Genomic DNA, 143,191 nt, shown 5'->3' with positions numbered 1-143,191 from the left:
GCCATCCACCTTGCCTCTCAGGCACGTGGTCAGAATTAATGGCCCTAAAAATACCGCCCTTCTTGTTTTTCTCCCCTCGGCATGGCGGCAGGGGCTTATTTTTGGAAGGCAGTTGAAGGCTGCTGACATGAAACCAAAGCCGGCTTTGGGCACTTGGGTCTGGAGCAGAGGGACCCAGGCTGAGCCGCGGCCGGTAGGGACCATGGCTTGGGGACGCTGCCTGGCTGGCCCGCTCGCTCCGACCCGAGTTGATTATATCGGATTGGACCTGTCTTTATAGTTCAGCCACCCGGCCCTCCCTGCCACCCATCATCACCCTGACGTCAAGTGGGCCACCTCACTTATCCAGGGCTGTAACATTAACCTGCTCCAGGGCCTGGCTGCCTCCCCAGACCCCCGGCACCCCCCCCAACACACCCCACAGATTCTGGGAGCCGCTGTCATTCCAACTATGAGGCAGGAATGAAGTGAGCAGGGTGCATCTCTGAGGGAGGGGGAGTTGGCTGGGGGCCCAGGGGAAGAGGGAGGCGAGAGGCCACCCAGGACCCAAATTGGGCAGAAGTCCTGGGCCTGGCAGTGCTGGCTTCCTTATTTAGAGGGCAAAGGGTAAAGCCAGGGATGGGGGAGGCGTGGTGGCAGGTGATGACCGGGGCCTTTGAGTCACCCTGTTCATGGAAAGAGCTCACTGTTAAGGGCCACTGAGGCCAGGAGGATGCTGGAAGGTGGCACCCCTTCAGCAAGAGAGGACAGGGATTGGACGGGAGGTCTCCAAGGGTCTTGAGGATTGTGGAGGGAGGTGGGGCTAGGGTTGGGCTTCTGTTCTCCACACAGGTCCTGGCGTGCAGCCAGCCAGAGGGTAGGAGCTAGGTCCAGCCCTGGACAGAGTCACCAGCCCTTTTCCTACCGGGGTTCGCCCTTGGCACCTGACTGCTGTCATTCCCATTTCACAGATGAGGAAGGTGAGGCAGGGCCAAGCTTAAGTGACTTGCCCAAATGATGACACCTAGTAAGCTGCAAAGCCAGAACATACAAAGTCGGCCGAAGTCCAAAGCCAGTGCTTGCAACCTCTGCATGACGCCTGTCATAGAAGTGAAATGTCCATGAATCGAGTGAGCTTGCTCTAGGCCAAGGGTACCTCATAGAATCATTTCAATAGCACTCACTCACAGTGGAGGCTGCGGGCAGCGTGGGGAAGGTTTCTAGGCTGAGGCCTGCTGCCCAGGGCCTTCGCTGAGACCCCACGCCTTCCCCTCCAACTATAAGCTCCAGCCTTGGCCTGGGTCCCCACCTGCAGTCCATGGTGTCCACCTGCCTTCTGCCCTGCTGCTCAGTTCACCTGGATGACGCTTTGGTTAGGATTTTCGCCAAGCCTTGCATGTCCACTTTGTCCTCTCAGAATCCTTGAAGCCCAGCGGTCTTCTGTGATTACTTTCATCTGGTAAAATGCGGGAAACAGGGGAGGGAATACGTGAACTTCCACTCTGCCATCGGCCTCACCCTTGGGCGCCCAGCCTCCTGGGCCCCTACCCCTGTCACCTGGACCACCATCTTATCCACAAGGAAAGATTGGAACCCAGTGGGTACAGAGCGGGTTGACTATGTAAGCCTTGTTAGAAAATTAGTTTAAATATATATATATACACACACACACGCTGCTGCTGCTGCTAAGTCGCGTCAGTCGTGTCCGGCTCTGTGCGACCCCATAGACAGCAGCCCACCAGGCTCCCCCGTCCCTGGGATTCTCCAGGCAAGAACACTGGAGTGGGTTTCCATTTCCTTATGTAATTTTTAAAAAGTATCTCTCTGTAAAATAGGAAGGTCTTGAATAATCAAAAACAGAACTGTCAAGAAATGGACTTTCAAGTTGGACTTCCAGGTAGATGGCACACATTGACCCTTTCAATATCCAGCAGCGGTGGAGGCATCCTCTAACCCGTGGCCACTTTGGAATCTTGTGTTCATGCTGCTGCTGCTTGGACTTCAGGAAGAGGCAGCCCTTCGGATGGTGAGAAGCTAGTTTGAGATGAATGAATGCTTGCCTCGGTTGATTGGAGAGGCGCACATGAGCAGGGGGCCAGAATCTCTGTGGATTTCTTCCTGGAACCCATCCGCTTTGGGACCCCTTCGGAGGAGAGATTCAACCATCACAAGGTGTTTGCCAGGTATCAACAAAAGTAGTGAATCTCTTTAGGTTCGCCTCATTGCAGATTCTTTGTGCAGAGATGGTGGTTGGCATCTTACAAAGCAAAGGGGTTTGGAATGCGGGATGCCTGGATTTAAATCCTGACTCCACCACTTGTTAGCTGTGTGACCTTGGAAAATTTCTGAACATCTCTGAGCCTCGTCTGCAAAATGAGACCATTACCACGCAGGGTTATTATATATTAGTGACGATATATGCAAAGGGCTGGGTGCAGAACACAGTACAGTCTTTTCTCAGAAACACATTGAAAATTGCTCAACCAATTCAAGGAGGACAGACCCAAAGTGAGAAGGACCATCTCTCAGCTCAAGGATGGGAGAGACACGTGGACTTCTACTTCCTAACTGCCGGCCACCCGAGTATATATTGTGATGGCTGCTAACATATGCAGAAGCAGGCAGCTCGGATTCCTAAAATATTCCGAAAACCAGTAATAGCTTTGGTATCGTCCCCTGTTAAATATAAAACTTAAGTAATTCATTCTATTAAAAAGCCTGGGTCTTATTTTTATCGCGTGATGTGATGAGGCCCTGTTCTAAATGCGCCTCCTGGGCCTGTCTCCATAGCAACCCTGCTGTGCTCATATAGCCATAGATTTTTCCTGAAGGCTAATTAAGTTGACAACTGCTAGGGCTTCTTGGTTTACCAGATTTGCACCTGACCCTTCTCCTGGGGCTTAGGGACCCCTATGGATGTGAAGTGATAGAGAAAAAGAGTAACAGGTGGAGGAGGCCTCTCCATGGACCCCTCTTTCAAATAGTTGCCCAGCAGCCTCTGGGGCTGTCAATCACTCTCTCTGGATGAGCCAAGAGTTGGTAGAGGTGAGCAGAGGAAAAAATGCTAATGTCCATCTCCTTCCATGACAGTCCTTGTCCCTGGGTGGGGTTGGGGGCAGGTACCACGCAGTAGACATTGATCAAGTTTGACCTGCCTGGTGGAACCCCTTCTATCACAACCAGGTGGGTTGCCTTCTGTGTGCTGTGTGCTCAGTCACTGAGTCATGTCCAGCTCTTTGCAACCCCATGGACTGTAGCCTGCCAGGCTTCTCTCTGCATGGGATTTCCCAGGCAAGAATACTGGAGTGGGTTGCCATTTCCCTCTCCAGGTGGTCTTCCCAACACAGGGATCAAGCTAGTGTCTCCAGTGTCTCCTTCATTGCAGGCAGATTTTTTATCTGCTGAGCCATCAGGGAAGCCCTGTTGCCTTCTATGCCTCCTAGTTATCACTTCATGAATTTCAAACACCCTAGGAGTGACCATAAGGGAAAGCCCAGAAAGCTCACCTAGACTGTCAAAAGTGCTGTTTACCTGAACTTTTGACATTTGATTTTGAAAAAAGTTAACACTTGCCTTTTTTTTATAATTTGGAAAGCGCAGAAAGTTATCAGGTATAAAATGACACAGCTATGTTGAGCATTTCTGGTGGTCTTTCTGAGTTACCTGGGCCGTGGGACTGCCGCCTCCTTTGCCTTCTCCCTCCCTCTTGCTCAGACACCTGTGCGCTCACACCTGCTCTGCAGAGGTAGTGTTAGCTCAGGGGGCTTGGCGGGTCAGAGGTGGGCTTGGGCTGAGGGGAGGGACTAGCAGGAACCCTGCCCAAAGCCAACATTTAGGGCCTGTGACACTTGCTACAAATAGGAAGATTCAAGAGAGAGAAAACATTTCCAGGGACATCCCTGATGGTTCAGTGGTTAAGACTTTGCCTTCCAATGCAGAGGGTGCGAGTTTGATCCCTGGTTGGGGAGCTAAGATTCCACATGCAGAAAGCTCAAGTGGAGCTTCAGCACACTGTAAGTGGCCCCTAGTTATTTCTGGAAGTCCAGAGTGTGCCTTATATGTGTGGGTGAGCACGTGGCTGCTCCTGCCTGGGACCACTGCAGGGCACCTGTCGGGAGTCCCATCCATCAGCCTTCCACCTCCTGCTTACAGCCAATGGGTATTTCTTTTTCCTCCAACGCTGAAGACCCAAAGCCCTCAAGGAGCCAATGTTCTGTTTCAACACCAGGAGGAGTATCTGGGTCCCCTACTATAGTGATGCTTGTTAGAGAAGTGCCCGACTAGAACTATTGATCCCTGCACCCTGGGGATTCCTCTTTGGGGTTTTATTTCCAGACTCTTCATTTGATATGGGTCAAGCCCAGACACTGAGTTCTCTTCACCTCCAGGATGGATTCTGTCTCGGGAGGCCCCTCAACGCTCAGGCAGGTGGACTTCTGCTGGGCCAGCCCATCAGTAATCTCCAGGCAGGCGTTCAGACTGGAAACCCTGCTCTTCTCCCTGCCATCCCTCACTGGGGACATCCCACCCTGCTCAGCTTTGTGTCCTGGTGGCCCAAGGATTTGCAGAATCCTCTGGATGGGGGCATGTCCTCCTCTCCACCCCAGAAATCACCACCTTGGGTCACAGGGCTTCCTGGTCTGTGCCTCCAGCCCGAGCCTCATCCCGCTGCATCTCCCAGCCTACCCCCACTTCCTTCTCTCCTTCTCACTCCCCTCTCCTCCTGACTATTATTCTCCAGCCACACACACAAGCCTAGAGGGTTCACCAGCTGCCAAGGAGGCGACACCTCAGGGCTGGCTGACCACTGTGGCCACACATCTCAGCTGAATTTGCAAAGGGGCAAAGGAGTCAGATAACTTTCTGGAGCCTTAGAACGTAAGGGGTTTGGCTCTGCTCAGAGTTTTGAGGTTCTCAGGTTTGCCTTTCACGATCATCGTCTAATAATACCTATTGCGTGCTGAGGCGGGCATGCATCCTGCCAGCCACCGTGCAGTTATGTAAAAGACTCAGCCCGCGGTGGCAGGCTCCCCAGTGTGGCAGGACAGGCCTTCCACGTCCTGACCTCTGCTGGCCTCTGCGGCTCCATCCCCTGCCTCTCCTTTGGGAATTTTTACTGAAATGGCCCACGTCTCTCGAGGCCCACTTTGTGCTCCTTCTGCCTGCGTGCTTTCGCTCAAACTGTCCTCTCTTTGCCTGGCGGATGGCTTCCCATCCTTAAAGACTCCGCTGAAATGTCACCACCGGAAGCTATGGTTGACAGCCTTCCACCTGTCCCCAAGCTGGACTTGGTGCCCCTGCCTCGCGTCCTCCTACCCTCTCTTCAATAATGTTGTGTATATTTCTCTATCGCTGCCTTTACCAGCTTGTAGCGTCATAATCTGATTCGGCACTCATTCTGATAGGGAAATCCTGATGGTAGCAATGGAGCCGCACTCATCTCTCTGTGCTCAGAACCTAGCCCAGTGCCAGCTGCATAATAAAGGCCATGAAATGTCTGAATCAATGGTGTTCAATTAAAGGCTTGGAATCTGGATTTCACTAGATGAGTGATTCTCAAACACATGCCAAGCCCTCTGTGTGTGTGGCGGGGGGGGGGGGGGGGGCGGTTGTGATCAGTTTTGATGGGGCATTTTAATTTGTAAAACCACTTTAAAAGTATTTTTATTTATCTATTTGGCTGTGCAAGTACAGTGAGAGATGATTATCTTCAAACCAAATGCTGCTCAATACCTAACAAATATTAAAAAACAAAACAAACAAACAAAAAAAAAAAACCAAAAGGATTCATGTGTTTCCAAGTATAAAATTCTCTCCAGGAGAAAAGCTCAAGAGTACCCATAAAAATACAAGACCATTCAAACCCCAACAGGGCAATTTTCAAATGTCTGGCATACAATAAAAACGTACCAATGGCTTCCCTGGTGGCTCAGTGGGTGAAGAATCTACCTGCCAATGCAAGAGACATGGCTTCAATCCCTGATCTGGGAAGATCCCACACGCCATGTGTGGAGCACTAAGCCCCGTGTACCACAACTACTGGGCCTGTGCTCTAGAGCCTGGGAAGCGCAACTACTGAGCCCCCGTGCCCACAACTACTGAAGCCCGAATACCTAGAGCCTGTGCGCCGCCACCAGAGAAGCCACCACGGTGAGAAGCCCGCGCACTGTAACTAGCGAGCAGCCCCACTTGCCACAACTAGAGCAAAGCCCATGCAGCAACAAAGGCTCAGCACTGCCAAAGATGAATAAGTAAAAATAATTGTAAAAAATAATGGCTATATTAAAAAAAATAAATTACCAGTAATACAAGGAAGCAGGACAGTGTGAGGCATAAGAAGAAAAAAATTTTTTTAAGTAGAAACTAACCCCAAACTGACACACGTGTTAGTATTATCAGGCAACCACATTCAAATAGTTTCTATTTTATATGTTCAAAATGCTAGAGGCAAAAATAAAGAATGTTACATAGAGACATAGATGATATAAGAAAGACCCAAAATGAACTTACAGATATGAAAACACAATGCTTAAGATGAAAGATGCACTGCATGGGATCAATGACAGATGAGACAATGCAGAAGAAAAGATCAGTAAAATGAAAGCAACAGAGACTATTCAAAATAACCACAGAGAGAAAAGACAGCTTTTAAAATGTACAGAACATCATTAAAGCAACTTGAAATATGTAGAATTTGAGTCTCGATATATGTAGAATTTGATGAAGGGGAAGGGACAAAAAGTATTTGCTAAAATAATGTTTAAATTTTTCCAAATTCAAAGGAAACTCTAAAGTCATAGATCCAAGAAGCTCAATAAACCCCAAGCATAAGAAATATAAAAGAAAACTATAATGCTATCACGGAGAAGGCATTGGCACCCCACTCCAGTCCTCTTGCCTGGAAAATCCCATGGACGGAGGAGCCTGGTAGGCTGCAGTCCATGGGGTCGCTAAGAGTCGGACATGACTGAGTGACCTCACTTTCACTTTTCACTTTCATGCACTGGAGGAGGAAATGGCAACCCACTCCAGTGTTCTTGCCTGGAGAATCCCAGGGACGGCGGGGCCTGGTGGGCTGCCATCTATGGGGTTGCACAGAGTCGGACACGACTGAAGCGACTTAGCAGCAGCAGCAGCATAATGCTATCATGGAGAAGGAAATGGCAACCTACTCCAGTATTCTTGCCTGGGAAGTCCCATGGTCAGAGGAACCTAGGGCTACATACAGCCCATGGGGTCGCAAAAAATCGGACACACCTTAGCAACTGAACAACAAATAATGCCACCATAATCAGGTTACTGGGTGGCTCAGACAGTAAAGAATCCATGGGCTATATAGTCCATGGGGTCCCAAAGAGTCAGACTCGACTGAGCGACTAACTTATTTATGGTCATATAGGATAAAAAAATCATGACAATGGATGCTGCCTGGGAAAAACCCACTGTAAATATAATATTAAAATACATCAAAAATAAATCTCAAACTGGAATGTCTATATTAATGTCAGTCATAGTAGATTCCATTTTAAAAATAGCATAAAAATAAAGATGGTTGTTTCAAAATGGAAAAAAGATGTTAATCAACAGGACATAAAAACCATAAATCATTATGCACTTGACATTAGAATTTCAGGAAAATGAAGTAAAAGCTGATACAACTACAGAGAGAAATAGGCAAGTCCACAATTACAGCCAAAGATTATAATCTTTGCAATTGTTCATGGAACAAGGAGATAGAAAAGTAAGTAAGGATGGAGAAGACCTGCACAGCCATTTCAACCAACGTGACCTAGCGGACATTTGTAAAGCTCTCCATCCCACAATAGCTGAATGTTGTTATTGTCAGGTACGTCTTCATAATACACAAAAAGATTATATTATGGGCCAGAAAACAAGTATTGGTAGGATCTGAGTCATATAAAGTATGTTCTCTGACAACAGTAAAATTAGAAATCAATAACAAAAAAATCTGGAAGAACCTCAGATGTTCGAAAACTAAATAACACAGTTCTAAGCAATCCATTGGTAAAAGGATAAATCTGAAGGGAAATTTAAAAGTGTTTTGAATTGAATGAAAAGGATAATATGACTTGCCAAAAGTGTGTGGAATTCTATTAAAATAGTGTTTAGAGGAAAATGCATAGCACTAAACACCTATATTTGAAAAGAAGAAAGATTTCAAATCAATGATTTCAGCTTTGTTTTCCAAAAACTAGAAAAAAGAAGAGTAAATTAAACCCAAACTAAGAAAAAGAAAGGAAATAATAAAGATTAGAGAGATCAGTAACATAGAAAACAGGGGGGAAAAGAGAATATCAATGAAATTAAAATTTGATTTTTTAGAAGATAAATAAAATTAATAACCTTGAGTAAAGTCATGAGGAAAATAAGAGACAAAATGCAAATGAACAGTGTCATGAACAAAAGAGGTAACATCCCTAGAGATTTTGCAGATATTAAAAGGATAATAAGGACTATTATGAACAACTGCATAACAATAAATTTGGCAATTTCATTGAAATGGACATATTCTTTGAAAGACTCAGACTACCAAAGCGCACTCAAGTAGAAATAGATAACTTGAATAGCCCTATATCTAGTAAAAATTTTATAACTGAAAACTTTCCCAATAAGAAGACTTTGGACTCAGATGGCTTCACTAGCAAATTCTACTAAATATTTAAGGAAGATATAATGTCAAACTCTTGCAGAAAATCGATAGAGAGAAAAACTTACCAACTTATTCCATGTCACCAGCATTACCACTTACAAAACTTGATAAAGACATTACAATGGGAAAAAAATGCTGTAGACCAATATCGCTCATGAATGGATGCAAAAGTCCTTAAGGAAGTTTTAGCAAGTCAATTACAATAATATATAGAAACAATAACCATCATGATAAGTGTGGGATTTACCTCAATAATGCAATCTTGGTTTAACATTCAAAAATCAATCATTATAATTCATTGAACAATGCGATTCATTTAACAAACTGAAACATTATGGTTATCTCAATAAAAGCAGAAAAAAATGTGTCAAAATCAACAACTATTTCTGATTAAATCTCTTGAACAAGTAAGGATAAACTGGAACTTCCTCAGCTTGATAAACGGCATCTATGAAAAAGCTGTGCTCACCTTATACTTAATGGTGAAAACTGAACGTTTTTACCCTAATATCAGGAGCAAGGCAAACATGCTTTCTCTTTCACTTCTACCGAGTGAGAGGTTCTAACCAGTGCAGCTAGGCAAGAAAAAGTAAAAGGTAACCATTGAAAGCGAAGCGAAAGTCACTCAGTCGTGTCTGACTCTTTGTGACCCCATGGACTGTATAGTCCATGGAATTCTCTAGGCCAGAATACTGGAGTGGGTAGCCTTTCCCTTCGCCAGGGGATCTTCCCAACCCAGGGATCGAACCCAGGTCTCCCACATTGGGTGCAGATTCTCTACCAGCTGAGTCACCAGGGAAGCCCTTGAAATCACTGAAAAGAAGTTAGCAAAACTGTTTTTATTTGCAGATGACATTATACTGTAGGTAAAAAATCTCAAGAAGTAAAACACACACACACACACACACACACATACACATGTATAATTTTTTTTAATTAAAATTGAATAAAAAATAATAATAATAAAAAAAAGAAAAAAAAAAAGACAATAACAAGAGTCTGGGAAAAAAATGGAACCCTTAACGTTGCTGGTGGGAACGTAAAATGACGCAATCTTGAAAACTAGATGACAGATCCCCCAAGAGTTAAATATAAAGAGAAATTAAAATATATGTCCATAGAAAGATTCGTGTGTGAATACTCACAGCAGTATCATTCACAGTTGTCCCAAAGTGGAAACCATCCAACGTCCATCAACTGGTGAGTGTGAAAACAACACATGGTCTGTTCTTACAATGGAATACTATTTGGCAATGAACTGTTACAAAGCACTGACACATGCTACAAAATTGAAGAGCTTTGAAAACCCTATGCTAATGAAAGAAGACAAAAAGTATCACTTGCTATGTGACTCTGTTTACCTGAGACGTCCCTAAAAGGCAAATTTACAGAGACAGAGCAGATTACTGATTGCCTGGGGATGGCGGTTGGAAAGGGGAATTACAGCAAACGTACACGAGGAATCCTTTAGGGATGACGGTAATGTTCTAAAATTGAATTGTGATGATGGCTCTATAAATTACTGAAGTTCTTTGGATTTTACCCTTCCAATGCATAAATTCTATGGTATGGAAATTATACCTCGGTAAACCTGTTTTCTCCTTAAAAAGAGGGCTTCTTGTTGAAGGTGATGATTTGCTTCTAAAATTTATAGGAAATGTAGAGGACGTCCCTGGTGGTCCAGTGGCTAGGACTCTGCACTTCAGTGCAGGGGGCCTGGGTTCAATCCCCAGACAGGGACCCCAGATTTGTTTCCTGATTAGGGAACTAGATTCCGCGTGACACAGCTAAGAGCCTGTATGCCGCAACTGAAGACCCCACGTGCTGCAACTAAGACTCAGTGTAGCCAAACAAATTAAAAAATTAGGAACTATATGTCTAAAATTCATAGGACATGTAAAGGTTCTTATAATAGCCAAAAAAATTTTTTTTGAAAGAACAAAATTGGAAAACTTAACACCAGCTGATTTCAATACTTTAAAGCTACAGAAGTCAAGAGGGGGTGGTATTGGCTTGAGACAGATACACAGAATGGTGGAACTGAATGTGGTCCAGAAGTAGATTCATACACGTAAAAACAGCTGATTTCCTCAGAGATGTGAAGGTAATCCCAGTTTATTGGGGGTTTTACTGTTACTGACATTTAGGGGGATGTGCCTCACCTGAAACTCACTTTCAGGGCAGGAGAGACATTAAGCTCCATGGTGGTCAGAGTGCCGTCCCTAAGAAAAGACTCCATTCGCGCTTACAGGACTTCTGCTACCAGCCAGTGCTCAGGGATCGTACCTCAACTACCTCAGCCTCAACTCTACCTTTCTAGCTATTCTGCCCTTTGACCTAGAGGCTCTGTTATGTAATTACAGTGCCCAAGCTAATTTACGGAGAAGGCAATGGCACCCCACTCCAGTACTCTTGCCTGGAAAATCCCATGGACGGAGGAGCCTGGTAGGCTGCAGTCAGTCTGTGGGGTTGCAAAGAGTCGGACACGACTGAGTGACTTCACTTCACTTCATTTCAAGCTAATTTAGTAATGGGAGAGGAAATTGTGGTATACAGCAAGGTCCCCCGGATTCAATAGAAGGGATGAAAACATCAGATGGAAACTGGACTTGGTGACTCTGAGATCCTGTGGCTCTAGAAAGTTACAAGTGCACTGTTCATATTAGTCAATTCAGTGTGTCACATGTGGCCATATACCTATCAGTTTATTGTGACAAGCAATGTTAGCCAGCTACCCAACAGACTTCCTTTCTTTCTGCTTTCACATGCAGGGGTGTATGCATGTAGTGTGAGCAGCGGCAACCCTTTTGTGACCATGAAGCTTCCATGAAGCCAAGAAGACTGCAGGAGGCTGAACAAGAGCCTGCCACTGTTGAGCTGCTGAATTAAGTGGCCCTGAAATCTCCTGCATCTAGACAGTGAAATAAATCTCATTGTTGAAGCAACTTTAAGTTGGGTGGTATATTTTGCTCTCTTTCCCTCGATGTAGGCAAACACACATTTGTAGATCCTCCTAACGTGCAGATCCCAGACTGAGACCAGAGACACATCTTTTAGCTGCCCTTGTATTTAGGTGGTAGGTAGCCAGCCTCTAAGATGGGCCCCTTGGCTGGCCTTTTCCCACATTGAATCAAGACAGGTCCCTGTGACCAGAGGAGTATGGCAGATGTGAAGGTGTATGAGGTCTGATGCTGGGTTATGAAAAGACGGTGGCTCCCATTTGGGTCTCTTGGTTTGCTCTGCCCCAGCCATGCGGTGAGGACACTCAAGCAGCACTGTGGAGAGGCCACGTGGAAAAGAGCTGAGGACTCCAGCCAACAGCCGCGCCAGCAGGTCAGGCACTTGGGTGCAACAGCTCCTCCAGTTTCGGTCAAGCCTTGGAAGATAGTGGCTCTGGCTGACCTCTGACTCCACCTTGTAAGAAAACATGAGCCAGAGCACTTGGCCAGGCCACACTTGACTTTCCTGACCCCCCAGAAACATGGAAGATGATCCATATTTATTTATTTATTAAGGGTTGATTATTTATTTCACGGTGGCAAAATATACATAAAATGAAATTTACCGTTTTAACTATTCTAAAGTGCACAGTTCAGTGGCATTGAGTACATTTACCTTGTTATGCAACCTCTGCCACCATCCATCTCCACCGAGTTTTTCATCTTCCCGAACTGAAACTCTGTACTCATTAAACAATAACTTCCCACTCCCTCCCAGGTCTTGGCAACCAACCACCACGTCTACCTTCTCTATGAATCTGGGTACTCTGGATATCTTGTAGCAGTAGAATCACACAGTATTTGGATCAAGATTTAAGTCACTAAATTTGGAGCGAATTTGTGGCAATGAATACAGGGACTTGTTATGACAGGACTCTATTCCTCAGCACTTGGTCACAAATGTTTTCCTTGCAACTACTCAAAGCCCCTCTTGATTTCCTAAATTTCACCCAGAAACGATTCAAACAGAAATTTTTCTTCCTTCTGCACCCAGCCCGTCAGTCCAGATGCTCCTCCTGGCCCCTGTTCTAAAAACAACTATTGCCCACTCTCCAGCTCTTCCTGGTCTTCCTTTCCTTCTCCTGCCTTTCTATCTTTTAGTCTTGACTCTAAAAGTATCAAGATTTTTCAAAACCGGGTCCTCATAGAATTAAATCGCTCGGGGCAGGAGTCAGGGCAAACTCTGTCCTGAGGACCGAACCACAGCATCTGCCTGTTTTCGTGCTGACGTTTGTTTGGATCACAGGCATTTGTCTACCTGCTGTCTGTGTCTCCTTTTGCACTACAGAGCTGATTAGTTGTGACAGAGATCAGGTGTCTCACAAAGCCTAAAATACGTGCTACTTGACCTTCAATAGAAACAGCTTGCAACCCCAGACTTAGGGTTTCTAATATATGTGTAGCAAAACTCCAGCGGAGAACGAATCATGACTGCCTTTGTGCGGCAGCGTTCACCTTCCAATTCAGGGAGTCTGTTCCTCTCTGGTCCTCGCCTCCCATTCTACAGATATCAGCTCATCCCAGCCCCCCACCTATTTCAGCTTTTCTGTTCTGTTGATACTGGAGTTATCAATCCGCATGCAGGGTTGCAAGGTGGGGGCATGGCTGTTTCTATTTTCTCCTCCCACGTCCCATACTCCTTCCTCCCTCCTCTCCCTGCCCCTTCTCTTCCCCTTCCTGACTTCCCTCTCCTCTCCTTCCCTTTCTCCATCTTCTCTCTCTCTCTCTCCCTCCCCTCCCTGCCCCCTTTCTCTCCCTTCCTTCCCTTCTTTCCTTCCTTCCACTAAAGATGGGGGAAGAGGCAACAATATTTTAATTCACTCCTTATGAATTAAGAAACCATGCAAGGAGGTGGGAAATTTTTATTCCAGAAGTGCATGCACATGCATACCCACACATGCATGTGCACACCCACACACATGCACACACACACATGTGCGTACACACACACCCTCACACAGCAAACCAGTCCAAGCCTGTCTGGTGTGGAGATGCCATACCCTGAGCCATAATCACAGGGCACTTCTCAGCTCTGGCCCTTCGAGAGGAAGAGGAACAAGGGTAATTCCAGCTATTACAGGCTCCTGGGCACCAAATGACATGCTCTGCTGTAAATTGTATATAATCAGGGAGGAAGACTTTTATTTGTCCGTGGTTATGAATGGAACTTTTCCTTCCTCTCCTCTAGGAGGAAAGGAACAGGTTTAGATCAGTCCGGGGGAGTTTCCTTGAGTTGAGGTGACCAGAACTCTCTCTCTGGGTACGAACGGGGCCCCTGTCCTATATTCAGGACGTGTGTAAACAGAGAATCTCATGTCTCTTTTCTTAACCAAGATTTCCCTTCTCCTCACCACACAATTTCTGTCCTTAGGACAAAGCATGCTTACTGCAAGGTAGTGGAGATTTTCAGATGCTTGAAAGTGATGGAGACAGAATATAAGCGCCTGTTCATCCTATAACATTTTTGCAACTTTACCTACATAGTCTCTGCCCTGTGGGAGCTCACAGTTTTGAAGGGGAGACCAATTATTTATAGGAAATGCTGAATTACAGAGGGAAGATGCCCTGGAGAAGGGAACAGCTACCCACTCCAGGGTTCTTGCCTGGAGAATCCCATGAACAGAGGAGCCTGGTGGGCTGAGGTTGATGGGATCACAAAGAGTTGGCCATGACTGAGTGACTTACACACACACACACAGACCCTTGAGAAGCACAAGCTGGGGGAAGGGGTGCTTCATGCATTTTCTGTGCTGGGGCAGGCTGAACAATCTCCCCTAGACCAAGCTTTTAGAGATGACCCTTCCAGAGGTGACTGGTGATGTCTGGCAGGGAGGAGACAGTGGCAGTTGGAAGTGGGGTTGTCCCCAGGATTCTCACTTCCATTCCAGAACTTTAACAGATTGTCTCCCAACCCCATATGAGGCAGCATACCAAGAAAGTGTGGAGTGAGGGGTGGACCTATGCTCGTTAGGGAAATAGGCTTCTGGAGCAAAGACAGGAATTGCATCCACAAAGCAATTAGAAAACCAGACAGAAGAGCATCCATTTCTGAACTGCGTAGTACACAGAACGGGGAGTTCCCAAGTGGAGGAGCATGGTGTAGAATCCAGAGAAGACCGGGCTGAGCTCCGAGGAGTGGAGTGGGTGGAGAGGAGGGGCAGGGCGAGGCAGGGGGCCCGGGCCCCTCCACCCGCAGACTGAAGCCACCAGTTACCTGCTCCTCACCAACACCCTTCCTTTGGTTTTCCCTGTGTGCTTTTTTCCTTTTAGCACCTGAGGCTATTTTCTTGTTTCATTCTGACTTTATCCCTTGTATTAGTTGATCTCTGTCACATATCATTGTACCAGTTACTTTTTGCCACTGCTTTTCTACTTCTATAACATTTTCATTATGTGATCTATTTCTCAATCCCATTTTATGTCCTTTCTAACTCTATTTATCATCTATCTACTATCAGCCATCTATCATCTACCTATCATCTATTTTTCTATCATCTACTAAACCATCTATTTCTCCCTCCTAATTCATCTTCATTCTGTTTTTATTATCTTGTCCTTTCTCCTTCATGTCTAAACAGTTATCTATCTCTTAATTCAGTCTTTCATCATTATTATTCCCCCTATTTCTCCTCTTTATCCCCTCCACTCTTTTCCCCACCCTTATTTCCACACAATCACACATCAGTTATCTTCTGTCAATGTCTACATTCTTCCCTCCCTCCAACTATTTGTTTTCATCTCATTAGTTAGTGATAACAAGCAAGAACACTGGAGTGAGTTGCTATTCCCTTCTCTAGGGGAATCGTCCTGACCCCAGGATCAAACCCAGGTCTCCTGCATTGCAGGCAGATTCTTAACAACCTGAGGCACCAGTGAAACCTGTAACAAGCAAACTTTTGCGTAGCCTTTTTTATGTGCCAGGCAAGGTTGTAACTGTTTTACTTACATTCATTCACTTCACCCCCAGGACGACACTGTGAGGTAGCTGACTCTCATTATCCCCATTTGGAGGAGGTCCAGAGAGGTTTATAAGATGCTAAGCTCTCCAGCTAACAAATAGCAGAGCCAAGGCTCAGTCCTCCAGCTCTGCTGTAACCACTACGCTTGCCAGCTCTCGAGAAGGTCCACAGTCCCTCGGGTTGTCGGAGCCCCATCCAGCCCACTGGGTTGATGCAGACTCCATCATCACGGGGGCTCCTCACTCTGCAGGACAGGACAGAATCCTGGGACTTTTGTGCACAACAGAATGCTTAGGAGAGAGGTCCTTCTGGCCTTTGGTCCACCTGGCTGAGCTGATATGTTCACTTGCAAAAAGGAGTCATTTTGGAGGTTCGGAGCCCTGGAGCTCTAGCACCTGGGGTCATGCTTCTGGGAGGCAGCACCATCACCTTTTCTGAGCTCCCTACTAGTCTCAGAACCAGAGATCACTGATTCTTCAAAGTCTGGGCAAATCTCCTGCCCTGCTCTGTTCTCTCTGATCACTCAGTTTCAGCTCCCACCGTCCCCAGAGGGTCTCCCCTTCCCAACAGAATCCCAACCTTGAGTTCAGAATTTCTAGACGGAAGTCAGGAAGGAGGGTTGTCTACAGGTAACTTGCTTTTGGCCTCACTTCTCATGCTGCATCGATGTGGGGACACAATGTCTGCACCATCTAGGAATGCAAGAGGGTGATACAGAGGGAAGAAGACATAGTTGATCATCTCAGTAAACTACCCTGGCGCCTGTCCTGCTGTCCTGGATGGAGCGAGAGGATCGTAGGCAGGAGGTGGCAGCAGGTCCTGTTCCATCCAGGCCTCCATGCCTCGGGCCTCTTAGCTTGTTTCCGTGTCCTGTTTCTCCTCACGTTATCCCTGCTTTTGTAGCTGGGGTGATCTTCTTGAAACAGTTTCACCCCACGCACTTCCTCTTTAGAAATGCACAGAAGGATACTCTCAGTTCTGGAATTAGGTCATGGCGATGGTTGCGTACCTTTGTGAAGATGGTAAAAACTTACACTTTAAAAAGGTGAGTTTTATGGCATGTGAAATACAGCTCAATTTTTAAAAAGAAGGCTTTTATCATCGTTGGCCTTGGAGTTAAGTGCACAGTCTTCAAGGTCTCCCCTGATCTCTCCAGCCTTACTTCTTTCCACTCACCTTTCTTTTCACCACTCTCAGCTCTCCCTGCCTCTGGTCCTGTCACTTCCTTGACCTAAAATCCTCTCCCTCTTCAGTCCATAAATCTCTGTCTCGTAGTTTCTTCAAGACTAGTTCAAGTTCGGCCTCCTTGATGGAACTTTGATGTCAGTCTTCACTGACATCTTCTACTCTAAGCTCCCTTACACGATCGATCTGTTCCTACTTCGGCATAAACTTTAGAAGACGGACCATTCCTTGAGTGAAGGGCTTCTTCTTCTTTTTCATCTTTGTGACTCTGCATCCCACAGTACCTGGCATAGAGGCCACCTTAAAAAGTGATAAATGCATTCTTCTAATCTCTAATTGATTCACATGTGCCTTTTTTGTTGTTGTTTTGTTTTGTTTTCAACTAGATTATAAGATCCTACAGGAAGGGTCCGGGTCTTCACCTGAGATTTAGCCCTGGATAAGAAGGGAATACCTGGTTGACCATTCAGCTCCTTACTTACCTGATGGCTCAGCCGAGAAAGTCACCCGTTCCTATTTCACTGGTGATGGGCGGGAAAGGGAGGATACTGACAGGCAGGGAGAGTCCCCAGGATGCTGGTTGAATGGTGGTTGCTCCACCCTTAACCACAAATGGTTCATTGACCACCGCTTTGGCATCTACAAGGGCCTTTGGAAAGAGATGTAGCAATTTCCCCCCTCGCGGCTTATTTTTAAAATCAGTGGCTGAGAATGCCTTCCAGAAGTGGGGTCAGACAGCCCTGAGCTGCCAGGTGGACGGAATGGGTGCTGTCTGAGAGGAGATGCAGTGGTTGGTCCTTAATTTCGGACCTCTACTTCCCTGGAAGCGGAAGCTGGGTCAAAGGGAAGGAGTGGCTTACCCCAAACAGATCACAGCTTCCATGGTGATACAAGCATCTAGCCAGGCAATTTTCCCAGTCCTGAAATTTGAAGGCTGGGGCTGGGCCAGCCAGAGAGCTACTGGCCTTCTAGTCACTCGAGAGAAAAAAAAAAAATTAAAGTTTTATTGAGTTCTTACATATGCCAAGCACTCTTCCAGGCACTAGGGATTGAGGTGTGGACTTGATATAGTTTCTACCCTCCAGAGGCTCATAAATTAGCAGGAGAAGACAGAGAAGTACACATGTAAATGCATTAGTAGGTAAACACATCAGCACAGTAAGTGCAACAATGGAGGTAGAGGAGAAAGAGAGTCCCTGGAGTCTTTAAATAAGTGGCATCCAGGTTGAGACCTGGTGATGAATAAAGGTCAAAGGACAAAGGAAAGAGGCATTCCAGACAGCAGACTGTGAAGTGCTCGTGAGATGAAAAAAATGCCTTGTCCACAGGTAGTTCAATTGTTTAAAGCAGGGGTCACCGCATAGTGGCTCAAGAGACAAATTCAGCCAGCTGCTTGTTTTTGTAATTAAAGTTTTATTTTCACATAGTCCCACCCATGTATCTATATATTGCCCATGGCTCATTTGTGTTGCAACTTGAGTTGAGTCCTTGTGACAGAGAACATGTGACCCTGAAAGTCTACAATACTATACTGGTCAAAAGAAAGAGGTCTGGGAGAGACTGGAGAGTGGCAACAGGCTGGGAAAGTGAGGGGAGGCAGACTATGAAAGGGCTTGTAACCAAGCTAAAGGGTTCACTCTTTAAACGCTAGGAGGGAGCAAAAGGAGAATGGGCAACCACCTGTACTCAACGTTTACCATTTCACTTTGTCTTCTTCCATCCTGATCTCCTAAGTTTCTTCCTGTATCTCTAATGTCTGAAGAACTTCTTTTAGCGATATATTTAAAGCAGGTCTTCTGACAACAAATTTTCTTAGTCTTTCTTCATCAGAGAAGGCCTTTATTTCACTCAATTCCTGAAGATATTTTCACTAGGTATAGAATTCTGGACAGTCTTTTTCCACTTCTTCCTGCTTCCATGGTTTCTAATGAGAAACCTGATGCCACTTCTGTTGGGGTTGCCCTGTGGGTAATGCATTGTTTTTTCCTGGCTGCTTTCAAGAATTTTGTTTGTTTGGTTTTAGCTTTCAGCAGTTTGATGTGTCTGGATGTAGATTTCATTGAATTTATCTTATTTGGGATTTATGGAAATTCTTGAATCTTTAAATTTATATCATTCACTAAACCGGGGAGTTTTCAGCCAATATTTCTTCAAATATTGTTTCAGCACCACAGTCTTTTTCCTCCTGGGACTCTAACAGCATGAATGTCAGACACTTTACTATTTACCCACCATCCCCTGAGGTTTAGCTTATTTTCCTAATTTTTTTTTTCTGTTGTTTAGCATCAAGAATTTCTTTTGATCTGTCTTCAAGCTCACAGACTCCTCTCTTCATCATCTCCATTCTGCTTCTGACCCTATCCAGTGATTTCTTCCTTTATTTTGGAGATTGAATTTTTCAGTTCTAAAGTTTCCCTGTGGTTCTTCTTTATATCTATTTATTGGCTAAGAATTTTTAAATTCATCTTAAGAGAGTTTGTATTTATTTCATAAAGCATTTTTTTCCTAATAGCTTGGTGGTGTAATCCCAACATCTGAGTGATTTTAGGTTGTCTGGGAGTTGAGATTTTTCTTGTTCTTTGTATGGCAAGTGTTTTTAGATTGTGTTCAGGACATTTACAATATTATATTATCAGATTCTAGGTTTTATTTAAATCCTATGGAGAATGTTGTTATTTTTCTCCTAGCAGACAACCAACCCATTTTATAATTTCAGGCCACAAGTTCAGACAAACCTTTTCGTGGGTTATGGCTTGAATGTTAGTTCTATTTTCAAAGCCTTTGAGGTGCTATTTGAAATTTTCTTGCAATGGTGCTGCTCAGCAGACAGCCTGGAATCTGGGTGGTGATCTATCTCATCATTCAGTTCGCAAAGTTTTTAGTAAGATGTTTAAGATCAGATCCATGCTGACACATCTCTGGAGTAAGTCCAGGAGCTCACAAACTATTTCGTGGTACAGGTTCCAGCTTTTCCCTCTCTATGACTTCCCTAGTTCTTTCCATGTCTCCCATTTTTGGCCCTTTAACCAGAAATCTGCGAATTTATTTTCCCTACTCAGTGTACTTACCTCAACTACTCTTTTTAAAAATTTTGCTTGTTTCATTTTATTTCCTCAGCCTGGGAAAGCATCTTCCTGTCTGGCTAACTAATATTAATTTTTCAGGTTGTAGCTTATACATCATCTTATCCTAAAAGCCTTCCCTTATTGTCATGTCAATTATGTTTACCCCTTTTCCATAGGACCCAGCATGGTTTATAGTTACATATGTATTTGTTTATTGATCTAATATATCTCTCCTACTAGCCAGGGGATGAGATCATGTGTTTTGTTCATCGTTATGTAACATTTCTATATTTTAAACAGTGTATGACACAAAAGACACACTCAATATTTAATTTCCTTCCATCTACCCACCCACCCATCCATGTCCTGCCTCACCTCCCAAAAGATATTAAGATCCTTGTATTCAAATATGGCTTGGCTTTTAACAATAAAATTAAATCTTATCTTTTTATAACTTTATAATTTATAAAGCATTCTTGCATTTCCTTTTTCTTCTTGCCTGATTTTATGAAGTTGAGAGGGAGAAAGCTAAATGAACAACTTAACCTCACATCTCAAGCAACTAGAAAAAGAAGAGCAATGTAAGCCCAAAGCTAGTAGAAGTAACAAAATAACAAAGATCAGGGCAGAAATAAATGAAATAGACACTAAAAAGACCATGAAAAAAATAAAGCTAAGAGCTGTTTTTTTAAAAAGATAATCAAAATAGCTAAACCTTCAGTCAAACTTACCAAGAATAAAAAAGAGAAGATTCAGATAAAATTAGGAATGAAAGAAGAGACATTGTAACTAATGCCACACAAATACAAAGAATCATAAGCGACTACTATGAACAACTATATGCAAAAAAAAAAAATCAGACAACTTATAAGAAATGGTAAAATCCTGGAAACATTAGTCTACCAAGACTAAATCATAAAGAAATAGAAAACCCGAACAGATCAATTACTAGTAAGGAGACTGAAGCCATAATCAAAAATCTCCCAACAGGGAGTTTGGGGTGGACATGTACACGCTGCTATACTTAAAATGGATAATCAACAAGGACTTGCTACACGGTTTTTTAAATTTCAAACTATATTACAATGCAGGCAATGGCAACCCACTCCAGTACTCTTGCCTGGAAAATCCCATAGATGGAGGAGCCTGGTAGGCTGCAGTCCATGGGGTCGCTAGGAGTCGGATACAACTGAGCGACTTCACTTTCACTTTTCACTTTCATGCACTGGAGAAGGAAATGGCAACCCACTCCGGTGTTCTTGCCTGGACAATCCCAGGGACGGGGAGCCTGGTGGGCTGCCGTCTATGGGGTCGCACACAGTCGGATACGACTGAAGCAACTTAGCAGCAGCAGCAGCAGCATAGTACTCAGAAGAGTATACTACCGGCATAAAAAAATGAAACAGAATAGAGAGCCCAGAAATAGATCCACACATCTATGGTCAATTAATTTATGACAAAGGAACCAAGAATATACAATGGGGAAAGGACAGGCTCTTCAATAAATGGTGTTGGGAAAACCGCACAGTTGCAAGCAAAAGAATAAAATTGCACCTTCATCTTAAACCACTCACAAAATTCAACTTGAAATGGATTAAAAACTCGAATGTTAAGATCTGAAACCATAAAACTCCTAGAAGAAAACAGGGCATAAGCTCCATGACATTGGTCCTGGCAATGATATTTTTGGGTTTGACACCAAAAGAAAGGCAACGAAAGCAGAGATAAACAAGCGGGACTACTCCAAAGCAAAAAGCTGCTCAGAAAAGGAAACCATCAACCTTGGGCTTCCCTGGTGGCTCAGACAGTAAAGAATCCGCCTGCAGTGTTGGAGACCTGGGTTTGATCCCTGGGTTTGGAAGATCCCCTGGAGGAGGGCATGGCAACCCATTCCAGTATTCTTGCCCGGAGAATCCCATGGACAGAGGAGACTGGCAGGCTATAGTCAATGGGGTTGCAAAGAGTCGGACAGGACTTAGCAACTAAGCCCGTAGCACAATTAAAAGGCAACTTATGGAATGGGAGAAAATATTTGCAAATCAGTTCAGTTCAGTTCAGTTCAGTCACTCAGTCATGTCCGACTCTTTGCGACCCCATGAATCATAGCATGCCAGGACTCCCTGTCCATCACCAACTCCCCGAGTTCACTCAAACTCATGTCCATCGAATCAGTGATGCCATCCAGCCATCTCATCCTCTCTCGTCTGCTTCTTCTCCTGCCTCCAATCCCTCCCAGCCTCAGAGTCTTTTCCAATGAGTCAACTCTTTGCATGAGGTGGCCAAAGTACTGGAGTTTCAGCTTTAGCATCAGTCCTTCCAAAGAAATCCCAGGGCTGATCTCCTTCACAATGGACTGGTTGGATCTCCTTGCAGTCCAAGGGACTCTCAAGAGTCTTCCCAACACCACAGTTCAAAAGCATCAATTCTTCAGTGCTCAACTTTCTTCACAGTCCAACTCTTACATCCATACATGACCACAGGAAAAACCATAGCCTTGACTAGACGGACCTTTGTGGTCCAAGTAATGTCTCTGCTTTTTAATATGCTATCTAGGTTGGTCATAACTTTCCTTCCAAGGAGTAAGCATCTTTTAATTTCATGGCTGCAATCACCATCTGCAGTGATTTTGGAGCCCCCCAAAATAAAGTCTGACACTGTTTCCACTGTCTCCCCATCTATTTCCCATGAAGTGATGGGACCAGATGTCATGATCTTTGTTTTCTCAATGTTGAGCTTTAAGCCAATGTTTTCACTCTCCTCTTTCACTTTCATCAGGAGGCTTTTTAGTTCCTCTTTACTTTCTGCCATAAGGGTGGTGTCATCTGCATATCTGAGGTTATTGATATTTCTCCCGGCAATCTTGATTCCAGCTTGTGCTTCTTCCAGCCCAGCTGTTTCTCATGATGTACTCTGCATATAAGTTAAATAAGCAGGGTGACAAAATACAGCCTTGACGTCCTCCTTTTCCTATTTGGAACCAGTCTGTTGTTCCATGTCCAGTTCTAACTGTTGCTTCCTGACCTGCATATAGGTTTCTCAAGAGGCAGGTCAGGTGGTCTGGTATTCCCATCTCTTTCAGAACTTTCCACAGTTTATTGTGATCCACACAGTCAAAGGCTTTGGCATAGTCAATACTGGACTATAAGCCTATATAATTCAGAGTATTCAAAAATAATATACAGCAGCTGAAATGAAGGAAGTAGCTCTATTTGTATCAATAGGGCTGAATCTCAAAAGCATCGTACTGAGTTTTTTTTTTTTTTTTTTTTTCTTTTTAAATTTTATTTTATTTTTAAACTTTACATAATTGTATTAGTTTTGCCAAACATCATAATGAATCCACCACAGGTATACATGTGTTCCCCATCCTGAACCCTCCTCCCTCCTCCCTCCCCATACCATCCCTCTGGGTCGTCCCAGTGCACTAGCCCCAAGCATCCAGTATCGTGCATCGAACCTGGACTGGCAACTCGTTTCTTACATGATATTTTACATGTTACAATGTCATTCTCCCAAATCTTCCCACCCTCTCCCTCTCCCACAGAGTCCATAAGACTGTTCTATACATCAGTGTCTCTTTTGCTGTCTCGTACACAGGGTTATTGTTACCATCTTTCTAAATTCCATATATATGTGTTAGAATACTGTATTTATGTTTTTCCTTCTGGCTTACTTCACTCTGTATAATAGGCTCCAGTTTCATCCACCTCATTAGAACTGATTCAAATGTATTCTTTTTAATGGCTGAGTAATACTCCATTGTGTATATGTACCACAGCTTTCTTATCCATTCATCTGCTGATGGACATCTAGGTTGCTTCCATGTCTTGGCTATTATAAACAGTGCTGCGATGAACATTGGGGTACACGTGTCTCTTTCCCTTCTGGTTTCCTCAGTGTGTATGCCCAGCAGTGGGGTTGCTGGATCATAAGGCAGTTCTATTTCCAGTGCAATTTATAGATTCAACGCAATCCCTATCAAGCTACCAACGTACTGAGTTTTAAAAAAGTGAGTTGTTAGGATTTCCCGGTGGTCCAGTGGTTAAAGACTCCACACTCCCAATGCAGGGGATTCCCTGGTGGCTCAGAGGGTAAAGAGTCTGCCTGCAAGGCAGGAGACCTGAGTTCAATCCCTGGGTCAGGAAGATGCCCTGGAGGAGGAACCTGGAGGGCTACAGTCCATGGGGTCGCAAAGAGTTGGATATGACTGAGCGACTTCGCTTTCACCTTCCCAATGCAGGGAGCCTGGGTTCCATCTCTTCTATGGAAACCAGATCCCACATGCCAGAGCTAAGAGTTCACATGCCATAACTAAAGATCTCGCATGTTGCAACTAAGACCCAGAACAGCCAAATAAAAAATAATTTTGTAAAAGCAAGCTGTTGAATGATACTCAGAAGATAATGTTTTCCTTGTGAAAGCTTTTGCACATCTTGATATGACACATTTTATGGATACACTATATAGAGATGGATACACACTCTATAGACATGCCTTAAAACTATAAATAAGCCCATGAGAATGAAGAACATCAAAACCAAGAGGGCAATCACTACTTGGGAGAGACGGATATACTGGCAGCACAAATAGACTCCGTGTTTCTCCCCATCCTGCGTCCGTGCTTTTTGCTATGTAACTTCAGGAACACTTCTCATCAAGAAGTGAACCTATTCCCTCACTCCTAGAAGATACAATGGGTTTGTGAATTGCTTTAACCGATAGCATGTAGTACAAGTGACATGTGCCATTTCTGAATCGAGGCCTCAGAAGCATTGCACGATTCCACTGTCTATTCTAACCAACCTGCTTCCGCAGGTAAGCAAGTCTGGGCCACGTCCTGGAGGAGACCCAGTGAAGGACCATCCAGGTGTCCCAGCTGAGGTCAGCCTATTCCAGCATGCAGCCAGCCGACCTCCAAACACCCAAGAGAGATGATGATCTTCACAGCTGCCCACCTGACCTCTGAGGCCTGTCTGAAAACTCATGAAAGAGCCTAGGTAAGACCAGAGCAACTGAGGTGACCAAGGAGCTGTAAGGAGTCAGAAGGCTTATTGTCTCGGCCACTAAGTGTCCGGGTGGTTTGTTACTGAGAAGTAGCCGATATAAAGGGGGAGTATGGAATGGGGGAGGGGCAGAAAGGACAAGCGTTCAATTGTATTGCTCATGTTTCATGTCTTCTTAAAAAAAGAGACTTGGGACTTCCCTGATGGTCCAGTGGTGAAGAATCCACCTTGCAATGCAGAGGATGCTGGTTCCATTCCTGATCAAGGAACTAAGATCCCACGTGCCACAGGACAGCTAAGCCCACACACCATAATGAGAGAGTCTGTGTGCCCCCAGCGAGGAGCCCAGTCCTGCAACTAAGACCCGATGCAGCCAAATGAACTTTTTTAAAAAACAGAGAGACCTGAAGCAAACATAGCAAAATGTTAAGATTTCCCATACACAGGGAGTAGAAAAATGAGGACTGGCTATCTAATTCTCCTAACGCTCCTAACTATGCTTGAAGTATTTCACATTAAAAGAAAACTTACACAGAAGAGTAAATATCCAGTGTGCTACGCCAGACAAGATGGCCAAGATGATTTTTTAGAAAGCATTTTTTTATTATTTTGACTGTACCACCCAGCACATGGGATCCTAGTTTCCTGATCAGGGATCAAACCTGCGACCCCTGCATTGGAAGCCCAGAGTCTTAACCACTGGACCACCAGGGAGGCCCTGGCCAAGATGATTTTAAAGAGAGGAACAAAAAGCAGCAGCTTCCCTCTCGCCTCCTCCCTACTTCACTGGCACCACACACACAGAGCAGAGCAAGTGGACCAGGGATGGTAGAGTTCCTATCCTCTTGTCTCATCCCCGGGACGTCTTCCCTAACCTCCTGGCACTGGATCCCTTGCCAGCTTTTAATCCTCCAGCCTTAGTCTCCATGAGACAGCACACATCTGATCAACTTTCAGACAGATCCTCAGAGATGAGCCGGGGGAGCATCACAGGGGTGAATTCTATACGGCTGCTTTGGGGGCAGCGAACCTGAAACCTCATAACTACTTTATACTATTGTTATGTTCAAAATCCAGGTTCACCAGATAAAAATGTGAGTCCTTCCTGCTGCACTCAAATACGGGGTTAGTCACCTCCCCTGTGACTTCCTCCTGACACTCTAACCTGCCCCGTCCTTTGTGTCTGAAGTTGCTGCCACTCCTGGCAAAGGTGGCAGGGTGTGTCTGCCAGGAGACTCGTGCTGGCCCATCAAGAGAGACGAGGGCTCCCAGGGGATATGCACTTCATGCCAGAGAGAGCCAGGGCCAAGCTGGCTGCTCGAGGGGCTCAGCATCCCTCTCGGCCCGATGCATCGCTCCTGTCTCTTCTGATGTCCAAGCCCACTGGGGGCACCGTGGCCACAGGCCACTGTGTGCACAGCATTCTGTGCTGACTGTGTGAACACCTTCCTGCGTGCATGCTGGTCCTGCAGGTTACCCTGAATGTTTGTCCCGACTCCACTGGGCTGCACGCTGTCCAGGGACACAGTGTGCTAAGTGACTTCGTGTCCTTACCATCCAGTGAAAGGAAAGAAGGAAAAGAGGAGAAAGGTCAGACAGGAAGGAAGAAAGGGAGAAAGGGGAGGCAGCAGGAAGGAAGGATAATAGCAGTGTGTATTTATAGAATGACGATATACCAGGTCGTGTGCACTTTCTTATTCAGTCCTCCAACTACTCGGTGAGGTAGACACTATTATTAATTTTTCCTAGCTTACAGATGAGGAAACATCCTTCCGAGGGTTGGGTAACATGCCCGGTGGTACAAGCCATGGAGACTGAATCGCAGAGGCAGTCTGTGAACAAGGTTTGTTTAACTGTGTTCCCATCTCTGACGCCAGACTGTCCAGCTGTGTTCCCATCTCTGCTGCTAGACTGTCGTGTTGGGTAGTTTTGAGCACAGAGGAGCAGATAACGGGGAACCAGGACGTGACTCTAAAGAAAGAAAAAGGGAGAGAAGAGAAGGCAGAAGAGAACATAGATGAAAGGGGAGATCTACACACAGATCTCACACTGGACCTGCGAGAGCATGGTTTCTGCTTCATTCCTCGACATCTCCAGAAAGGAAGCATGTGCTTCCCGGTGATGTGTTCCGGGTTTCATTCTCCACGTGCCAAAGGCATCCACAGAGAGCCCGTTCTGCCCGCCTGCCTGTGAGAGAAGACGGGTAGACAGCTGACTGTGGGGCTGTACCCCGAGTCAGCAAGTCCTGGACCACTGCTCGGGGCGGGGAGTTAGGAGAATACAAGGCTCTCATGACATTCTCATCAGCCAATCGATACATAACCTTTCTTATGTTCGTTTCTGTTTAAAGACGCCTGATTTTAATAAATTGTTGACTCATTATGTACAGTGAACTCAGGACCAGCAGCACCATAACTGATGCCTGGGTGAAGCTTGTGCTCCCAGACCTGTATTTCCCCATAAGGCACATCACAGCCTTCTAGCAGTGAGGAATCTTAGATCCTTGCCTGTAAAACCATCAACAAAACTGTCAAAAATGTGGCAGGAAATAGACTGTGTAAAGCACACTTGGTTATGTTGGTGGAGCTGAAATCAGAAGGCAGAGGGTAACCCTGCTCTTCTCGGCTGGGAGTGTGCTTGTCTGCTGACTCAGTTTTCCACCGTTCTGCTTGTGTGTGTGCACATACGATGCCCAAAGTGGTTGCAAAGGCCTCCCATTTCATCCTGAGGGTCAGTTACAACATCCAAGCAACTTGGAATTGATGAGACTATTGCTTTTGCTCAGTGGCTAAGTCGTGTCTGACTCTTTGCAACGTCACGAACTGCAGCATGCCAGGCTTCCCTGTCCTTCACTATCTCTTGGAGTTTGCTCAAACTCATGTCCATTGAGTTGGTGATGCCATACAACCATCTCATCCTCTGTCAGCCCCTTCTTCTCTGGCCCTCAATATTTCCCGGCATCAGGGTCTTTTCCAGGGAGTCGTTTTGTGAATCACATGGCCGAAGTATTGGAGTTTCAGCTTCAGCATCAGTCTTTCCAAATGAATATTCAGGATTGATTCCCTTTAGGATTGACTAGTTTGATCTCCTTGCTGTTCAAGAGACTCTCAAGGGTCTTTCCAGTACCACAATTTGAAAGTGTCAATTCTACGTTGCTCAGCCTTCTTCATGGTAGATGCCTGATTACTTCTGGGGTTACAAATAAATGTTAGCAAGCTGGAGAATCTGCAAATATAGAAGCCACGATGAATGAAGATTCACTGCAGGCAGTATTAAGATCGACCAGTTCTCAGACTTGGACATTCCAGGAACTTGGCCGTCCTCTGGGAAAACAGGAAAGGAACAGAGCCCTGGGGGGCATGGCAGTAACTGCAGGTGTATGTGTAAGAGGGCATCACATACTTGTCCGGCAGGGACCCTCAAAGGCCAGCCATCCATGCTGGGATTTAGCCAGGATTCTGTTCTGGTCATTAGAGGTGGTCAGCAGCGCAGATCCTAGAAGAGCCTACCAAGTCTTCTCACTTGAATCAAATAGCTCCTTGAATCCATTGTCTTTGTATAGGCTTCTGGAGGCTGGATCTTGCTCAGCCCTGTGCCTGTGTGGAAGAAACTCTGCAAACACAGGCTGTGAATTGAATGAGGCTAGGCCGGATCTGACCCCACACTGTCTTATCCCTCCCCTTCCTTTGTAATGTACCCTCAAGGAAATATTTCTAAGTTTGAGGTTCCTCGAATTGGTAGTCCTTAAAGGTTTCTTAATGATGTCACCGAGCTACTGAAAAAAAATCTTTCCCAAGATACATTTCACCGGGACAAGACTTCACAGGTGAAGAGAAAATGTCAAGGATGTTTCTGATTTTGTGAACTTGCCAGGAATGACAGTGAGCATGGCATGCCATGATGCTGCGTACCGCTTGCTGATTCCCATTCAATTTCACCTGAATGGGAAAACTCAATCCTGAAGGAAATCAACCCTGAATATTCATTGGAAGGACCGATGCTGAAGCTGAAGCTCCAATACTTTGGCCACCTGAGGTGAAGAGCTGACTCACAGGAAAAGACTCTGAAGCTGGGAAAGATTGAGAGTGGGAGAGGGGGACGACAGAGGATGAGATGGTTGGATGGCATCACTGACTCAATGCCTGTGAGTTTGAACAAACTCTGGGAGATAATGAAGGACAGAGAAGCCTGGCTGAGTCCATGGGGTCGCAAAGAGTTGGACATGACTGAGCAAATGAAGAACAGCAGCAACAGAAGAGATATTCTTTACCTAAAAACAACAGGCCCGAGGAGCCACCCTCTCCGCTCTGCTCGTTCCTTCAGCACAGCTCGGCTGATTCTTCCGAGGGCCTCTGAAACAGGCCTCTTTCCATGAATTCATCTTTCCTTTGTGGAACGTTTTCTTCCTCCTCGTGAGACTCAGCCAGGATCCAACTGCAGTGACACAGACGGCACATGCTTTGCCAGGATATCAGCTCAGCCAGCGCCCAGGCAACCTAAGCTGTGTTTCCCTTCAAATTCCTCTTCATGCCTTTCCCCCACTCCAGTCACACTGCCATGCTGCGCAACAGCTGGGGCCACCCTTCCCCACTGCAGCGAGCTTACAGCCTTGCTGGGTTTTGAGTATGTAAGTGGGGGCAGGGGGGGAGAGGGCAGTAGGGACCAGAGACCTCAGGCTCAGCGCCTGCCTCATCTCCAGGGTGTGCTTTTAAAGCCTTAAGGACATCATCATCTCTCCTCAGGATCCTTAACTGTACAAATTGAGAACCTGAAGCTCACTGAGATGGTCTTTACCACTGCCCCATGGTCTGCGCTGAGGCCCCAGGGTCTGCACAGTATCCCCTGAAGGCCCTTGCAGTCAGTTTGCTTTTCCCAGCTTCCTGGCGGTGTTGCACCACCTCCCTTCACTCCACCCCTGCTCCCGTCTGGACCTCATACAGTGGGCGCTCCTCCTCTTCTCAGCCTGCCAAGCCGCTGCCTCCTCATCATTCATGGAGTGTCTGAAACCACTTCCACCCAAGAAGCTTCCAAGAACACGCCGGGTACAGTCTTAATCTTATCCGTCTCAGTCCAAATGCAACCCCACAGACTCCCTCATCTACTGCTGCACTAAAATCCCTACCATTTGGTACTTTTAACTACACACGTGACCAGCTTAGTGTTTGGCGTGTCTTTGTAAGAATGGAACTCTGCTCAATGTTATGTGGCAGGCTGGATGGGAGGGGAGTTTGGGGGAGAACGGATACATGTGTATGTATGGCTGAGTCACTCTGCAATCCACCTGAAACTACCACAACATTGCTAATCCGCTACACCCCAATACAAACTATAAAGTGAAAAAAACGGTAGGTAGCATCATTGCTTGACCTTTCCAATTTCGGTTGCTGTCCAGTGGCTAAGTCCTGTCCGACTCTGCGACCTTGTGGACTGTGGACTGCAGCCCACCATAGAAGCTTGTATCTGCTAATCCCAAACAATTTATTGAATAGGCATAAATTTTAACTTTTTTTTTGAGGCAGACCGTTTTTCCAGTCTTTATTGAATCTGCTAATATTACTTCTGTTTTTACGTTTTTGTTTTGCTGGCCATGAGGCACGGGGAAGCTTTGCTTCTGACCAGGGAGCGAACCCGTACGCCTTGGACTGGAAGGTGAAGTCTTAACCACTGGACCCCCAGAGAAGTCCTGGCATGAATGCCAACGCCTTTTACTGATCACACTACACCCACCTCCAATGCGACCTGTCACAGTACAAACCCCAGCAGTTCCTGAGCCCGTACCAGCACACCCCATTTTCTACCTACCTTGCTGTGTGAGAATCAGTCGCAATGGCAGCATTCGTGCTTGGAAGACAATCTCTTGCTTCAAGGGCAGAACACCTACCTTCTTCTCGGGGGGACCGCCAGGCTCTTTGGAAAAGGGTTTGTAAAGTGTTAGTGAGTCGTGGACCCAGCCTGGAGTGGTGTTCTCCTCAGGGCTGTTATTGGACAGTTGCTGCCTTGAGTAGAAGATCAAGACACATTCTGTGTTATGAGAAAGCACTGTCTCTGCCAAATGCGTTTCTGTAAGTGATTATGTGTAGGCGTACCAGTAAGAGTGCTTTTTGTTTCCTGCGGCTTCCCAGATGGCCCGGGTGGTAAAGAACCTGCCTGTCGATGCAGGAGACGTAAGAGACGCACGTTCAGTCCCTGGGTGGGGAAGATTCCCTGGAGGAGGGCATGGTAACCAACTCCAGTATCCTTGCCTGGAGCGTTCTAGCCCGTCAGGCTCTGCTGTCCATGGGATCACATGGAGTAAGACACTCATTGACTCAGCCTTATACCCGGATACGATTCAAACTTTTGGAAAGTCAAGTATTTCCATGAAATTGTAGTGAATAATCTCCTACATCAAATGCCCATGTGTGAAACAGACAAAGTTTTAACTCACTAATATTCACAGATAGGACAGTAGGGAAACAGTAGGGAAAAAAAAACCAAGACTCTTTTTTTTCCCCCATAAACAGAGCTTAAGAATGAATATATAAGTAAGGGGCTGATCACCAGTCTGTACAACATATGGGTTTTTGGAATGTTTAGCAGACATTTATCATGATCGGATTTGTGCCTTGGGTGGCAAGTTCTCTTTCTGGGCATCTTTTGCTTGACAGGATCCCAGCATCTTCTTCAGTGTGTTGGTCTGTGGGGGCTCAGTGCTTGGAGGTCAAGGTCAGTGTCGATGACACCCGGAAGATCTGGGGAAGCATGTTACTAAGTTGGTAAAACATCTCTTCAGAAATACTCTGTAAGACGTAACGAAAAAAAAAAAGAGAAGAGTTTGCATTTGTTAAACTATCAGTGATTTTTAAAAAATGTTCTAAGTGTTTTAAAATATGGAAGTAATGCAAGTAGTTCCGGACATGAGGTGGAACGTGAGAATCTCATCTTCGGGAACTGATTCAACTGCATGGCTCTGGGCAGGGGCGTGTCTCTGAGAACCCACGCTTTGTCTGTCAAGCAGTAAGCCTGATTACCAGAAAAAGCCCTCGATAACACTAGTGTAATCAGAGATAAAAGTACCACTCGTTGTGCTGAATTCTACACAGAAGACAGAATCGTTTCCTGCTCACGTCCTCCTTTATGAACTCTTTAGACTCTATATAACATAAATGTGGGGGAAAAAACGGAAAGAGGAGTCAAGTTCGGCTTTGGGTTAAATCAAAGAACCCTCGAGTGGTAGACGCTAACATCTTCAACAGTAAACGGAGTGCCTTGATAACTCCAAACACTTCTCCCCCTAAAACACAGAAACCTGTGAGCATTTTGTCATGTAGTAATGAGTTGAGGGCAGGGCTTCCCTTCCCACTGTTTCCCTACTGTCCTATCTGTGAATATTAGTGAGTTAAAACTTTCTCAGTGGGTAGCCACTCCAATATTCTTGCCTGGAGAATCCCATGGACAGAGGACCCTGGCGGGCTGCAGTCCATGGGGTCGTGAATAGTCGGACACGACCGAGAGACTAAGCGACAACGACGATACCGTGGGCAGGGCAGAGTGCCTGGCCCTGTCTGTAAGGAATACTATAGCAGAGCTGGACTGGGTGAGATCTACCCAGGTCACACACCTGTGGCACCAGAAACTGCACTGTCCTAGAAATCCCTCCGTCCCACGAGGCCATTTCCATCATGAAACCTGCAACAGAGCAACAGATGTGGCTGAATGATGAGCTCTGGTTCAAGCCCACCTGTCCTTTACTGAAAGTAAACTGGACGTTTACAGTCAGGCTACCCGTCTCCACGTTTTAGGTGCCCACTTTCCTGTGGGAGAGGCAAGCCTGAGGGCCAGACACACTTCTGTAATCCTTAATTCTCCACACCAGCACGGTTCCCCACAGTGCTGTCAAAACACCTGGAATGATCATTTCTCGAGTTCTATTTTGTCTCCACACAATGAAGCCAAAACAAGTCATTAAAAATTCCATAAATATGTGGTTCTATTTTCTTTTCGGGAAAATGAAAGGTAGCTGAGAGTAAGTTCTATCAATGTTCAAATACTGTTGCATTTCAAGAGGGTTGGAGACGTCCCTGGTGGCCTAATGGTTAGGACTGGGTGCTTTTCACTGATGCGGCCCAGGTTCAAGCCTTGGTCGGGGAATTGATCTTACAGACTGCATAGTGTGACCCGAAACAAACAAAAAAGAGGGCTGGAGGTTTTGTTTTCTGATTGGAAAAGGTTAAAAAATCCATTATGAAGGATTTGCTCATTAAACCCTACAACTGGGGCACCAGGTGACCACAGGAATGCCCACGTTCTTTCACCTGGCTTGCTCAGCTGTCAAGATTTTCGAGGAAGAAATACAGGTCCTTGTTGTTAAACATAAGGTTGTATCTTACCTTTGACACACTTAAACACAAGTTCCGCTCTCCTTAAGCACCATGGTATAGTCATTTCCTAAAAACAGAAACAAAATAAATCGTATGTTTTTGATAGGACTTTGCAGGAAAAAGACACCTAACTAACCTGTGCTTTTCAAAGTGAAAACAGCGGCTACCCTCGTGGAGGGAACAGTGGAGAGGATGTGGGTTAAGCGGCTGGACGAGAGCCTGGGGCGGCTCCTGGGGTGCTGGCTGGTGACGTTCTGCTTCATCACCTGGGCGCTGCTGATGTCGGTGGTCAGTCGGGGAACGTGCGAGCCGTTCCTATGTGCTTTTCCCGAGGTGTATTATACGCTGCTGCTGCTGCTGCTAAGTTGCTTCAGTTGTGTCCGACTCTTTGCGACCCCATAGACAGGAGCCCACCAGTCTCCCCTGTCCCTGGGATTCTCCAGGCAAGAACACTGGAGTGGGTTGCCATTTCCTTCTCCAATACATGAAAGTGAAAAGTGAGAGTGAAGTTGCTCAGTTGTGTCCGACTCTTAGCGACCCCATGGACTGCAGCCTACCAGGCTCCTCTGTCCATGGGATTTTCCAGGCAAGAGTACTGGAGTGGGGTGCCGTTGCCTTCTCCGGTATTACATGCTAAGAAAGGTTAAAAGGGCTTCCGGGATGGCTCAGTGGTGAAGAATCCGCCTGCCAATGCAGGAGACGTGGGTTTTCGATCCCTGGGTTAGGAAGATCCCCTGGAGAAAGAAATGGCAACCCATTCCAGTATTCTTGCCTGGAAAACCCCACGGACAGAGAAGCCTGGTGGGCTACAGTACAGGGGGTGGCAAAAGAGTCGGACATGGCTGAGTAACTAAACAACAACGGAAAGTTAAAAACAAAGAACAACATCCGCGTCTACCACAACCACGACAACTAAAACCTAGCGAGTCCCAAACGAGTCAACAAGTTCACAGCACAGACAAGAGGAAAAGCCGGGAACTCGGGCTTCGTGGCCTGCTGGTTCACTCCCCGTACGGCAGGTTAGACTGATTCCAGGATGACACTGTCTTCAGGTCGCAAAGGTCTACGGGGGTAGAACTGCTAAGAGTAGGATGTCTTCCTTCCGGCTGATGGATTATTTTTTCCTTTTTTTTTTTTAAATTGCAATTCATTTTATCAACCCCAGGCCAGGACCATTTCCGACAGCAGTGTCACCTCACATGTGCTGCAGCGTGGGCATGAGTGGGGCAAGTCTGTCTGTCACAGGAAGAAAACAAGAGACGAAATGCTGTGGGACCCTTTTGTGAAAGCTAAGACAAACACTGTCTCTATATCCTGGGCAGTGTCGTCTGAGTTTGCAGGATAGACTCTGTGACCTGAATGGATGTTTAAATATGACTGATGGGAGGAGTGTGGCTTGATATACTCTTGTGAATTAAAACGGGACTCTGGACGCAGGCTTAATGTTCTGCAGCTGGCCGTCCCGATTTAAAACATGCAACTTCTGTGACACTGTGGGAGAGGGCACACTGCTAGTGTCAGATGTCTGGGAGTGAGGCCGAACCTGGTGACTTTTGGAAATGCTCCCTTCGAGGTCGTTTCCCACCTACATAGAACCATTTTTATAAACTGGTTAACCAGGAGTCCAGCTGCAGGCATGTCTGGATACTTTCGTGGGGCCGGACCTCGTCACAAACTTTCTTTGTTTCTCCCCAAAGACTCTGCTATAGATGGGCTGGTCTGTGATGAGAAGGATGGCTACAAGTTCCTGGTGGGACTGAGACTTTATAAAGCGACAGTGGAAGGAAAGGAAACAACAAAACACGTTGGTCAGTCACTCCTGCTGCCGAATTGGGTATGACTGAGGCTGAGAGGCTGAGAACACGGACGCACTGCTCATTAAATGAGTCAGAGCTCTCTTAATTAAAACGGTGTGTGTCTGGTAAAAACACACATGGATGGTCAGTGGGAAATCATCTAAACCACCCTGTCTTACATGGACTTGAGCTGTGTGTGTGTTTATACAGAGAACTGCCTTTAAAGTGAGGCCTCCTGAATACGATGAGTCTAAGCGGGGACTCAGTCACTCTGAAAAGTACAACATAAAATCTTCTGCACCACTTCTTTACGGTAAGAGGGTTTACACACATCTGCTACTCTGGTAAATAACTTTTAATAATCAAGGAGTGAATGCCCTTCCTTTCACAATCTGTCCTTGCCGGCTAGCCATTTTGCTTTTTAAAGAATGCCACTCAAAACCAGCAGCACCGTGCTGCTGATACAGGTCCTTCACCCCGTTGGCCACGGGCTCTCCCGGAAGGACCAGCTGGCACCTGCTTGGAGGCTGTTTCACTCCTCCAGACTCTCTAACTAAAGTTGGATCTAACCTCTGTATTATGTCCACAACTTAGCCCCTCTAACTAGCTTTCTTGGAGGGGAGGGAAGAAAGCATGAGAGAAAGCAGTCATGGGAAGAGAGTTTTTTTTTAAATTTAAAAGCATAAAATACAGTCCATCGCAAAAGAAGCGAACGATTGTGCCACATTTTAGTTGTAGAAGCCGCCAGTATGTGCTTTATAGCAACAGTGTCCTTGAGAACCTGGTGAAAGGAGGCTGGCTTCTTCCTGACAACGAGCAAGCATCTCTTTCTATTGCCTGTCAATGCCTACTCAGAGAGTGCTAAGTAATTTTAACGGTGGTCTAGGCCAATACAAATGTGGAGGTAAACCTGCTGCTGCTGCTGCTAAGTCGCTTTAGTCGTGTCCGACTCTGTGCGACCCCATAGACTGCAGCCCACCAGGCTCCCCCGTCCCTGGGATTCTCCAGGCAAGAACACTGGAGTGGGCTGCCATTTCCTTCTCCAATGCAGGAAAGTGAAAAGTGAAAGGGAAGTTGCTCAGTCGTGTCCGACTCTTAAGTGACCCCATGGACCACAGCCCACCAGGCTCCTCCATCCACGGGATTTTCCAGGCAGGAGTCCTGGAGTGGGGTGCCATTGCCTTCTCCACAAATGTAAAGCTGATGATGCTTATTCTACAGTGTTGCCACATTCTCAGAAAATGCCAGCACTTTTCCCACCTGCTTACCTCTGACATATCGTGCACCAGCAGGAGGGGAATACTGACGGTCGTGATGTCGTGGGTACAGCAAACCTTGAGGATGTTTCGGAGCCCCATGATGGCGGGGTCCCGAGCAGTGATGTTTCCCGATTTCACGTTGTCATCCACACAAAGGTGGAAAGCGACATGTATTTCTGAGAGGTTAGAGTGCCGTGTGATGTAAAATTCTCCTGTGAACACCAGATAACAATCGTGACTTTCAGAAACACAAAGCGTGTTCACTAGTGGGCTTCAGAGACGACTGTGACAGGCAGCCAGTGTGCTGAACCAGCAGAGGAGTTTATCAGGGACCTGTGTGGAACTCAGGAAGCAAATAGGATTAGTGCTACTTAATTCTTGGAAAGAAGGTGATGGAAAAGAGAGGTGATGGCCGAATTCATCTTAGGTTCATAAATTGGTATGAAGAGACCACCAAGCAGTATGTAAATCAAATCAGTGCCCATCATCGCAGTTTTGATATAAATGCTCAAAGCGCTCTAATCATTCAAAATTAATATGTCAAGACAGGCTACTTGAAGATCTGTCTTCCCCACACCCTGCACCTGCTCTTCTCCATCTCAGTTTAGGGGCCCAGTTTCCTTCCATTAGCTGCAAAGACAGAAACACACGAGTTGGCCTTCATTACTCTCTTTTTCTTATGACATCCTCCCCAATCCAATTCACCACCAACTATTTTCAGTGTTGTTGTTCAGTCGCTAAGTTGTATCCAACTCTTTGAGACCCCACGGACTGTAGCACAACAGGCTTCCCTGCCTTCCACTATCCCCTGGAATTTGCTCAAATTTCACGTCCATTGAATCCGTGATGCTATTTCATCGTCTGCCACCCCCTTATCCTTTTGCCTCCAATCTTTCCCAGCATCAGGGGCTTTTTCCAGTGAGTTGGCTCTTCACATCAGGTGTCCAAAGTACTGGAGCTTCAGCATCAGTCCTTTCAGTGAAAATTCAAGGTTCATTTCCATTAAGATTGACTGGTTTGATTTCCTTGCTTTCCAAGGGACTCTCAAGAGTCCAGCACCACAATTTGAAAGCATCAATTCTTTGGTGCTCAGCCTTCTTCATGGTCCAACTCTCACATGTGTACACGACTACTGGAAAAATCATAGCTTTATCTCTATGGGCCTTTGTCGGCAGGGTGATGTCTCTGCTTTTTAATTCGCTGTCTAGGTTTGTCATAGCTTTCCTTCCAAGGAGTAAGTGTCTTATTTCATGGCTGTAGTCACTGCCCACAGTGATTTGGGAGGCCAAGAAAATAAAACCTGTCACTGCTCCCATTTTTTCTCCTTCTATTTGCCATGAAGTGATCTATAACAAACCTCTCAACTATCTCAAGTCTGAGCACTCCATTTTTATTGCTATCACCCTAGTTCACAGTACCATCTTATCACCTAGGTTTCAGCAACAGCCTCTAAATTAACCTCTTTGTTCCCATCTTGCCAACGATCATGATTTTAAGTACAGACCAGATTACATCACTCTCCCACTTAACATGGTCCAAAAGGCTCACATGACACTCAGGAAAAAAACCCAAACTCCATCCTCTTGTCTTACCCTTTCTCACCCCAGCCACATGACCTTCCTTAAGGTCTTCACACACACAGGGCTTGTTCCTGATCCAGGGCTGCTTCCTGAGGGCCCTTCCCCCACGGCTCCTGTCCAGATGACTGCTTTTCACCAATCATGTCTCAGAGCGAAAGTCACCTCCTCTCGGAAGTCTTCCTTGATTGACCCATATGATTGATGTAGGACTCCCTCACCCCTCACTTATTCTCTTTCACATTGTTCTATTTTCTCCTCAGCATTGAAATTCTTTTGTTATCTATTTATGAGGTTATTTTAAAGAGAGTACCACTGTTTACATGCCGTGACTGTAAGGACTTTTGCCTCTCTCGTTTACCGTGCTGTCTGTAGCTCATGAAACTACAGGACCTGGTACACAGAAGGTACTTGGTAAACTTTGGTTTGCTGAATGGTAATCAAATGTTTTCAACCAAAAGCTTATTTTATCCAGGCTTTCTACAATCACTCCATTTCCTAGGTAGCCATGCCAGCCATTGGCTTTTATATTCTGCAGTTTCTGTCAATGTAAATAAACAGAAAATATATAAAAATATGTTTTTATAAACACACCTGCCTCACTGGAAATTCTGAGATGTTCTTCGAGGAAAATCTTGCTATTGTAAAACCTAGTCTTCCATCACTAACCCACATCCCCACAAATTCTGCTCATCCTGGTCTCAAGGTCCTTATCTTAGGATTTTACTTTGTATTTACTTATAAACACAGAGTATGTTTAAAGTACTTAACACACGTTGGCACGGTGTTTAACAATTTCCAGTTACAAGTATACATAAGCTGTGTCACTGATAGGCCCTAGTCAAAAGTCTGGTTTTTTTTTTCTTTGACTTACGATATAAGAACTAGATAAGCAGTAAAAGAAATTAGAGAAAGGCCAGTGACAGGCCAAACTAGACAAAAGAAACGTTAAAAAAAAAAACTTGTTTGGCAAGAAGTGGTACGGCTGCCATTTCCCTGGCAGGCAACACGAGACGTGGACTGCTTATCAGAAACCAGGCAGGTCCCAGGAGGCCCCCCCTTTCGAACTCTGGCTGATGGCTTAGGCGGTGGGGGTCACCATGTTGAAACTGGGCCACGGCCAGCACAGGGGCTGACGACTCACTTACTGCACAAGTCAGGTGTTCCTAATCCCCAAGCTGGCACTGCTTCATCCGACCTCAGACGACTTGTCCTGGGCCTCGTTTTACCCGTGAGGAACGTGGGGGTCTCAGCGCTGGCAGCGGTGATTGAAATAACAGAAGACGGTAGGAAAAGGGACCAGACTGGGTGTTAAGAAGATCTGGCATCTAGCACTGACTGGTTGAGTGATCTTGGGCAAATCAATTCAATTTACAGATCCTCTGTACTTTATGAATTAGATGGGAAAAATAACTCCTGACTGCTTTCCTTACAAAGATGTTTTAAGAATTAGAGAAGCTGATGTTTAATTCTTAAGATGATACAAGCTACAAGTAATTAGATAATGACGAAGCAAACTCACTGGTTAAAAGAGACATAAATCAAACTCTTTCTCTGTAACTTGAAATCTAGAAGCATTTTGTGATCTGGACCCTTCTAATCTCCTGTCTCCTTCCTGGGTAGGCTGGCAAGCTTTTTCCAAATGGAAACTCAGAAGCTATCAGCATAGCTCACTGAACCCTTAACTCTGCCTTCTCTGATGCTGACTTATAGCACAGTCTCCTGATTTACTACTAATAGCCAGATACTCACCTACAGGCTTTTCCCAAGAAGGACCAAGAGGGAAAATGCACACAGCAGTAAAGAGTTAAGTTTAAAAAAGTCAGACATTGGTACCTCCAGAACAGATAAGGGTGACACATTTTAAGAAAGCCACAAACTATAGATGATTTAAATTATGCACCTACGAAGAGAGATAAGATAAATCCTGTCTCAATGAAGGTATTTTTAGATGGAGAGGAGGACAGTTTCCTGCTCCACAAAGTGGAGAACCACCTCGTGGTGACACAATCCCCGCCACTTAGCATTATCCACTGGAGTGGGCTCTCTGAGGTGGGTGTGCACTCGGAAGCCGACGACCACAAGCTAGCTGGCCGGGAGAGGAGTGAGCACCAGGATTACGTGGAATGTGGCCTTGGCGTCGAAAATCTGGGGAAGGAAATGGAGCCAGACAACCTTGGCTGTTTCAGCACCTGCGACGTGGTTGAAGAGACTTGACACAGCGTCTCCACACGGGCCTTCCTGTTGTGCCCTGTCACACAGACACTGCTGCAGGCCATCAGAGGGCATGGAACCTGGAAGAACATCAGGGGCCCAACTTCCAGATGATAAGCAATATTCCCAAGAGTCATACAGGAGATTTAAAGAAAGGGAGGACAGGCACATTTATGGGGAGATAGCAATAAAAAAGATTCTAAATCAGATGACCTGTGCTCTTCCCACGTGCTCAATTATTTACATCTCTATCTACTGTTGTTTATATGTCAGAAAAAAAGTGATTTATTGGCTCATTTAAGAAACTAAGGAACAATGTGTGATGCAGCAAATAATAATAAAAACTTACGCAACGGCTTGAGGAATTTTTCTTGTACGCATCTGGGAAAACTCAGGGCTGGTGTAAGAATAAGGATTTAGTTGCTGGACACTATAACAGGGTATCTACAGAGATACAAAGTTCTAGGGTGATACATTCGACAAACTGTATAATGTACACCAAAAGAACCTGTGTTTCAAATCTGTGATTTCAATGCACGTGAGTATAAGAAAACCGCAAGTGAAATAATACTCACCAGGTAAAATATTTAAATAGTTTCTATCTGCAGTTTTAGTCTTATCGTCACTTCCTCCATTTCGGCTTCCAGAATCTATTTATAAGATAACGCAACATGAGAGAATATAGTTAACGTATGAGAACACACTTGTGATGTCCCCCAAACAACCACAACCACAGCAAAAATCTACTAAGGATCTCTAGGTATCAGGTGGTCTGTGACATGCTTTATACGGATGGTCTCTTAATTCTTACAAAACTCCTCTAACCAGAACACTCTACCCTTTTCATCTTATATGTGAGAACAGAGGCTTAGATGGGTTAACTCACTTAAGGAAGGAGGCACAGGTAAGTGGCAGAACCAGGTCTGGAACCCACACACTCAGGTTCCAAATTCTGTGATCTTGACCACAAGAGACTTGCCAAGGCTCTGTTTTTCATTTGGGCCGTTCAGGGCACTAAGTTAACTACACATAAAATAACTTCATTAGGCAGTTGTGGGGTGGCCATCTTTATTTTTAGAATCTGAGTCACTGTTGAGGATATAACTTGTTCAGGATGACAGGCTAATGGTTAGTAGCACTGGGAATCATTTGATATTCAGCCCATCCTTGAAATCTGTCACTTCTTATCTGACACTATATACAATTTCTTCCAAATAGATACTTGAGATTCCATTTCAAATGGAGTCTTCTCCCCCCGCCCCCACCAGATATTTAATAGTTTTTCTTTCTTTTTAGAAGGCATGATATTACTTTGAAGGATAAATGTTGCTAAAATAAAATATAGCACATTTGATTATTCATTATTATGGCTGAACACATTATTTTACTTGTATACATATATTTTTAATAGAAGACACATCGGAATTTTATAAGAATCCTAAGAGAACTGAAAAATGCAGCGTGAATATTATTAGATACCTGTCTTTAAGAAACTATGTATCTATACAAATTAAATCTAAGACTATATCACAATGGCTTTCAATATGAGAAAATCACTTGAAAACAGTCAGAACTTGAAATGAGTAAACTGAAACTACCAGGGAGTATTATAGTTTAAAAGTTCTGAATAAAAGTAACCTAGTGTTTTACCCACTGACTACTCTGAGTCATTGGTTATAACACCGTACCTTGTAAATGCATATATTTTATAAACACACTGAGGGAGGGAGAGACATAGACAGAAGGCTCTGTGTTGCCAGAATCCACATTTAATGCAATAATGTGATTCTCATACAGACACCTGAAATTGACGGGCTCTGAATAAATGGCTGCTCACAGCACAGAAAACAAAAACACAGTAAATGAGGAGCCTCTAATTTTGTTCACGTGCAATCTGAAACTGACAAAATCCTTCCTAAGAAACAAAAAAAAGAACAGTCTATAGCCCGCCCGCCTTCCGTGTTTCAAAGGTAATACCCTGTAACACTAAGAAGATGGTTATTTTCAAAAATGGGTATAAAATATGTACAAAAATGAAACTGCTTTTGGCTTATCATGAACCACAGAAACAAAAACACAGTGAGAAAAATAACGGAGTGTCTTAGGATAGACAGACTTCCGTATCAGGATGTAAACGTGCATAACAAACGTGGGCACGCCTCAGAAAAGGAAGAGACGGGGAAAGCATTTTGGCAAAACTCTTCTATAACAACACGCGGGCTTCTCTAAGAAAGGAGTCTTTTATAAACCTACTTGTTTCACTGACTCACTTAAACCACAAAATAGCTGCCCGAACAAGAACAAAATACTACCATGATGTACACACGGTGCCCTAACCGTATGTGGTTTAAAAACTTTCCGTCCCCACACACTTTCTAACCTCTCATAAATATACTCAGCACCCTCTGCCTTCTCCTAACTGTTGTGATCTCTGTCTTCATGCTTTTAGTCACTACAGAGAACAATAGCTGGATGTCTCCGATCACATCCGTGCCACTTTGAATGAGATGGGGGCAGGGGTTGGCAGAAGAATAAGAGGACGGACTGGAATTTGCCCGAAGGTCCTTGTTGGGGTGCGCTTCCAGGCTGATTTTCGAGACTCAGCCGGGGTCTGTTGTGAGTGACACGCATTGCCAGAGCAAAGCCACCGTTACCTATAGTGGAAATACAAACTGGCGGGGCTGCGGCGCAGAGTAACTGCTAACGTTATCAGAAGTACAACTGCCTGTGCCCTTTAGCTCAGGAATGTCTTTTTAGGACTCTATTTCAGAGATACGCTCACTCATGCCAGATGATATATGTGTAAGATTATTCATGCATTATTACTTAGAAGAAAAAACTCTGGAACAGATGAAATGCCCATTAACAGGGATGTGATCATTAAGGGGATATCCTGCAGTGGACCCTATCCAGCAGTAACAGGCTCTAAGGATGCTCTGTCTATACAGATGTGGAAGGATGCCCAAGACAAACTATTCAGTGGGAAAAAAAGCAGAAGACAAAAGAGTGTGCAGAGAAAGCTGCCATTTGCATGAAGCAGGAAAATCTGTAAATACACACAGACATGTGCTCACACACACATTCATAAACGCATGTCTGGAAGGTACACGAGACACGGCACTGGCTGCCCCAGGAGCAGGAAACTGGATGGCTGATGGACAGAGCCACAGAGTCTCTCACCGTATGCTCTTTTGTACAGTCTGAATTGTGAATCTTGAGGTGATACTAGTGGTAAAGAACCCCTCCCAATGCAGGAGACATAGAAGACACGGTTTCAATCTCTGGATTGGGAAGATCCCCTGAAAGACGGCATGGCAACCCACTCCAGTATGCCTGCCTGGAGAACCCCACAGAGGAGCCTGACAGGCTATAGTCCAGGGGGTCACAAAGAGTCAGACACGACTGAAGCGATTTAGCACATACAAGGCTATCTTTACCTATTTCAGCAACGATTACAATTTAAAAAAATGTTTTTTTAAGTCTACTGAATAAACATAGACACTATTATGAATGCTAATCAAGTCGATTCTAGAGAACTGCCTTCTATCATCAGGAGAACAGGAGGAATTCTTCAACATACATGGGAGAGAGAATAAAGTCACCAAGCAAAGGTATAGCAGTGTCTCTGTTTACTATAAAAAACAAAACCTGTGAACCCAAAGCACCAGAAAACTCTAAGGGTTTCTCTGAAACACTGCAGCTGCAAAACAAACAAGGCAGACAACCAAAGCACCGGAAGCAGATTTAAAGGTCTGACCAACTATTAAAAACGTGCCATATTTTATTTCTTGGGCAAGACATCAAGTTTCTGTAAGAAATAATAAAACACTGGGTATGTACTCGAGTCGTATAAGAGCATGTATTGTAATTTTAAGCTTGTGATATACTATGAAATATCAGAAAAATAAGAAAAACAGACCTCATGTATATTCTTGAATGAATATTACCCTTATATATTTAGCTCCTAACTAAACAAACTTATGGCACCAATTTACTTTTTGGAGAGATTCCTTTCTAAACTTTCATTTTTCAATTACAGATAGCAGAATCACTCTGTAACTTGAGCTAGAGTATCTTCTTCTATGTCTCCCCTGTCTTCCCAAAGGTCTTCTTACACATAATTAAAAATTACTGAAGAGAGACACCATGAACTTTTCCCATAGCTTTTAAACCATCTTCCAGTAAATTTCCTATAAGGATGTTTAGATTGTGGATAAATATAGAAAAAGCAGGATATAGTTCTAAACATAGTAATTTTTAAAAAGAACAACCAAAACCAGTTCTTGTAACTGACTTCATGCTACCTAAGTGGATCAAAGATGGAACATATAAGAAGTGTATATTTCGGGCTGTTTACCCTATGATTTCAATGTCCTTTACAGTTCTAATTATATCCATTGTAGAGATACAGAACTTGAAGCAAAGGATCCCAACTTTCCACTGAGTGCCTACTTCAAGTACAACTACAGAATCAAAGTTTTAAAACAGTTTTTCTAAGGATCTTGAACAAAATCAGGCAGAAAAGAAAATTAAGAACAGAATTCAAGCTTCTAAAGACTCTGAAATTTGTTCTTAATTTCTTCCTTCCCACAACTTTCTCTACTTCAGGTGGCCAGGATGCTAAGAGAGTGCTTAGAGACAGAACATCCTCAAAGTGAAATTTTTTAAAATCTGAGTTTCACTGACCATGAGATTCTTTCAACTTGCTCCTGCGCTGGGTTCTTGCATAAAGTACAACCTGCTGGACAACCTCCAGCTGCTCTTCAATCCGGGGGAAATGAAAGTCAGTGCATTCTTGGCAAACCGTGGCGAAATCTAGGGGACCCAACATAGTTAACAAACTTGCAAAGGTGAAGTATCAGATCTTTAGTGTTTACTTACAGAGAGATCCATCAGAAATGGAACACAGTATTCCCAAGGATGGCAGCTCATACTTGTCCTGTCTATGATTATGTCTTAGTAAGTTAAGGGACAACAATTTGGTTCTGATCAGAAACTCACTCTCTCGATGGCTCAAAAGAATACATAATTAATAGGCAAGGAAATTTTAATAAAAGTCCAAACGTTCTTTAAATAGTAGACACTTTGATCATAATCTAGTTCCCAAAAGTGCTAAAAAAAAAAAAAAATAGGTTCTTACACTTACTATAGAAAATAAAATATTCGAGCATCTTAAAAGTAGTTCTACATTTCAGTGCACTTTCTATGTCAAACTCTTAAAAAATCATCAGAAAAAATGAATTGTACTAGGAGGGAAGGCAGAATTCAACCTAGCATTTTTAAGAAATAGACTATTTAAAAATATAGAGAAAAAACATGACAAATGGATGAACTAAAATTCAGTCAGGATCTGCTTCTAAACTGAAAAATGTATTTATGTCTTGATTATTCTTTTTGTGATACCATGAAAAAGGATCCTTTAAAGTATTATCTATGATAGGATTTTAAGAAAAATGAAATATCCTAAAGCGCCCCATGGGTGCTAAAGTATGAAACAAATCCTACACAACTATGTCTGGGTCTGTATGCTGTTTGGACCACCTGAATACTGGGGTGGCTCAAGCTTTTTTCAGTTCTTTTCCTCTCACTGCTTTCTCTTTCAAATGGCATTAAATGGAGAACTGTGAGGGCGTAACTACGCACAATGTTAACTTACCTCTTTTAATACCACTGTAGGAATTAATTCGATTATCGACCAGCAACACCAGGCCACAAAGGGACGTGGAGTAAAGCGACAACGCCGTCTGTAGTCGGTGGAGCTTCACACCGCTTCGGTGGTTCCTCTTGTGCTTGCAGAAGTCCAGCATGTCTGCTCTCAGCAACCTCAGGTTATGCATGGTCTTCAGCTGGGCCCCTGGGGGAAGGCAGCAGGCCCAGAAAGATACTTAGACAGCTGCAGAAAGCCAGCAGAGCAGGAGGCAAATCTCTGTGGCAGGAATCCTAGTAAATCTGTGCTACGAATACTTTAAGATGGGCTTTTCAATTTTCTATTTTGCTGCTGTTCACTCGCTTAGTCGTGCCCAATGCTTTGCAACCCTATGGACTGTAGCCCACCGGGCTCCTCTGCATCCATGGTGATTCTCCAGGCAATAATACTGGAGCGGGTTGCCATTTCCTCCTCCAGGGGATCTTCCTGACCTAGGGATTGAACTTGTATCTCCTGCATTGGCAGGTGGGTCCTTTACCACTGAGCCACCGAGAAAGCCTGTGTTCTATTTTAATAACTATTAATATTTCACCTTTGCATTTGAAAAAAAAAAGATGAACTAAAATAGAAAACTTATAGCCAATAAACATAGGCCTTCTTGGAGCAGAACCTAATTTTTCATTTTAAATGTGAAGTGGAAGTCACTCAGTTGTGTCTTGACTCTTCGACCCCATGGACTATAGCCTACCAGGCTTCTCTGTCCATGGATTTCCCAGGCAAGAACACTGGAATGGGTTGCCATTTCCTTCTCCAGGGGATCCTCCCAACCCAGAGATCAAACTCAGATCTTCTGCATTGAAAGTGGATTCTTTACTGTCTGAGCCATCAAGGAAGACTTTCATTTTAAAAAGAACCGGGACATATTTTACTTATACGCTAAGGACTTTTCTCTTAAAAACATTAAAAAAGTTTCACCAGTTACAAAGTGGTGACTGTAAAAAATTAACACACTTACCTAAGTGGATGGTAAAACTTTCTTCTAACTTTCTCTGTTCCTCATAAACCCTTCCATTTGCTTCAGCGGATTCTCTGAACTGATTCGGCTGAACTTTAATTTCTTCGCTGCAATTGAGAAAATTATTGATATGCTTTTTTTTGGTATGCCTGTCAAGAAATTTTCCTATAAGAAAGAAAGCTTTATAGTGAAATGAAAGTGAAGGTCACTCAGTCCTGTCTGACTCTTTGCGACCCCATGGACTGTAGCCCACGAGGCTTCTCTGTTCATGGGATTCTCCAGGCAAGAATACTAAAGTGGGTTGTCATTTCCTACTCCAGGAGATCTTCCCAACCCAGGGATCAAACCCGGGTGCTCGCATTGCAGGCAGCGTCTTTACCATCTGAGCCACCAGGTAATGAAACTAATTGCTGAAAGTACCACTTAATTTATTCCTAAATTTATCCTTTATCCATGGGGCAAGGAACACAAGCACTTACAACTTATACAATTCCCACTTATTCTTCCATTTCTTTGGTTATTTCTTTCAGTCAGTGAGGCATAGTTTTTTAGTCATTACAATATCAACTCCTATGCCACTGTGTAATATTTCTTAGTAGCCTAGGGCATGATTAAATAGTGACTAACATTACCTTAAAATGTTTAAAATGACATTAAAAACATTAATATATCCTTATATCAGGTGGCATCAGTGAAACTAGAGAAAAAGTGAAGTGAGAGAAATGAAAATTAAAAACAAAAAAGTCAAATAAAAGAGAATTAAAAAAGGAGAAAGTTCATTTTGACATATTCATATCCTTTTTTTTAAAACCATTTCCTATTTTTTCACTGCCAAGAGTCTCACATTAAAAGACTTCTCTTAGCTCTGGCCCTTGCACTTCCTGAAAATGTTTCCGTGGAGGCATCAGAACTGTACAACTGCTCAATTCACTTATTACGGTGAGCTGAAGATGATTCAAATCTGTAATAGTCATCTATTCCCCTGACTAGATTTTTTCGATAAATCCAAACAGTCTTATTTGTGTCACTGATGGACTTCATTAGTAAATATAGCCAGTTTCAACCCCCAAATTCATACAGATTTACACAAATTAAATATCATTTTAGGATTCAGGAAGCCACCAAAGAAAGTTGTTCCTGTTCTAATAACAAGAAAAGCCGGGGTAATCTATACGGCCATAACTGTTCTGAAGCTCATCAGAGATCTGAGGTAAAAAGGTGACCAAGAAATTAAATTCTGAAGTGTGGCATGCCTGTCCCAGGGGAGACAGGACACATGGTTTTCAGTTTTGGCAGAGCACCGTAGACATGAAATGCTGTAATGTATATAAGAAGGTAAGAAGAAATCAGTTAAAATGCTAACACGTTCTTCAAGGTAAAGTATGGGGTGGGATGTGCATTTAGGACAGCAATGGATGTTACGTGCTCTTGCAAACTCTTTCCCACTGGCCTCCACCGAGTGCTTCCAGGAAAGGCCTGGAGGTGGGGCAGGAGGAGAGACAGGCCACCGGGCGGCACAGGTAGATGTGCTAAGGCTGCCCCGCGCCCTCGGCCCAGACCTGCAGGGTGTGCCCAAGACCACGGGACCACGGAACCTGTCTCTCACCCTCAACGAGGAGCCTGACACTGAACAACAAACAAGGCCAGTCTATTGCTGGGGGCAGAACAGCAGCACACACAGGGACCTCCTGCTGAGGAGCAGGCCCTCAAAGGCTACTGACAGCTCAGGGTGGGGCAGGGTGGCAGAGGACCGGCTAGAGACCAAAGCCCCACTCTCAACACCAAGTGGCAGCAGCGTGCCGCTGTAGACAGTGAAGCCTGCGGTGGACCGGACTGGAGAACAGAAACCAAACAGCCCGACCACCAACTGCATTTCCATGGCCTTCACCTTAACAGCCTGCCCATTTCTGGGCATAGGCACTATTTATGTAGGCGGTGCTTAGTGGTAGAGAATCCACCTACCAATGCAGGAGATGAGAGACCCAGGTTCAATCCTTAGGTCAGGCCCCTGGAGGAGGAAATGGCAACCCACTTCAGTGTTCTTGCCTGGAGAATTGGACGCATCTGAGCCACACACTACTTCTTTTCTAATACACACAACAGTCTGCATTTTATAGTGGATACGTGTTAGTGTTAGTCACTCAGTCGTGTCCGACTCTTTGCGACCCCACAGACTGTAGCCCACCAGGCTTCTCTATCCATGCAATTCTCCAGGCAAGAATACTGGAGTGGATTGCCATTCCCTTCTCCAGAGGAACTTCCCAACCCAGGGATTGAACCCTGGTCTCCTGCCTCACAGGCAGATTCTTTACCATTTGAGCTACAGGGAAGTCTTATACATAATGGATATATTTACTTACATTCTAATATATAGTGGATATATTTACTTATATTCATTATAATATATATGAAGTACTAGATCCTGAGTTATATGTTTAAGTTTGAACTATAAAATTTCTAGAAGAAAATGTAGCAGAAAATCTTTGTGATCTTGAATTTTTAGATAAGACACTGCTCTTTGAAAGAAACTGATAAGAAAATGAAAAGACAAGCCACAAGGTGCTAGAACATATTTGTAAAACATATATCTGATTATACATTTGTACCAGAATACACAGAGAACTTTCACAACTCAATAATAAGAAAAAAAATAATAAAGGAGAGCTATGGCTAGAAGATCAGCCATAGCTGATCTGAAAACTGAAAAAATGTTCAGCGTTAGTAGCCACCAGGGGAATGCAAAGACACACAAAATGAGACCCCGCTACAAAACCCACCAGAATGGCTGAATACCACCACCAAGTGCTGACAAGGGTGTGGAGCGTCTGGAACCTCATACGTGGGCGGTGGGGATGCAAAACTGTCACAACCACTTCGGAGAACAGTTGGGCAGTTTCTTATAAGATTAAACACACCATGTATTCTATTTACTGTGTTACCCAGCAATCCCACTCCTAGGTATTTACATAAGAGAATTTTAAACATATGTCTACACGTATTATATTATAAACATACGTCCATCTATATGTTCCAGCTTCTCTGTTGGCTCAGATGGTAAAGACTCTGCCTGCAATGTGGGATACCTGGGTTCAATCCCCAGATCGGGAAGATCCCCTGGAGGAAGGCAACTCACTCCAGTATTCGTTCTTGCCTGGAGAATCCCATGGACAGAGGAGCCTGGTGGACTACAGTCCACGGGCTTGCAAAGGGCTGGACACAACTGAGCAACTGACTTTCATTTTCACTTTCATGACTATACAAAGACCTGTATGTAAATGCTTCAGTCACTTCATTTATAATTGCCCAAATCTGGAAATACTTCAAATGTCCACCATTGGATAAACAAAAAAATAACAGAGCAACAAAAAGGGAAGAACCACTTATAATGGCAACAACACGAATGAGGCTCAAAAGGGTTATGTTAAGTGAAGAAAGTAAGACATAAACTGCTGCATACAGTTTGATTCCATTTATATGAGAAAATAAAAATTACAGGGACAGAAATCAGATCAGGTTACCACAAGCTCGGCAAGCAGAAGGGGGGTTAATATAAATGGATAAAAAGGAAATGCTATGTCTTGACTGCAGGGATGACTTCATGACTAAGTCTGTCAAAACTCATCAAAATGCAAACCTAAAACAAGTGACTTTTATACAATTTACCCTTTAATAGACTTGATTTTAAACAAAAAGGCAAAAATAAATGAATTTTAAAAACTGGTCAATTTCATACAATTCCATATGTAGTTATGCTGAAAACAGGTTTCTGCTCCCCCAGGAAATCTACCAAAAAGGAAAGCAAGCTAACAAAGTCACAGTAAAAATACTCTTTCCTAGGAATACTTGATTTTTTAAAGCAGCAGCAGTGAAAGGTCAATATTTATACAATGGAACTGATCACACAGAATGAATTTCTGAAACTATAGTAGCAAGTGAAAGTGAAAGTCGTTCAGTTGTGTTCGACTCTTTGCGACCCCATGGACTAGTGCGTAGCCTTTCCCTTCTCCAGGGGATCTTCCCAACCCAAGGATTGAACCCAGGTCTCCCACACTGCAGGTGGATTCTTTACCAGCTGAGCCACAAGGGAAGCCCAAGAATACTGGAGTGGGTAGCCTATCCCGTTTCCAGCAAACCGGGGTCTCCTGCATCAAGAGATATTTTTTGTAGCAAGGGGTTTTCTGAGCTTCCATTAGGTCAGTGATTTTCTGCCTTTTTGACCACAGTACAGAGTACATACTTAATATTTTACATTTTGTTCAATACACACATGTGTAATGCACTGATGTCTTTTCCCCTAGTCTACTCTACTCAGATCTGTTCCATTCCATTCCATTCTACTATTAATTTTATCTTTTTTTTTTTTCCCAGCAAGTAACATGCTTTTATTTTACCATCATGCGTATAAAGAAAGACAAATATATTAATGGTACACTTTCAATTTGACAGAGCAGCTTCACAAGTATTTATGCTATTTAGGAAAAGACACATGAATTACTAAGCTGTTAACCAGGCAAATTATCAAGACAGACAATTAAGCCACATATTTTTAGTAGGCTACTTTTTCATGAAGACAACAATTTCCAAAGTATTAAGAATATGAAAAGAACAAGTTACACAGATTATATTTCTAAGCATACAGTTTAATTATTAACAGAAACAAGCTGAAATTCACTACGATATTCATTTAGGTGTTTATATCATACAGAGATACAGCACATTTTTCCAAATGTTCTCAACTGAAAGCAAAATAAAGCCTGTATAGCTCAATTTTCCCAGTAACCAGAAACAAGGAAAATAACACGATTTTACTAAATACTAGTGAAATAAAGCATGCAGTACTAACCCTCCTTATAAATTAAGTCAAACGAAAACAAGTGAAAGCACTCAGTTGCCTTTTTTACAAAACTCTTTTCTAGGTAATGTACTTAACATTCTAACCCCCTTCAATTCTCACGTGTTAATCCTGGGAAAAGAACCTCTTCTCCCATCACCACTGACAGACAAAGAACCTCCTTGAAGACTCTCCATCTTAATTTAAGGCCCAATTTTAACCTGGCTCATTTTTGCCTATCTGTGGTCTGTTCAGTTTCTCCTGTTTTGGGCACCCATCACAATATCTTCTTCCATCAATTATGGCCTAGATAGTACTTTTCATTTCATCTAAATCTGTCTCCCTTTAAATCCTCTAGATGTTGCTAAAGTGGGTGGAGCATGCAGAAGAGAGCAGAAAAATATAAGAGCTCTGGCAATCTATTAGACAAGACAGCCTGTTCCTTGAAATAATGGAGAGCCAAATTAAAAGACCTGATTTGCACACGCTTATGAGCTAACATTTAAGACAGGAGAGAGACAACGGAGAAGGTGTACTGCCACTCTGGCGCTTAATTACGCTCAGGATGAAAAAAGGAGGCACAAAGAGGTACCCAGCTTTTGGGTGATTCACTAGAGACTGAAAAAGCCTGGTACTTTGAATGGACACCATCTTTAGGCCAACGTGCCATGAGAAGTCTAACTTGTCACCTCAACCACTTGCCTGACAGTTATTAGGGTTCTGCATGATGGGAGCGGAGGAAAGGGAGGTGGGGGCGGGGGATGAGGAATAGAGGATAAGTCTTTTGGGAAAAATGGAAGGGTCTTTTGAGTGCTGGCAGGAAACCTGGAGATTGTTTACCAGAAACCAGAGTGGGGCTGACAAAGTTCTAGAAGATGTCCATCCAGTAGATAGCAGTCAAGGGAACAGCCGGTAGCAGGCAGCGGTAGCAGGCAGCGATAGTAGGTGACCAGAGGCGCAAGAAGAGCAATGGAGTCACATAAATCACACAGGCCCAGTGGCCCACTGCAGTTCTCCCTTGATATCATTAATGCCCGGTTATCTACAGGGCATATGCCTGTGCTGTGGAGACGGATGGGTAGAATGGCCTCCTAGACAAGTACCTCCAGGTATAAGAGGCAAACCGGAGGCTCTGGGAACAAACAGGGTCCAAGTAGTGCAGATAAAGACTATGCAGTTTACAGCATCACAAGCTTACTCAGGAGTGGTATGAGTCACGGGCCATGCAGCATGTGATATCAATGCAGAAAAGCACGAAGGCCATGTGCAAGTGAAGGAGCATGGCCATGATTGTCTCAATCTTGAGGCTGAGAGAAATGAATGTCCAGAGAAAAAAGGCTCCAGAAATGTCAGAGAAAAAAGTGGGGTTGAGAGGGGTGGTTAGAAGACATATCCGTATCTGTTGCCCAAACACAGGTCCATTAAGAGGCGAAAAGGGACCTTGTACAGAAACCTTCCCAATGGCAAAGTTTAACCAGACTGGAACCCAAAGGGCCTGGGGATTTCCACGGGCTCCCTTACTGGGCGACGTCTGGCTCTACGGACTCCTTCACGCAGCAGGTAGTATTGCAGTGGATCTGGCCACAGGTCCTCTTTGATAATTTCAGCAATCCTGTCAGACTCTGGAAGGCTGTGGTCTGAAAACCAGGTGAAGAAATTGCACACGACCTCTTGGTTCCTGCGAATGAAGGACTGGGGTTCATGGCCCCGACGCCATATGATTGGAGTGGAAAGAGACACTACTCGGCCAGAGGCTCTGACCTCATATTCTTTGACAATCAGCTGGTTTCGAAAATACGGGTTTCTCCGAAAGAAGAACTTGAACTTGCAGCCTGTTCGCGGGTGTCTGAGCTCCTTCACCTCCAAATTAGTTATGTATCTTAACATCTCTGCATCTTGGCCTCTAATCATGGGAGACAACTGGGGGTGGTTCCGAAAGGCAGTGACCCAGAAGCCCGGGATATTCTGAATGATGTAGTTCCTCCGCTCCAGGTAGTGTCGATGCATCCACCCGAATTTATGCTCTAGTTGTTGAAAGGCCCGGTCAGCCTGAGCGTTCACAGTGTCCAGTTCCAGCTGGATTGCCTCCAGCGGGTTCATGTGGAGATCCATACGCAGAGGCCGGTGCCCCGCCTCCTCCACCACTCTGTTCTCCACAATTTCTATTTCTTCACCGACTGGCCTCTCCTCCACCTCCATTCCCTGCTCCATTGCTTCCTCCTCCTTCGCTCCTTCCTTCCCCACCACCTCCTCATCCACTGCGACGGAGAAGACGGGGCCATCTTGAGTCTTCACTTCCTCAGCTTTCGCCTCCGCCATCAAGTCAGACCCCAAGTTCTCTGCGCCACAAGTTTCTAGCGGCTTCTCCTGACTCAAGCCCAGCGGCTCTCCGGGCTGACGGCCATTTCCCAGGCTGTTGTCCGTTGCCAGGGACCCAGACGCCATTTCCAGACCCTCCGTAGGTGGAGCCGGCTCTAGCCTCGCTTCGGGCGCTACGTAACCGCCATCCCCGCCTGCTCGGATCTGGAATGTACTGGCACAGCCTGGATCTGGGGGAGCAGCTGGGGGTGCGTCTTCCTCCTCTGGAAGCTGGGGTGGTGGGAGCGTGACGGCCTCGAAATACCCCTCACCCGTCTCTGCCATCACCTGTGACGCCTCTGTTTTCAGGCACCGGGAAGGGTCCGGTGCTCCGGCGGCACAGTCGGATGTGGCGAGGCTGTGGGTTTCAAGGAGAGGGGTCCTCTCGCCCCCGTCTGGGCTGCTCATGTCAGCAGCACTCAGATAAACCGAAGGCCAACGTCTGTTTTCCTCTCAGAAGCCGCGCTCGACGAAAACTGGTCGCTCGTACCACTCACTCTCTGTCTATTATTTCTCTATTATTATTTTTAAAGTTCAGTTGGAAAGCAAAGGATCTACCTTGGTTCCTGGCAGACTACAAGCAGCTGTCTGAGAAACACCACTGGACCTTATGGCATATTGTCTATATGGGACAGGATGTTCCCAGCCTGTCCCCGATATCTCTTTTTGTACTGAGTTTAGCACTTTTTTCATTTGAAATGAAGAGTATATACATGTTGGTGTCCAGGGGGTTATCCCATTTCTAATTATAAAAAATTGTTTAAATGTTTCTAAGGTATTGTCTTGGGGAAAACAACACCACAAATGAAAGATGATAATAGGAGGTGATAATAGATAGCATGAGGTAAACAGTTTAATGATAAGACTCATAAGCCTGTCTATACACCCATCCCATAAGTATTTCTTTACGTGCCTGTATCAACAGGGACTATGCCAAAGCCTTTGACTGTGTGGATCACAATAAACTGTGGAAAATTCTTCAAGAGATGGGAATACCAGACCACCTGATCTTCCTCTTGAGAAATTTGTATGCAGGTCAGGAAGCAACAGTTAGAACTGGACATGGAACAACAGACTGGTTCCAAATAGGAAAAGGAGTTCGTCAAGGCTGTATATTGTCACCCTGCTTATTTAATTTATATGCAGAGTACATCACGAGAAACGCTAGACTGGAAGAAACACAAGCTGGAATCAAGATTGCTGGGAGAAATATCAATAACCTCAGATATGCAGGTGACACCACCCTTATGGCAGAAAGTGAAGAGGAACTCAAAAGCCTCTTGATGAGTGGACAGTGAAAAAGTTGGCTTAAAGCTCAACATTCAGAAAACGAAGATCATGGCATCCGGTCCCATCACTTCATGGGAAATAGATGGGGAAACAGTGGAATCAGTGTCAGACTTTATTTTTCTGGGCTCCAAAATCACTACAGATGGTGACTGCAGCCATGAAATTAAAAGACGCTTACTCCTTGGAAGGAAAGTTATGACCAACCTAGATAGCATATTCAAAAGCAGAGACATTACTTTGCCAACAAAGGTTCATCTAGTCAAGGCTATGGTTTTTCCTGTGGTCATGTATGGATGTGAGAGTTGGACTGTGAAGAAGGCTGAGTGCCAAAGAATTGATGCTTTTGAACTGTGGTGTTGGAGAAGACTCTTGAGAGTCCCTTGGACTGCAAGGAGATCCAACCAGTCCATTGTGAAGGAGATCAGCCCGGGGATTTCTTTGCAAGGAATGATGCTAAAGCTGAAACTCCAGTCCTTTGGCCACCTCATGTGAAGAGTTGACTCATTGGAAAAGACTCTGATGCTGGGAGGGATTGGGGGCAAGAGGAGAAGGGGACGACAGAGGATGAGATGGCTAGATGGCATCACTGACTCAATGGACGTGAGTCTGAGTGAACTCTGGGAGTTGGTGATAGACAGGGAGGCCTGGCGTGCTGCGATTCATGGGGTCGCAAAGAGTCGGACACGACTGAGCGACTGATCTGATCTGATCAACAGGGAGCAAGACCATCCCCAAGAAAAAGAAATGCAAGAAGGCAAAATGGCTGTCTGAGGAGGCCTTACAAATAGTTGTGAAAAAGAAGAGAAGCGAAAAGCAAAGGAGAAAAGGAAAGATATACCCATTTGAATGCAAAGTTCCAAAGAACAGCAAGGAGAGATAAGAAAGCCTTCCTCAGTGATCAGTGCAAAGAAATAGAGGAAAATAATAGAATGGGAAAGACTAGAGATCTCTTCAAGAAAAACCAAGGGAACATTTCATGCAAAGATGGGCTCAATAAACGACAGAAATGGTATGGAACAGAAGCAGAAGATATTAAGAAGACGTGTCAAGAATACACAGAAGAACTGTGCAAAAAAGATCTTCACCACCCAGATAATCACAATGGTGTGATCACTCACCTAGAGCCAGACATCCTGGAATGTGAAGTCAAGTGAGCCTTAGGAAGCATCACTACAAACAAAGCTAGTGGAGGTGATGGAATTCCAGTTGAGCTATTTCAAATCCTATAAGATGGTGTTGTGAAAGTGTTGCACTCAATATGCCAACAAATTTGGAAAACTCAACAGTGGCCAAGGGACTGGAAAAGTTCAGTTTTCATTCCAATCCCAAAGAAAGGCAATGCCAAAGAATGCTCAAACTACCGCACAATTGAACTCATCTCACACACTAGTAAAGTAATGCTCAAAATTCTCCAAGCTAGGCTTCAGCAATACGTGAACCAGATGTTCAAGCTGGTTTTAGAAAAGGCAGAGGAACCAGAGATCAAATTGCCAACATCCGCTGGGTCATTGAAAAAGCAAGAGAGTTCCAGAAAAACATCTGCTTTATTGACTATGCCAAAGTCTTTGACTGTGTGGATCACAATAAACTGTGGAAAATTCTTCAAGAGATGGGAATACCAGACCACCTGACCTGCCTCTTGAGAAACCTGTATGCAGGTTAGGAAGCAACAGTTAGAACTGGACATGGAACAACAGACTGGTTCCAAATAGGAAAAGGAGTACGTACGTCAAGGCTGTATGTTGTCACCCTGCTTATTTAATTTATATGCAGAGTACATCATGAGAAACGCTGGGCTGGATGAAGCACAAGCTGGAATCAAGATTGTCAGGAGAAATATCAATAACCTCAGATATGCAGATGACACCACCTTATGGCAGAAAGTGAGGAAGAACTAAAGAGTATCTTGATGAAAGTGAAAGAGGAGAGTGAAAAAGTTGGCTTAAAGCTCAACATTCAGAAAACGAAGATCATGGCATCCGGTCCCATCACTTCATGGCAAATAGATGGGGAAATAGTGGAAAGAGTGAGAGACTTTATTTTTTGGGGCTCCAAAATCACTGCAGATGGTGACTGCAGCCATGAAATTAAAAGATGTTTACGCCTTGGAAGGAAAGTTATGACCAACCTAGACAGCCTATTAAAAAGCAGAGAGATTACTTTGCCAACAAAGGTCCATCTAGTCAAGGCTATGGTTTTTCCAGTAGTCATGTATGGATGTGAGAGTTGGACTGTAAAGAAAGCTGAGTGCCAAGAATTGATGCTTTTGAACTGTTATGTTGGAGAAGACTCTTGAGAGTCCCTTGGACAGCAAGGAGATCAAATCAGTCCATCCTAAGGAGATCATTCCTGGGTGTACATTGGAAGGACTGCTGTTGAAACTGAAATTCCAATACTTTGGCCACCTGAAGCAAAGTGCTGACTCATCTGAAAAGACCCTGATGCTGGGAAAGATTAAGGGGCTGGGGGAGAAGGGGACGACAGAGGATGAGATGGTTGGATGGCATCACTGACTCAATGGACATAAGTTTGGATACTCTGGGAGTTGGTGATGGACAGGGAGGCCTGGCATGCTGCAGTCCATGGGGTTGCAAAGAGTCGGATACGACTGAGCAACAGAACGGAACTGAACGGAACTGCTCAAGAGCTAGACACTTGACAGAGATCTGGGGATTACAAGAGCAGAAAAAATAGACATGGTTTTTTACCTTCAAGGCAAGATAAGTAAGGGAGAAGGACATTATATAAATAAAATGCTATATCTAAATCTTTACAGCACACACTAGAAAATCCTGAAAACAGGATTATTATACTGTACTAAGTATATCTCCAATAGAATATACTTTAAGCTTTGAAAAAAGAAAGAAATTCTCAAAGGTGAGTACACAGCCAGGAAATAACAGGCAATATAAGAAACACAGTGCATTTAGCCCATAAGGGACCACACAAATTATGAATTATAGAAAGTCGTCTTCTTCGTTTTGTACCCTGTACGTGCTTCTATTACTGCACATATCATTGTGTACAGTACCATTTACAGGCCAGTCTCTATAGAATATAAGCTCCCCACAGGCAGTTCTTGTTTTTCTGCTTAAAGAGTGCTTGGCATTTAAGATGCATTCAACCACTGTGTACTGCATTGAAAGGAAACCAATTTAAAAAACACAGGAGACAGTAGTCAAGGTATTTAGGTATACATACCCACAAGATTTATAAAGCTAAGTTCTAGGTGGAGAATCACCTTTGTAAAACATCCTGCCCCACATAATCCACATAAAGTCTACAAAATGAAAGGTGTTAAAAAAAGCATATAGTTATCTTGAATCTTCATTGGTGACTTAAAAATATCTACAACTAAAAAGGTCCAATTTCACAATAAATACAAACTGTTACTGATAACAACTTTTTATCTCATAAAAGCGATACCTGATTAATACCTGAGGGAGCTGTTGTTGGGATTTTTTAGGTCTTGATGAAGTTTAATTACCCATTCCTGATACTCTTGTTTTTGAATGGCAGTCGATTGTTTTAATTCATTGGACCACTTATTTTCTAAGTCCTAAAAAGAGACAGTATACCAACTAGTTAAATTTTTTTTTTCTTCACAAAAATAAACAAAGGCACTCTGAAAGTCATTATATATACCTCACTTACCTGCTGGGATTCGAAATGCTGAGCAGCTAGGGTGTTCACATCTTGGTCCGTCAGTGACTTTCCCAACTCCTGCATCACTTTTTCCATTTCAATACCTTGTCTGAAACATAAATAAGTAGACTGAATACAGTCATCACATTTTAAAGGTGCAGAACCACTTCAGATTCATGGAATAACTGCTACGAAGTGCAAAGAACATTTTCTTCTTATAGGAAGGTGCCCAGGAATTGCAACAGTACTGTCTGGAAAGCAGTCTGAAGCCTTGGCAATGGACAGGTGGAAACAATGATGCTAACATCGTATAGTATACATAACATCACGTGTGTAGTTAAATGGGAATCTAAATTTAGTACATAAAGGAGAACATTCAGAATCCAGGAGACAGTTCAATGTCCATAACTAATATTGAAAAGTCCACAGCCTTTTTCACTTGCAGATTTTCACAAAGAAGATACTCCTCAATTCAGCTCAAAGTACATTTTTTATTCCTCTGAATGTGAGTTAAAGTGACTTCAACCTTCGAATCACACGTTATAATCAGAAGCTGCCAGTTAGGTTCTAAGAATCAAACTGGTATTAAGTCACAGCGTTCCGTTTCTAGAGGAATGTGAAATACATTCTGAAGATACATTTTAGTCTTAATTTATCCAAATAAACAATGTGCGGAAATTAAAAATGGTATTTCCCCATGAGAAAAACTAACGGTGCTGCAAGTTCAGACAGTGGTTATTTACGGAGGAAAGAGGTGGGAACTGCTGGATGGGTAGGAGGGAGCCTTCTGCAGGCTGGAGATCACCTCCTTCTTCATCTGGGAGAGGAGCACACTGGTGTGCTTACTTAGTGGAAGCTTACTGAACTGTATACCTACAGTTTATTGCCTTTTTATATGTAGGTTATATTTTAATAAATAAGTTGATTAAAACATCTCTAATAAAAATGTATTAATCAAGTTTGTTCTAAAACACATTTCAAACAAACTTGGAAGCAGTGAAACAGACATGAACTAAAGGACTTCACTATCATTTTAGTCAGTTTACGTAAATTGCTCTTAAAAGAGAAACTGTACTTACTTCTAAGACCTGATTAACATACTTAAATGTATATCATAAATGAAACTCATTCGTATGTTATATTTTTATACATCTCAATGTAAACCTTCTGGTATCAAATATTCAGTACTACTTAATTTCCACTTAATGATAATGCAGGTGACCTCACTAATTTTTTAATAATTACTAGAGGTCAGGTGAAGAAAATGCTTGCAAGTAAGATTTTTATTAAAACAGAAATAACTGCTAAGCATTTATAATTACAAACTTTGATACAATATATTAATATTTTACATTACACATGTTCCCTCTAGTGGATAAAAAGTATCACTGCCACTTTAAAGTTTCAAAGAACTATCTTGAATCTGGTTTGCTAAAAAGAGGGAAATTTTCAATCAGGAAAAAGAAAACTAATAAATAACAATTCAACAAATAAAACTTCAGGAACATTTATTTCACCCTAAATGTGTTAGAAGTGCAAGTACAGTTAATGATATAACATTTATGTCTACGGTTAAGATGAAAGAAAAATTTATTATATGAAATACTATGTAGTGGCTCAGGATGTCTGTCATGATGATTCTGACAACCTGTACGTTATCTTGAAGACATTTAAGAAAAAAGATCATTGTAACTGTGTTGATGTTGTATTGAGACAAATTCTTTTAAAGATGTAAAATGGGATTAAAATGAAAGGAGAGATGAGAAAATGCGTCACTTCTACTCACAATTAGATAAATGAATTAAACACCAAAATTTTGGGTGAACTTACACTAATGAATTCCAACTTACTATTAGTTATACGATTCAACTTTGCAAAAAATATTACCTGCCTTGAAGAGAACATGGTTTATTTTTATTTATTAAGCTGACAGTTTGGACACGTGAAAAACTATGAAACTGTTCTTAAAATAAATGTTTGCAAACATTTTTAAAGTCTTTATTGAACTTGTTACAATAGTTATGTGTTTTATGTTTTGTTTTTTTGGCCATGAGGCATGTGAGATCTTAGTTCCCCAACCAGGGATCCAACCTGCACCCCCTGCATTTGAAGGTGAAGTTTCAACCACTGGACAATCAGGGAAGCCCCAAATGCATTCCATTATTATCTGTATGTTTGGGGGTAGGCAAACAAAGCCCCGTCAAGAAGTCTGGCCAAAGGACATTTCAAAAAATAACATAAACCAAAACAAATCCCTATTGAAAAACTATCCTGTAACAGAAAAATATATATATAAAGTACCAGTAAATGCAGATAATTAGTAACTTAATGCAGTTTCCAAAAAAACTGAAGGGTTAAGTGGAATAAGAACCTTCTTCCAACTTAGAAAAAAGAACAATTATAGAACAGTGATGGCCAGAGATGAAATTTTCTGGGAGGTGGAGTGAGCAGGCAGCAAAGAGAACCACAGCTCAGAGCAACTCAGCTGCTGACTGAAAGCAGGAGCAAGCGACAGCCACTGACGTGAACCACAGATGCCGAGCTGTGCATTTTTTAATATCCCTAAACAGGTTGGAGAAGACTCTTGAGAGTCCCTTGGACTGCATGGAGATCCAACCAGTCTATTCTAAAGGAGATCAGTCCTGGGTGTTCATTGGAAGGACTGATGCTAAAGCTGAAACTCCAATACTTTGGCCACCTCATGCGAAGAGTTGGCTCATTGGAAAAGAGTCTGATGCTGGAAGGGATTGTGGGCAGGAGAAGGGGATGACAGAGGATGAGATGGCTGGATGGCATCACCAACTTGATGGACATGAGTTTGAGTAAACTCCGGGAGTTGGTGATGGACAGGGAGGCCTGGCGTGCTACGATTCACGGGGTCGCAAAGAGTCGGACACGACTGAGCGACTGAACTGAACTGAAGTGAAACACGTAGAACGAGTGTAGGCCCAGAAAACCTAAGACCTGAGAACAGATTCAGAATGAGAGGAAGACTGTATTATCTGAAGCCCCAGTGGGTAAAAAAATCAAACAAATGAAGTTCAACAGAAGGTAATTAGTGTTGGGTGACGAGCACCATATTTTAAAAACTCTAATCTGTATTTCACGCTTATTTTCAAGTATGTTCACAGTATTCTATGTGTGCATGCTTAGTTGCTTCAGTTGTGTCTGACTCTTTGTGACCCAATGGACTGTAGGCCACCAGGGTCCTCTGTCCATGGGGTTCTCCAGGCAAGAATGAATACTGGAGTGGGTTGCCATGTCCTCCACTAGGGGATCTTCCCGACCCAGGGATCAATCCGACATCTCCTGAGTCTCCTGCATTGCAGGCAGATTCAAAGAATCTCTACTCACAGAGCCACCTGGGAAGTCTGTGGACAATATTATTGGATATGAAATAAAGAACTAGAGGAAATCCATTTCTGCCTCAGTAAACTGGGGCAGTAACAGTAGGGTTGTGGATCAAATGAGACAGGGCATCTGTTAAGGACTGCATGTTCGTGGCCCCCCAGAGTACAAATGTTGAAACCCTAACCTTCACTGTGATGTTATGTGGAGGTGGGGCCTTTGGCAGGCAGTTAGGTTGAGGTAAGCTCCAGAGGTTGGCATCCTCATGATGGAATTAGTCTGGAAGAAGGGGTGCTACTGTTCTTTGTCTATAAGCAACATGCCAGGAGCGTGCATGGAGGAAAGGCTAAGGAAGCAATGTCAGGAAGGCACTGGCTACAAGCCAGGCGGTGGGTCCTCACCAGACACTGAGTCTGCTGGCACCGAGACCTTGGACAACTCAGCCTCCAGACTGTAGGAGATCAATTTCTGCTGTTTGAGCCATCCAGTCTGTGTTTTTTTTTTTTTTTTTTTTTTAATATAGTGGCCTGAATGAAGACAGCATCCAAAGCACTTTGCACAGGGCCTGGAACAAAGCTGACCTTCAGAAGAGATAAGTTCTTCCTCCATCAGAACTAAGAGTAGATAGAGCCATCATAATTCGTTTAGGTAAATCCCTTGAGGAGTTCTATAAACTAGGAGAACCTTACCTGCCCAGGTGAAATGAGAGATCAAAACACACAAGAAAATCACTTTCTAATGTTGAAGATGATTTTCTATTCTATTTTTCAGTTTTATTTAAAAAAAAAAAAGAGAACACGCTGTTCTATAGCCTGTCATTATTTGATGATGTAACATTTAACTACGGTAATGCAAGAACTAGGAAGTACCTCTCCCGTAACTTTTTCAGCTCCACGTCTCTTTCGCCAATGAGTTCAGAGATACTGACGAAGTAGTTGTGTTCCAAGTTTAGGAGAGTTTCAGAGGCTGGAGAATGGATGAGGTCATGGTACACATCCGCGAAGTCTTCATCCCAGCTGGGCTCCTCGGGCCTCGCATGCTCTAGTGTGGTCTGCGAGATGGGACCAGACATTCTTAAATCCTGATGCAGTGCTCTTGGTTAACACACTGCTAGAGAAGTGAGTATACTATGATTCCATTTCGGTACATCAAAGGACAGAAAGGCCCTCTATTTATGTGTTTATAGGTTACATAGGATTATCTGAGCATACACAAAAAATATGGAAAGAAGTGAACTCAGTTGTCAATGTGGGTTACCTGGAGGCAGGGATAAGGGGAAGGTGTTAATGTGAAGCAAGGGATAGGAAGTGTCCATAATTTCAAAATAAAAAAAGAAAGGGTGATAAGTAAGCTCTCATTTCCATAAAACATACACACACATTTGAAGGGGCTGTTTGTAGCAGAGTGGGATTTTTAAGTACCTTACTTTGTATTCTAATGTGCCACGTGAGAGAATAACTTGCATATAGTAATTGTATCATCAGAAAAAAAGCTTTTCATTATTAAAAATATATTGATAAAAAAGGTTTTGTAGGCTATATATTTAGAGAATGAGCTTACCTATGTAATAACACTGCCCTTGATAACCCAATTCATTCATAGGATTTTACATCAAGATATACAGGCAAAACTTTCTTACTTTGAACTCAGATATTGTTTTCTTCATAAAATGTAAGTCCCCTCAATTAAATGTATGAAAACAGTAGTTATCAAAATGATAAAGGGACTGCATAAACACTGAGAAGCAAACAAACAAAAAACCCAGAAACACGCAGAAGCAGCAAAGAGACACCCTGAGTGCACACACAAGCACGTCTGGGGAGACAGATGCCTGGCCCCAGACGCATGCCATGACAACACATCTGATGCACACAGCGCCCTACAGCAGCGGAAAACTGACATGCTCCGAAGTCCCCTGCCAAAGGTCATACGATACAACGGCAAAGAGGAAATTACACAAAGATTTCAACATTTTTTCTATTTTTGATCTTTGCAACTAGACACCTGTAAAAGAGAACAATCTAAATTCTTCCCTTTTCTTACCAACGAAAATACCCCAAACGGGAATCTATGATAGGACTCAAAATAATAATGCCCCTTACATACAACAAACGGATAAATCATGGAAACAGGTATTCTGAACCGGGACAATCAGGTAAACTCTTCCCCTTGTTCCCTTTCACTTATACTTGGATCAACTCTAGGTCAGGAGGGGAGACTTATTAAGAGAATCAGCCGAATGTAGACAGTGGATTTCATCTGCCCCGCAACTCTGCAAACCCGGACCACGCTCTGATAACTTCTATGTATCCCTAGACCCAGCATCCCTCTAGGAATTATAACCAGTCTATGTGACTTAGGCTCTGTTCCAAATTCACTCCGGGCTTGGGCTGAAGTTGTGTAAGAAGGAGCCAAGGTCAAATCCGAGGGACCTGCTTGGCCATACATAACACCAGACATTCAGTAGCCCCACAAGGTCAGATCAGCTCATTATGTAACTGGCAAGCCTCAGTTTACAACTCAGGCTGGAGTGAGACTTGTGAATAGGGAGAAGCATCTTACTACACGAGATACACCCAAAAAATTCTTACTCACCCTCAGTCAACCAGAACTCTGGCACCGAGTTTACACTTCCTACCTGTCCCACATCCTGAGACCAGCCTGGGCCACTTGGATGTCCTGGTGGATGATTCACTAAGGCCCTGCCTTCCAGTGTCCCTCAACGCTGTATTTTTAATAAGTTCTCCCCTTTGCCTGACACTCATTCCATATCCTCCCTGGGAACAGCTCAGCCACTAAAATTCAAACACTCAGTCACTGATTACAAACTCCAACTGAAACTTCTCGTTCAGCAGCTCCGAGGCAACTGGTTCTGCAGCCTCACCAGGACCTCCGCTTCACAATCTCCACTATCTGAGCTGTTGGCTCTCTCTCACTGCCCTTTCTTCCTGATAAAGCTTACAGTCAATCACTGTCTTGCCCACATCCTCCTTGCCCACCTAACAAAACCACATTGTATTCCTCTAGCTCCACCTGCAGTCAGGCTCTGGGGAGCCGCAGCAGAAAAATCACAGAAGTCCAGACCAAACCCTGTTATTTGCAAGCTTGTGGCTGGATGTATTGTTGTTTACTTGCTAAGTTGTGGCCAACTCTTTTGCGACCCCATGGACTGTGGCCCGCCAGTCTCCTCTGTCCATGGGATTCTCCAGGCAAGAATACTGGAGTGGATTGCCATTTCCTTCTCCAGGGGATCTTCCTGGCCCAGGGATTGAACCCATGTCCCCTGCATTGGCAGGTGGATGCTTTACCACTGAGCCACTGAGGAAGCTCTCTGTGCTGGTTACTAGTTAATAAAAGAGAAGAAGGCAGACGTTTCCAGGTGGATATTCAGATAAGCCAGGTAGGTCAACAGACAATTACAATAAAGGATCTAGTCAAGATTCTGTCTAGGTGTCTTCTCTTCTCAGTCTACCCTGGGCTACTCCATTGAGCAATGAATAATTTTTTAACATAAGCATGCTCCATGTATATGTGGGATATACTCATATGAAAAAATTCATTGTTTATCTGAAATTCTAGTTTATTTATTTATTTAGGGCCACACCACACAGCATGTGGGATCTCACTTCCCCAACCAGGGATCAAACCCACAAGCCCCTGCACTGGAAGCACAGATTCTTAACCACTGGACCACCAGGGAAGTCCCTGAAATTCTAAGCTAAATGGGTGGCTGTATTTTTAATGACTAACTCTGGCCACCCTATGCTGGGTAGAAACACAAAAGCAGCGTCTCATTTCACAGGAACATTACAGGAAGCACTGCGTCCTGTGTGCGCACCTCGGTACCAAGAAGGACGCACACAAGCACCGACATAGGGTGCGTATTACGGAGTAACTCTCTGTACACAGAGCACAGAGGTTCTACAGCTGCTCCAGTGTTACCCTGGCCATTTACACACCCTCGTCATTCTGCTTCAGAAACAAACACACACACAGAAAAAGCCATCAGATCTATGTTACTTCAGGCTGGGCATGGAGGAAGCGGAAATGGGATGAAGGCAGTCAAAAGACACAAGCTTCCAGTTATAGTAAGTACTAGGCATGTTGTGTGCGATGTGATACATATAATGAACACTGCTGTATGGCACACATGAAAGGTAAGAGAACAAATCCTCAGCACAGGAGGAAACATTTTACTTTCTATTTCTTTAACTCTGTGTCTGTATGAGATGACGGATGTTCAGTAAATTTGTTGTGATAACCATTCCGTGATGTACGTATATCAAATCATCATGCTGTATACCTTAAACTCATGCAGTGTCATATGCCAACTACATTCCCAACATCTCAATAAAACTGTAAGAAAAAAACCCAAACAAACACATCAGAGTCCAGAACATCCCTGAAATTTAGGGTCTTATCTATTTTCGTACCTCTGCATAGGCTTTGGCCCATGTGCTTGCCAGCTGATGGAGGTCAACTTCACCTGACTTCACAGCTTCCAGGGCAGCTTCGGCCTCTCTGTCATAATCTCTGAGGGATTCTTCTTCAATAAACTGGCTCAGAGCTTCTTTTAAGTCTGTAATATCGATAACAAATACCACCATTGGCAGACATAATTTGGGAACATTTTACCTGGCTAAGCATTCCAGTGTGACACTCCTGTCAAGCTTATGCCCTTAAGAGCATGTCTAACTAAGATAAATTCAGCTTAGAGGATCATTCAACTAATCTCACACTTATTTTTCTTTATAACCACAGGTTACTGAATGGTCAAAATTCTTAACTCTTATGTAATATAACCCTGATACTAATTAAAAACATTAATTTCTGAAGTCCTCATCTGAAACCGACTAGAGAAAAGCACATAAAGACCTTCTACAGAGGGAGGGTATGAAGCTTTCTGTATTTAAATGAGTTTCCTATATAACTTTCAAGGATATTATTGTTGTGTGTGTGTGTGCTCAGTTGCTTCAGTTGTGTTGAACTCTTGGTGACCCCATGGAATTTAGCCCGCCAGGCTCCTCTGTCCATGGGATTCTCTAGGCAAGAATGCTGGGGTGGGTTGCCATGCCCTTCTCCAGGGAATCTTCCTGACCCAGGGATTGAACCTGAGTCTCTTGTGTTTCCTGCCTTGCAGGCAGATTCTTGACCCCACTAAGCTATGTGGGAAGGCCATATATTGTTACATTCTTCGAACCTGAAATACAACTTGAGTGATCGGAATATTAAAACTGATTTATTTCAGATGATCTACAATTCAAACTTCAGAGACGCTAAAGACTGCTTTGAGGATGAGAAGATCATGGCTTTCATCTTGGGCACTTCCTTGCTCCCTCCCTCTCTCAGGTTGCTGGCCCTGGGGGAGACCAGCTGCAGGTATGGAGGTGAGCCTATGAAGAGGCCCCATAAGGCCTGAGAACAGCCTCACAAGTGACCTTGGAGATGATCTTGTGCTAGTAGAGCCTTCAGATGAGACTTTGGAGTCCTGACTGACAGTTTGGCTGGAATCCCATGAGAAATCCTGAGTGAGAGGCACCCATCTAAGTTACACTTGGATCCCTGAACCACAGTAATGGTAGCAAGATAATACATACTTGCTGCTTTAAAAAAAAAAAAAAAAAGACAGATTAAAGAGCAGTGAGACAGAAACCAGGATACCTGTGCTCTGGTCTTGGTTCTGACACAACGTCTGTAACTCTGGACCAGAGAGTCTCAGTTGTTAGGATGCATCAGAGCTCCCTGGGGGGCTCACTGGAATAGATACTGCATCCCAGTCCTAGAGTTTCTGATTCAAAGTGAATGCAGTGGAGCCCAAGAATACACACTTCAAACAGGTTCCCAAGTGATGCTGCTTGGGGAACAATTTTTGAGAACTACTGCCTTGGGCAAATTATTTAACCTTTCTAGGCACCAGTTTCCTTATTTGTATGATGAGATTATGCTAGAAAGTTTCCACGTATCCACAAATTCCCTTGTATCTCTGACTTTCTATGATCCAACATATTCTTAAGTAAAACATTTTCCCTTCTCTGTAGACAGAATGTAGACCTTTTAAAATGGCATAATACAGATGACTCTATGGAACTAATTTAGGTGAGCAAAGATTATTGAAAGATAGGTACCCCCTTCTCTTCCATGACATCTCAGAAACTGAGGACCAGATTGTTAAAAGAGCAAAACATTGAGCACATAACCAATGACAGCCGACATGCCTTATGAATCTATCTAGCTACACAAAGAGGTTACAAAATTCAACAGAAGAAAGATCTGGGGAACCTTTTTATTCTTGAAAGCTTCACATTTTGTGGTTGTTTCCAGTGCTTCTCAGGTTTATGCTAACATGAAACTTCTAATGACGGAGACCAAAAGAAAATAACAAAGTGATATTTTCCAAAAATCAGTCCTCACCTTTTTCTATAAAGCACGGTAAGTTGTGCAGCAGCATTAGACGTCCATGTAAATGACTGGCATTCTCTTGAACAGGAAATTTGAGGGGTACCCTCAGTTCAAAGCACTGACTTCCAACTTTGAATTTATACACAAATTCCCTCTCTCGGTTGCAGAATCTTTCTCTGTTTTTTTTCATCTTTAGCAGGATTCTAGAAAACTAACAACAAAAAATTCAGCCCATTATAAGTCCAAAAAAACTTACAATGTTTCCTTATTGCTAAGCCACTTCTGGACTTCCCTATAGCTCAGATGGTAGAGAATCTGCCTGCAATGCAGGAGACCCAGGTTCAATTCTGGGTCAGGAAGATCCCCTGGAGAAAGAAATGGCAACCCACTCCAATATTCTTGCCTGGAGAATCCCACTGACAGAGGAGCCTGGTGGGTTACAGTCCATGGAGTCACAAAAAGCCACTTTTAAGATGGCTCCCTACTCAGAGATTTTATTTGTCTGACACTCAGCTGATTATTCTTTTTTCCTACTTTTATCCCTTCATAAAAGTAGGGATGTTTTCATGATGAAAACAAAGTGCTTCTTTTTAAATGAAAAGTCTCTCTTCAACTTCATACATGAAAAAAACTGCCCATTTAGCATTCCTAGGCAGGGTGGCTCAGTCTCTTGGTCATGTCTGATTCTTTGCAACCCCATGGACTATAGTCCACCACGCTCCTCTCTCTGTCCATGGGGTTTTCCCGGCAAGAATATTGGAGTGGGTTGCCAATCCCTCCTGCAAGGGATCTTCCTGACCCAGGGATCGAACTGGCATCTCCTGCACTGCAAGTGGGTTCTTTACCACTGAAGCACCTGGGAAGCCAAGATCCCTAGGCGGAGTTCTCACGAATCGGTAAGGATCATGTAGAGAAGAACAGAGAGGATTCTTTGGAAGAGATGCACGGTAGCCAGATACAGTTCATGAAATAGTTGGTGAATATAAAGTCAAAGAAACAGATCAGGGATCGAGGCATCTTGAAGACCCTAGAGACTGTGGGCTTAAGATCTGATTGAGGGGTGGAGGGAAGGGAGGTGGTGCTGGAAAGATTTCTATGTGGGGAGAAAATATACATAAAATGTACAGGATAGACCATAAAGCAAAGCAGACAACTACTGGGAAAGAAGAAATCTGGTCAGAAAGAACACATCAATTGAAGATTTCCTTATTAGCCCCCAAACAGGAGTCCTGTTCCTAGGCATTCCCCCATCAAATCAGCTTTCACACTATTCTCTGCACTGAAGTCAGAGTAATCTTTTTCAAGTGCATATCTGGTCATACTAATTATCTGCTTAAAATCCTTCTATGATGTTCCATTGCTTTTAGGATACAATACAAATTCTTTAACAGTTTCTCACCCCTGCTTATACCTCCAGACTCTTCTTTGGGGAGCTGAACCCCCCTCCTCTCCAACACACAAACTGACAAACTTTATTTTCAGTCATAGTGAACCTCTTTCAATACCACACCTCTCTTTCCACTTCCAATCTTTCTGAATGTTTTTCCTTTGCCTAGAGCACGCTTACTGCTCTTCTTTCCTTGGCTTGTCTCAGATTAGATATGCCCCAGGAAGCCTTTTCACTTGTCGGACTGTCTTCATGTTTAATCAAATAATAAATACGAAGCATCTGGTAAACATAACATGACCAGTAAATGGAAGCTGGTAAAAATAATAAAGAAAGAAAGAAGCTTTTATATAAGAACATATCAGTTTTTTAAAAAAACCAAAGGCTGCTAAGTACACATGAGGCAGACAGAGGCAGTAAAGGAACATTTTGCAGGGAACTGAAAATTAATTAAATGTGGGCGCATGGTCTCATTTTGTTTAGAGTCAATATTCTAGGCAAACAAAAAGCACTAGCTCTGGTTTCAGTTGATTCACTCTTTAGAATTGTGTCTCAAAAAATTGATACTTTGGTTATCTCTCTCTGGTTTGTTATTACTGCCTGCGTGCATGGGTGTGCTCAGTCGTGCTTCACTCTTTGCAACCCCAGGGACGGTAACCGGCCGGCTCCTCTGTCCATGGGATTCTCCAGGCAAGAATACTGGCGTGGGTTGCCGTTTCCTCCTCCAGGAGATCCTCCCCCCACAGGGATCAATCCGGGGTCTCCTGCGTTGGCAGGCGGATTCTTTTACCACTGAGGCACCTGGACACTCCCCAGTGCTGAAATCAAGGAAGATTTCCATACAACAATGGGATTGAAGGAGGGGAGCTGGACCGAACTCATTCAGCCAACAGAATGGAGGAGGTTCGGAGGCTTGAGTGAGTCAGGGAAGGGAGGGCAGACTGTCGGGCCGAGAAGTCTCAGCCGAGTGAGGGAACAGCCCCCCGACTCGAGGGTTCCAGCCCGAGGAAGATTCCTCGCTCCGGTCGCGAGCTCACCTCCTCTTGTTCCGAGTTCCCAGCTGTCGGCAGTACCGGTCCTGACCATCGGCCTTGGCGCTGGGCCCATCAGCTGACTGCTGCCTTGTTTTTACAGCCGGAAGATCCGCTACGGCTGATTCTTCCAATTATTTTCCTCTTTCCTGGCACCTCGTGAAAAATTCCTCGGTCTAAATGTTCCCTTGTTCCATCCTACCTATTTTTAATCATTTAAAAACTGTCGGAAGATGTATTTATACTATTATTGTGCATTTTGGAGACAGCGCAGAGTAAACTCTCATGACGAAAGTGAAGCGGCGAAACACAATCTCAGTTCGGGCGGACCGGATGCGGAAGGGCGGTGCTTGGGGAAGGCGTGAACTAACTGCGCATCGCAGAACGCATGCGCGGCAGTTGGAATGGCCGGCCAGGATTGGCGATCCGCGGGATAGGCGGAACGCTCTGGATTTGGTTTTGGGCGGGAATTGAAATTGCCGCGGCGGCTGCCTGCTAGAGCCTGAGAGCTGCAGGTTTCCAGCCTCGGAGGGGACCATGGTGCGGCCTGCGAGGTGAGTAGCTCATGGCATCCCGCGAGGGAAGGGAGGAAGGTCAGGAAGACGCTGTAGGCTGCGTTACCTGCACGGGATGAAAAGAAGGGCCCGAGGATCAGGTGGCGACAGTGGGATGGACAGGGAAACACTCCAGCCTCCAGCGAGAGCTCCCGCTCCTCGGAAGGGTCCTGTCAACCTAGCCGTTTCCTTCTCTTGGCGTCCTTGACATTTCCTGGCGTTTATTTTACCCACCCCGTTCAACTAAGACCCGATTACCCTTTGCATTGCTATGGTTTTTCCAGTAGTCATGTATGGATTTGAGAGTTGGGCTGTGAAGAAAGCTGAGCGCCGAAGAATTGATGCTTTTGAACTGTGGTGTTGGAGAAGACTCTTGAGAGTCCCTTGGACTGCAAGGAGATCCAACCAGTCCATTGTGAAGGAGATCAGCCGTGGGATTTCTTTGGAAGGAATGATGCTAAAGCTGAAACTCCAGTACTTTGGCCACCTCATGCGAAGAGTTGACTCATTGGAAAAGACTCTGATGTTGGGAGGGATTGGGGGCAGGAGGAGAAGGGGACGACAGAGGATGAGATGGCTGGATGGCGTCACTGAGTCCATGGAAGTGAGTCTGAGTGAACTCTGGGAGTTGGTGATGGACAGGGAGGCCTGGCGTGCTGTGGTTTATGGGGTCACCAAGAGTCGGACACGACTGAGCGACTGAACTGAACTGAACTGCTACTTAGGTGTTAATTCACTTGTTCGTCACTATATTTGAGATAGAAAGTTTAGGTCTCCATTTTATCAGTTTAAACCTCTGGGCCTGAAAGTCAGTTTGCCTGAGTCATATGGCTAGTAAGTTACTAGGTAACAAGCAAATCTAAGCCAGCTGGCGCCATATCCTCTGTGTTTTCCACCAAGTGCTGTTGGAAATTCTTCCTCTACTTTACCTCAGTCGAGCACCATGGAGACCTAGGGTCAGCCATTCATTTAATAGAGTTTCGAATATACTTACTTCTGCCCTGGAAGTGTGTATTTACTAGGTATATATACATATATTTAGATGCTGGAGGTTGCATTCTAAGGGGCTGAAAATAAACATGGGAGTGTGAGAGAGTGAGAGGAAGGAAAGCCTTCCTTTAATTTTAATTGAAAACTTTTTATTGAAGTGTAGTTCTCTATTATCTTGTGTCTCTGGTGTACAGCAAAGTGATTCAGTTTTATATGTATATATACACATACACCTGTATTCTTTTCCATTATGGTTTATTACAAGATATTGAATATAGTTCCCTGTGTTATATAAACTTTTTATCTATTTTGTATATAATAGTTTGTATGTGCTAATCCCAAACTCCTAATTTATCCCTCCGACCCCTTTTCCCTTTTGGTAACCCTGTTTGTTTTCCATGTCTCTGAGGCTGTTTCTCAGACTCACCATGTTTTAAATGCCTATTGCATAGTGAGCCATGGAGAAGGAAATGGCAACCCACTCCAATATTCTTGCCTGGAGAATCTTGTGGAGGGCGGAGCCTGGTGGGCTGCTGTCCATAGGGTCGCACAGAGTTGGACATGACTGAAGCGACTTAGCATGCATGCATGCATTGGAGAAGGAAATGGCAACCCACTCCAGCATTCTTGCCTGGAGAATCCCAGGGACAGAGGAGCCTGGTGGGCTGCCGTCTATGGGGTCGCCCAGAATTGGACACGACTGAAGCGCCTTAGCAGCAGCAGCACAGTGAGCGTGAATTAATATTGGAAGAGATAAAAGAAAATGGCTTTCAGTATCAAGAAGTTTATAATTTAATACATCAGAATTCACATATAAAACAAATACATACAATAGGAAATTCTAAATGCCCAATGGTAATTAAACAGTGTATGAACTTTGTGTTAATTATATTGATTATTCCTACTTTGTTCTCTGAATTAACTTTTTTCCTTATCAAGTATAACAATCTTCTATCTTTGCTGTAAAATGCAAATCATGTTTTTAATTTACATGTGCTTAAGGGAATCCAAACATTTTTATTTACTCAAGAGTATTAATGGCCTTAGAGATTGGAGGTGAGAAGTTGACATTTCTATAAATAAAATTTCTGTCTTGGTCACAGGCATAAGAAGCCAGTCAATTACTCCCAGTTTGAGGACTCTGATAGTGATGGTAAGTAGAGCATCTATTTCTTCATTAAAGGTTTGATAATTTATATCCTTAGTTTATAGGATATATTATGTATGGGGGCATGTGTGTGTGTGTGTGTATGGCTAAAATATGGTTGTACCAATTGCATATGAGGAAGGTCTGGAGAAATAATTTTTTTAGCATTTAGAATAATTATGCTGATCACTACACTGACAAGAATTAATATTGGCATAAATCATAACCACACAGGGCCAGGAGAAATGATTTTTCAGGTCTAAACTACTCTAGATCCAGGTTCCCCCTGTCTTTCAGAGATGCAGATGTGTTACAGAATATATTGTAAAATCCCCATTAATGATAGAGTAAAGCAAGCCCCTGAAGGAATCTCAGCCTTAAGCTTTATCCTACTGTGTTACATATGTACTTGTCTTTGTTATTAAGAGAACTTTGGTCAAAAACTTTGAGAAACATGGTGTTAGGTTACATTGTACTTCAAAGTAAGTTTTTTGTTTCTTTCTTAGACCTCTGGAGTTTTCTGGGAGTCAAATGTTTAGTAATCCCTTGATTTGAAGGAATCTGTTTTTGCTTGGAGCCCAGTCTTAATGTGCGTCTAAGACTTGGGACCGAAGAGTATAGAACATGACTTGATAGCTTTTTACTCTTGTCATCAGTCTGTCGCAAAATAGGTATAAACTGCTGGCTGTATTCTGGAAACTGTGGTGTGGAGGTGGGGGACAAGTCACAGATTATTGTATTTCTATGTGGAGAAGCATAAAACACTTGTTAATAATGGGAAAGTCCATGATTCAGACTGTGTGTACCTCGAAGGTATACATACGTGTCATGTGTGCGTTTGAAAGTTAGAGCAGCAGTTTTATGTTGAGTGTCAACAGAAGAATCACCTCAGTTCTGAGGATGGTAAGACGAAAAACAATGAAGACAGAATGGCCTGGAAAACAGCATCCCTTTGCCAAAAATCAAGTTACTGTGGTGGGATCGTAGGAGGGCTCTTAAGGTGATGATACCACTGTAAAGACGGCTACTGTAAAGTCCTAAGTAGGAGCTACTTTCTCTTCCTCCAGGTTCCGATGCTTCTTACTTTACTTAGCTTGGTTGTTGTTTTAGGAAAGGTAATGGGGATGAGATGGCTGGATGGCATCGCCAACTCGATGGACATGAGTTTGAGCAAGCTCTGAAAGTTGGTGATGCACAGGGAAGCCTGGTGTGCTGCAGTCCATGGGGTTGCAGAGTCAGACACGACTGAGCGACTGAACTGTATTGAATGGGCCTTTGAAAGAAAGTATTTGGCTGTGTTATGAAATTTCCATAAAAATAATTTTCTTCCACTTGTCAATATGATAAAATTATACATGGAATTTTATTGATTTTTCTAATGGTTTTGGAGGTTTTTAATTAATCGTTTTTTTCTTTGCCACTTATATACGCTAGCTTAGTGGCCCTTATAGTTTTTCAGGGAGTTAGTTTGTGACAGATGGATTTTTTTTTTTTTTTAAGTCACTAAAACAAAGTTGAAAAGCTCGAGTGAGAATAAAGACAGTATACCAACTGTCTTTTTTAGATTATGGAAAGCAAATAGTGCTTATCTTTAAAACTTGAACACACATAGTAATGATTCTCAACTACCAAGAAAGTAAGTTTACCTTATTTCTTCCTTGCTGCTGCTGCTGCTAAGTTGCTTCAGTCATGTCCAACTCTGTACGACCCCATGGACTGCAGCCTACCAGGCTCCTCCATGCAATTTCATATATTCTGTTATTTTTAATTCACGCATAAATAGATGATTTTGTTCCTGCAACCGCACCGTTAAATAAGAAATCCAGAACAACACAAAAGGAGTTGAAACTAGAAAAACCAGAACCTAAGCTGAAGAATCTCCAGGAAAAAGACATCTCACTACAAGAGAAAACCCCTAAAAAAAGGTGAGAGGTAAGACATGCGGTGAATATATGACGTTAAATGTGTTAATCTAAAAGAGATAAATTCAAACTCTTGGTCTAAATTAGAACTTGAGCAGAATCATAGGTCTTATTTAATTCATGTAGGAGAACAGGAATGTACCATTAATCCCCTCTGGCTTTCTGAACTGCTTTAAGTTCATGAATGCATAAGGAAATAAGCATTTAAGTCATAATCTCCAAGTTTACAAGGTTTATCTTGCCCTTACAAGGAGACCTGGCACCTGGCTCTGAAGTCCTCAGGTCTTACAAGACTACCTTGTTTAAAGTTATGTCTGTAAGGATTATAAAATTCAAAGGCAGATTTCTCAATGAGATGATGGATGTTCCCTAAACTTGTCATCATTTCATGATGTATATGAGCCACATCATTGTGTCACACACCTGAAACTTACACAGTGCTGGATGTCCATTGTAGATAGCTCAGGAAAACCAGAAGGAAAAAAAAAGTGAAACCGTGTATTTCTCTACAGATAAAAAATATTTTCACTTTATCTTACTGAGTTTTGTCCAGCAGTGAGAAGGACCCGTAGTTTCAAACTAACCCTGGAGTTCCACTAGTTAGTACTTGGAGGCAGTTGGGGAGATGGAGGGGAGGAGTCTGAGAGGCCCCAGACTTGCAGTGTGGGGAGGAGGTGGCCGAGGAGGGATTCTGACAAGTGGAACATGGCATGTGTGATGCTTCACTGCTCCAGTAGTGTGAGGAAACTTCCTTAACAGAGAAACTTACCCCCACATCATTCTCTTCACTTTTGACTCTTTGTTTTTGAGCTTCTTGTACTATCTTTAAAATATAGTTTAAAAAACGACCAATGGATGGGAAAAAAGATTTGCAAATCATGTGATCCATTAGGGACTTGCATCTAGAATATTTAGAGAACTCTTACAACCCAACACTAAAAAGGATCATGACCCAATTTAGAAATGGGCCACGGACTTGAATAGACATTTCTTTAAGGAATATATACAAATGGCCAATAAGCACATGAAAAGATGCTCACCATCCATAGCCATCAGGGAAATACAAATGAAAACCCCAGTGAGATCATATGCATACCCACAGGAATGGCTGGAAGCAGAAAGACAGATGGTAGCAGGTGTTAAGGAAGATGTGCAGAAATGGAAACCCTCGTGCATTGCTGCAGGGAATATAAAATGGTGCACCCTCATTGGAAGACAGAGTAGCAGTGCCCCAAAATGTAGGGTTTATTATATGACCCAGCTAGGTATATGCCCGAGAGAAATAAAACTCTGCCCACACACAAACCTGTACACGGGTATTAACAGGAGCATTAATCATAATAGCCAGAAATAAAATGTAAGTAATCCAAATGCCTGTCGATTAGTGATTGGATAAATAAAATGCAGTATACCCACACAGTGGAACCTTATTCAGCAATGAAAATAAATGAAGTCCTGGTACCTGCCACAGCATGGATGAACCTTGAGAACATCATGGTGGGCCAAAGAAGCCAAGCACAAAAGGCCACATGTTACGTGATTCCATTAATATTAACACGGAAGGCTCGAAACAGACAAGTGCATGGAAACAGCACGGAGATTAGTGCTTGCCAGATGTTGGGGCGGGAGAATGGGGGCTGACTGCTAGTGGGTAAGGGGTTTCTTTCTGGGATGATGAAAATGATCTGAAATTAATAGTGGTGGTAGCTTCACCGCTCTCTGAATATACTAAAAACTGCTGAATTGTAGGCTTCGAAGGCTGCATTTGACACTGCATGACTTATATCTCAATAAAACTTGTTATTTTTAAAAAGTACTAAATCCTTCAAGGTGCATCTCAACATCTCCTCCTTTACGTAACCTTTTCTGTCTGTCTTTTTGCATTCCCTTCTTAAACACCGGAGCACTCTTGACCACCTTGAACAGGAGCCATGATAATCTGTTTACATGGGATAATTATTCCAGGACTTTCTTTCCTACCTCCTCATTAACCGCAGACTCTGAGGGCACGTCTAGTATCCTGTCTAGTGCAGTGCCTCACGCAGAGTAAGTACTTACTGAAATACTTGTCAGAATCCAGATTACATGGCAGAGCAGATGTAAAAAAATATATATATATATATAGAGAGAGAGAGAGAGAGAGAGAGTAATTTCAATTTAACGTAGGAGCTGTAATAGCTGCCTAAGGAGGTGTGGGTGAGGTCACAGAAGTGATGTTTGAGCCACGTCTGCTCTCACTTGGGCGGGTGCTTCCCACCTGGACAGAGCTGGTGGTGAGGAAGAGATGTCACAGTGACGTGGACACCGTCACCCACTGCCCGTGTCTGTTCTGTTCTGCTGGGTCCAACATGACACTTACATTTCAGGAGGTGGAACGTTAAAGTCCATTATGATAATGATCATTGTTTAAGAACATCTTCCTGAGGTTGGAAACTCTCAGCTAACCTCTCTCAAGGTTTGCTATTTAGTTGAGACTGATAGTTTAAAAACTCATTATTATTTGTGTGTGTTTTAGGATGGCTTTGGACGATAAACTCTACAAGAGAGACCTAGAGGTCGCACTGGCTTTGTCAGTGAAGGAGGTTCCAGCTGTCACCATTGATGTGGAGCAGTCTCAAGGCAAGCCTAACTTTATCTTCTGTAATTATCTTTGAAACCTTGTTGAAAGTGAAAGTGAAGTTGCTCAGTCGTGTCCGACCAGGATCCTCCGTCCATGGGATTCTCCAGGCAAGAGTACTGGAGTGGGTTGCCGTTTCCTTCTCCAGGGGATCCTCCCAACCCAGGGATGGAACCCGGGTCTCCCACATTGGAGTCAGACGCTTTAACCTCTGAGCACCAGGGAAGCCCTGAAACCTTCTTACCCCTTTTGTAATCATTTCTTTGGATGAGCTTGTACAGGGGGAAGGCTGTACTTTTAATACTTTGGACTGTAAAAGGAGCAGTCTGCAGAGGGTACTGTTGGATTAGTTGTTTATTCCATCATAAAACTCTCGTCCACACACAAATATCTCTGCCTAACAGGGTCCACTTGAGGACATGGACCTTGATCCATGTGACCCTGGATCCAAAGTTCATCTTTGTACACAGTGAAAATGTAATTTCTTGGTCAAATAAATTGACCTTTGCATCCTAACGGCCCACTTCCTTTCCTCCAAATTGCAATTAGTTAAGCATCATCTAATGCTGGTAATCTTTATTATTCAGAAAGATAAAAGTACTAATTTGGTGAGCAAACTCAGTAGACTTGATAGGTTTATGACTGCTGACTTTTTCTGTGGACTTTTCTTTGATTTTTCTGGTAACTAGGAAGCAGATGGCAATATTGATATCCTGGAGAGGCAGAAATCATTATTCTTGGAAAAGACATTCATATTGCTAAAATGCTTTCTGAATTAAACTACTTTGGCCTAACTTCTTTTTTGTTGGAGGTTATTTTAAGCACATTCCCTTATTTAAGGGTAAAGATGTTTAAGTCAAAGTGCCTGCTGTTTGACAATAAGTGAGAGAGTGTTGATTAGAGGGGCCTTTATCAAAGAAACTTAAGAGAATTGTCTTACACCTAAAATTGGGAAAATGAAAATCTCTTTCCTATAAAAGATTGTGACGTATGTAACAGGATTTCCTTCTCCGAGAGTCATGTATTCCATAGCATTGGGAGCAATACTCTAGATCATTTTAAAGTTACAATAATGATTGAAGAGTTTCTACGTTAGTAAAAGCACGGCTCTGCCTACACAGGGATGATAGTTAACATTTATGAACTGTTTCCTTTGTGTGGGCACCACAATAAGCTATTTCCACGTTCAGCCAACATCTCATTCCCCACAGGAGCCTCGTTTAATCCCCACCCTCTTTCTGTGTCCACATTATGGATAAGGAAATTAAATCTTGTAAAGGATAAGCAGCCTCCCCTTGGTACGTAGCTGATTTAAGAGCCTGAATTTGAACTTAGGTCCCGTTAAAGTTTGTGTGATTTCCGAGCCAAAAGTCCTAATCTTAGGCTAGCTTCGCCAAGTCAAATCAGTGCGCTGCTTTGAGTTTGCTTCACGTGTCTGTGTCTCAGTGCTATCAGATCTTAGCACTTCTCTTGGTTCTAGTCATTGGTTGGTTAGGGTGCATCTGCGTGTTCCTTCTTCCTGATACCCAGGCTTTGACAAACATGGCAAGAAGGAAACAGGAGCAACGAGTAAGTCTCCTCATGTCTCCAACTGCAGTGTAGCCGGTGATTATTTAGGTAAGTTTTTTATACTAATATTTACTTTTCCATCACCATTTTTCTAACTCTTACTTAAATTCTTGAACTAAAACTAGAACCAAGGTCTTCACATTTGTGAAGGTTCTCTTCACCTCTTCTCCTTCGTCTCTTTCTGTGTTCAGTCTTTCACTGCAGACCTGGTTCCTTCCCTGGGTAGGGTCACGGCTTCCCCTGACTTCTAGTTGACAGGAGTTGAACCCTGAAGAAAGGGGCTGCATCTTCCCAGCTCAGCTTGAACACTCTTGGGGAAAGACTGTCAATTTGGGTCTTAGACTTAGGCTTAACCCAGACTGCTGCAAGGAGACTGATGTATTGTATTGACCAGACTGGGCTCTGTGGTCTGTTACTAGAAGCACAGGAAAGATGAAGCTGGGCAGATTTTTTAATAAAAGCAGGTGTGATGGAAGTCTACTTTGCAGTTCGTTAGATGTTGTTTAGTCACTCAGATGTGTCCGACTCTTTGCAACCCCATGGACTGCAACCCGCCAGACTCCTCTGTTCGTTGGATTCTCCAGGCTAGAATACCAGAGTGGGTAGCCATTCCCTTTTCCAGGGGATCTTCCTGACCCAGGGATCAAACCCAGGTCTCCTGCATTGGCATGTGGGTTCTTTACCACTGAGCCACGTGGAAAGCCCCTCTTTAGATGTTACTGGGCACAAAAACTGTCTTTTTTTTTTTAATGTCCTGAAGATCTGGATAAGATCACTGAGGAGGATGAGTCTCAGGACACTCCACGGAGAAGGAAGGCTGCATCCCAAGCCGTGGTCCAGCAGAGGAAGATTCTCTTGGAAAACGGTTATGACGACGGAGCCAACGACTCTGAGCCAGACTTTGCAACTGGTAGGTTATGTCCTCACTCAAGCTCCACCCTATGGAGAGTCAGTCAGAAGTTCCCGGAGACTCCTGCTGTACGCAGAACACTGCTGAGCGTTGACTGTGCAAATTTGAGGAACACAGGACAGTTAAATTCAGCTGTGTCTTTGGTGGAAAAGCTTTATCCGGAGGTGAACTTTAAGCTGTGCCTTGAAAAATGAGTCGCATTTAAGGGTGAAATAGCACTTCTGACTGATGGAAAGGCATAGATCACAGAACAGGGAAGTACATACACAAGAGCTCAGTGACACTAGAGATTTCTCAAAGAAGTAAAAATGGAACTGCCTTACGATCCAGCAGTTCCATTCCTAGGTATTTCTCTGAAGAAAATAGGAACAGTGACGAGAAAAGCTACATGCCTGCTGTGTTCACTGCAGCATTATTTACAATAGCCACGACACGGAAGCAACCTAAGGGCCGGTCAGTAGATGAAGGGATAAAGAAGATGTGGTACATATATATGTTTGATGTATGTATATTGGGGTTGTTCGTCCACATTTATCCAGCAGATATTTGGGTTTCTATTTTGGGTGCTGTATTCTTGACATGAGAGCTTACCTTTTAGGGCGGGGACATGGACAGAAAACCAAGATCTGAGGTGTCAAGTGTTGATGGTTTTATGTACTTAAGAATTCATAGATTCCGAGAAGCATCTCTTGTTTTCTTGCTTCACTTGCAGTCCAAAAAGACTGTCTCTTTTCCAGTTCTTTGAGAGCTGGTTTGGTTTTTCTCTGCTGCATTGTTGCAATTCCCCCCAAACTCCCTGGGTGGCTATGCTTCCCATCAAACGCTGTGTGGTCCAGCCCCAAGAACTCCCGGCCTCTCGGGGCAGCTCGTTGCGGGGAGGTGGTTACCACCGTCCAGCCTGTGCTGTAGCTGCACAGCCTAAGCTTCAGGCACAGTCTCCCTCCTCCCAGCCTTCTGACTCCTCCTGAGTCCCCCACCCCAAGAGTGCGCAAGTCCACACTGTCTTGTGGGTCTGGAACCCCCTTCGGATCCCCATCCAAGCCTGCTTTACCTACCATGGAAGGACACCTGTGTTCCCTGTCTTGCTTGGTGTACTTCAAGGAGCAGTATAGCCAGTTTATTTTCTTCTGCTCTAAGCTGAGAATGGCTCCCTCTCCTATCCCCTCAGAGCTTATGGTTTATTATACTTGAATGTGCTGCTGGAATCATCTCAGACAGCCTGCATTATCTGGAGCAGGGTCCCTTCGTTAAGTGACATTTCAGAATTTCCCACTGCATCAGCTCACCCTAGATGAGAGAAAGTGCCTTTTGTGACCTTCGTTAGGGAAAGAAAAGTGAAAAGGAGAGAATCAAGGCTTCTCCTAAGGACATATAAAGCTCTCCGAAATCCATAACCCAGTGTCTGGGTTTTCAGATTCCCGAGGAGGAGATGCTAATGCTTGGGATTCCGGATGTTCCGTCGCTGCCCCTCCAGTTTATGTACATAGAGTCCTAGCCTGTCCTACAGTCTGTCCCCTCAAGCCAAAAGAGAATACGTGAAATACCATAGCTGTTGAGTTTACAGGAAGCTGTGCCTCCTGGACTCTGTGTTCTGAAATTCTAGAGAGGCTTCTCTACCACCTGCCCTTCCCAAATCCAGATCCTCTTGGGACTCCAGAAATAATTACTTGATTTTGCCAGGTGCTATTTATATTAATAGCAGCCTTCATGTAATCTGCTGGCCTTATATAGTAAATTCTGTATAACCCGGTAACTGTTATGTGAATACATGGGTTGATCATCTGTTTTTAAAACTGTGTTAGTGTGGGAAGAATGACAGATAAGGACATCACAGTTTGAGATCATAATGACATAGTTGATTTAGGCAGAGGCCATCAGCGAGAGGCTGATGAGCACCTTTACGATGGGGATTCAAGCCAGGCATCCGCTGACCCCACCGGGAGCCGGGCGGCCACATGTTCTGTGCTCTCAGACTCGAGTGACACCATAGGCAGAGCAGAGCATCACCTAGGAAGCGTGTTCATTACCTGCATTAACTCAGTCTGCACAAGAGCCCCGTGGTGGAGGCAGTAGGGTCCTCCCCATCTTATACATGGGAAACTGAGGCACAGTGATGTCAGGGGCCTGTCTGAGGTCAAGGACACGTAAGTGAGGGGCCCGGATGCACACCCAGGCACTGTGCCTTGTTCGGCCCCTGGAGATGGCACGACACAGTGGGGACAGGGATGTGTGTGTGGAAGGTGACGCTGGAGCCCCGGAAGCCCTGCGTCTTCCAGCAGAGGTGAGCAGAGGTGTGATCTGTTTCAGGTGAAGACTCTGAGGATGACTCTGATTTTAGTGGGAGTGAAGATGATGAAAGCTTCACTGTGAGAAGAAGTAAAGTTAAAGAAACCAAACGGAAAGAAATGAAGGCGAAACCTCCAGCTGAAAAGAAAGAGAAGCCTAAACCCAAGCCTGGTGCTAGGGGTAAGCCAGTCCCTCACATGACACTTTACGCCGGAGACGGGTCTGCTTTCCTTAAAGTGCTCCCCACCTCTGCCCTTAGTCCCCCTAACCTGTGGGGTGTTCCTTTCTTGTCACAACCCGGGGAGGATGGCAGGCTGGGCTGGGGTGGCAGAAGGCCGAGGGGGCCCTGAGCAGCTCCTGTCCCCTGCATTTCATAGCCACAAAACTGAGGCTCTCAGAGGTCAAACCACATGTTGGATTCTCACGGCTAAGCGATGGCTGGAGCTAGCCCCCAGCTTTGTCCATGCAGAGCCTGGATCTGTCCATTAGACACATTTTCTCCAAGCAATTGAACGGGGAGGTGGCGTATCTCATTTGCTGCTCTCGTGTCACATGACCGGTCTTGGAGGGGAGAACCCTTCTGTCTGTGTTTAGGGCCCTTTGGTTTCTTCAGAACATATTCAGTTAGAAGAAACCAGTTTTACAAGACAACTTCTGAAACTAGTGACAACCTGAATGTGGAATAGTTTCTTGTGTGCAAGAAGTTGGGATGTTTGTGAGTTCATAATACATTAATAGATTATTGTAAAATATAACTTCCTTAAACCTGATTTGTTTTTCTTACTGATAGAGTTTTTATATCTTAGTTGTTTAATATATTTATAGTATTTGAAACTATCGTTCAGACCCCATTGCTAAGGATGGCCTTAGTCTCACCTCCCCTTGAACAGATCAGTGCTGAGTACTGGTGCCGAGTACTACTGAGAAATGAGAACTAAGTACTGATAGAGTCCCGTAATTTTTCCCTTGGTAGAGAAAGTTTTAAGAGCTATGGCATCCAATACAGTAGCCACCAGCCAAAGTAGTTCCGTCACATTTAAGATCATTAAAATTAGGTACAGTTTGAAAGTCAGTTTCTTGGCTTTGCTGCCACATTTCAAGCGCCCGCCTGACTGTGGCTTGTGGCTCCTGATGTGTTGGACAGCACGAAATACAGGACAATCCCCATCATGGCAGAGAAGCCTGAGGGGCAGTGCTGACCTCGGGAGTGTGGATGGTACTGGGAAGAGGAGTGCATGGTGAAGGTGTTCACATCAGGCACTCAAGATGCTGCTGAGGCGTCCTGAAGCAAGCGTTATCTGAAAGAGACAGTGTCTCCTACTTCTTCTCCCTCCATTTCTCCCTCCACCAAAAACAAACCCAAACCCACTCCCATTCTGTGTTCCTTCTCAGATGGTGTGTCCATGGGGAGAGTTTGCGAGCCCTGATTATTCCTGTGTCTCCAGCACCCTCCTTGCTAATGACTGAAAGCCCTCCACTCTGTTTTCCCCACTCTGTCCCGCTTCGTTCATTCCCGATTCGTTCCGGATCCCCTCTCACCCGGGCCACCACGGAGCCGCTTAGGTGCTCTGCTTTTACACCGCCCTTGGTGAGATGCTTCTAAGCGTGCCAATCCATACGGCTTGTAGGTTCCCCCAGGCCCACCTCTAGGTTCTGTCCTCTCTCCACACTGCAGTGTAATTATCTCTTTACTTTTCTGCCATTTCTGCTAGAGTCTAGTGAGGGGACCATAAATTCCCTCGGAATAGGATACTCTGAGACCCTGGAGCCTGATACATTGAATATCTCATGACGCATTGTGATGGGACACTGTTGTGTGAGTTACAAGTGTGGACTCTGGACTCAGACGTGGTTTCCACTTCTGGCTCAGACGCTTACTAGCTCTCAGACTACAGGCTGATTGTCAAATCTGTCTGTTTCCTTACCTGACAGTGGGGAGAGTCATTTCTGTATTGGAGCTGCCCTCAGGGTTAAAGGTAGTGTTAAAGGATACACTTACCATACTTCCTAGCATAGAAGTGCTCAGAAAGAATGGCTGTTCCTAGGCCCTCTATAAATGTTGATTAATGAAAGTTTTCTGGATTTATGATTCTGCTTTAATTTTTATAAGCTGATGGAACTGTATAATCTTCACACATGCATGCTAGACTTCAGTCTTGCACTGTGACCCCTGTTTTATGTATATTTTCAAACAAGTGACTTCAGTAGACTGCAGTCCAGCTGCCGTCAAGTCAGAATCTCGGTCCTCACCAAGAAAGGAGGCCAGTAGGACGCCTTCACAGATATGCAGTCCTGCAGCAGAAAGCAAGAGACCTAAGTGGGTCCCACCAGGTATGTATAGGGTGTTTATTTACTGCTCAAGGGCAGGGACTTCGAAAATTGCCACAGGTAGGTATTTTTTTCTTGTAAATGTTACGAATGAGTGCTTCCTCATATTACTACTTGAGGATAATAATATGTAATTATTACATATTATTACTTCCTCAAAGCTAAAGGTTTTTAATTGCTGCATTTATTCATCACTTGTTATTCCCTTATATTTGAGCATCCAAGTTGTTTATTATTTCTTCATGGTGATAAATAAGGTTGCAATTAGCACAGACACCCTTACTTTAGAAATCTGGGCACATCCCTGGCTATTTCCTGGGATAAATTCCTAGTAGTAGAATTACAGTGAAAGAGTACCAGCATTTCAGATTCCTGACATATGAATGAATGTTTGTTGACAGATCTCTTTGGTCAAGACTGACCCCTCCAGTGGGACAGAAACCTTGGGAATTCCAGCATTTAGCAGACTCGACCTTCAGTGGTTACATGCTTGGCTTCTCTTGGTTTTCTTTTGCTCCATAGCCCAGTCTCATGATCCTTCATGCTTCTTGACATTCCTAAAACCTAGTCCATTCTGCCCGTGTCACACCCAGACTGGTGGTGACTCCCTGCCAGTCCCTCTGCACTTGCCCTCGCCCCGCCCAGGAGTCCTCTGCAGTGGAACAGATGCTTTCTTTGTTCCGTCAGCACCCTGGGTGTGCACTTCTGTCCAGCTTCCTCCCCCTGGGATGGTTTTCTTCACATGTCTGCTCTCCTTTACCGAGTCAGTCCAAGTCTCCTGGGGTTTCCTATCCTTCTTCTCCATGATGTCCTTTGGCTGGTCCACAGTGATCACTCCCCTAAGGATGACCGACTAGTCACAGATGGATGCAGGCCTGAGACTCCGTGGTTGCTTCATTTCTCTGTGGCCTCATTTCATCATCTGAAGTGGCAGGCACTGTATAATCTTTAAAGTCTTCTGGTTTCAAAATTATAAGATTTTAGGGAGGACTTAAAAAGTTTTTGGAGAAGGAAAGGAGAAAGGTTATTTACTGAAATAATGATGCTGTTTCAGTTCAAGGGTATCGCTTAGTCTATTTCTTCTGAGAATAATTAGTGATTCCTCAACAGAAGAAATTTTAAAGAATTGATATAATGAGTTACAGAAGTTTGAAGGCAGCATAAGCCAAAAGATAAGAAATAATGGAGTGATGGCTAAAGAGTCATCGTCATAAAACACAGAGTGCTTGCAGACTCATCATGTGGAAGGTGGGGCAGGTCAGGTGCTGGCGGCAAGGGACCGGGGCCAGGGAGCGGGCTTGAGTGAGCGGGCGTCGTGCCCTCTGTAAGGAGGCCACGCTGCTCTGCTCCCCTTGCTGTTCACACGCAGGGCAATGGGCCATGCATTTCCATGTCTTGAGCTTTTCAAGAGAAGCCAGAAACCCACATTTTAGTGAGAAATCTCCTAGTTCATAAAAGTGAACTTAAAAGTCGACCAATCAATATATATGAGAGCAGGATTTGACTCTCAGGTGGCCAGCTGGTCTCCTGTCACAAACTTGAGAAGACCAGCGAGGCTCCAGTGGGAAAATGAGCCAAGGACATAAACGTACTGCTGCCCCCAAGAAGTACCACCAGAAACAAATATGAAAAGAGCGGCAGTCCCAGTGGCAATTAAGGAAGCATTAAACAATAAAATACAATTTTATACCTCTCAAGCTAGAAAATAATAAAACTCAACCAGGGCATCTGGGTTGTGGGGTAGCAGGTGTAATTATTATAAATTTGTAATCCTTTTATAGGACAGCTTAACAGGAACCATAAAAATAAACCTGTCTTTTCTTTTCAGACCTACTTTTGGGAATTTACTCTTACAAAGAATTCAAAAGAAGAAAAAGTAATAAGTGGTCAGTTTTTTTTATAACCATTTATAGAAAAGTGGTAAAAAACTAGAAACAACCCAAAAGTTTGTTGTAGGAATTTTGTCAATATATGACGCATACATGCAATTAAGAACGATAAATCAGATGGCTAGAATCATGGAAATGTTTATAAAACCTTTGTATGAAAAAATTATACACAGTTGTACTTGTTATGGTTATACTCCATATCAACTGCAAACGTATATGTGGATAAATTCTGAAATTTAGTACTCGATGGAAATAATCGCTCCATTAGTGTGGTAGCCTAAATGAAATGTGTAAATAAAGAAAAATGGTACTTGTCAAAGTTATTTACTGTTTGAAAAATAGACTCTTTAAGGAGTATTTGTAAAAGTTACAGAATTTTTAAAAATGTGTTAGATTTGCTGCTACTTTAGAAATTCTAATTACCTTTTTTAAAATGCCTTCACAATCAGTGTTGTTTGCTCCCAACTTTCCTATTTAGCTTTCACATTTAAAGCTGCAGTGTCATTGCACTGGCCTCTGGGGATGTTTGCTATCCGACATACTTTCTGCTCTGTAGTACTTCCCACTCTTTTGCTCTAACTTGGTAGAACCTACATAGCAGGAGAAGGAAATGGCGATCCGCTCCAGTACTCTTGCCTGGAAAATCCCGTGGGAGGAGCCTGGTGGGCTACAGTCCATGGGGTCGTAAAGAGTCCGACACGGCTGAGCAACTTTGCTTGCTTACTTCTGCTGGCCTCTCCTGTTTCATAGACTGATCTTTGTGAAGAGATGTCTGACATGCTCAGCATCAGGTGATGTGCTTTCTTGCAGCCATGTCTGGAAGCAGCAGCCGCAGCCCCCTGGCAGGAGTGGCCGTGAAGTCTCCGAGTCAGAGCCTCCGCCTCGGCCTGTCCCGCTTAGCACGGGTTAAACCTCTGCATCCAAATGCCACCAGTAGCTGCGTGTAGCCACAGGAAGATGTTTGATTAAGAAGCTCTCACTCGTATAAGCGGGTTTAGATTTGAGGAGGGAAATGTAATATAAAGGAATCCTTTAACGTCATATAAATTACCTCTACCTGTTTTGTGACTGTTCTCTGCAAAGCTGCCCAAGACTTCAGCAAGAGTTCTATGTGGATTCTCTTGGAATGTCCTTCCTTCTGAAGAGCATATTCTCCTCCCTCAGTGTATGTAAGCAGTCACTGTGATCACCTTGCTGTCAGCATGACACGGAAGAGGTCCACGTTACACGCTGCTCGTTGCCAGTAACAGGATGCTGCTTCCTGCCTTTGTCAAGTTGATGGACCCTGAACTTCGTGTGCAGAGTTTATCTCGCAAGAGGAAGATTCCCGCTTCTCCCAGGGACGTTTCTGCACTGACAACCTCACTGTCAGTTTTATTGCCATGATGTTTCATATTTTAGCCAAATGTTTTTATAATGAGAATTCAGAATTATTTTCCACATTGAAACAGTTGATGTACTATAGTGTATGTCTCCTACCTAGAAGTATTAATAGATGGTTATAGCAAATAAAATTTCATGACATTTCATGAAGCCTTCATTGTCAAAACCTTTGATATGCACTTTCCCTTGATACCATTGCATCCGTCTGTCTCTAACTGTCTGCATTTCATGATAAAATAAGTGCTCTGCAGAAAAAAAAAAGTTATCCGTTTTGTTGTAAATAGAAAGAGGAAGAGCTGTTTCTTAAAGTCATCATTGTACGTGAAGCCCATGTTTAACAGGTGGCTGTCAAGTTGTCATCCCTGTTGTATTAGCATAGCTCTTCAGGAAGCTTAGATACGAGTTCGCTGTGAATAAAAGTAGTAATAGATGTTTTCTATTTACAGTGAAAATTTCAACCAGCTCCTGATCACTTTTTAATAAAAATTCTCTGAATTTTAACCATTAAAAATGTATATAATACTTAATTCTTGGTTTATGAAATATGTTAATGTGAAAGTAAGTAATTCAGACTTATGATTAAAGTGAGCATTTGCCTACTGCTGCTTTGTATATTTTTTCTTGTCTGGTATATAGTTTATACTGTGGTGCATCCCCAACCCACTCCCCCCTCCCTGGCTGGAAGCATGCTTTCCAGGAACACGGGGTGGAGGGACTCTGCAGTTTAACAATGAACATTAAGAGCTATACTGTGCTAGTACTGATGTCATTGATTAATCACCTGGGCCAGCGTGATGAACCTGTTATCTCTGTGGTGTTAGCCCACCTATTGAAAATTACCTTAAAGTGTGCCCAAACTGGCTTTGCAGGAAACACTCATGGCCATTCTGGTGTCAAACCCAGGGTACATTTTCTCACTGTCTCACAGCCCCTGCTCATCGGGCCCTGTTTGACATGCTTTATTTCCTGGGCCATAGGACACCACTCTGGTACTTTTCTCCCCGCCTACTCTTCACTGCTTTGCGGCTTGCTAACGTTCGGTGTTGGAGAAGGCAATGGCACCCCACTCCAGTACTCTTGCTTGGAAAATCCCATGGACGGAGGAGCCTGGTAGGCTGCAGTCCATGGGGTCGCTAGGAGTCAGACACGACTGAGCTATTTCACTTTGACTTTTCACTTTCATGCATTGGAGGAGGAAATGGCAACCCACTCCAGTGTTCTTGCCTGGAGAATCCCAGGGACGGGGGAGCCTGGTGGGCTGCCATCTATGGGGTCACACAGAGTTGAACACGACTGAAGCAACTTAGCAGCAGCAGCGGCAGCAACATTCGGTGTCACCCACACCCACTGCTCTCACCACCCTATCATACTCCATGTAAGTCCATTCGTTCCCCCTGCTCCTTTTTTCTTTCAAAACATGAGTTAACTTCAAGTTCCGTGGTCACCTAGGTGACTGCTGCCTGCCAGTCAGGCTCTTCAGCCCAGAACTTGCTCTTGACGCAGCTATGTTGCCTGACCCCTTGATCATACGTCATCACTAAATCGGTGACATCCCCCCAACCCAGGTGTCTTCCCTCTGTAGTTCCTATCAGGAAACAGCATCATCATCAGTCAGCTGAGGGACCTGGGGCACTTGTGCCCTTCACATCTCATACAGTCAGCAAGCTCTAGTCCATTTCCTGCTCTCTGTCCAGGTGCCGCCCTTTCTCTGACACTCCCATCACTTACTACTTCTAAGGGGCATCCCTCCCTTGATGAGCAAGCTACTCTGTCCTCCCTTCAACCCATTAGAGCCAGAGGGGATTTCCTAAAACAAAGTCTGAGCAGAACACCCCTCTGCTTAAAATCCGCACACTCCTCAGCCTGTTTAGTTCACAAGCTACTTAAGAGTCAGGCTGGCCCCTTGTCCCCTCCTCCAGCCTTGTCCCCTGCTAGCCATGTGCACCTTTGACCCTTGCCACACCACACTGGGTGCTGGCACCTGTGGCTCTGGGTTTTCAGATTATTCTATTTGCCTTTTTTCCGTTGCTAATGCCTTCTTGTGCTAGAAGACCCATACCCAACTCAGCTGTTTCAAAAAGCTTTATTTGAATGTCCGTTTCTTCCACGGACCACCTTGTATTTCTCCAGGTAACTGCTGTCATTCAGCTATTTAGTTTTCCTGCTTTTAAAAGCTGGTGCAGAGTAAGCGCATAGAAGAATGTTCCTCTGATGAATAAATCCTACCCGGAACCTTTACTATGTGCTTCTGATAACCCCAGGGCTTCCCTGGTGGCTCAGAGGTAAAGCCTCTGCCTGCAATGTGGGAGACCCAGATCCCTGGGTCAGGAAGATACCCTGGAGAAGGAAATGGCAACCCACTCCAGTACTCTTGCCTGGAAAATTCTGTGGGCTATAATCCATGGGTCGCAAAGAGCTGGACACGACTGAGCGACTTCACTTTCACTTTCTGATAACCCCACACTTTTGTGAATGGGGGAAGTGAGGGGTCACTTCATGAGCCTGTTGCATCAAGTCGAATCTCTCTAACCTCAGAATGTCCTTCAATTCTTGTCCCAAACTTGAAAGAACGGAGGCAAGAGAACAGGAGCAGGAGGAAAAGAGCTGTCTCTCCCGGCTGAGGTGAAAGGTGGTTTGGGACCGGCCCAGAGCCCCAGCCTTTCAGCTCGGGAGTCACAAAAAGGGCGGAAACAGTTTCTATAGCGACGCGAGCAGGGTGTGGCCCTCCACCGGCACCAGCGGTTACGGGTCCCAGCCGGCAGCGCCCGCAGTCTGCGCAGGCCCGATGCAGCTCCTCCCGCCTCCCACCCACACCGGCACCAAGTAAGGGGCGGGGGTACACGTCGGGGCCATGAGGGTGGAAGCTGGGGCGCGCGAGAGTGACAGGATGCGGGAAAAGAGAAGGGCTGCGGGTCGGAGGAGAAAAAGGCAGGTGTGAATGCGGGGAAAAGGCAAGTACTATTTCAGATTTCGCTCCGAGCCCAGCTGCATCCTCAGAACCCAACATCAGTGTATTTAGGACTCGTTTTATTTTCAAATCATAATATCAAAGTATGACCCCATTATCACCTTGATGACAAAGTACTCAAATGATAGGCATGTCTCTGAGAAGCATGGATCATCATTGCTGAATACAGTACCTATACATAACCCTTCTCTGACATGTATTCCCCCCCACTTTTTTTCTTACTTTTTATTTTATATTGGGGGCTTCCCTGGTAGTTCAACTGGTAAAGAATCCGCCTGCAATGCAAGAGACCCCAGTTCGATTCCTGGAGTTGGGAAGATCCCCTGGAGAAGGGGTAGGCTACCCACTCCAGTATTCCTGGGCTTCCCTGGTGACTCAGTTGGTGAAGAATCCACCTGCAGTGTGGGAGACCTGGGTATGGCCAGTTAACAAACAATGCTATGGTAGTTCCAGGTGAACAGGGAAGGGACCCAGCCATACATACACATGTACCCATTCTCCCCCAACTCCCCTCCCATCCAGGCTGCCACATAACATTGAGCAGAGTTCCATGTGCTATACAGTAGATCCTTGTTGGTTATCCATTTTAAATTTAGCCATGTGTACCTCTGACATGTATTTCTTAAGCTAAAAACCTTAAATGTGCCCTATTTTAATTGCTTCCTTATAGAGTTACTAACTTTTGTATAATGCTCTTTGAAAGTCTCACTAACTGCTCTTAAAAGTTTTGGATGTGAGGAGAGTAGAATTTTTATTCCCATTTTCTTATTGAGAAAAGCTAAGTGACTTGCCCAAGGCCTCCTGATTATCAACTGCTTTCTTCTGACTGGTGCTTCTCCCCTTGGCCAGGTGTGTAGATTTATCAATCTGTACCCCCACAGCCTTAAGCAATATGTTATACTTTTCCATTAAGATAATGTTGCATCACTGGCTTGGACTGAGTGCAGGATGGGGAGAGGTGGGTTTTAGAGAACTCATAAGACCTACTGGACATGCTTCCAGCCCTGACCCCAACACCTTGGGGCCCAGAGCTTTCTTCTCCCTTTCTTTTCTTTTTTTAAAAAATTTCATTGGCGTATAGTTGCTTTACAATGTTGTATTACTTTCTGCTGTTCAGCAAAGTGAGTCAGCTACATGTATACATATATTCCCTCTTCCTTGGATTTCCTTCCAATTTAGGTCACTACAGAGCACTGAGTAGGTCCCTGTGCTATACAGTAGGTTCTCATTTGTTATCTATTAGTATCTATAGTGTATACGTGTCAATCCCAACCTTCAAATTCATCCCACCCTTCTATTCTCCCTTGGTATCCATATGTTTGTTCTCTACATCTGTATCTCTATTTCTGCTTTGCAGTTAGGTTCATCTGTACCATTTTTCTCAATTCCACATATATGTTAATATACAATACTTGTTTTTCTCTTTCTGACTTACTTCACTGTGTGACAGTCTCTAGGTCCACTCATGTTTCTGCAGATGGCATTCCTTTTCATGGCCGAGTAATATTCCACCCTCTATATGTGCCACATCTTCTTTATCTGTCCATCTGTTGGTGGACATTTAGGTTGGTTCCATGTCTTGGCTATTGTAAATAGCACTGCAGTGAACGAACATTGGGGCATCTATCTTGGAATTATGGTTTTCAATAGGCAAATGCCCAGGAGTGGGATTGCTGGATCATATGGTAGTTCTGTTCTTATTTTTTTAAGGAACCTCCACATTGTTCTCCATAGTGGCTACATCAACTTACATTCCCCCCAAGAGTGTAGGAGGGTTCCCTTTTCTTCACACCCTTTCCAGCCTTTGTTGTTTGTAGATTTTTGATGACAGCCATTCTGACCAGGGTGAGGTGATATCTCATTTTAGTTTTGACTTGCATTTCTCTAATAATTAGCAGTGTTGAGCATTTTTTCATGTGTGTCTTGGCCATCTATATCTCTTATTTTGGAAAAAATGTCTATTTAGGTCTTCCACTCATTTTTGACTGGGTGCTTTGTTTATTTGATATTGAGCTGTGTGAGCTGTTCCCTTTCTTGTCTTCACCGCACATCTCATCTGACTTGGTCATAAAGAGTGGGTCCACGACCCCACAGCTCATGTCCAGGGATCTCTGGCTGATAACCACCTCTTCTGAGCAGCCCACATGCCTGCCGTCCATTCCAAGCCACACTGTCCTATTAGGGGACACCTGCCACTCGGGGGTGATTCCCAGGCTTAGCAAAGTTTTTTCTTAGAAGGAGATGAACAGTGCAAAATTCGGGATTTTTTTTTAAGTCTGTAGTTACCTTGTGCTATTGGAAATGTTCCATCAGCCAATTCAGGGCTTAAGTAACCTACGGCCCCTCTGACCTGTTTTGGATGACTGATGATCAACAGTGTTATTAACTCAGGTTTCACTATTCAGGCTTAAATGGAGACTTGGCGAAAGTGTGAGGCTATTTAAACAGGAAGTTCAGACTACAAAAGAACAGTGGAAGTGTCCTCAGTCACCGGTATTGCTTGAGGGATTTAATTGTCTACATGTAGGTACATAAAATCTAGGCGTTCTAAGGAATTCTCCAAACATGGACTCTGCCAAGTTGGTTCTGAGACTTAAGTCTGTTAGTTCCCTTCTCTGTTTGGATCTTATCAAAGAGAATGATGATAAATGTGAAGGGATTCTGGTATGCCAGCCACTTTCCAAGTGCTATTGTTGTCAGCACCTGAACTGTAACGCACACTTCTCAGCGTGTGGAGAACCAGTGCTGACCACAGACCCAGCATGAATGTGCTGTAACAGCAGGAAAAACCAATACTGGTTTTGTCTGCTTTAATTGAACATCAGTGACCATGTTGATACATGGCAGAAACCAGCACAGTATTGTAAAATGATTATCCCCCAATTAAAAAGAAAAATGAAAAAATCAGTGACCAGGTAAGGGATGCAAAATTCTGGCTGCCTAACAGAGTGTTGATTAGAAGAGACTATTAATTCCAGCAAGCTGTAGGCTTTTTAAGGGAGGTCATTGTTAGTCCAGGCTTTCTCCATCCTGCCTGGATACTCTATCAAATGAGGAGGGATTTGATATAAAAGCACAGAGGCCTGAAGATGAGCAGGTGCTGGGAAAGCAAAAAGCCACTGTTTTGAATATTTAAGAGCTCTTGAGTAGAAGAGGGGGTGAGTGTGCTCTTTGTAGCTCTGCAGAGGAGAACAGATGTCAGCAGAGAAGAATAGGTGTCAGCAGAGGAGAACAGGTGTCAGCAGAGAACAGGTGTCAGTGGAGGAGAACAGATGTCAGTGGAAGAGAAGAGGTGTCAGCAGAGGAGAACAGATATCAGTGGAGGAGAACAGGTGCCAGCAGAGGAGAACAGGTATCAGTGGAGGAGAACAAGTGTCAGTGGAGGAGAACAGGTTTCAGCGGGGGAGAATAGGTGTCAGCAGGGAATAGGTATCAATGGAAGAGAACAGATGTCAGCAGAGAACAGATGTCAGTGGAAGAGAACAGGTATCAGTGGAGGAGACCAAGTATCAGTGGAGGAGAAGAGGTGTCAGCAGAGAATAGGTGCCAGCAGAAGAGAACAGGTATCAGCGGAGAACAGGTGTCAGCAGAGAACAGGTGTCAGTGGAGGAGAACAGGTGTCAGCAGAGAACAGGTGTCAGCAGAGGAGAACAGGTGTCAGCAGAGAACAGGTGGCAGTGGAGGAAAACAGATATCAGCGGAGGAGAACAGGTATTAGCAGAGAAGAACAGATATCAGTGGAAGAGAAGAGGTGTCAGCAGAGGAGAACAGATATCAGTGGAGGAGAACAGGTGTCAGTGGAGGAGAACAGGTGTCAGCAGAGAACAGGTGTCAGCAGAGAACAGGTGTCAGCAGAGAACAGGTGTCAGTGGAGGAGAACAGGTGTCAGCAGAGAACAGGTGTCAGTGGAGGAGAACAGGTGTCAGCAGAGAACAGGTGTCAGTGGAGGAGAACAGGTGTCAGCAGAGAACAGGTGGCAGTGGAGGAAAACAGATATCAGCGGAGGAGAACAGGTATTAGCAGAGAAGAACAGATATCAGTGGAAGAGAAGAGGTGTCAGCAGAGGAGAACAGATATCAGTGGAGGAGAACAGGTGTCAGTGGAGGAGAACAGGTGTCAGCAGAGAACAGGTGTCAGCAGAGAACAGGTGTCAGTGGAGAACAGGTGTCAGCAGAGAACAGTGTAAGCAGAGAACAGGTGTCAGTGGAGGAGAACAGGTGTCAGCGGAGGAGAACAGGTGTCAGCAGAGAACAGGTGTCAGCAGAGAACAGGTGTCATGGAGAACAGGTGTCAGCAGAGAACAGTGTAAGCAGAGAACAGGTGTCAGTGGAGGAGAACAGGTGTCAACAGAGAACACATTTCAGCGGAGGAGAACAGGTGTCAACAGAGAACAGGTGTCAGCAGAGGAGAACAGGTGTCAGCGGAGGAGAACAGGTGTCAGCAGAGAACAGATGTCAGTGGAGGAGAGCAGGTGTCAATAGAGAACAGGTGTCAGCAGATACCAGGTATCAGTGGAGGAGAACAGGTGTCAGCAGAGAATAGGTGCCAGCAGAAGAGAACAGGTATCAGTCAAGAACAGATATCAGCAGAGAACAGATGTCAGCAGAGAACAGGTGTCAGCGGAGGAGAGCAGGTGTCAGCAGAGAACAGGTGTCAGCAGATACCAGGTATCAGTGGAGGAGAACAGGTGTCAGCAGAGAATAGGTGCCAGCAGAAGAGAACAGGTATCAGTCGAGAACAGATATCAGCAGAGAACAGATGTCAGCAGAGAACAGGTGTCAGCGGAGGAGAACAGGTGTCAGCAGAGGAGAACAGGTATCAGCAGAGGAGAACAGGTGTCAGTGGAGAACAGGTGTCAGCAGAGGAGAACAGGTGTCAGTGGAGGGGAACTGCGTTAGCAGAGAACAGATGTCAGTGGAGGAGAACAGGTATCAGCAGAGGGGAACAGGTGTCAGCAGAGAATATGTGTCAGCGGAGGAGAAAAGGTGTCATCCAGAGAACAGGTGTCAGAGAAGAACAGGTGTCAGCAGAGGAGAACAGGTGTCAGCAGAGGGGAACAGCTGTCAGCAGAGAACAGGTGTCAGCGGAGGACAACAGGTGTCAGCAGAGGAGAACAGCTGTCAGCAAGGAACAGATATCTGCAGAGGAGAACAGGTGTCAGTGGAGGATGCTGTTCAAGATCATTTTCTCCAATCGACATTGATGGAAGTCCAACCATGTGAAGGTTAACAACTGGATGTGAAATGGGTTGCCTGGGAAAACAGTGAGTTCTGTTCCAGAAATATTCAAGCAGAGATGAGTGGTTACTTGGAATCCTCTTGAGAAGGTTATTCACACCAGCGGTGGGATGAGGGGGAGGAAATAGTTTCTAAAAATTCTTCCAGCTCTTAAGCATCTGTGAATCTGTGGACCATGGAAAGTATCAGGGAGAATTGCATAGAAGCTGAGGAGTTCTCTTTGGCAGAAAAAGTGTGTTAAATACACCATCTCCTGTTTACAGAACTATAAAGGGAGTCCCTGCAAGTTGTATCTTGCCACAATCTCTGCCCTGAATGTGGTCCCTGGGCATAAGGATCTACTGCAGTAGAAATCCTGAAGTTACAACAGATGAATCTCAAAAGATGTATTTCCTTTCTGGGCTTTGAAGTTCGGTCTAGATAGATAATGACTTCCTTGGTGGCTCAGTGGTAAACACCCTGCCTGCTAATGCAGGAGACACGGGTTTGATCCCTGGGTCAAGAAGATCCCCTGGAGAAGGGAATGGCAACCCACTCTAGTATTCTTGCCTGGGAAATTCCATGGACAGAGCAGCCTGGTGGGGTCGGAAAGAGTTGGACAGGACTGAGTGACTAACACTTCTACTTTCATACATAGAGGAAACATTATGTATAAGATTGTTATGCTTAAAATAATGCAGTGCCACTGTTTACAGTCTGTCTTGCCCACCAGGTTCTGAACTCTTTAAAACACGGATTCTGGTTTATTATATGTGATTCTTCTATGCTTGGCACAGTATCTGGCACACGGCGATCTGAACATTTCAGATAAATTAACCTAAGCTGTTTTAGATGTTTTTCCTTTCAGCAAATTCGTACCAAGACATTTCAAATGCAAGCTGCTGTCCTTGTCCCCATGATAAATATAAAACATAAAATAAAATACCAGTTCATCCTTCATGTCCCCAGGAGATTGACAAGATACAAACAGACACATATAAATGGCAACCCACTCCAGTGTTCTTGCCTGGAAAATCCAATGGACAGAGGAGCCTGGCGGGCTATGGTTCATAAGAACGGAAAGTCAGACACGACTGAATCGACTTAGCACTAGCACTAACACATGATAATTAACACTAACGCTGTTGACCAAGTGACAAAATGATCTCTATAGACAAAAGTGTTGAAATCCAGAGGAAGGAGATAGTAATGGGCTGTAGAAGCAGGAAAACTCTGACCCATGAAAAATAATAGGAACTTAAAATCTCAGTTCTCAAAGCAGTATTCCTCTGAATAACTTCACAATCGTGATGCTGTCACCACTTATGAGCGTGTCCCCAAGAGCTTATTCCCTGGTGGCTCAGATGGTAAAGAAACTGCCTGCAATGTGGGAGGCCCAGGTTCAATCTCTGGGTTGGGAAGATCCCCTGGACAAGGAAATGGCAACCCACTCCTGTATTCTTGCCTGGAGAACTCCATGGGTAGGGGAGCCGGGTGGGCTGCAGTCCATGGGGTTGCAAAAAGTTGGACGTGACTGAGTGACTAACACTTCACTTCAAGAACTTAATGGCTGGAGTGATTTGCAGAAGCTGTGATAACATTTGCTTTGGTGCCTGATCTGCTCCTATTTTGTGGATTCTTAACTCCCTTGGCTCTTGCTAGAGTGAGGGGCTGAAAAGGGGGCTTCCAAGAGATGGAGTGGAGTCTCAGTGGAGGTCTGCTGACATGACAGGAGATTGATGGTAGCGTGAGAACTCTCTAAGACTCCATCATCCATTTCCTCAAGTCACCACTTTAGCTAGAGTCCATAAACTTATGGGAGTTAGTTTTTCATCTTGCCATGAGTTAGTTATTCAGGGAATTGTGCTCAGAAGGAAGAAGGTGCAAATGTGACCCAGTGAAATGCAGAAGAAGCGTGGATCACTTAAGCTACTAAGTGACCATGAATAGGTCCATATTTTAGGGGGAAAGATGCTGGCAGCAGGAGAATGGTTTACTCTGCAGTCAGCAGACAGAGGTGGGGCTTTTTGCTTGATGTCCTGAGCTGCTAACCTCCATCCTAGCTCCTTGTCCTGCCTTGGCTCTGTTCTCCTTCTGCCATAAGCACGTAAAGACCGATACCCAGTGTCCATGTAGGCCACCAGAAGGGAGACAAGAGGAGCAGTGGTGCCTCAGCCATAATTAGACCTGCCACCTTCTCTTCTCCGAGGCTGCCCAGCATTCTTCCCATCCCGGGGGTGGGGACCATTACTTATACAGTCAGTCCCCTACATGCAAACCAGTTGCCTTCCGAGAGCATGTTCGCTAAGTCCAACCTATTTGTAAGTCCAGCAAAGTGAGCCTAGGCACCAACTAACACAATTGACTGTATAGTGCTACACTGCAATAGCTTTATGATATTTTCGTACAGATAACACATAAAAGACAGAAAATAAACGGAACATTTCTAAGCTTATAGTACAGTGCCTTCAAACATATAATAGGACAGCTGGCACACAGGAACAGCTGGCACACTGGCTGGCATCGAGTGACCAGGCGAGAAGAGTTACTGACTGGAGGAGGGAGAGGAGAGGGGAGGTGGTGGAGCTGAAGGATGGTCAACAACAGGAGATGGAGGGCAAGCTGCCGGTTCACTCACGCCTGATGTTGACAGCACGGCTTCTGGTTCCTTGCGGGATTCAATTCTATCGCCCCTCTTGGAGAAATGATCCAGTGACATCTGGGAAGTAGCTCTTTTTTGCTCATCATAGGTGATGCGGTAGCACTGGACTTGGTTCTGAACGGCTGCTGCAGCCTTTGTGCACTGTTCGACAGGCAGGTCCTAAGCCCCCCAAAACTAACAGTGCCTCCCGAAATAAAGAAATTCCCCTTGTCCTCTTCTGCGTCGTGTGTCTCTTCTTCAGTTTGTTCATCTTCCTCTTGTCTACATTTGTCCTTTCTCTGGGCCTCCAATTCCATCAGGTCTTCATTAGTAAGGTTCTCATGTTGTACAGCAATAGTCCTATAAGGTAAAGTCCACAGAAGCACACCCAGCTCTAGAGGACGCATGCACGTGACGATGGACGCCAGACACGTGAACTCACTTCCGTGACTGGACGTGTGAACACACGCTTGCATCTTTGAAAATTCGCAACTTGAAGGTTCCTGTGTAGGGGACTTGCTGTGTTTTACTTCTAATGCCAGTTTACCTTTTCATCTCCTTCTGCAGGACTGAAATGGATGCTAAAAAGCCAAGGAAAGGCAGTTTGACATCCTTCCCGATGTTGAAAGCAACAAAGAAACAAAATCTCGCCTCTGTGAAGGTAAGGACCCTTGCATTTCATTTGGGAGAAGACAGGTTTTGTTGTGAAGTTTTGGGGACTCAGGACCCAGTGGGACTGTTGTGCCCTTAGCATATCTGGTGACAGGGGGAGGGGAAGGGGCAGAGCCAGGTCTGGGTGGGCCAGATGGAAAACAAGCTGGATGGCCAGGGTATGGTTTCTTGAACTTGAGGACTTCAAGATAATAATCTAACAGGTGACCTGCGTGTGAGGAATCCTGGGTTAATGTCGCTTCTGCAGCACCTTTTATTCTGCTCTGAATGTTGTTTACTCACTAAGTCGTGTCCAATTCTTTGCAACCCCATGGACTTCCGCCCTGCCCCGTTTATCTGGGCTCAATCCTGGAAGTGTCCTGGTGTCGATCAAATAGCCAAGAACATTTTCAGAAAAGGTCTGTTTCTGTTTTTCCCAGCATGGTCATGCTGTTTTTTTGTTTCACTCTGCCTCGAAAACTAGCAAAATGCCACGGCACTAATATTGTGATGCGGTGACACTGTGACTGCCCTCTGTAAGGTCAACTTCTAAATCAGGTGTATTTTCTAATCTAATGCCTCTAGTATGGATTTTATCACTTACTCACAAGGTCATATTGTCTGGGATCTTTGTTCTGAAAAATTTGCAGCAGACTTTATCCCAGAGCATTCTGGTTTGACTTCCTGAACCCTGCCTGCATCACTGAGGGGGAGGAGCGAGTCCAGCAGCTACCCAAGGCCTAGTGAAGACTCTCCTCTATAGGCCATCACTACCTCCTTCTTACTTTTAGGCCACCTCCTCCAAGCAGTTTTCCAGATTTAACCCTGGCCTTCCCACCTTGGGATTATACTTCATAAAATTGTACCCTAATGGAAAATCCATTGTTCCCCATCCCTACCCCTGCTATTATCATGTACAACAAAAAACATCTTGCAGTGTATACATTTGCAAAAGATTTATGAATACCGAAAGCATCTCCTTTGATAAAACAAAAATTAATATAACATATTTGAAATAGTAAATCTACAGCAAATATGACAATATAAGAAAGGTAACAATCTGTTCACATTTTAAAATATGCAAACAGAATGATCTTGGTTGTGATTTTACTTTGGCAAAATTGTTGTGAGTTTTGCGGTTTACATTTTGTGTTTTAGCTGCTTGAGTACTTAGCTTGTTGAGTGTTTAGGTAGCTCCCACAGAAATCTTAGTGGCCAGTACTGTCATTGTCTCCATTTACAGATGGAGAAACTAAGATTCAGGTGAAGTTAACTGGTTCACGGCCATAAACAAGTGAGTGGAGGATAAAATTCAAACCCATATTCTTAACAAGTCTATCCCATGCCTCTTTGATGAGCAATGGCAACTCTGTTATATGTTTCTTCACATATTTATTTAAATTAATTTTAAGGAAAGAAAATTCTTCTGCAGTTACAGTCAAAAAATAACATAAAAAATCACATTCAAGATAAATTCACGTATGTTGTCATTTGTTAGCTCACAAATTGACAGCATCATTTAAAAATACTATTTAAATTTATAACTTATGACGGTAGCCTAACAACTGATGCAAACAAGTCTTGAAAAGATTTACATATTTAAATAAACTAATAATAATTTATATTTATTTCAATATTATGATATTTAATATTATGTTCTAAAGGTAGCATTATAATAATTTAATATGTAAGTATTTTTAAATGTGGATCTTGATAATATTTCAGTCAAGAAAGTTTTTTAAAATGTGGCTTTTAAAATTGATTTCAGACAATGTGGAGGGGGGAGGGATAAATCAGGAGCTTGGGATTACTTACAGACACTACTGTATATAAGATAGATAACCAAAAAGGACCTACTGTATAGCACAGGGAACTCTACTCAATATTCTGTGATAACTTATATGAGAAAAAAATGTAGGTAAAAAGAAACTGAAAAAGAATGAATATATGTATATGTATAAATGTAAGTTTACATATAATATGTAATATATGTATAACTGAATCACTTTGCTGTACACCTGAAACTAACACACTGTAAATCAACTATAATCCAATAATTTTTTTTAGGAAATTGATTTCGGCTGTCTTTGAGACATGGGTGATGCTCTAGATAGTAATCAGTTCAGTCGCTGAGTTGTGTCTGACTCTTTGTGATCCCATGGACTGCAGCACGCCAGGCCTGCCTGTCCATTACCAACTCTTGGAGTTTACTTAAACTCATGTCCATTCCTTTCAAATAAACAAGCTCACAGCCACTGCTGGGACTGGAGCAGGTTCGGAACTCTGGGCTCTCAGGTGGGGCCGTCCCAGGGGACTTACCTGGGCGAGGCATGGGCAAGGGAGCTCTGCTAACTTCAATTTCCCAGACAATTGATTGGGTGCCACAGAGTATCTCAGTGCATGTGCTGAGCCTTGGAGAGTAGGCACCCTTTCTGCTACTTCTCTTCTGCCCTTGGGCTGTCCCTGTGGCTCAGTGGTAAAGTATCCACCTGCAATGCAGGGGCCGCAGGAGATGCGAGTTCCATCCCTGGGTCAGGAAGATCCCCTGGAGGAGGGCATGGCATCCCACTCCAGTATTCTTGCCTAGAAAACCCCATGGACATAGGACCCTGATGGGCTACAGCCCATGGGGTCACAGAGTCGGACATGACTAAGTGACTAACACTTTCACTTTCACCATTATTTATGGAGTGAACTGATTTTTTTTTATGGGGTGAACTTTGAATATAACCATAAGGAGCCAATCTAGAATTGATGGTTCCATGAAACATCAGCACACCACGCAATATAATATCTGTGTTTGGGTGGACTTGGGGTTCTGAAGTACAGTGCTTACCTGCTGTTTCCCACTTTTCTCCTAGAACCCTACTCTTGCTCCTGAGATCTACTTAGTAAGTACCAGTTGTTTTGTTCCGCATTCCCAGGGTGCTCTCAATTTGGGGAGAGAGGAGGACAAAGATTGGAGTTTACTCTCCACTGCTGTGACCAGGACGTGGGGCAAGCAGGCATGGGGGCATGTCTCTGAGTACTGGAATTAATCAGAGCAAGTAGATAACTCCTGTTGAATACTTCTTCAGGCCATGAAAATTGGCGTTCATCTGCTTGACATTGGAGGTGGGATGAGTTGATGTTAGAAATACAGCCCCAACCCCATATGTGTTTCTATATTTGCTCTTCTCAAGTACATTGAGTGAGTCGGCACCCGCATTTTACAGAGGAGGAAACTGAGAACTAAAGATATTAAGCAAGTTACCTAATAAAGTAATTCTATTAATAAAGGCTGAAGTCAGAATTCAGATTTTATTCTATAATTCATTCACGCTTTTTTAAAAATGTTTTTTTATTACTAAATGTTGAGTATATATAAACGAATATTTAGGGGTTTCCCTGGTGGTCCAGTGGTTGAAACTTCACCTTCCAATACAGGGGGTGCAGATATGATTCCTTGTTAGACAGCCAAGATCCCACCATGCCTTGTGGCTCAAAAAACAAAACAAAACATAAAACAGATACAACATGGTAACAGATTCAATAAAGACCTTAAAAATGGCCCACATCAAAAAATCTTTAAAAAATAATAATAAAAAAAGAATTTCTAAGTATATGTGTCAGGTCTAAAGGATAGTGTACAGTAGGCACTCTTGCATGTTTCCAACGCACAGTTTAAGAAAGATGGCCCCTGCGTGTCCTTCCCCATCTTATTTCACCCTGTCCATTGACCCCCCTGAGATAACCACTCTTTTGAGTTTTGCATTTATCATTCCATTGCTTTTCTAAAACTCTGATCCATGTATTGTTTAATTTTGCATGCTTTTATATGTCTTGAATCGTACTGCTCAGTTTTCTCTTAAAGCACACTTTGTAGCTCCGTACTAACAAACACTGGACAGCATTTGACTGGTTTCACTTGGATTGATCAGGTCTTCACACTGATTGGTCAGTGCCTGTGCCTGCCCTTTAGATATGTGAATATTGTTCTTGGGAACCTGTTCATGAATCAATTTCACTGCCATATTCAGTGGTACAGGTGTATTGCACTTCCTATCAGTTTTGATGGGTGAGTGTTTTTTTCCTTATGTTTTTGCCATTAAAAACACTGCACGTCTCCTGGTGCATACGTGCAGTGGTTTCTAGAGCGTGAATTTAGGAGGGGTATGCTGGGTACCAGGGTATGTGAATGCCTTGCGTTACCAGATGACACCAATATTTTCTAAAGCATCAGCATGAATGTACCTGGCCTCTTGTCGGATGTACACGTTTCTGCTGGTACACACCCTTTTTATTCCTTGATACAGTGTGGCTTCTTAGTTTGCCAGTTTAGAAGAAATGACAATATTTTCTTCTATTTTAATTTGCATTTTGATGATTATCATGAGATTGAACCTCTCTCTCTTCATGTGTTTATTGGCCATTGGTGTTTCTTCTTCTGTGGAGTGCCTGGCTGTGCCTGATTTTGCTTAAATTTTTCTTTTGTGTTGTCTTTTTCTTACTGATTTGTAGAATATTTATATATAATACATAAAACATGTGAATAAAATAGAAATAAAATATACATATATTTACTTAATACATAAAAACTATTTAAAGTATTTACTAATCCTTTGCCAGTTATCATCAGTTCAGTTGCTCAGTTGTTTCCAACTCTGCAGCCCCATGGGCTACAGCACACCAGGCTTCCCTGTCCGTCACCACCTTCTGGAGCTTGCTCACATTCATGTCCATTGAGTCGGTGATGCCATTCAACCATCTCATCCTCTGCCGTCCCCTTCTCCTCCTGCCCCCAATCCCTCCCAGCATCAGGGGCTTTTCCAATGAGTCAGTTCTTCCATCAGGTGGCCAAAATATTGGAGTTTCAGCTTCAGCATCAGTCCTTCCAATGAATATTTGGGACTGATCTCCTTTAGGATGGACTCGTTTGATCTCCTTGAAGTCCAAGGGACTCTCAAGAGTCTTCTCCAACACCACAGTTCAAAAGCATCAGTTTTTCAGCACTCAGCTTTCTTTATAGTCCAACCCTTACATCCATACATGACTACTGGAAAAACCATAGCTTTGACTAGACGGACCTTTGTTGGCAAAGTAGTATCTCTGCTTTTTAATATGCTGTCTAGGTTGGTCATAACTTTCCTTCCAAGGAGTAAGCGTCTCTTAATTTCATGGCTGCAGTCACCATCTGCAGTGATTTTGGAGCCCCCAAAAATAAAGTCTGACACTGTTTCCACTGTTTCCCCATCTATTTCCCATGAAGTGATGGGACCAGATGCCATGATCTTAGTTTTCTGGATGTTGAGCTTTAAGCCAACTTTTTCACTCTCCTCTTTCACTTTCATCAAGAGGCTCTCAGTTCTTCTTCGCTTTCTGCCATAAGGGTTGTGTCATCTGCCTATCTGAGGTTATTGATATTTCTCCCAGCAATCTTGATTCCAGCTTGTGCTTTATCCAGCCTGGCCTTTCACATAATGTACTCTGCATATAGGTTAAATAAGCAGGGTGACAATATACAGTCTTGACGTACTCCTTTTCCTATTTGGAACCAGTCTGTTGTTCCATGTCCAGTTCTAACTGTTGCTTCTTGACCTGCATACAGATTTCTCAGGAGGCAGGTAAGGTGGTCTGGTATTCCCATCTCTTTCAGAATTTTCCATAGTTTATTGTGATCCACACAGTCAAAGGCTTTGGCATAGTCAATAAATCAGAAGTAGATGTTTTTCTGGAACTCTCTTGCTTTTTCGATGATCCAACAGATGTTGGCAATTTGATCTCTGGTACCTCTGCCTCTTCTAAATCCAGTTTTAACGTATGGAAGTTCATGGTTCACGCACTGTTTAAGTCTGGCTTGGAGAATTTTGAGCATTACTTTGCTAGCGTGTGAGATGAGTACAATTGTGCAGTAGTTTGAACAGTTATATGTGCAGCCGATACCTGGAATAGGAAATGGCAACCGACTCCAGTATTCTTTCCTGGAAAGCTCCATGGCCAGAGGAGCCTGGTGGGCTTCAGTCCCTGGGGTCATAAGGAGTCAGACAGGACTGAACGACTCAGCACAGCACATGGGTACTCAGAAAACACTGTTTACCTTCACCTAGCATAACGACCTCCAAATCCATTCATGTTGCTGCAAGTGGAAAAATTTTATTCTTTTTAAATGGCTGGGTAGTATTCCATGCATATATTTGCCACTTCTTCTTAATCCATTTATCTCTTGATAGGCACTTCGGTTGTTTCCGTGTCTTGGCTATTGTGAGTAATGTTGCTATGAATTCCGGGGTGCATGTATCTTTTTGAATTAGTGTTTTTGTTTTTTGGGATATATACCCAGGAGTGGAATTGCTGGGTCATATGTTAACTCTGTTTTTAGCTTTTTGAGAAGCTTCCCAACTGTTTTCCACATTGGCTGCACCATTTTACCAATAGTGGTATTTTTAAATTATAAAAGAAGCCTGTGTTCATATAAACACACTCCTTTATTTTATTTGGAAAATAAAGGAGTCTCAAAGTTGAGTTTTGGCTGTTGAGTAGGTCTCCTAGAGCTTTGATGAAATAAAAGGAGGTCCTGAAAACTGCCTGATGGCATTCTCCAAGGCCCCATCTTTTTATCTTCCACCCCCTATCCCTCCAGAGGCTTTCTCCAGCCACCTGCCAGGGCCCAGGTCTCAAACAACACAGGAATCCTCTCCAATGCCATGTACCCTTTGAATAAAATCTGTTTTACACTGCGGATTCCTAATCTGGACTCACAGCTCAAGACTGTTAAAGAGACTCCTGTTATATTGGCTCAGAGATCAGTGAGGTGCCACAGAATAATGCATTAAGTTCATAGTCTTAAAGGAAAGTTTCTATTTGTCCTGGTGGATGCAGGCGATCCACATGCTCTTCTTCCTACCTCCTGGGGATGCTGCGGTACGAGGAGGGTTGTCATGGGCGACGGGTGCCTCTTGAGGAAACTGCCAGAGACAAACAAGCAGGAAGTTCATATACTTGTGCAACCTGCCGGTCCTGTGAGTGGGAGCAGCTGTATAGAGATGCCAGTGGTCCTCAGGGTGGTCAGGCCTGGAGCAGCTGGAACCCGGGGTGGATGGCATCTGTGACCTGCTCCGTCTCTTTACCTGGCTTGTCTTGCAAATATCATTTTTTATGTGTGGTGTACTGTGACAAAGATTGAGAAGCCCTGTTCTGAGCAGAGGTTCTGAGTCTTGGTTCTACAAAAAGATGAAGGTTTGCTTTAAGACACACTCCCAGCGGTCACTTGAATGAATCTTATAGACAGATTGGAACTTTGGAGGTTACACCTACCCACTCACCCCCAACTCTGTGCAAATTTCTCACAAATGCTCACCAGGTGGACTCTGTCCTTCCAGTGATGGGGCGCTCACTAGCTCATGAGCTCTAGACTTTAGAAAATCCTTCCTTTTATTATCCCAGAAACTACTTCCCTCTATATTCCACACATTGACCTGACTCTGTCCTGTAGATCACATGTAATAAGCTTTTATTGTGTCCTAAGTAACAGTCTCAGGGAAAAAGCAAGAGAGTTCCAGAAAAACATCTATTTCTGCTTTATTGATTATGCCAAAGCCTTTGACTGTGTGGATCACAATAAACTGTGGAAAATTCTGAAAGAGATGGGAATTTCTTACCTTACCTTACCTGCCTCCTGAGAAATCTGTATGCAGGTCAAGAAGCAACAGTTAGAACTGGACATGGAACAACAGACTGGTTCCAAATAGGAAAAGGAGTACGTCAAGGCTGTATATTATCGCCCTGCTTATTTAACTTATATGCAGAGTGCAGCATGAGAAACGCTGGGCTGGAAGAAACACAAGCTGGAATCAAGATTGCTGGGAGAAATATCAATAACCTCAGATATGCAGATGATACCACCCTTATGGCAGAAAGTGAAGAGGAACTAAAAGGCCTCTTGATGAAAGTGAAAGAGGAGAGTCAAAAAGTTGGCTTAAAGCTCAACATTCAGAAAATGAAGATCATGGCATCCAGTCCCATCACTTCATGGGAAATAGATGGGGAAACAGAGGAAACAGTGTCAGACTTTATTTTTGGGGGCTCCAAAATCACTGCAGATGATGACTGCAGCCATGAAATTAAAAGATGCTTACTCCTTGGAAGGAAAGTTATGTCCAACCAAGATAGCATATTCAAAAGCAGAGACATCACTTTGCCAACAAAGGTTCGTCTAGTCAAGGCTATGGTTTTTCCTGTGGTCATGTATGGATGTGAGAGTTGGACTGTGAAGAAGGCTGAGTGCTGAAGAATTGATGCTTTTGAACTGTGGTGTTGGAGAAGACTCTTGAGAGTCCCTTGGACTGCAAGGAGATCCAACCAGTCCATTGTGAAGGAGATCAGCCCTGGGATTTCTTTGGAGGGAATGATGCTGAAGGTGAAACTCCAGTACTTTGGCCACCTCAAGTGAAGAGTTGACTCATTGGAAAAGACTCTGATGCTGGGAGGGATTGGGGGCAAGAGGAGAAGGGGATGACAGAGGATGAGATGGCTGGATGGCATCACTGACTCGATGGACGTGAGTCTGAGTGAACTCTGGGAGTTGGTGATGGACAGGGAGGCCTGGCGTGCTGCGATTCATGGGGTTGCAAAGAGTCGGACACGACTGAGCGACTGAACTGAACTGAACTGAACTGAACTGAAGTAACAGTCCTTCTGATATTGTCGCTCCCCTCAGACATTTTGGGTGTTTTATTTGTCTTTTAATTTGACTTTTTAAAGAGCAGTTTTACATTTTCTGAAAAATTAAGCGGACAGTACAGAGTTCCCCTAAGCCACTCCATACCCCGTGTCTGTTTCCCCTATTATTATCTTATATTCTTATAGTACTAGTCACAACAGGGAGCCAATATTGATATATTATTAACCAAACTCCATCCACACTTGGGGCAGATTTCCTTGTTTTTTTACCTAACATCCTTGGTCTGTTGCAGGATCCCACCCAGGATATCACATTACATTTAGTTCTGTCTCCTTAAGATAATGATCAAGTGTCTTAACTGGGCTATTCAGTGCCGTCCACAGGCCACCCTCTGCTCCAGCTTAACCAGCGTGAGCCGTGAAGACCTTCAGAGCATGCCCAGATACTGTTTTGTTTTCACCCAATGAGCATGTTCCACACCCTCCCTTCCAATAAAGCCTCAGGTCAAGCCACATCCCTTCCAAGGGCCACCCCCTAGATGGACATCTTCCTGGATGGACTGCATTCACAGGGGTCACTTTCTGCTTTGTTGTCACTCACTGCCCATGCTTTTTGTTTGGTATTTAGTTTTGGTTGTGTTTTGTAATGTACTTTAAAAAATAATTTTATTTATTTGTTTTTGTCTGCACTGGGTCTTCACTGCTGCACAGGCTTTTCTCTAGTTTCGGTGGGTGGGCTTCTCCTCGCAGTGGCTTCTCTTGTCGCAGAGCATGGGCTCTAGGTCACTCAGGCTTCAGTAGCTGCAGTTCCCAGGCCCTAGAGGATCAATAATTGTGATGCTTGGGCTTAGTTGCTCCAAGGCAATTGGGATCTTCTTGGATCAGGGATCGAACTGTGTCTCCTGGGATGGCGAGCAGATTCTTTACCACTGAGCCACCAGGAAAGCCCTTGTAATGTTCTTTTAATTTATCCAGTCTTCTCCCCAGCTAATCCTCAAAGCCAACTTGTCACCATTGTTGATAGCTAATCCCCAGGAAATTATTTGTTGAGAAGTTGGGACTCAGATTTGCAACTGCAGTTTTTGCTCAGATAGCATCATTGTCCATCCAGTTGGCAACCAAATCCTGCATCTGGTACATGTTAGCCCATTAAATTAGCTTTGTCTGAGGCCATGGTCCATGCTTTATGTAGCCCCCTCTTCTTTAGACCATGTGCCTTTTCTAGGAAATCAAGATGAACTGTTCTAAACAGTCCCATCAGGGACTTCCCTGGTGGTCCAACGGTTGAACCCCAAACTCCCAAAGCAGGATGCATTGGGTTCCATCCTTGGTCAGGGAACCAAGATCCTGAATGCTGCACAGTGTGGCAAAAAGATAATAATAATAATAAATTGGGGACTTCTCTGGTGGTCCAGTGGTTAAGACTCTGCACTTCCAATGCAGCAGGCAGAGGTTCAGTCTCCGGATGAGGAACTAAGGTCCCACATGTCGTGCCAAATTTTATTTTTTTAAAGTAGTCCCCATCACGACAAGTCTGTGGAGGGCTTAGCTGTGCTGGATTATATTAAGTTGAAGTATCATACCCAGTTTCTATTTCACTGTGGCCCGGATACCAAGTTTTATGGATGTGGATCTGGCACAGGCTATGTCTCAGTTTTTGGACATCATGAGAAACGTTGGGCTGGAAGAAGCACAAGCTGGAATCAAGATTGCTGGGAGAAATATCAATAACCTCAGATATGCAGGTGACACCACCCTTATGGCAGAAAGTGAAGAAGAACTAAAGAGTCTCTTGATGAAAGTGAAAGTGGAGAGTGAAAAAGTTGGCTTAAAGCTCAACATTCAGAAAACGAAGATCATGGCATCCAGTCCCATCACTTCATGGGAAATAGATGGGGAAACAGAGGAAACAGTGTCAGACTTTATTTTTTGGGGGGCTCCAAAATCACTGCAGATGGTGATTGCAGCCATGAAATTAAAAGACGCTTACTCCTTGGAAGGAAAGTTATGACCAACCTGGATAGCATATTCAAAAGCAGAGACATTACTTTGCCAACAAAGGTCCGTCTAGTCAAGGCTATGGTTTTTCCAGTGGTCACGTATGGATGTGAGAATTGGACTGTGAAGAAGGCTGAGTGCCGAAGAATTGATGCTTTTGAACTGTGGTGTTGGAGAAGACTCTTGAGAGTCCCTTGGACTGCAAGGAGATCCAACCAGTCCATTGTGAAGGAGATCAGCCCTGGGATTTCTTTGGAAGGAATGATGCTGAAGCTGAAACTCCAGTACTTTGGCCACCTCATGCGAAGAGTTGACTCATTGGAAAAGACTGATGCTGGGAGGGATTAGGGGCAGGAGGAGAAGGGGACAGCAGAGGATGAGGTGGCTGGATGGTATCACCAAGTCGATGGACATGAGTTTGGGTAAACTCCGGGAGTTGGTGATGGACAGGGAAGCCTGGCATGCTGCGATTCATGGGGTGCAGAGTTGGACATGACTGAGCAACTGAACTGAACTGAACTGAAGAAAGAGCTGGAAACAGAACCCGTGGGCTCAAAGAGCAGAACCTAGATTCAAACTATAATGTGTCTTTGCTAAACTTGAGTCATTTTGGTGCCACCCTCATGATTTTTGCCATATCTACATAGTCCTCACACTCTCTTTTTCACTTAAATTTTAGTTCCATCCTATATAATAACAACCACCAAATTACAGGTTTAATGTGCTAGTTATAGTTTTTTAAATGAGTATTAAAGTAAATGCATAACCTTTAGGTAACTGTGATCTGTTATGTTGGGCTTCCCTGGTGGCTCAGTGGTAAAAGAATCTGCTTGCCAATGCAGAAGACATGGGTTGAATCCCTGAGTCAGGAAGATCCCCTGAAGAAGGAAATGGCAATCTACTCCAGTGTTTTTGCCTGGGAAATCCCGTAGACAGTGGAGCCTTGTGGGCTACAGTTCATGGGGTCACAGGGTCAGACATGACTTAGTAACTAAAAAACCAAAAATTTGTTGTGTCACACACCTGCACTGTGAGCTTACTGCCCTTTAGTGGGCCACGGCTCTGCTATTTGGTCTTTCCCACCCCACCTCTTTCTAGAGGTGAGGTACACTCTGATCAGGTCATTGGTGTCCAGACTGGGCTCCTATATTCTGGTAGGTTCTGCTCAGGTACCTTCAGAGCCACTCTGAGGGGAAAAGAGGTTCTGGGCAAGATTATAGACATTTTCTTCTCTTTAGAAAGAGCAGCTCTGCTTTTATGTCCTCCCATGTCCAAGGCACCTGGTTAAGATTTTATTTGAAGAAAGGATTCTGTGAAATTTTTTTAAGTGTAAAAACTCTTGGGCAAGCCAATTCAGGATAAGCACTGGTAGAAAGATCATTTGTTTTGGTATTTGTTCATTCATTCATTCATTCTGGCCTTTGCGCCTCTCAGCTCTTCCTAGCTTGGGGGTCAGGAGAGCTGGCTTTGTGTGTATCCCATTTATTGTAATGAAGCAAAATAAGCACTGGGCACTGACGATGACACCGAGTTGCATGTTATTCCAATTCTCTCTCACTGGGTCCAGGTTGAGAGTAAGCCTTTGCTTCAAATCCAGAAACCACCTTCCAAGGTCACGAACTTCAGGATGACCCAATTCTTGAATAAGGTAGGAAGTGATGCTTCAGGTCTTTTCTCTAGCAGCGGATGAGGGGAGGTGGGTGGCTGGGGATGGCCTTTAACAGGCATTTTTGGATCAACTCAGCATAGCTTGATGAACATGCTCTACCCGCATCATCACACCCCATCTCTGCCCAATTTTAAATGTTGCTTCACTGATAGACTGTGTGCGTGCATGCTCAGTCATCTCAGTTGTGTCCGACTCTTTGTACCCTCGTGGACTGTAGCCCACCAGGTCTTCTGTCCATGGGATTCTCCAGGCAGGAAGACTGGAGTGGGTTACCATGGCCTCCTCCAGGGGATCCTCCCAACCTAGGGATTGAACCTGGGTCTCTTATGTCTCCTCCGTTGGCAGGCAGTTTCTTTACCACTACCGCCACCTGGGAAGCTCCAACATCAGACTACCTCTCTCCTAATCAATCAGTCAATGCAGGGGAGAGCAGGGATCTAGGTGGACAGGTCAAGTCAGTAGTGTAGAGGAGCTAGAGGACTTCCTTGGTGGTCCAGTGGCTAAGACTCTGAGCTTTCAATACAGGAGACCCAGGTTTGATCCCTGGTCAGGGAACTAAGATCCCACATGCTTCCTGGCATGGCCATAAGAAGTATATATATTTATTAGAGGAGTTGGGCACCTGTACTGCCCTGAGGAAGGTTTGCATTGTACAGCAGGAAGAACTTCCCCTGGTCAGGGTGGTGAGATATTGACATGATAATAATAATAACGTGTCTGGAATATTCTACATAGATTATTTGGTTTATCTCACAGAAGCCTTGTGAGCTAAATCCCAGTTTTATCCCCATGGCAGTGCTGAGACAGTTGAAGCTTACAGAAGGAGTCAGTGTGACTGTCCAGGGTCTGCAGTTAGAAGGTGTAGGAGCAGGGATTTGAACCCAGAGCCCATCTGCAGGACCATTCCACTTTTTTCTCCAAGAACTTCAAAGGCAGATTTTGCCTTAGATTTGGCTCATCCTCGCTCTGGGGAGGGTGCTTGGAACACTGGGTCCCCCAAGGTTTCTGTAACTTACCAGCTTCTCCTGTAGAACACTAACACCAGCTTCACATCGCTGCCTTTCGTGGACACCAAGGGGAAGAAGACCATGGTGAACTTCCCACACATCAGCAGTAAACTCCCACTAAAGCAGCCCTTGCTGTATCAGGTGAGTCGGGAGCAGTGGGTGTGGCCTGGGGCAGGCAGGTGAAAAGACCTTTCTGCTTTCAGTTCAAGTTCAGAGAGGTCTAGGATGGAGGGAAAAGACCATCTTGAGCTGAAGAGTCAGGTTCCGGTCCTGTTCACCTTTACAATGAATGTGCTCAGTCGTGTCCGACCCTTTGTGACCCCATGGACTGTACTCCGCCAGGTTCCTCTGTTCATGGGATTCTTCAGGCAGGAATACTTGAGTGGGTTGCCACGCCCTCCTCCAGGGGATCTTCCTGACCCAGGGATCTAACCCCCATCTCCTGAGTCTCCTGCATTGCAGTCAGATTCTTTACCACTGTGCCACCTGGGAAACTCCCATACTACACTTGATCTTAGCCAAAAGGCTGAGAAGTGATGAATGTAATGTTTATAACGAATGTAAACTTGAAGAGTAAGTCGTCGACTTTCTGTATTAAACAGACTCATGATAGGACTGTCATGGGGATTCACTGAAAAGTGAAGTGTCGAGTGTATTAATGGTAGAAACATGTATAAACAGTACAAAACGTTGGTTTTCCTTCCGTGTCCCCTAATTGTTTTGTGTAAGGACCAAATGAGATCTCGTGAGAAAGTGCCGAGTTAAAGAGCTGTTATATGCACCGATGTTCAAGTGTTTGTGCTCTTGGGCAGGTCATTTTGTCTAGTCAGGAACTGGCCTTCTCCAGGTCAGTAGGAAAGAACCATTCCCATCCTTCCTGCAGGAAGATGTCCTGGGGTTGTCCGCTGCAAACTGTAACGTGCGGGAGTTTCACGGAGAATATGGAGAGTCAAATGGGTCCTTCCTTTGAGAGAAAGATTGTTAAAACCTACTGTCACTTCTTTTTCATTAATTTATTTTTCAGTTATACTGAGTTTTCAATGCTGTGCAAGGTTTTTTTTTCAGCTGTGGCAAGCAGGGGCTACTCTTCCTTGCTTTGATCCATCTTCTCATTGTGGTGGCTTCTTCTGTTGTGAGGCACAGGCTCTGAGTGCACTGGCTTCAGTAGTCATGGCTTCAGGGGTATAGAGCATAGGCTCTGCAGCATATGGGATCTTCCCAGACTAGGGATCGAACCCTCATCCCCTGCGTTGGCAGGCAGATTCTTAACCACTGGACCACCAGGCAAGTCCCCCTACTGTCTTGCAATCACCGTTTTTCTCCCTGGAGAGAAAAAGCAGAGTCTGGCTGGCTAGGGCTATTCTTGGTCAGACCCGTGGTTTAGGACACCCAGAAGTGGCCCAGAGAGTCCTTGATTGCGAGTGTCTTTCCTTGAACAGGAGAGTCCAGCTCACTGTCAGAAGTCTTCTGAGCTCAAGCCTTCTGAGACGGTCTTCCCTTCGAACGTGAAAACCCAAGACGCCAAAGCAGAGGAGAAGCCGCCGAAGAAGCACAAACACAAGGTCCCTCTGACAGCGGCAGGTGTGGCTTTGGGGCAGCGGCGCGCTGGGGTGGGGTGGTCGTGACATCCCTCCGGGCCGCGTCACTTACTGGGCTGGTCCTGGGTTGGCCAGAGAGTTTGGTCGGGTTTTCCTCTACGAGGTTATGGAAAAACACTAACTTTTTTGCCAACTGAATACGTCAGGGCAGTCCGAGCGAGGGTTGGAAAAGAATTTCCAGACACAGAGCATTTCAGAAGGGGGTGAGTTTATTAAGAACAAAGAGCAGAGGTAATGTGGGCACTTCACACATAGGCGCAGTCTCCCATACATCTGCGTTTCCTCGTGAAGTTCCTTCTCTGACTCTTCAGCAGTTTGTCAAAGAATGTGATGTCCCCCCACCTCATCCCTCATCCTGGTTTACCTGCTCTTAACACTGTTTCTCTCTCTCTAATATGACACAATTTAATGCCACCAAATTGCTTTGTTTTAATATGAAATATTCATATATTTTTTTCTTCCAAACATTCTGTAATTACACATTTGATTTCGCGTTGATCCAAGATTTAGGGGAGAGAGTTTGTTTCCAAGTGGCTGTATTTTTGTATTGCTTTGCATCATTGTAGTTGATGCTTCGGCTGTTGTTGGTTTTACCTAATATCTGCTTTGGGATCAGTTGGCATATGGAGTCTGAATTCTGTGACCAGGGATTGAACCCCATCCCCCCTGCAGTGGAAGCATGCCAGGAAAGTCCCTCACCATCTCTCTTAAAGCTTGAATCCCACCCCGCCTGCCCCAGACCAGACACCGGCCCCCGATGCAGTGTGGCCAGTATAGCAGATAAGATACAACACACATCCCTTCCCAGACTGAGACCTCCTGGCTCTCTGCAGATTTGAGCTCGAAGACCTTCTGGATTTGAAAGTCGAATTTATGCCACCTGCCTGCTCCCTAGAGGGCATCGTAGTTTGCAAACTCTCTCAGGATAGACTCGGAATAGCCAGTGCCGGATGAACTTAGATGATTTCTGCCTTAACTATACACTTCTGTTGACACAATGCTGACTCCTGGAATCTTCTACCCAAGCTGCTGCACCCATAGCTCTTTGGGGACTAAATCTTCCCTCGACTTCCTTATTTGTTTAAGTCTTTATTGACTGTGTTACAATATTGCTTCTGTTTTATGTTCTGGGGTTTTTTGGCTGCGAGGCATGTGGGATCTTTGCTGCCTGACCAGGGATAGAACCTGCACCCCTGCACTAGAAGGTGAAGTCTTAACTGCAGGACCACCAGGGAAATCCCCCTCCCTACCCTTCTGCTGTGTTTTCCTCCTGGTTGGTTGAAATCAGTACCACACTTGGATACATCCATCCTTGTTCCACTTGGATCCTGTGAGATCCAGGATGTACGGTCCTTAGTGAGGCTCTTAGCCACCTTGTTGAGGAAAGAGCCACCTGGCTCATGAACAGGAAAGGATGCGCTGGTCTATACCTGGGCACATCCTCACATCACCGCATCTTAACTAACATCTGCAGTATTTTTCACACAGAGGCCCTAAAGTTTTTTAAGAAGCAGCTGTCTTCTTACGAGCAAAGCGAGATCCTGGGCTACACAGAGCTGTGGTTCCTGGGTCTGGAAGCCGAGAAGCTCCACATGGCTCCGGAAAAATTCAGCAAGACAAGTTTCGATGATGAACACGGCTCCTACATGAAGGTGATGGGGCAGGGGGTTGTGGAAACTGGCTTTGGGGGTTGGGGCTTAGGGACAAGAGATAGTCTGGAAAGGAAGAGCGTGGGGTATATTATAGCATTTGATGCCGATGTATCTGGAGCTGTGAGTGTCCTGAAGGATTCTATTTGGTGCTAAATCACAGAAATACCAGGTATAAAAATGGGGAAAAACATGTAATTAGTACACAAAGCACTCTGTTCACAGAATATTGATTTTCAAGAGTATTAGAGGTGACAGGTTTGCATCCTGGATGAATCCTCCCTCTCCAGGTTCCTCTCCAGTGCCGCCTGGACCCACTGGGAAGACCAGATTGTTTCCTCAATACAAGTCCATGCAGCACCTTTTTCTATTTTATAATAGAGCTCATTTCCTGCAAACAGACAAAAAACGTTTTCCCACTGTCCCCTCGTGCACAGTGCCCCCTTCAGTTTCTTAAAGGTGAGTCCCAGAGACTTCTCCCTGTCTTCTGTGTCCAGGGTTGCTGCCTCTTCCCCCGTCTGCAGGGGGCGTCTGGAGGCTACGAGGTGTTCCTCTCTACCTTGAGGATGTCCAGATGGGAAATGCTTGGTCTGCTAGCTCTGCAGGCTGCTGGGAAATTCCTCCTCCGGACATTTCCTCTTAGATTAGGAGACACAATTGATCTCTGATGATTTTATAAAAGAAGTGGATTTTCTTAATCGAATTCAGGGCTGCGTTTCCCAAGCTTTCTGGTGTGCACAGATCACCTGGGAGTCTCATTACCAATGAAAATTCCTAGCCAGCAGGTCTGGGGTGGGGACTGAAGCTTTACTTTTCTAAAAACCTCCCAGGGGATGCCCACGTGGCTGGTCCTTGGACCAGACCTTGAGAAGCAAGGATTTAGAATTTCTGGCACACATCTGTCTAAAACAGGGGTCCCCAACCTCCAGGATCTAATTAATGCCTGATTATCTGAGGTGGAGCTGATGTAATAATAATAGAAGTAAAGCGTACAATAAATGTAACGCATTTGAATCATCCCCAAACCATCTCACCCCCACCCCGCCTTGGTCTGTGGAAAACTGTCTTCCATGAAACCGATCCCTGATGCCAGAAAGGTTGGGGACTACTGGTCTAGAGCCCTGGCTCTCAACATTTTTAGGTCAAGGATCCCTTTGGAAATCTGATAAAAGTTATAAAATCATTATCCCAGAAGAGACCACAGATATACAAAATTTCAAGGGTGGGGGATCATTCATGGGCCATTGGTTAAGAACCTCTGCTCTAAACCTTACCTCCAGTTCAGCCAGAGGCTGTCAACTTCTCCTTCCTCTCATCTCCCTCCCACCAGGGTCTAGAGTCTCTGGGAAGTTCCCCAGGGATGTTAATTCACCGCAACCTAGTTCCTCCATCTCAACTCTTAGAGCACCACGGGACAGAGGAAGGATGTTTGCTTTCTGTATGCTCAGAATCTCCATCCACTGTGTTTCAGCAAATGCACAGTATGCAGGGCACATAGCTACATCCCAACACAGCTGTACTTCCACATTTATTTTGTCAGCAAGTTTCATGGAACACCTATTTACTGGGAGCCTATTGTATGTGTGGGCACCTGCTGGACTCCTGAAATACAGAAGGAGCTATCAGAAATGAATAGGACCTGGCCCTTGGCCTCCAGTCAACACAATCACTGTGAATGATGACACGCAAGTGAATAGTTATGACACCGCCACACTGATGATATGTACAAAAAATGCACAAACGCCAAGTGACCTGGAAACCATGGTTTCCTCCTTCACCTCTACTTGACTTTTGCAGGTCCTGCACGACCACATCGCCTACCGCTATGAGGTTCTGGAGATCATTGGAAAAGGGTCCTTTGGACAGGTGGCCAAGTGCTTGGATCATAAAAACAATGAATTGGTGGCCTTGAAAATCATCAGGAACAAAAAGAGGTGTGGCTTGGTGGAAGGCATCAGCTGTGGAGGAAGGGCTACATGACTTTGGCCCCTTCTTCTTTAAAAATTTATTTTTAATTAATTGTTGTGTAGGTTTCTGCGATACAGCAACGTGAATCACCCATAAGTATACGTATGTCCCCTCCCTCTTGAACCTCCCTCCCACTCCCCAGCCCATCACACCCCTCTAGGTTGTCACAGAGCACCAAGTTGAGCTCCTTCTGTTATACAGCAACTTCCCACTAGAAATCTGTTTTACATATGGTAATGTATGTTTCAATGCTACTGTCTCAATTCGCCCTACCCTCTCCTTCCCCCGCTGTATCTACCAGTCTGTACTCTACGTCTGCGTGTCTATCGCTGCCCTGCAAATAGGTTCATCAGTATAATTTTTCTAGATTGCAAATATATGTGTTAATATATGATACTTGTTTTTCTCTTTCTGTCTTACTTCACTCTGTGTAACATCAGCCACTCCTTGGTGCCAACCCTTCCTGTCTCTGCTTCTTTCTGTGCTTTTCCTTTTCTTTCCCTCTTTCCCTCTCTACCTGTTGGATTCCATGATGGTGCAGAGAGGAGGCAAGAGTCCAGAGTGTTTAGCACCTCCCGGCCTGTGGGCGTGATGGGGAGGACTGAGAACGGGGCCACCTGCTGTAGCTGATGCGACACCGTGTCTCCTCTCCCCACCCCCACCCTCCCCACCACTCCCCAACCTCTCCAGGTTTCACCACCAGGCCCTGGTGGAGCTGAAGATCCTGGAAGCTCTCAGACGGAAGGACAAAGACAACACCTACAACGTGGTGCACATGAAGGACTTTTTCTATTTCCGGAATCACCTCTGCATCACCTTTGAACTCCTGGGGTCAGCTGCTTCCTCTCTTTAGTTCACTTTGTGTTGATAAGTTACGTAAGTGACGAAAGGGAGCCTTGGAGGTCAGAGCACTAGATTTGTCTTTATGTGACTATTTAATGGGGGGGGCTTCCCCGGTGGCTTAGGGGTAAAGAATCATTTTGCAGTGCAGAAGATGCAGGAGATGCAAGTTCGATCCCTGGGTGGGGAAAATCCCCTGCAGAAGGGCATGGCAACCCACTCCAGTATTCTTGCCTGGAGAATCCCATGGACAGAGGAACCTGGCGGGCTACTTACAGTCCATGGGGTTGCAAAGAGTCAGACATGACTTAGTGACTAAGCACCCATGAACTGGCAACCCACACATAAGCTTTTCTGGTTAACATGCTTTATATTAGCTTTCAATATTTATAAGTCAGCGTATTTCACTTAATATAGCAGGATTCTATAGGATTCAATATATATTCTCTCTCTCTCTCTCTCTATATATATATATATAGGATTCAATATATATTCTATATATATAGGATTCTATATATATAGAGAGAGTTATAAGATTCCTGTATGTATATGTATATATACACACACTCAGGATTACTTATATATAAGGATTCTATATTTATCTGGCAAGAGCCAGCCCTCAGTCCTTTCTGAAAGGCGAGAGGTGGGACCAGGCAGGCAGGCTCACTTAGATGGGGTATGGCTCCTCTCTCAGGCCCTGTCTGCCCACTCCCTTGTCCCCTCATCTATCAGGAAGCTGCGTCTTTAGACAGATTTATTCTGTGTGAGCAGGGTTGGTCACTTGGTTGAGTAACTGGAGGGCTCCCTGGATCCCTCTCAAGGGGCTGAAGAACCGTGACTATATCAGAAGTTCGATATACTAACCTCTTAACACACACACGTGCAGCAAGGTGATGAAAGGATCCTGCATGTAAGAGACAAGCATCTGAGAGGCCAGCACATTTGAATGTCGCCCTGAATCAACCGTTAGTCAACGGAAAAGTCAAGTTTATAGGACACGAAAGCCCCACCTCCTAGTCTGAGTCTTGCCACTGCCAGAGGGCAGCCAGGTGATAAGGGATTGATGTTGCAGGGTCAGACTCACCATCATGTACCTTCTACGCGGCTTCACGTCACTTTCTCTCTCTGTCCCAGCATCAACTTGTACGAGTTGATGAAGAACAACAGTTTCCAAGGCTTCAGCCTCTCCATCGTTCGTCGCTTCACCCTCTCTGTCCTGAAGTGTTTGCAGATGCTCTACATGGAGAAGATCATTCACTGTGACCTCAAGCCCGTGAGTACAGCCTCTGTCTTGTCAGGGAGCTGGTTTCCACCCTCAGAAAGGGTTTGCCCGGTACCCATCCCCAGTGGTAACTGAGCAGGGCTCCAGGGTGGAGGCCAAGTGTTTGCAGGTTGTGTAAACCACGTGAGATGTAGCAAGGACAAGACAGGCATACTGGGACATAGAAAAAAGATGTGGTGTCATCAAGGCAGACGGGACCTGGATGACTGAGCCCAGGCGGTACTCGGAGATGTGTGTCCAGCAGGGAGGTGGATGTCCTAAACCCACCCTGTCCTCTGAGTTGGTCCTGTGTGAGCTCAGTCAGGTCCGACTCTTTGTGATCCCATGGACTGTAGCATGCCAGGCTCCTCATGGGATTCTCCAGGCAAAAATACTAGAATGAGTTGCCATTTCCTTCTCCAGAGGATCTTCCTGACCCAGGGATTGAACCCAAGTCTCTGGCTTGGCAGGCAGATTCTTTATCACTGAGCCGGATCTGGGATACTTCTATTAATTAAAGATTGTCAAGATAGAGATGTTCTCTTGGGGCTGACTGGTGGAGCCCCGACAAGGACAGTGGTACACTGATTTATTCTCCACATCCAAGTTCCTAATCCTCTGCTTTGCACCTCCAAAGGGACCGTGGTCTTTGGGCTTAGGGGACTGACTCTCAGCAAGGAACCCACAAGACAGGTGGGTAGCTGAAATATGAGCACATAGACTTGCTTGAGAAGTAGATTAAGTGGACAGGAGTATACATGCTCAATAGGAAAGTAGACATACAAGCAGGAGAGTTTGGTGAGTGTGGATTCAAGAATCAGGCAGTTATTCCTGTGGACTTAGTGGTTAGTATCAGTGAGCTGTGATGGCCTCATGCATCCTATGCCTCGATTCATCAGACATTGAGATCCCTGGAAATACGATTAGGACTCTAACCTTCCAGCCCCAGGTGGGCCACGCTCATGCTCTGAGAGGAGAGCCCAGTGCTCTGCTTTCTCATCCAGGATTCTGCTGGAACACCTGGCTTCACAGTTTCTGCAAAGTCAGCACAACGGTCCCAACTCCGATCAAATCGCCGTGGGGGATTCTTTGTTTCTGTTTCGGTCCCCGATTGTCATACCAGTATGTTGCTGGGGCACTTAATGGAAGCATCCGATTCAGGCAGTGATATTTCTTTTTCTTTCTTTTCTAAAGAATTTATTATTTTTGACTGCACTGGGTCTTCATTGCTGCACAGGCTTTCTATAGTTGTGGTGAGCACAGGCTTCTCATTGCAGTGACCGCTCTTGTTGTGAAGCATGGAGCGCGGGCTTGGTAGTTGTGGCACATGGGTTTAGTTGCCCTGCGGCATGTAGAATCTTCCCGTACCAGGGATCGAACCTGTGTCCCCTGCACTGGCAAGCGGATTCTTAACCACTGGACCACCAGGGAAGTCCTGGTCAGTGATATTTCTAAGGCCTTATGCAAGCAAGGCATAGAACAAGGTACCAAGGAGATAAAAAGAAACTCACCATCTTCAGGAGTCACACCATTTATATCAGTAAAGAGTCAGCATCGATGCAAAAGAAATACTGCAGAGCAGCAAATACTGGGGCCAGACAAGAGATGCAACCCTGGAAGCAGAAGTCAGAGGAGGGAGACCGGGGTGGGGTTGGAGATGGGGGAGGAGCCCACTTGAAGGAGGTTCCAGAAGATTGGTGGACAGTTAGGTAAATGGCGTGCCTCGGCTAACACTGTTAAAACTTGACCTGTGTCTGTCTTCCCTCTAGGAGAATATAGTGTTGTACCAGAAAGGCCAAGTCTCTGTTAAAGTCATTGACTTTGGATCAAGCTGTTATGAACACCAGAAAGGTAGGGCCGTGCCAGTCCCTCTGTCCTAATTTCCCCACTGCGATTCTTTCCTTTCCTGAAACAAACAGTTCCCACACGAGGTCACCTGGGTTCTCCTCTGGGCTCAGCCATCACAGCTACTGGTTTGATTTTGAACCAAGCTGGTTCACATCTCTGACCCTAAGTTTCCTCATCTGTAAAATGCGAAGGTTGGTTCAAATATGGTAAGGCTGCTTTGCTGCTTTTATACTCTGTGACTCTGGACTTATCCAAAGACATTTATCCAAATTATCTTTGGGGTCCAGAGAGTGCTGGGCCTCTGCAAAATGACAGCTTCTGAAGGCTGACCCCAGCTGTCCCAAATAGAAATTTCTGGGACAGTACCTGGGAGGCTGTACTTTAGAAAACACAGCCATTCTGAAGTTTGGGGTTCATGGCCCTAGATTCTCCAGGTTATCTATATATATATCTATAATATTTATATGTTATATATATTATATATATATGTGTATAGTCACAAAAACAAATATATATATATATATATATATATATATATGTGTGTGTATATATATTTCAAGCTAGAATCCAGAAAGCTGCCCTAGAGTATTGAATTGGCCAAAAAGTTCTTTCTTGTTTTTCCATAACATCCTACTGAGAAACCTGAACGAACTTTTTGGCCAGTTCATTTCTACAGCTGTCACCGAACTTGACTCCAGTCTTCTCTCTTGGCTTTTGTCAGGTTTGATGTCAAGAACATGCACATTCCACAGACGTCTGCTGAGTGTCTGTTGTGTGTCCGTTGCTGTCTAAGGCGTGTGCTATGTGCTAAGTCTCCTCAGTCGTGTCCAACTTTGTGACCCCATGGACTGTAGCCCACCAGGCTTCTCTGTCCACAGGGATTTCTCATCTAAGAATATTGGAGCGGGTTGCCATGCCCTCCTTCTGTATAGGGTATCAGGAACCAAAAATGAGAATTTCCTGTCCTCTGCAGGCTTACTGCCCAATGGAGGAGACAGGAAGATGTGTATAAGATTGTGTACGAGGATGAGAAGTCTATGTATGCACTGAGCTAAGGCATATGAAAGGGGCTTTGGAACGAGCCTTCATGGGGGCAGGGCGAGTCAGAGGAAGTCCCCTGAAGCTGAAGGAAAGACTATTAAATGGATGTTTCTGAATATTCTCCAAAACCATTTTTGGAGACACAAGTCCTTTATTGTTTACGTATGGAAGCCGTAATAAATTCCAGCTAGAAAACATTATTCCTCCCAGAAAGAAAGAGTATGCTCACCCTCCTTGGAGATGAACTCTCTGTAACCCATTACTTAAGATTTATCTTGGCTGCCAAGATGCTCAGAACTGAACTTGTAATGATCTTACCCTTGGTTTCCAGGTGTTTCCCCCCACTTTTTATGTTTTCTGACTTCCCTTGATCTTTATTTTAACCACAAAACAGTAGAGAGAATGGATGCTCAATCACAACTGTTTGAGTTCAAATCCCAGCTCTGCCACCTGCAGTTGAGTGACCTTGGGAGTTTATTGAATCTCTGTATGCCTCAGTTTCCTCATTTTAAAATGGGTATGATAATAATACCTGCTTCAACCTAATAGTCCATCGACAGAGGAATGGATAAGGAAGATGTGGTACCTGTATACAATGGGATATTACTCAGCCATATAAAGGGAATGAAACTGAGTCATTTGTAGTGATGTGGATGGACCCAGAGCCTGTCATACAGAGTGAAGCAAGTCAGAAAGAGAAAAACAAATATCATGTAATAATCCATAAACATGGAATCTAGAAAAACGGTACTGATGAACCTGTTTGCAGGGCAGGAATATAGACGTAGACACAGAGAACAAACCTGTGGACACAGCGGGGGAAGGAGAGGGTGGGACGAATTGGGAGAGGAGCACTGACATACACACCCTCTTATGTGTAAAATGAAGAGCCAGTGGGAAGCTGCAGCACAGGGAGCCCGGCCCGGTGCTCTGTGATGACCTAGAGGGTGCGGTGGGGCAGGTGAGCGAGAGAGAGGTTCAAGCGGGAGGGGGTGTATGCATACATATGGCTGATTCACGTTGTACAGCAGAAACTAGCACAGTGTTGTAAAAGAATTACACTCCAATTGAAAACAACTAAAATAAAATTATAACTGTTGTAGGGTAGTTATAAGGATTCAAAGAGTTAATCCATAAGAATCACTTGGAACAGTGCCTGACACATGTAAGCATCATGTGAGTATCCATTAGATTTACTTTTAATTTTTCTCTCTTATTGACTTATTTTTCATTGAGGTATAGTTGACCTTCAGGATAAGTTAGATTCAGGTGTACAACATACTGATTTGACTTTTGCCTATGTATGTGAAATGATCACCGTGATAAGTCTAGTAACAATCTGTCCCCATAAAAATTATCGCAATATTATTGATCGTATTCCATATGCTGTGTATTAATTACATCCTGTGGCTTATTTATTTTAGAACTTTTCAGACTTAAGTTTGTACTTCTTGATCCCCTTTGGCTAGTTCATTCCTCCCCACCCTCACCCCCTCCCTCTACTTTCCCGTCTATTTGTACTTCGATTGCAAAGGGCCTCAAGTCCATTTTGGAAGCAGACAGGGTATAAAAGTCATTTTTGTGAGATCTTCACTTTGTTTTAAATTACAAAAAATTATTACATCCTTACTGTACCCAATCCAAACAATAGAGAAGTGACTGGACTTCCTCCGTGGTCCAGAGGTTAAGGACCTGCCTGTAGGGGGCTGGGTTCGTTCCCTGGTCATGGAACTAAGATCCCACATGCCAGAACACACACACACACACACACACACAGTGAAGTGACTACAAAAGCCCTGCCCTGCCCCCATCTACGTAACCAATTAACAGCATTTGCAAAAAACCGTAATGTCCCATTCTTTCGTCTCAGTCTTCTCAACTATAAAATCTAGGCTGCCCACAGTACTGCCTTCCATACATCCTCCTCTGCTGAGATTTTGTTAAGCTTTTCTTTCTGTACTTTACATTATACAACACAGTGCACATAATATATTGAATATGCATGTTAAAATTACGCATTTTGCATGCTACTTTTTCGGTTCTTATACACCTCTTCCCTTGCCAAATTGCAGTATTTTCAGAGCATGTCTACCCCAGATTAATCAAACAGTGTGAAAACTTAGCTTTACATTTGCCTTACGTTTTCTTTTTTAAAGGCTCGTCTTGGTATCCATATGTTTGTCCTGTACATCTGTGTCTCTGTTTCTACTTTGCAAATAAGGTCACCCATCCCATTTTTCTAGATTCCACATATACACGTTGACACACGATACTTCTTTGTCTCTTTCTGAGTTACTTCACTCTGTGAGGGGGAAGGCGATGGGATGAGTCGGGAGTTTGGGACTGACACGTATAAACTATTGATACTGGGTGTAAAAGAGATAACTGATGAGAACCTACTGTGTGGCACAAGGAGCTCTTCTCCGGGCTCTGTGGTGACCTACATGGGAAGGAAATCCAAACAAGAGGGGATATATGCTAAAGCTGAAACTCCAGTACTTTGGCCACCTCATGCAAAGAGTTGACTCATTGGAAAAGACTCTGATGCTGGGAGGGATTGGGGGCAGGAGGAGAAGGGGACAACAGAGGATGAGATGGCTGGGTGGCATCACTGACTCGATGGACGTGAGTCTGAGTGAACTCCGGGAGTTGGTGATGGACAGGGAGGCCTGGCGTGCTGCGATTCATGGGGTCTTGAAGAGTCGGACACGACTGAGAGACTGAACTGAACTGATAGCTGATTCATACGGGCATAAACTTGGGCAAACTTCAGGAGATGGCGAGGGACAGAGAGGCCTGGCATGCTGCAGTCCATGGGGTCTCAAAGAATCGGACATGACCGTGCGACTGAACAGCAACAGCATCATAGCTGCTCCACTTTGCCGTGCAGCAGAAACTGTCACAGCAATGTAAAGCAACTATGCTCCAGTAAGAGATCGTTTAAAAAGCTCGCCTGACAAATTTACTTGCTTAGAACAATGCCTTCCTTAGATCTCTTTATCAACAACTTGAGGATAACGACCCCTCATGATAATCAGGCTGCTGTGATGATGTGATGAGACAGATGTGGGGGAGACATAAGTCATGCTTTTGAACTGTGGTGCTGGAGAAGACTCTTGAGAGTCCCTTGGATCACAACGAGATCAAACCAGTCAATCCTAAAGTAAATCAACCCTGAATATTCATTGGAAAGACTGATGCTGAAGCTGAAGCTCCAATACTTTGACCACCTGATTCAAAGAGCAGACTCACTGAAAAAGACTCTGATGCTGGGAAGGGTTGAAGGCACAAGGAGAAGGGGATGACAGAGGGTGAGATGGTTGGATGGCATCACCGACTCAATGGCCATGAGTTTTGGCAAACTCCAGGAGATGGTGAAGGACAGGGAGCCTGGTGTGCTGCAGTCCATGAGGTTGCAGAGAGTCAGACAGGACTGAGTGACTGAACAACAATAGATGAGTCATAAGTGCTGCAGATATGTGCTCTGGGAGGTTTCCATGTGAGGTTTCTCTTCTCTCCCCCGCAGTCTACACCTACATCCAGAGCCGGTTCTACCGATCCCCAGAGGTGATCCTGGGCCATCCATACAACATGGCCATTGACATGTGGAGCCTGGGTTGCATCATGGCCGAGCTGTACACGGGCTACCCTCTGTTCCCCGGGGAGAACGAGGTGGAGCAGCTGGCCTGCATCATGGAGGTGAGGGGGCCGGGCTGCCTTCCAGCTGACACCCTCGGGGCCGGTAACTTCTGTTCTCAGACGCCAGGTGGCGTCTGGCTCGCTGTAGAGCGGTGGCCAGCGCCTGTTAACAGGGGGAGGGTTGGATGTTTTGAAATTATGTACGTTTGAGTTGACATCTAACATTTTTATCAGAAATTTAACTAGTTGCAAAGGATGTAATTTCCAGCATATAATGAATCATGATGTTTAAAATAAGACTGTTATACCAGGCTTTCCAGGTGGCTCAGTAGTGAAAAAAAAAAATTCCTCCTGCCAATGCAGGAGACATGGGAAATGCGAGTCTGATTCTTGGGTCAGGAAGATCCCCTGGAGGAAGAAATAGCAAGCCACTCCAGTATTCTTGCCTGGAGAATCCCATAGACAGAGGAGCTTGGTGGACTACAGTCCATGGGGTCACAAAAGAGTTGGACACAACTTAGCAACTAAACAACTTTCCTATATATATTCAAAAGAATCTAAGAACCAGACTGACACAACACCCAGCAAAATCTGTATACCGTTCAGTCATTAGTTATCATCTTAACTTTCTGGGAAGAATATCTCCCAGTGAAAAGGTTTTACCAAGACTCTCATATAATCACATATTATGCCTGTTATTCTCTTACTTAAAGGCATCTTGTTATGAGGCCAAATTAGATGACAGAGGAAGCTGGCGGGCTACAGTCTATGGGGTTGCAAAGATTCAGACACAACTGAGCGACTAACACTTTATTTTCACTAGGAAGACAAGTTAGACAGTGCAGGAAAAAGTAATCCCCAAAAGTGGAAATTTCACATTTTAGGATTTTCCCAGTGATATTTTGACTGTGAACAAAGGTATAACTAATTTCTTACTGTCTATCTGTTTATCTATTCATCCATCCCAAATTTGTATTTTTAGATTTTCTTAAAGATGGTTGGGGAGACACATATAGCCTTGAGAATTAGTATAGAGATTCATCTCATGGTTGAAACTAATAATAGAGTATTTAACTGCTTTAGGTATTAGTGCTATGATGATAGCCATGGTGGGATGAACACTACCCTGGAAATCAGTAAACCTGGAAGTTACTCCTCTTTCTCTTTGACAATTCACTTCCATGCTCTGGGTCTCTGTAAAGTGAGGGGACCAGAGTCCATGGCTTCTGAGGCTGATTGGATGATGATGGATGATTTAATGAAGCATCCCTGAGCCAATCATCTTCCAATTTCCAGGAGAATTGGGGATGGGGCAACAGATCCAAGTGGAGGTTCCCACTGCCCCAGAACTGATTCAGCTTCCTTGTGATCTCAAGCTGAGGAGCACGAGGGGAAGGGACATGGCTGGGAACCAGGCTGCAAAGCCAGGAACCCAGGGCTGATGGGGACATCCTTTGTTTCTCTCTGTGCAGCCCTGTAGGTTGCTGTGCAGATAAGGTCACCAGGCAGGCGCTGCTCTTTTCTTTTCATAAGGTCATCCTGTGGTCTGATGTCCATCTGGTGGTTTCCGTCTGCTTTTCCTCCCCTTCCCTTTGATGCTCTGAGCTGGGAGGTGTCACTCCTTCATTCACGGGTGGTGTGCAGCTGCACTGGTTTACTCGCTCTGGCAGTGAGAGCTGGCAGCCACATCGAGTACCCACCTAGCCGGTGCTGATGCCCGTTTAGGGTAACGTGGGCAATGCTCATAGATTCTCAGGATACTGGAACGGCCCTGCAGTAGGAGTCGAGCCTTAGGCTGTGGTCCTGCTCCATCACTGGCTTGAGGTTATCCCTTCATGCTGCTGTGTGTTGTTTACTCACTCAGTCCCGTCCGACCCTTTGCATCCCCATGAACTCTAGCCCCACCAGGCTTCTCTGTCCATGGGATTTCCCAGGCAAGCATATTGGAGTGGGTTGTCATTTCCTCCTCCAGGAAATCTACCTGACCCAGAGATCGAACCTGCGTCTCCTGCCTTGGCAGGCTGATTCTTTACTGCTGAGCCACCAGGGAAGCCTTCTTAACTTCATATCTCGGGTCCTTGTCTGGAGAAGCCAGTTTGGCCAAAGTCCCACCTGCTTCCAACAGTCTTGGCAAGTGTGACCCCAGGAGGGTGAGTCCACCACTTTGCCCTTGTTGCAGGTGCTGGGCCTGCCACCATCCCGCTTCATCCAGACGGCCTCCAGGAGACAGATGTTCTTTGGTGAGTCCCGGGTCTGACTCTCTTTTTTACCACGGTGGCTGATAAGATTCCCTAGCCCTTGAAGATACCTTCCATGCCCACCCCAAAGGGCAGGCTGTGCTTAGAGGTTTCGTTCAGAAAAGTGAAAAGATGCTGAGAATGGTACCAGGTGCGTGATGGAGGTGGGTAGGGAAATCATACCAGGAATGAGGTCTTGGCAGGTGCCTGAGAGTGACCAGGTTCATGCCTAGAAGACCCATCAGTGGATCTCAAACCCTCAAAGATTGGAACTCTACCCTCTTTTATAAACTCTCCCCACCTCCGCTAGCAGCTTGCCTACCCACTCACATGATGCACTATGAAGGGAAATCAAAGAGCAGAAGAGTCCTCGCAAGAACAGTGGAAAATTCCATCATTCCATTTCATCATTAATGGACCCCTATTCTTTCCTGCTGAAATTTTCTTAATTGCCCAGCTGCTTACTGTTCCAGGTTCACTGCATCTTCGCTATAAAACAGATAAGCAAGGGCTGTCAGAACAGTTTTGCTGTGGATATGCAATGGCTTGTCAGTTATGTACAGGACATCTGCCTAATTGCTGGAATTCAGCCTCATCCATGGTCCCTAGGCTGCCCCCGCCCCATCACAGTTCCCAGGCTCTGGATTTTAGGCTTCTCTGCCCTTCCAGCCAAGTCGTGCTGTGCAGGACAGACAGATGAATGAATGAGGTGCAACTGAGGCAGGGCTTCTGGGCCGCTCTGAACAAGGTGAAGCCAGTCCCAGGTCTGCAGTCCTTTTCCTAAGGGAGTCGCATGGAGCGAAAGCCACAGTGGCCCTAGTGACAGCCAAGAGGAGCAAAGCCAGGTGTGAGGGAACAGGGCTCCTTGAAAGGACTCCCCGCCATCCGAATGACACATCTTGTCCCATCAATAGCACAGTCAAAAAACCACTGCCCTGGGGGAATCCTCCTGGACAAAAAGATTGCAGTCATGTCAACGATCAGTCCATGTATATTGGTTCAGCCATGTGGGGGTTAAAATGTAGTCTATTTCCATATCATTTGGTGAAAAAGCCATGGCCCTGAGCCCCTGCCACAGCCACAGGTTCTCTGGCATCTCTCCCAGCATTCCTTGGAGCCATGAGCCAGAAACTAAAAGTTTAAGGTCGGGCAAGAAAGAGTCTTCCAGGATCCCCCTCCAATGCCAAAGCTGTCGTCCACTCTGATTGGTTGGTCCTGCACCATCCCAATGGTTACATCTTGTAAACGTCAGCATGTAGTCATGGCCAGAGGCGTAAAGACTGCCTCGCTGAGTAGGGTCAGTGTTGGTGTCCCGGCTGCCTTAGGAAAGTGCCCACAGGCTAGATCTTTGAAAGTAGTCTGATGAAAGTAGACCTTCTTTGAAAGACTTACTGGTGTAACTTTTGCACAGGGCGACAGAACTGGTTGTTTGATGCCAAATATACTTTTCCCCTTCACCACTTTTAACTCAGCCTTTTGGATGTCAAAGTATTTTAGGGAAAGATGAGTAGGCACATGCTGCTCCCTCCTGCTTGACAAAGACATTGTGGGGAGACTCACCTCTCAAGCCTATAACCCTGAACTCAGGAGATTGTATTTGGGGGAATCAAAAGGAAGGGAATAGAGGGCATTTTTGGTAAGAGGATAGCAAAGGCTCACACATGTCCATTTCATTGAGAACCTGACTTTTACCATCAGCACCAGGCTTCAGAATGAGTGATGTGGTTTTGGTAGCAGCATCATGCATCGTCCCTTCCCACACAAGAAAGGACTTTATTGGGAGCTGCGTCTTCTTCTGTGCTTCCCAACTTTATCTGACTATGAGAATCATCTGGGTTCTTGGAAATAGTGCTAATTCCCATCACCCTCCTATGATATGGTGGCTTTGAGATGGGAGTTAGGAGTCTGTATGTTTTTACAGCAGCTTAGGATGAGGCGAATTTGTGAAACACTATGCCAACTTTAGTTCTTGTCTCTCGGGCTGTCAACAGGTCCTTGACCACCCCAGCCACTCCAAGTTAATATGTCTAATTAGCAGCAAAGTGATGTTGCTTCAAGGATAGCAAGAGATGTAGATGGTCCAGGCAGCAAGAAGGAGGTGGGGAGGAAAATGAGGTAATGGAGAAGAGAGAGGTGGGAAAAACTTGTACAAGAAAAGCAGTCAAGGTGGCAAGAATACACAGAAGAACTGTACAAAAAAAGATCTTCACGACCCAGATAATCACAACAGTGTGATCACTGACCTAGAGCCAGACATCCTGGAATGTGAAGTCAAGTGGGCCTTAGAAAGCATCACTATGAACAAAGCTAGTGGAGGTGATGGAATTTCAGTTGAGCTATTTCAAATCCTGAAGGATGATGCTGTGAAAGTGCTGCACTCAATATGCCAGCAAATTTGGAAAATTCAGCAGTGGCCACAGGACTGGAAAAGGTCAGTTTTCATTCCAATCCCAAAGAAAGGCAATGCCAAAGAATGCTCAAACTACCGCAAAATTGCACTCATCTCACATGCTCATAAAGTAATGCTCAAAATTCTCTAAGCCAGGCTTCAGCAATACGTGAACCGTGAACTTCCAGATGTTCAAGCTGGTTTTAGAAAAGGCAGAGGAACCAGAGATCAAATTGCCAACATCCGCTGGATCATGGAAAAAGCAAGAGAGTTCCAGAAAAACATCTATTTCTGCTTTATTGACTATGCCAAAGCCTTTGACTGTGTGGATCACAATAAACTGTGGAAAATTCTGAAAGAGATGGGAATACCAGACCACCTGATCTGCCTCTTGAGAAATCTGTATGCAGGTCAGGAAGTAACAGTTAGAACTGGACATGGAACAACAGACTGGTTCCAAATAGGAAAAGGAATACGTCAAGGCTGTGTATTGTCACCCTGCTTATTTAACTTTTATGCAGAGTACATCATGAGAAATGCTGGGCTGGAAGAAGCACGAGCTGGAATCAGGATTGCCAGGAGAAATATCAATAACCTCAGATATGCAGATGACACCACCCTTATGGCAGAAAGTGAAGAGGAACTAAAAGGCCTCTTGATGAAAGTGAAAGAGGAGAGTGAAAAAGTTGGCTTAAAGCTCAACATTCAGAAAATGAAGATCATGGCATCCAGTCCCATCACTTCATGGGAAATAGATGGGGAAACAGTGGAAACAGTGTCAGAGTTTATTTTTCTGGGCTCCAAAATCACTACAGATGGTGACTACAGCCATGAAATTAAAAGACGCTTACTCCTTGGAAGGAAAGTTATGACCAACCTAGATAGCATATTCAAAAGCAGAGACATTACTTTGCCAACAAAGGTTCGTCTAGTCAAGGCTATGGTTTTTCCTGTGGTCATGTATGATGTGAGAGTTGGACTGTGAAGAAGGCTGAGTGCTGAAGAATTGATGCTTTTGAACTGTGGTGTTGGAGAAGACTCTTGAGAGTCCCTTGGACTGCAAGGAGATCCAACCAGTCCATTGTGAAGGAGATCAGCCCTGGGATTTCTTTGGAGGGAATGATGCTGAAGGTGAAACTCCAGTACTTTGGCCACCTCAAGTGAAGAGTTGACTCATTGGAAAAGACTCTGATGCTGGGAGGGATTGGGGGCAGGAGGAGAAGGGGAGGACAGAGGATGAGATGGCTGGATGGCATCACTGACTCGAGGGATGTGAGTCTGAGTGAGCTCCGGGAGTTGGTGATGGACAGGGAGGCCTGGCGTGCTGCGATTCATGGGGTCCCAAAGAGTTGGACACGACTGAGCAACTGAACTGAACTGAACTGAAGGATGACTATAGAGTTTGTGTTATTGTAAGCCCATGAGTTTGATTCTTCTTTGATCATCTGTCAAAAGACAGCATAGGATAAGGTGGGAGCCTGGTGCCACAGTCAAAAGGAAAGTGGGGATTTGATGAGATGGTAGGATGGCATCACCAACTCAATGGATGTGAGTTTGAGCAAACTCCAAAAGATGGTGAAGGACAGGGAAGCCTGGTGTGCTGCAGTCTGTAGTGTCACAAAGTCAGACACCACTGAGCAACTGAACAACAAAAACAGGACCCCTGCCCTACGCAGTACCCCCAGCCCATTTGTGTCTGTATAAGCACACAGAGATGCCCACGTGTGTACACACACACACACACACACATTTGTGGGCTCCTCCAGGAAATCAGTAAAAAGAGCAGGTCTTCTGTTGGACACACTGCAGATTGCATGGAGTGCATAACTGGAAGCACTTCATGTGTGCCTTTCATTGTACGAGCCCCACTGAGTTTTTGTGAGAAGTCCATGGAGTGTGTCAATTGTGTGTGTGTGTTTATATATCCACCCTTTTACATGCATGTTTGTAGGGTGTGAGCATACACAGTCATCCTTCTGAACGCGCTCACTGGTGGATGTCCAAACGAGTGGTCTCACCTGCAAAGCACTGTACTAGGTGTTCTCTGGCCGCCTTTGGAGCTGTCTCCAGGGCTGCTTTTCAGCAATGACAGATCATACATTTGGTGAGGGCTTTAAAAACGGTGGAAATGGCTGAAGAAAGGCATTCTAAGTTGTGTCTTAAGTCACCAGCCAAGTTTGGTCATTGCAATTATGGACAAAATGTTCACATGATTGTAAAAAAAAAAAAAGAGATTAATTTGCTTGTGTGGTTTGTACATGAGTTCTAAGAGCAAATTCCTTCTCCTAAAATGACTTTCTTGTTATTCCCCATGGATGTCCCAAATTCTCACATTTTGGGATAAGTGAAGGAAGGAACAGGGGCAGAGATAAGCCAAGAATGGACAGTATCCTTTTTGTTCAGAGCTGAATGTTTCTGTCATTTCATATTTACTTTAAAATGTTTTATTATTTTATTATTATTGTTATCATCATCATCATTATCATCATAATCATTATTTTACATTGGTTGAGGTTAAATCATTGAAATCATTTAATTGATGCTGGGAGGAGGTGGTGGGAAGGAGGCTCAGAACATATGGAGTAGTCGGAAACGTTGTTTGTAAATTGTGTTCATTGGATTGGTTTACACGTGGTTATTTCACACCGGCTGGGGCTTCGGGATGGGTTTGTGTGGGGGTTGGCGGGGGAGGGGGCGGTGTGGGACCGAGCAGGGGAAGGCTGCAGAGACCTCGCCAAGAAGCAGCCCGGTCGAGCGAACAGCTGTGATGTGATCAGTGCGTATTTATACCTGGAACTAAACACAGAATGTTATATCTCTAAAGATTCCAAAGGTTTTCCTAAAAATATAACCAACAACAGGGGGAAAAAGAGATACCCGGATTCCAAGGATCTCACCGTGTTGCTGAAAACCTGCGACACCAGCTTCCTGGACTTCCTCAGGCGGTGCTTGGTGTGAGTTTGTCAGGGTGTCTTTGATTCTGGGGTTTCCTCTTCAGCTCTGTCCTTTCCCACACGTTTGCGGGTGAAAGTCTGGGAGGCAGTGATGACAGCACAATGAACACAGACCATACAGCTTCAGGGTCTACAAGGTGCTTCCCCATCCATTGCCTGATCAGGCTGCATCCACCCACCCGTCGTCCTGTGTGATCGGTGGGGCAGATGACTTAATCTGTTTTGAGACTCAGAGGCTGACGCTCAGAGAGGTTAAGTGACTGCCGTGGAGCACACAGCGTGTGGGTTGAGCTCTCTTGCTTCCTTGGCCTGACTGTCTGGCAGCGAGGTTGTAGGCACGTCCTCAGTGTCTCCTACTTCACGAACTGAAGCCAAGGTCTTCACGGAGCCTGTTGTAACTGTTTGAATCCACACCCAATATAAGCTGGTTTTAGCGCCCTCCCTGGAGAAGGCAATGGCACCCCACTCCAGTACTCTTGCCTGGAAAATCCCATGGATGGAGGGGCCTGGTGGTCTGCAGAGTCCGACACGACTGAGTGACTTCACTTTAAGTTTTCACTTTAATGCATTGGAGAAGGAAATGGCAACCCACTCCAGTGTTCTTGCCTGGAGAATCCCAGGGATGGGGGAGCCTGGTGGGCTGCCGTCTATGGGGTTGCACAGAGTCAGACACGACTTAAGTGACTTTACTTTCACTTTTCACTTCCATGCATTGGAGGAGGAAATGGCAACCCACTCCAGTGTTCTTGCCTGGAGAATCCCAGGGATGGGGGAGCCTGGTGGGCTGCTGTCTATGGGGTCGCACAGAGCTGGACACGACTGAAGAGACTTAGCAGCAGCAGCGCCCTACCCACCCATTCCCCTATAATTTAGAATCTAAATCCTCTCATGTGAGAGAATTAGGGAAAGGGTGATCTAGAAAACATTTAATATGTACAGTTTTTTCGTATCTATAGGCATATTTTGAACCTTAGAAAGTAGGTACTTCTGTACTTCAGTCAAGTCATAGGAAAAAAAAAACAGCACAGAAATCATTTTAGAACAGGACCTTGTTTAGAAGGTATTTAGAAAGTACTAGCTATTGTCACTATTTTAAAAAGTCTTTTTTACTTGGCTGTTCTGGGTCTTAGCTGTGGCACGTGGGATCTTTGATCTTCATAGACTGTGCAGGATCTTTCAGCTGTGGCATGTGGGCTCTAGGGACGGACCAGGGATCGAACCCAGGCCCCCTGCATTGGGAGTGTGGAGTCCTAATTACAGGACCCCCAGGAAAGATCCTATGGTCACTATTTTTACAGAGGTTGAGACTTTCCTGGCGGTCCAGTGGTCAGGACGCTTCGCTTCCCATGCATAGCATGCAGGTTCAATCCCTGTTTAGGGAACTAAGATCTCACAGGCTGTGTGGTGTGGCCAAAAAATCAAAATTAAAAAAGAACTTTAGAGAATATAAGAAAAGGTTCCTGAGAAGTGAATCTCGGCTCAGTCAAAATGAAGAACTTTTAAAGAACTGGAGTATTTAAAAGTTAGAATAGCTAGTTCTGTGAGTTAGTGCCTGCTCACCAAAATTACTTTTTTTGCCTTTCTTAAGGCAAGATGACTCCGTGGTGGGTGTTCTGTCAAATATATTTTGTTACTACATTAGAAGTTTGGATTACCACCAAGTCCCCCTTACAATCTTAATATTCTAGCATTCTTTCATATTCTTTGTGATGTATTTGGAGGTCCAAATCCCATAGTTTGGGAATAGCAATTAAGTATTTTCATTTTGGTGTTCTTAGTCTATTAGATCCTGAGGTCCATTGGTTTAGACGTTCTATACTATTTCTTGGAATTGCTAGGAACTCCGGAAGCCTTGGGCTCTGAGATTTTCCTTGGCTTTTTATACACATTTTCTAAAAAGATCACTTCTACTTGTTGCTTCCAGGTACTTCAAAATGAGGGCTTCCCTGGTGGCTCAGCAGTAAAGAATCCGCCTGCAATGCAGGAGACCTGGGTTCAGTCCTTGGGTCGGGATGATCCCCTGGAGGAGGGCATGGCAACCCACTCCAATATTCTTGCCTGGAGGGCTCCATGGACAGAGGAGTCTGGTGGACTATAGTCCACGTGGTCACAAAGAGTCAGACACACACACACACACACACACACACACACTTTAACATTGTATGTCATAATCTCTGTTCTGTGGTATCTCTGAGTTACAACATAGCTTAAATGGGTTCTGTAAAAATGAACCATCTTTATATTTTATTTAGGTTTTTTTTTGGGGTCTTTGAGAGTATTTCATTATTAAAAAGGGAAATAGAACTCTAACCGGTCCTGGGCTTTGTTGGTATGTAGCTGGGAGCCCTCTCTTCGCATGACCCCTGACCAGGCGCTCAAGCATGCTTGGATTCATGAGCCTCGGAACCTCAAAGCTCGGCCCAGGCTTCAGACCTTGAGGAAAACGAGTCTCTGTTTCCCCTCTGAATCCAGGAAGGACAAGGTTCAAGCACAGCATCACTCTGGCAAAAAAGGTACAGCCCCTCGAATAGCCCATTCTGTCTTCATAATCCCAAGGAAATCAGGTGGCTCTGGAGGACCACATGTCAATTTCTCTGAGCTCAGCTTTGGTTAATTACTCTGGTTTCATCACGACCAGCTAGCCATTTCTTTCTTTTTTTAAAAGATTTTTGATGTGGACCATTTAATGTCATTATTGAATTTGTTACAACATTCCTTGCTTCTGCTTTTCTTTTTTTTCATGTTTTGAATTTTGGCTGCGAGGCATGTGGGATCCTAGCTCCCCAACCAGAAATGTAACCCACAGCCCCTGTACTGGGAGGCGAAGTCCTAACCACTGGATCTCCAGTGGCAGTCCTGGCCTGCCATTTCTTCATTTGGGAATTTTCCTCTTTCAGGAAACTTGGTTGTGGCCAGGTTCTCCTTTTTATCCCCTCTCATCATTAGGAATTTCCATTTTTCTCCTATCTTCATTCTCTTTCCTCCCCTTTTCTTTCAATCTGTCCTCCTGTGCATACCCTATAATTACCTTTTGAATTTTTACCAGACAGATTACAAAACTATGCAAATATCTTTTATCAGCAATATAACCTTGGGGTTATGTACTTGATCACTGGAGTCAGGATATCTGGGATAAATTCTTGCCCCACCACTCACCAGGAGTGAGCCCTTGGGCAATTTACTTAACCTCTCTGTTCCTCAGTTTCTCCATTTATGAGAATGAGAGTAAGGCTGATTCTGTCTAGCTGAAGGAAAGAGTGAAGGAATCAGTAACTGTCAAGAGCTTAGAATGATGGGCTTCCCCTGTGGGTCAGTGGTAAAGAATTCACCTGCAGGAGATGCAGGAGACCCGGGTTTGATCCCTGGGTTGGGAAGATCCCCTGGAGAAGGGCATGGCATCCCACTCCAGTATTCTTGCCTGAAGAATCCCATGGACAGAGGAGCCTGGTGGACTACAGTCCATGAGGTTGCAAAGAGTCAGACAGGACTCAGTGACTGAGCACGCATGCTTAGAAGGATGTCTGGCACGTAGAATGTGCTTTACCAATGAACCGCTTTTGTATGGTTACCACCAGGGTTTCCCAGAAGTGATTTAGAACCTGTTGGACAGTTAGGACATAACTCATGTTTGAGCACTTACTTGCTCCCGCTGTCTTCTCCTTGGCAGATGTGGTCCTTCAAGTCGAGGCTAAAGACAAAATCAAAGATGGCGCCACCAAACAGGATGAGAATCGAGGCAATCAGCGAGGCTCTGGCCAGCACACGGCAGAGGTGATCCAGCTGCCTCATCTGGCAGAAGCTTCCGGAAAGCCAGAGGTGGCTGTTGGGCCAGCAGAGTCCAAGACCTCCTCAGGACAACAGAACAAAAAGTCCTCCCCCAAGAACACAAATGCTTTACCGCCTATTGTGTGACCCGAGCGGAGGGTGTGTCTGCTCTTTCCCCACCCTCCCTGTGATTTGTATTAGAGACAGTGCTTATATTGTACAATACTTAAGATGGTTGGTTTTTTGTTTTTTGTTTTTTTTTTTAACCCATAAAGGTTTGTTTAAAAAAAAAAAAAAAAGGACCTCTATTCACCTCGCTGATTGGCATGATTTCTGTGATGAGGGATTGGAAAGAATGTCCTTGCACCCAGGCTTCTTCCTTATGCCCTTAACCAAATAAACAATGGGTGCATGGGGTAGGGTGGGGATTGGGGGGTGGTGGGAATGTTACTGACCAGAGTTCTTGGCCCTCCCCAATAACTAGAAATTGACTGGAGGCCAGAGAGGAAATTCAGGCAAAGTTTTATCGGGGTCCCTGCTGCTGGAGTGGGGGGCAAGCACAAACAGCAGATTCCCTTGCTCACTCCCTGGGTGAAGGGAGCTGGGTCCTTAAGTGTGGGGTAAGGGTACAGGGTGTGGGTGTGTCCAGGGTTTGGGCTGGAGGAGTGGTTTGCCCAGCTCTTAGGTGGTGGTGTGGGCAGGGGATATGCTCAGTACCCTGCTTTTGCTCCTGACTCCCTGTTTTGGCTCCAGGCCCTTCAAAGGTGACAGCAGATTTGTTGGTCTCTTTGTATCTTTTGGGTCCAGAATTTGCCCCCAACTGTGCATCAGATCAGATCAGATCAGTCGCTCATTCGTGTCCGACTCTTTGCGACCCCATGAATCGCAGCACGCCAGGCCTCCCTGTCCATCACCAACTCCCAGAGTTCACCCAGACTCCCGTCCATCGAGTCAGTGATGCAATCCAGCCATCTCATCCTCTGTCGTCCCCTTCTCCTCCTGCCCCCAATCCCTCCCAGCATCAGAGTCTTTTCCAATGAGTCAACTCTTCACATGAGGTGGCCAAAGTACTGGAGCTTCAGCTTTAGTATCATTCCTTCCAAAGAAATCCCAGGGCTGATCTCCTTCACAATGGACTGGTTGGATCTCCTTGCAGTCCAGGGGACTCTCAAGAGTCTTCTCCAACACCACAGTTCAAAAGCATCAATTCTTCAGTGCTCAGCCTTCTTCATAGTCCAACTCTCACATCCATACATGACCACTGGAAAAACCATAGCCTTGACTAGACGAACCTTTGTGGGCAAAGTAATGTCTCTGCTTTTGAATATGCTATCTAGGTTGGTCATAACTTTCCTTCCAAGGAGTAAGCGTCTTTTAATTTCATGGCTGTAGTCACCATCTGTAGTGATTTTGGAGCCCAGAAAAATAAAGTCTGACACTGTTTCTACTGTTTCCCCATCTATTTTCCATGAAGTGATGGGACCGGATGCCATAACCTTCGTTTTCTGAATGTTGAGCTTCAGGCCAACTTTTTCACTCTCCATTTTCACTTTCATCAAGAGGCTTTTGAGTTCCTCTTCACTTTCTGCCATAAGGGTGGTGTCATCTGCATATCTGAGGTTATTGATATTTCTCCTGGCAATCTTGATTCCAGCTTGTGTTTCTTCCAGTCCAGCGTTTCTCATGATGTACTCTGCATATAAGTTAAATAAGCAGGGTGACAATATACAGCCTTGACGAACTCCTTTTCCTATTTGGAACCAGTCTGTTGTTCTATGTCCAGTTCTAACTGTTGCTTCCTGACCTGCATACAAATTTCTCAAGAGGCAGATCAGGTGTTCTGGTATTCCCATCTCTTTCAAAATTTTCCACAGTTTATTGTGATCCACACAGTCAAAGGCTTTGGCATAGTCAATAAAGCAGAAATAGATGTTTTTGTGGAACTCTCTTGCTTTTTCCATGATCCAGCAGATGTTGGCAATTTGATCTCTGGTTCCTCTGCCTTTTCTAAAACCAGCTTGAACATCAGGAAGTTCACAGTTCACATATTGCTGAAGCCTGGCTTGGAGAATTTTGAGCATTACTTTATGAGCATGTGAGATGAGTGCAATTGTGCGGTAGTTTGAGCATTCTTTGGCCTTGCCTTTGTTTGGGATTGGAATGAAAACTGACCTTTTCCAGTCCTGTGGCCACTGCTGAGTTTTCCAAATTTGCTGGCATATTGAGTCCAGCACTTTCACAGCATCATCTTTCAGGATTTGGAATAGCTCAACTGGAATTCCATCACCTCCACTAGCTTTGTTCGTAGTGATGCTTTCTAAGGCCCACTTGACTTCACATTCCAGGATGTCTGGCTCTTACACATGGTTGTTTTTAGTCCCATACAGTTTCTTTGTATTTTGTTGCTGGAGGAGAGGTGTGTCCAGGTGCAAGCACTGCAGCTAAGGGTCCCAGGTCCCAGTCTGTCTCAGGAAGAGAGCTAAGTACTCAATGTTACAGCATCACTAGTAAAAGTGAAAGTGTTAGTTGCTCAGACATGTCTGACTGTGACCCCATGGACGATAGCTCACCAGGCTCCTCTGTCTATGGGATTCTTTAGGCTCCTCAGTCCAATACTGGAGTGAGTTGCCAATTTTCTTCTCCAGGGGATCTTCCCGACCCAGGGATTGAACCTGGGTCTCCTGCATTGCAGGGAGATTTTTTACCATCTGAGTCACCAGGGGAGCATCACTAAAGAGTACTAAAAGAACAGCATCACTAAGAGAACCCTAAATAATAATCAACTTTTCCCCTCTTGTCCGAGTTAACCTATGCCAGTTAGAATTCTGGTATGGGAATGATAGAAGCCAAGTTCCAACTCATTTAAACAACAGGGCATTTATTGGTTTTAATGACTGTGGGGAATCAGGATGGGTAAACGGAGACACAGCAGGACCTAGGAATTCAGACAAGATCATGGAGGTCAGATGCTCTCGCCCCCTGTTAGTCTTGCTTCATTTATGGTTGACTTCATTCTGAAGAGCAGCTCTGCCCAGAAGTTAAGATGACCACTATCTTCCCATCAAAAGTAGCAGTCTTCCTGCTCGGAGGAAAGTCTCAGAAGTAATTGGATTTGAACCCATCACTGCGCCTGAGATATTGGGGTCCTCCAGTTGGCCAGCCGGGATTACAAGCCCACAGTGTGGTGGTGGCAATACTATGACTGATGCTTCTCTAAGACCACGTGGAGCCGGGGATGACAGGTTTCCCGAAGGTTGGAAGATGAGCAAGCTACTGGATGTGTCCACTCATCCACCACCTGCCCTTCTAGTCTGCCTATGTGAACTCACAGTTTGTATATCGTTGTAATTACAGTACAGATAAATGTGTGCAAAAGAAACTCAAGATCATAACATCAGAAAGAGCCTGGGATATATACCTGGCTTCATAGTTTTCTCACCGTGTCATAGTCCATGAAGGGAGGCATTGGGTGATTGAAGCCACTGGGTTTGGGTGAGATCACCTGGGGAAGATGACTGAGAACAGTGGAGGGTCAAGAGGGTGAACTCCTGGGAGAGAGAAACATGTAAGGGGTTGAGTAGAGCCCCAGAGACATGCAGAAAAATAGGAAACCTAGAAACTAGAGGAGGAAGTTTCTAGAAGGAAGGATGGAGAATGTAAAATTGCTGGAGAACATATAATTCAGAAAGTGCTTCTAAAGCGGGGTGATATGGACATTAAGTCAGAGCAGTGTCCTAACAGGTGACTTGTCCCACGTCTTCTATCTGGAGAGGTACAGGACTGGCCACTGAACCCAGGTCCTCTGGACCTTTTTGGACCCCGAGAGTCTGCAACCAAGGATAAAGGTGAGATGGACAGTTCTGGGGAGAATAGGACAAGGAGCCAGGTCCTGGTAGCCTAATTTAAAGGATTCAGATTGGATATTGAAAAGTACGTGCATGGTTACAAAGGGCTGAAATAACTCTTGACAAACTGTGGCTTATTTAGGGACCCCTTTAAAGCAGGGAAGTCACAAGTCATGGATGGGTCGATGGGAAGTGTGTATCCATAGACAACAGGCCCACCAGCGTTTGGCTGGGCTCTCAGGCAGGCAGTATTTTTACTCTGCTAACCACTGGACTCTTTCATTCCTGAGACTGCTTCTCCTTGCTGTCCCATTGGGGCTTCCCAGGTCTCGAACCGACTAATTGGAAAAGACCCTGATGCTGGGAAAGATTGAAGGCGGGAGGAGAAGGGGACAAACAGAGGATGCGATGGTTGGATAGCATCACCGACTCAACGGACACGAGTTTAGGTAAACTCCAGGAGTTGGTGATGGACAGGGAGGCTTGACGTGCTACAGTCCATGGGGTTGCAAAGAGTCAGACACGACTGAGCAACTGAGCTGACTAGGTCTCGCTAGGAGTAAAGAACTGGCCTGCAAACACAGGCAACATGACGAGAAATGGGTTTGATCTCTGGGTTGGGAAGGTCCCCTGGAGTAGGAAATAGCAACCCACTCCGGGATTCTTGCCTGGGAAATCCCATGGACAGAGAAGCCTGGTGGGCTATATGTGGTTGCAAGAGTCAGACATGACTGTA

The 143,191-nt window shown here is 44.6% G+C and overlaps 5 protein-coding genes and 1 non-coding gene across 14 annotated transcripts in view; 2 read left to right on the top strand and 4 right to left on the bottom strand.

Annotated features, from left to right (window-relative positions):
* Positions 1-5, bottom strand: part of FGF6 (fibroblast growth factor 6) — a 12,014-nt gene extending 12,009 nt beyond the window's left edge. Inside the window, exon 1 of the mRNA NM_001192400.1 lies at positions 1-5. This exon is cut by the window's left edge and continues 341 nt beyond it. Within this exon, the coding sequence (NP_001179329.1) occupies positions 1-5 (5 nt within the window).
* A 31,251-nt stretch (positions 6-31,256) lies between these two features.
* On the bottom strand, positions 31,257-71,087 carry C5H12orf4 (chromosome 5 C12orf4 homolog). 4 transcript variants are annotated; one of them, XM_005207206.5, is made up of 14 exons: positions 71,025-71,087; positions 68,613-68,803; positions 66,635-66,780; positions 63,071-63,252; positions 58,863-58,962; positions 58,646-58,767; positions 46,730-46,836; positions 45,724-45,921; positions 44,754-44,882; positions 40,643-40,717; positions 36,286-36,488; positions 33,231-33,288; positions 32,462-32,529; positions 31,257-31,640 (listed from the first exon to the last, which is right to left on the bottom strand). In XM_005207206.5, exons 2-14 carry the CDS (start codon positions 68,788-68,790, stop codon positions 31,548-31,550), a joined length of 1,659 nt encoding a protein of 552 aa, XP_005207263.1. In that variant the 5' UTR covers positions 68,791-68,803; positions 71,025-71,087; the 3' UTR covers positions 31,257-31,547. The 4 variants fall into 4 exon arrangements, with proteins under 4 accessions (XP_005207263.1, XP_024847484.1, XP_059742375.1 ...); NM_001075704.1 differs by having other exon boundaries at positions 31,324-31,640; positions 68,613-68,811; positions 71,025-71,038; XM_024991716.2 differs by lacking the exons at positions 58,863-58,962; positions 63,071-63,252; positions 66,635-66,780; positions 68,613-68,803; positions 71,025-71,087 and having other exon boundaries at positions 58,635-58,725.
* Positions 51,349-58,626, bottom strand: LOC100336013 (testis-specific Y-encoded-like protein 1). The gene has a single exon (XM_005207222.5). The coding sequence runs from the start codon at positions 54,324-54,326 to the stop codon at positions 53,031-53,033; it is 1,296 nt and encodes a 431-aa protein (XP_005207279.1). The 5' UTR covers positions 54,327-58,626; the 3' UTR covers positions 51,349-53,030.
* An 88-nt stretch (positions 71,088-71,175) lies between the features above and the next one.
* Positions 71,176-89,213, top strand: RAD51AP1 (RAD51 associated protein 1). Of its 4 annotated transcripts, XM_024992197.2 has the most exons (11): positions 71,176-71,572; positions 73,666-73,715; positions 75,493-75,634; positions 77,597-77,677; positions 78,147-78,250; positions 79,779-79,865; positions 80,578-80,727; positions 83,035-83,193; positions 85,210-85,344; positions 87,170-87,227; positions 88,041-89,213. In XM_024992197.2, the coding sequence occupies exons 1-11, from the start codon at positions 71,556-71,558 to the stop codon at positions 88,138-88,140; spliced, it is 1,083 nt and encodes a 360-aa protein (XP_024847965.1). In that variant the 5' UTR covers positions 71,176-71,555; the 3' UTR covers positions 88,141-89,213. The 4 variants fall into 4 exon arrangements, with proteins under 4 accessions (XP_024847965.1, XP_005207266.1, XP_024847966.1 ...); XM_005207209.5 differs by lacking the exon at positions 77,597-77,677; XM_024992198.2 differs by lacking the exon at positions 87,170-87,227.
* Positions 89,214-89,629: 416 nt separating this feature from the next.
* DYRK4 (dual specificity tyrosine phosphorylation regulated kinase 4) lies at positions 89,630-138,895 on the top strand. Of its 3 annotated transcripts, XM_002687899.7 has the most exons (16): positions 89,630-91,436; positions 100,006-100,099; positions 102,951-102,980; positions 112,313-112,393; positions 113,446-113,562; positions 114,861-115,002; positions 116,508-116,671; positions 118,466-118,602; positions 119,327-119,467; positions 120,611-120,749; positions 122,507-122,588; positions 127,153-127,325; positions 129,445-129,505; positions 134,716-134,845; positions 137,183-137,358; positions 138,513-138,895. In XM_002687899.7, the coding sequence occupies exons 1-16, from the start codon at positions 91,399-91,401 to the stop codon at positions 138,755-138,757; spliced, it is 1,950 nt and encodes a 649-aa protein (XP_002687945.3). In that variant the 5' UTR covers positions 89,630-91,398; the 3' UTR covers positions 138,758-138,895. The 3 variants fall into 3 exon arrangements, with proteins under 3 accessions (XP_002687945.3, XP_024848464.1, XP_059743080.1); XM_024992696.2 differs by lacking the exons at positions 112,313-112,393; positions 113,446-113,562; XM_059887097.1 differs by lacking the exons at positions 89,630-91,436; positions 100,006-100,099; positions 102,951-102,980; ... (6 more) ...; positions 120,611-120,749; positions 122,507-122,588 and adding an exon at positions 123,184-124,802.
* MIR2285CR-2 (microRNA mir-2285cr-2) lies at positions 123,186-123,241 on the bottom strand. The gene has a single exon (NR_162361.1). It is a non-coding gene; the product is annotated as a microRNA mir-2285cr-2 (primary transcript).
* Positions 138,896-143,191: the final 4,296 nt, after the last annotated feature.

This window comes from Bos taurus, chromosome 5, assembly GCF_002263795.3.
Source record: "Bos taurus isolate L1 Dominette 01449 registration number 42190680 breed Hereford chromosome 5, ARS-UCD2.0, whole genome shotgun sequence".
NCBI lineage: Eukaryota > Metazoa > Chordata > Mammalia > Artiodactyla > Bovidae > Bos > Bos taurus.
The sequence above is the reverse complement of the archived record's forward strand: the minus strand, read 5'-3'. Positions and strand labels throughout refer to the sequence as shown.

Coding starts and splice junctions, on each gene's coding strand:
- RAD51AP1 (XM_024992197.2), top strand. Junction 75,635..77,596: donor GAGAAAACCCCTAAAAAAAG/GTGAGAGGTAAG, acceptor TAATTATTCCAG/GACTTTCTTTCCTACCTCCT. Junction 77,678..78,146: donor AGTGCAGTGCCTCACGCAGA/GTAAGTACTTAC, acceptor TGTGTGTTTTAG/GATGGCTTTGGACGATAAAC.
- DYRK4 (XM_002687899.7), top strand. CDS start 91,399: ATGCAGCTCCTCCCGCCTCCCACCCACACCGGCACCAA. Junction 127,326..129,444: donor AGCTGGCCTGCATCATGGAG/GTGAGGGGGCCG, acceptor CCCTTGTTGCAG/GTGCTGGGCCTGCCACCATC. Junction 129,506..134,715: donor CAGGAGACAGATGTTCTTTG/GTGAGTCCCGGG, acceptor ATATCTCTAAAG/ATTCCAAAGGTTTTCCTAAA.
- LOC100336013 (XM_005207222.5), bottom strand. CDS start 54,326: ATGAGCAGCCCAGACGGGGGCGAGAGGACCCCTCTCCTTGAAACCCAC.
- C5H12orf4 (XM_005207206.5), bottom strand. CDS start 68,790: ATGAAAAAAAACAGAGAAAGATTCTGCAACCGAGAGAGGGAATTTGTG. Junction 66,781..68,612: donor ACCGTGCTTTATAGAAAAAG/GTGAGGACTGAT, acceptor TCGATATTACAG/ACTTAAAAGAAGCTCTGAGC. Junction 58,963..63,070: donor CTGAAAAAGTTACGGGAGAG/GTACTTCCTAGT, acceptor TTTATGTTTCAG/ACAAGGTATTGAAATGGAAA.